This window comes from Eurosta solidaginis, chromosome 1 (genome assembly GCF_040869045.1).
Source record: "Eurosta solidaginis isolate ZX-2024a chromosome 1, ASM4086904v1, whole genome shotgun sequence".
Lineage (NCBI taxonomy): Eukaryota > Metazoa > Arthropoda > Insecta > Diptera > Tephritidae > Eurosta > Eurosta solidaginis.
In genome coordinates, this window is record NC_090319.1 from 378,329,616 (window position 1) to 378,456,860 (window position 127,245).

General features: G+C 36.2%; 8 protein-coding genes, 1 long non-coding RNA gene and 1 other non-coding gene across 12 annotated transcripts; 7 read left to right on the forward strand and 3 right to left on the reverse strand.

Annotated features, from left to right (window-relative positions):
* Nucleotides 1-7,628: 7,628 nt before the first annotated feature.
* On the reverse strand, nucleotides 7,629-33,854 carry CAH9 (Carbonic anhydrase 9). Its single transcript, XM_067763214.1, has 7 exons — nucleotides 33,485-33,854; nucleotides 21,530-21,642; nucleotides 17,455-17,545; nucleotides 15,560-15,831; nucleotides 15,237-15,387; nucleotides 11,098-11,177; nucleotides 7,629-8,207 (listed from the first exon to the last, which is right to left on the reverse strand). The coding sequence occupies exons 1-7, from the start codon at nucleotides 33,528-33,530 to the stop codon at nucleotides 8,031-8,033; spliced, it is 930 nt and encodes a 309-aa protein (XP_067619315.1). The 5' UTR covers nucleotides 33,531-33,854; the 3' UTR covers nucleotides 7,629-8,030.
* Nucleotides 25,864-25,935, forward strand: TRNAC-GCA (transfer RNA cysteine (anticodon GCA)). The gene has a single exon. It is a non-coding gene; the product is annotated as a tRNA-Cys (tRNA).
* Nucleotides 33,855-38,494: 4,640 nt separating the features above from the next.
* LOC137238344 (uncharacterized) lies at nucleotides 38,495-49,178 on the forward strand. Its single transcript, XR_010949172.1, has 2 exons — nucleotides 38,495-38,622; nucleotides 48,731-49,178. It is a non-coding gene; the product is annotated as an uncharacterized lncRNA (long non-coding RNA).
* On the reverse strand, nucleotides 48,065-61,988 carry gb (genderblind). The gene is made up of 7 exons (XM_067763204.1): nucleotides 60,264-61,988; nucleotides 51,083-51,327; nucleotides 50,738-51,006; nucleotides 50,451-50,651; nucleotides 49,028-49,177; nucleotides 48,754-48,931; nucleotides 48,065-48,681 (listed from the first exon to the last, which is right to left on the reverse strand). Exons 1-7 carry the CDS (start codon nucleotides 60,740-60,742, stop codon nucleotides 48,620-48,622), a joined length of 1,584 nt encoding a protein of 527 aa, XP_067619305.1. The 5' UTR covers nucleotides 60,743-61,988; the 3' UTR covers nucleotides 48,065-48,619.
* Nucleotides 61,989-62,138: 150 nt separating this feature from the next.
* On the reverse strand, nucleotides 62,139-64,247 carry LOC137238341 (NKAP family protein CG6066). The gene is made up of 2 exons (XM_067763205.1): nucleotides 62,949-64,247; nucleotides 62,139-62,875 (listed from the first exon to the last, which is right to left on the reverse strand). Exons 1-2 carry the CDS (start codon nucleotides 64,121-64,123, stop codon nucleotides 62,701-62,703), a joined length of 1,350 nt encoding a protein of 449 aa, XP_067619306.1. The 5' UTR covers nucleotides 64,124-64,247; the 3' UTR covers nucleotides 62,139-62,700.
* A 2,297-nt stretch (nucleotides 64,248-66,544) lies between these two features.
* On the forward strand, nucleotides 66,545-70,671 carry gammaCOP (coat protein (coatomer) gamma). Its single transcript, XM_067763202.1, has 8 exons — nucleotides 66,545-66,890; nucleotides 67,116-67,771; nucleotides 67,834-68,944; nucleotides 69,009-69,187; nucleotides 69,251-69,425; nucleotides 69,485-69,670; nucleotides 69,734-69,886; nucleotides 69,966-70,671. Exons 1-8 carry the CDS (start codon nucleotides 66,851-66,853, stop codon nucleotides 70,094-70,096), a joined length of 2,631 nt encoding a protein of 876 aa, XP_067619303.1. The 5' UTR covers nucleotides 66,545-66,850; the 3' UTR covers nucleotides 70,097-70,671.
* A 151-nt stretch (nucleotides 70,672-70,822) lies between these two features.
* LOC137238343 (filamin-A) lies at nucleotides 70,823-77,148 on the forward strand. Its single transcript, XM_067763209.1, has 4 exons — nucleotides 70,823-72,782; nucleotides 75,533-75,693; nucleotides 76,443-76,641; nucleotides 76,718-77,148. The coding sequence occupies exons 1-4, from the start codon at nucleotides 72,641-72,643 to the stop codon at nucleotides 77,011-77,013; spliced, it is 798 nt and encodes a 265-aa protein (XP_067619310.1). The 5' UTR covers nucleotides 70,823-72,640; the 3' UTR covers nucleotides 77,014-77,148.
* Nucleotides 75,557-109,375, forward strand: LOC137238342 (myb/SANT-like DNA-binding domain-containing protein 1). 2 transcript variants are annotated; one of them, XM_067763207.1, is made up of 6 exons: nucleotides 75,557-75,693; nucleotides 103,783-103,909; nucleotides 103,983-104,194; nucleotides 107,717-107,815; nucleotides 108,382-108,507; nucleotides 108,579-109,375. In XM_067763207.1, exons 2-6 carry the CDS (start codon nucleotides 103,904-103,906, stop codon nucleotides 109,006-109,008), a joined length of 873 nt encoding a protein of 290 aa, XP_067619308.1. In that variant the 5' UTR covers nucleotides 75,557-75,693; nucleotides 103,783-103,903; the 3' UTR covers nucleotides 109,009-109,375. The 2 variants fall into 2 exon arrangements, with proteins under 2 accessions (XP_067619308.1, XP_067619307.1); XM_067763206.1 differs by lacking the exon at nucleotides 75,557-75,693 and adding an exon at nucleotides 97,291-97,611.
* Nucleotides 109,376-112,455: 3,080 nt separating this feature from the next.
* On the forward strand, nucleotides 112,456-114,242 carry Gos28 (golgi SNAP receptor complex member Gos28). The gene is made up of 5 exons (XM_067775627.1): nucleotides 112,456-112,576; nucleotides 112,638-112,816; nucleotides 112,896-113,143; nucleotides 113,697-113,831; nucleotides 113,892-114,242. The coding sequence occupies exons 1-5, from the start codon at nucleotides 112,555-112,557 to the stop codon at nucleotides 113,992-113,994; spliced, it is 687 nt and encodes a 228-aa protein (XP_067631728.1). The 5' UTR covers nucleotides 112,456-112,554; the 3' UTR covers nucleotides 113,995-114,242.
* A 3,529-nt stretch (nucleotides 114,243-117,771) lies between these two features.
* LOC137245268 (mitochondrial import inner membrane translocase subunit Tim22) lies at nucleotides 117,772-118,751 on the forward strand. Of its 2 annotated transcripts, none has more exons than XM_067775639.1 (4): nucleotides 117,772-118,021; nucleotides 118,087-118,211; nucleotides 118,274-118,467; nucleotides 118,547-118,751. In XM_067775639.1, exons 1-4 carry the CDS (start codon nucleotides 117,918-117,920, stop codon nucleotides 118,703-118,705), a joined length of 582 nt encoding a protein of 193 aa, XP_067631740.1. In that variant the 5' UTR covers nucleotides 117,772-117,917; the 3' UTR covers nucleotides 118,706-118,751. The 2 variants fall into 2 exon arrangements, with proteins under 2 accessions (XP_067631740.1, XP_067631745.1); XM_067775644.1 differs by having other exon boundaries at nucleotides 117,776-118,021; nucleotides 118,074-118,211.
* The last annotated feature ends 8,494 nt before the right edge of the window (nucleotides 118,752-127,245 follow it).

Genomic DNA, 127,245 nt, shown 5'->3' on the forward strand with positions numbered 1-127,245 from the left:
GGTGTAATATATGGCCGAAATCCGACTATGACCACGCCCACTTTTCCGATATTGAAAATTATGAAAAATGAAAAAAATGCCATAATTCTATACCAAATATGAAAAATGAGATGAAATATGGTAATTGGATTGGTTTATTGACGCAAAATATAACTTTAGAAAAAACTTTGTAAAATGGGTGTGACACATATGGTAGAAGAAAATGAAAAAGTTCTGCAGGGCGAAATCAAAAGCCCTTGGAATCTTGGCAGATCTCTGTTCGTGGTATTAAATATATAAATAAACTAGCAGACCCGTCAGACGTTGTTCTGCCCTAAATTTGATCTATCTCCATACATTTTATTAAACTTTTTCTGTCTAACTCTGCCCCCCTCCCCCTCCTCACTTTTTCTTAATCCTTTTATTCACTCCTCCCTCCGTCTTTTCGCTTCATCTATCTCTATTTTCGTCTCACTCTATCTCTTTCTCAGTCTCCTTCTACTTCCGTCTTTTCTCTTTTCTAGAGTTTTTCCCATTCTTCTTCATCCCTTATTACCAGGCAAATCGAATAGGACGTATGTAAATAGTTATGTGGGTATTATTAATTCATGCCTTTATTTCGGCTTCGCATGCACATTCATCAGTTTTGCCAGGTTAATGCAACTAAATCGAATATGACAATGAAAATTACTTTAAAGCTCTCGGCAACAACTTTCATTTGATATCCATATTACACACACATTCTAGGGGTATCCGGGTCCAGGTTTTGTCCATATCTTGAGACCCTAGTCACCCAGCGGTATAAAAATTACTCTGTACTAAAGCACTCATCAACAGCTTTCATTCGTTATCCATATTCTATAAACACATTCTAGGGGTACCCGCGTCCACGTTTTCGCTTATATCTCGAGACCCTAGTTACACGAAAAATACCCCGTATCAAAGTACTCATAAACAGCTTACATTCGATACCCATATTGTACAAACGTATTCCAGGATTACCCAGGTCCACGTTTTGATCTCAAGACCCTATCCAGAACAGGATAAAAGTAGCCTATGTCTGTCTCCTGGTTCTAAGCTACCCCTCCACCAATTTTCAGCCAAATATGTTCATCCGTTACTTCCTCTTCAAACACTCTTTATCTATTAAAAAAAAGCGCATCAAAATCCGTTGCATATTTTTAAAGGTTTAAGCATTCAAAGGGAGATAGGGACAGAAAAGCGACTTTGTTTTATACTATGTAGTGATGTACATCCATCCATACCTATAAACCTACGCCCGAAGTTAAATAACGCAGCGAATGCTATATATGTACGTATGTATGTGTCTCATCAAGCTTCGCTCAAAAGCAATTAGCGCGGACAGTTCACAGCGAACAAACACACATACGCATTTTTTGATAAAAATTTTACTTTTGTTTAAACAATTTGGCTGATATAAGAAAGGAATCAAGTATTTTTTTTTGATGCAGATCGAAGGTAAATATCTCAAAGTTTTACTGAAAAGTAAATTTTTTTTAATCCATCCATCCGTTTATGAGTTACAGCTGTGTAAACAAAAATTTTATGATTTTTTACTACATTTTGGCAATTTGCCACGCCGCTATAATATATACCTTCAAATTATATTAACTGTACCATTTCACGTAGCTAAGCTTTCAAATGCAAAAAACCGTTTTAAAATCGGAGCATTCTGTGTGAAGTTATGTGCATACATGGCATTTAGTGACTTTATTTTATAAGATTTATATAGATATAGATAGATATAGATAGATTAGCGGTACCCGACAGATGATGTTCTGGGTCACCCTTGTCCACATTTTGGTCGATATCTCGAAAACGCCTTCACATATACAACTAAGGGCTACTCCCTTTTAAAGCCCTCATTAATACTTTTAATTTGATACCCATATCGTACAAACACATTCTAGAGTCACGTCTGGTCCACCCTTATTGCGATATCTCGAAAAGGCGTCCACCTATAGAACTAAAGCCCACTACGTTTTAAATAATCATTAACACCTTTAATTTGATACACATGTCATACAAAAACATTCCAGGGTTACCCTAGGTTCATTTTGCTAAATGGTGATTTTCCCTTATTTTGTCTCCAAAGCTCTCAGCTGAGTATTTAATGTTCAGTTACACCCGAACTTAGCCTTCCTTACTTGTTTTATCTTCAACTATTCCTTTCTAAACCGCTAAATCAACCCAAATACAAATAATAGAAATTTCATAGGCCGAATATTCGAACCTCTAATCCAGAAATCCCGATATTTGGCTATAGTGCAAAGTATTTAACAAGCGATTATGAGACAGCTCAAAGGTCTTGACTTTTTACGGGTTCTGGCCTATCAATACATATTTGGTACCTATAAGTCACTTACAGCTATTTTCGAAAGAACCGGCCTTCAAGTTTCTGAGGTGTTTTTTCAAATGTAGCAAACCCGAATAACTTTTTCATTTACAATACCATTGTTGGAGTTGCAAATGTTGAACTTTTTGAATCAATTATTTTTTGGAAAAAAGAATTTTTTTTTATTGTAGGCGTTTTGACATTGGGTCCTCTAGGGGATTTAGGGATTGACGTTTGTTTCAGAATATTTTCGTACTGTAAAGTAACTTAATTTTGTGATAACATAAATGGCCACAAAGTAAAATTTCAAATAGTTACAATGTCAACAATATTGATATTATGACTATTCTGCTTTCCAGAAATGGTCTTAAAGTCAACTCTTTCTTCTCAAGTGGCCATGAAGTCAATAATTTTTTTCGCACCTCCACGTATTTAAATGTTAGGAGCTGTTGAGTTACAATTACGTTTAATTGTTTTCGCGAATTTGTATTGAAAGTTTTCGCCTATATCAGCTCTTTTTCTATATACCGGTCTTATTTTATTAAAAAATCGTATGCAAAGCTGGGCCGGTAAGGATTTCTTTGAAATGGCAACATATTCCAATACCCAACAATCCTGCGAGAGATTTTACTTTTGTACTGAGCTAGAGTTGCTTTATATGATCAAATGAAAAATTCTGAAACCACCATAAAGTCAAATTAAGAAAGGTCATAAATTCAATCGACTTTATGTCCATATGACCGTTTATCATCTCAACTCATTTTTGGATGACTTTGTTACCATTCTGTAGCAACTTTCGTAATAATATAGGTACTATTTTGGGATAGCTAAGATATCTGCGGAGCTCATTTCGGGTCTACTTAGGGTCCTTCGGGTCTATTCAGAGTTTGTTTCGCGATTCCGAAATTATTTCGGACTCACTTTTGGACTTATTCGGAAATTTTTTATGGACATTTCGGTGTTATTTCAGGACTTTAGTGAGGTTATAGACAAGTTATCGGTTCTTTTTTTTTCATATTTATTTTTATGGAAGTTGTTGTTGTTGTTATTGTAGCGATAAGGACACTCCCCGAAGGCCTTAGGTTATGGGTTTGTTATCAAAAACAACGTTATCGACGAAAAAACAGGTTTTTATCGAAGTGTTTTCAGTTTATTATTGATAAAAATATTATCAACGGGCTATCGGTTTCATATAGAGTTTTTATTGGGTTGTTTATTGTTTTTTACTGACCTCTTTTAGATACCAACTTAATCGACTAGTTGTTTATTTTTTGTCAGCTTGTTATTGGTTTATTATTTGTTTGTTATCGACGGAACATCGGTGTGTGGTCAACGATTTATCGACTGGTTGTCGATAGCACCCCTTAAATTATACGGCTATGGATTTGCTACGTCATGGCAAATACGCAAACTTAAAAACCGTAGGTTATTTTTTCAATTTTGAATAGCAAATGAACAACTGTCAAAACAAAGCACAATATGCAAAGAAAAAATTTAAAACGAAAAAAAAGTTGTTCATGATATGTGACCTGGCCTATGGAAAGGTGGCTTATGACTCAAAAAAGAAACTGTTGTTAAAGATAAACAATGCATTTTTGCAGTTTCTTAGTAGTTTTTCTTTTGCATTATTTTTTTTTTTTTTTAGTCATAAGCCACCTTCTCATAGGCCGGGTCACATATATAGATAGCTGTCATTTGCTATAGCAATGTTTCCAACACCAAATACACAAAATTCTGAACTTTAATATGAATGTTATTATTTATTGCAATTTCAAAAATCCTTATTTCATAATTTTTTTAGTTTATCTCCTACATACATATCTGTGGAATTTTGACAAAACAACTTATTTCAAATCTGACAACTTTTCAGTAGAGCTAAATATGTGATTTGAATAAAACTGAAAGATATTTAATGCAAAGTATACAGCGGATATAATAAAAGGAAATTTGCCCCGCATTTTAAAATGTATTTCTTAATTTTTAATGCAGTACTTTTCTTTAAAATGCCTTTAAAATTATATATGTTGTTATGTCAAAATTTTTTTATGTAAAACTTATACTTATTTCAATTAAGTTGTTTTGTCAAAACTATTTTCTACATAAAATAGATAAAAATTTCCACCTATTTTAAAATAGGTTGTTTTGTAAGACTTAGCCAAGCAAACAAGTGTGAAATAAGGTGAAACGTAAAACACACATAGTATATTTTTATGGAAATCCAATAACTTTTATGAATAGTTACATATGCATTTATTTAAAATATTAAATTTTATTATAATTATCAAAATCTCGTTATTCATTTTCTTCGATTTCATCAATATCTGAGTCTACTTCCACTTCGCAATCGCCTTCAACTTTTAAATTTTTGTAGTAACAGTGGAACTCTGTGTTTATAAAAGGTAACACATCCAACAAGTTTTTCTTCTTGCTGGAAGAAATAGCCAGGGGTCCTGCGTAGCAATTATTTGACGAAAAATCCAAATTTTTTCGTCGTCTTTGATTAATATTTAACTCCTTGAATCTTTCATTACAGTCAACGGAATTCTTATAATGCAATACGCCTTGTGTAGACTTTTTATACCGCAAACAGCGTATTTTTTCCATTCGAATTTCTCGCCTGTGGGAAAACATAATTTAAAAGTGAATAAATGAATTATATATTTATACATATCATCAAAAGATTAAAATGCTGCCTCCGGGTTTGAAAACTTCTCTTTATGACTATTTCCAAAAGAAATTTTTGCAGTGTGCTGCTTATTCCATTTTTTAAATCCATTTTTGACAACTTGTGAACCCGGGGAAAATATTTTCTACTATAACTTATGATAATATAATGAGATAGGGTCTTCTCGAAACGCCTGCAGACCTAAAATGATTTTTCACTCAGACTTTGATAAAATAATGTATGTGTGTACCTGAGCTATTTGTTGTTTTCCAATTAGAGTTATTTTTTAACAAGCCGGAAAAATCAAAGAAGTCGTTTTGTTTTAGTTCGTGAATGATATACTTTTTGTTCGCAGCTGCGATAAGGTTTGCCCAATCATGTGGATGTTGGATAGATCCTGAAGAATTTTTTTCTTTTTTTCGATTTGGGCATGTACTGTGTCACATTCCATATGGGTGTGATCAACTACAAGAAATTTGTGGTCAATAGTTTCAATAGTTGTGCTTTTTAAAACAATTTGGAACATTGCACAGATATTGGCATTGCGATTTTGCCCAGGGCATAAGTCACTATATAAAATAATGTGTTTGACCATCGGAGGTACCGTTGAAAGGCATTTAAAAATACACGACCCTATATCATTTGATTCCCTCTTTGCGATTGTCTCATTCCAAATGAAACAATGGGCTTTCTTTGTAGATCCCTCATGCATTGTGAAAATATATGTCTATAACGGACGCTTGTAAAAAAACACCGATGCATTTATACGTGGAGTCGGCAAACATTGTTGTAAATCCATTGAAAACATCATGACAGTTTTGTCGGCTACAGAAAGTTGTTTATCGGCTTTCTTACAGCTTTAGGCAAAGTCTGCTTGGTCGTGATGCTCTTTTTATAGTGACTTAAGACTAGATTTTTCTTCGGCGTCCAAAGAATTTTGTATTTGCAACATAAACTTCTCGCAAGTGTTGCACAAATCAAGCTGCGGCTTTTTGAGTTTGATATTCAAAGAACGAAAATTTTCACAATATTTCGATTTTGAAACTGGATCATCAAATTTTTCCGCATACAGATTGTATAACTTCGAAATATTGAGATCACTTTGGAAGTACAACATGTTGGTGTGTCTACGGATATAATGACTTTGATATTTTGGTATGCTGCTTATGTGCTCCAAAACTTCATTATGATTTTCAATTGAGAGTTTGTGTGATGGAGTGTATTTTCCGCGGCGATCTCCCTTAATAAGTCCACCACACTCCAGCTGAACTTTGTATTTGTTTACTCTTTTGATCACTTGTTCGGTTTCCCCAAATATTTTTAAGAAACACATTTTACATACCCGATGTCTTGCGGAACTGATCTCAAAGTGATACAAATAGTTATATTTGCGATCGCGAGGATTTGCTGATTTTCGAAAAGTTTCAGAATTTTTCGCCTCAACTTCAATTAAACTTGATACAAATTGTCGGCGTTTAGCGTAGTCCCCCAAACTCCAATAATTTTTAAAAAGGGTTTTCTGCTGGTCAAAGTTTAGTTTTAAGTGACAGTTCCTGCGGCATTTTTTTAACCTTTCAATTTGTTTAGCTGGTATTTTTTTATTTTTATTAGTATAGGACTCTTTACCCAAATTTTTGTTTTGCTTATTAAGTTTTTTGATTTCCTTCATTCTTGGGGGAGAATCATTTTCTTCGGGTAGATCCCAATTAGTACTATAACTTGCGACTACTGATCTGTCTTCGATATTCTCCGAAGTAGAACTCAAATTCGACAGAGTAGATGGTATATAATCCGAGTAAAGAAAATCTGTGTCATAAAAAATATCTTCATTACCACAAGATTCTGGCCTTTCTGTATCACTTTCACTGTTTTTTCGTATTTTTTTGTTGCACGTTATATGAATTTAGTATATCAATAACACCAGTATCAAAAGATGTCATTGCCTCATTAGGTGGTGGCTCTAACACTAATCCATCATCATGAAAATATGGCTTTGACACACTTTGTTTCTGATAAATTAACTAGATTTGTATTTTTAGACACTTTCCTAGCCATATCTGCCATCTGGCGTCCCGTTTGCATATTTAGTTTTAATGGTTTTATTGTAACCGAAATCACTTATTTTTGAAATTTTTTCAATACAGCATTTGGCAAAAGCACTTATTTATAGATAAAAAATATATTGAACACTCTTTTCACTTTTACAAAAGCACGTATTTCAAAATAAGATGTCTTGTTTTTTCAAAATTACCCCGATACTAATTTCACAAAACAAACTATTTCAATATAAGTTGCCAAAAAAATTAATTGTAATTTGACATAACAATTTATTTGGAAAAAGGGTGCTTTGTGAAATATGATTTTTATTTTCATGGCCGCCTTAAATCGAAATAAGTTGTTATAGAAAAACTACAATGATTACAATTATTTGAAGTTTTTCGAATTTTTCGACTTAACTGAGAAAAGTTGTTTTCACCGACGCAGTTTAGAAAAAAAATGAGTTAAGTTGATTTTTCGGATACTGTAACTTTCTAACTAAACATCATATAAATAAACCAGTAAGACCAAAATATGCATACCAATTGACAAAATTACATGCAATTAATATCTAAAATATTTCCTATCTTGAGATAAGTTGTTTTGTCAAAACTCCACAGATATGTTCGTGAACATACTCATACATATGTATATTATAAGCAAATACTTAAGCTCTTTATTATCTTACATGTAAATATTACTTCAAATTTTTGCTAATTGATATTTTTGTCCACATAGAGTAAATGCAAAAGCAAACTGGCCACTTATTTTTTTAACCGCTTCATCTTCGATAATTCTCAATATTATGACATTGTTCGTTTTGTACAGAAAATGGCCTTCGAAATCTGGCATGATAGAAATATAATACATTCCTCCACTTATAGTAAAAACTAATAATGTGGGTTGGGTGGGTTAAAGGGTTAAAAATCGACCACCCTCTTTTTTATTGTTGCTACCAATCCATACTTCAATGATCCATCATAACTTATTGTATCAATTATACCAATCCCATTTCTGGTAATCCATCTCCTTCTGCAAAGATTCTAAATGTGTATGTCTCGTATTGCCGTTACGCATAAATATACGTCGATTACCGATTGGCTGCAATTGACGGAAATTATCGACTAAAGCATCATCTTGAGTGTCTTGCAATTGACGAAAGCGTGCAATCTAAAGAAGTAAAAAGTGCGTATTTGTATATTCATAAAATGGTATATTTATATATTTAAGCGAATATTTATTTCATATCGTATTAGTATCGAAAGGTTTAAAGCAGATTTGGCATATTTATTCTAACTAAAACTGGCAAAGCTATCGTTACTACCAAAGCGAATTCAGTGGTACCAGGTGTTGTTATCCCAATAGCTGTTTGCTTCTTCTTGATTATTTTCCATACAACGCCTTGTACATTAATATGTCAGTTAATCGAGATCAATGAAAATTTTCTTTTGACTTGGCATTCTTCTGCACGGTGAATTGGTTGAATTCGCTTTACCACCACCTGGTATGGATTCGACTTGGTTACTACTAGACGGTCCTTTATAATTACGAATATCAATGGTGGCAAACGTTTCAAGAATTTTTTCTATATTTTTATTCTGGATTTTTCTCACAGCATGGTGATACCCTCCAACTTTTTAAACGACCGATAGTTCCTAGACTCAGCAATACCTGTACCCTCGCAAACTTTGCGCTTGTTATCGGATATTAGATTGGTAATAAAATCCGGAAGTTAAATCTTACAGAATACCGCAATAACAACTGCCGCCAAGTTTCGACATCAATGATAAGCAGTCCTGTACCGAGTTTCAATCATCAATAAAAGTAACGGCTTCTTTCTCTCTGTGACTTTATATGAAGCCAATAAAAAAAAAAAGTTTACAAAAACTGAGAATTTTCTCAAAGCCGGAGCTCTGACTTATGTAGGTCATTAACATTTGGACTTTCGGTCGGTATAGTATCATAAGATATTTTGTCGTTTAACCATAAATCTCTTGCTTCATAGTCGGAACTACCCAAAACTTATTTCTTCCGATCGCCATTGCAAGATGAGCCTTGGTGTACCCAATCTTTTTTTCCGGCCAGAAGGATTTCGCATTTGGTTAATTTTTACCAGTTGATCTGGTTTAAGACAATCACAAACCTTGAGAGCCTACAGCCATAAACCCTGTTCGGACCGGTAGCAGCCGCATTTCCCCCAAAACTCGCCTTATTTATTTCATTTTGACATTCACTGTGGGGGTAGGTTTTTGTTTTAATAACGCCGCTGATAGAACCAGCGATGTTCGTTGCACACTGACACCAACACCTCGGCCAGAGGCCCTAACTCCTGCTTGTGGTCGAAATGTAACAGTAGAAAGCTACCGGACACTTCCTGTCTTTGTCCTGCAAGGAATATATTGCTATCAAAATTAATCAGTAGATATATAGCTCTTTGAGAAATTATCAACAATTGGGAGAGTAATCGTGAAAGTCCTGGTATGCGGATTTCATCTTGTCCTAAAAAGAACTACTTTACAGCAAGATGGCTCAGTCCACCAAACCACGTTCAGATAGCCCTCCGAAAATCGGACTGGGTGTCCAAAGAGTAAACTTTACAGCCACGGTCTTTTAGCTTCACTAGAAGCTCATTTTTCTATGAAACCCAGAAGAAAGGAGATAGAACTCCTAATATGACGTTCCCCTACACAGTTTTTAATGCATTCAACGAGAGCCCTTTTGACTCCTGATCCAGACGGGACACTATTTATTTCTGTTTATTTTTATATTATATGAAGCCCGTGTGATTTGCTATCGAAATAGTATCGACTTGTTATCAAAAAAGTAATCGATTCGCTATCGAAAAAACTTTGATTTGTTATAGAAAAGATATCGATTGGTTTATATTTTGCTATCCAAAAGTTACTGATTTGATGTCGAAAATATATCGATATGCTAGCAATGAGTTACCGGATTGTTTTCGAAAAAATATCCGCATTTTATCCAGTTTTTATCGGAATATTACTGATTTTTATAGATTAGTCCTTGCAGTGTTCGAGAGAAAAGTGTGTGCAAGTTTTATGGTTCTGTCCGTGAATCCAACGGCGAGTATCGAAGGAATTATAATGAAGAGCCGTATGAGCTTAACGCAGATCTGAACATAGCGCAACGCAAAAATCAAAAATGTTTTGCTGGATAGGTCATGTTATGTTAGGCCAAGAACATATTTCTATAACAAATCGATATTTTTTCAATTAAAAAATTATATCTGCCTTAACAAACAATCCTATAATAATAAATCCACAACAACCTTCCGTACCCATAAATGAATTTTTCCGAACCCTGGTTCCAAATTAGTCTCGAAACTATCTCAAAATGGTTCCGGAATGATCCCATGTTGACAATCTCAAAACAGTCTTGACATAATCCCGAAATAGTCGTACAAATAATTTCGAATTGTTCCTTAACACCATTGCAACATGATCACGAATCGGCCCCTAAAACTATTTCAAAAAATTCGGAATAATGCTGAAACTATCTCAAAATATCACAGAAATTATCCCAAGATTGCTACGAAAAAGTCTCGAAATGATCCAAAAATAGTTCCCAAGCAGTCAGTATTGGTTTCAAATGGTCCTGGAAATAGTCCGTGAATAACCCCAAAAATTTAGCATTGAGACGTGGTATGATGTTTCAGGTTTAAATTTTGAGGAATCACAATTTTTCGCAGTCCCTAACAGCAAACTTAATATTAACTTGACATTATGTTAACTCTCACAAAGCAGATGAAGGATTTGGCATTTCCGAAACCTATTTCGGTCGCAAGATAACAGTTTAAAAACCTTAGACAATAAATCACGGTACAAGATCTAAGTGGTAGTGAGAAAACAATTGAAAATAAAAATTAATAACTTTGAAAGATCGAGAACTAAAAAAAAACATATCTCACCAAGAAATCCCTACTGGTACCAACACTATATCCTTGATATCGTCTACCAAACTACTACTAATTGAGTTGGCAAAGCAATTTTTGTGTGAATTAAAAATTAGTAATTACTTTAATTGTTTTTTGTTCTCATACCTGCTTTGGAGAAATCGGTATGGGATCCGGATAGAGCACCCATGTGATAGCTTCTGAGCAAGGTGGTGTTGTGAGCGAGCCTGAAAGGAAAGAAGTGTAAAAAGTATACCCAAATTAGACTTTTGGAAATACCTTTTGAATGCTTAAGTTGTCATCTTCCACACATGGGATATACTTATTTTTACCTACATATAATATTAACTTATTTGTTGAACGGTTTGAGATCACTACTTCAAATTAATTCGGTTTATACCATATTCAAAGGTAACTCCATAGTTTGCTATCCCAACTTATAAGGCAAAGTAATAAAATCTCATCATTCCTCAATTTTTTTTATATTTTTTGTTTATTCGTTTTTTTCGCAGACAGTTTTTGGCGTTGATCAGCATTTATGCATTCCACGTTTTTCTTGGTTTTTAGACACATGTTAATATTCTCATATTGTATATTTAGACGATTGTAATTAAATAAATTTACTTTATACATTCTACTATTGCTGATATAGATAATATCGCTGAGATGCTTTTGGAATATTTAATTATTTTAAAATTTAATCGATATTACCAATTTTACATAATAACAAAGACGGTAATAACTTTCGGTTGTCTGTGTATCCGTGTTGGGGAATATGAGGTGTGGTTGATAAATTGGGAACCTTAGGTTCTTTTTTGTTTCATATAATTACTCGCAGCCTTTACCTGTGACTCCGTTCGTAGGAAGAAAACAAAAGAGAAGATTTTTTTGAGAAAAGTCGCGATCGTCCTGAAAAACTTCTGAAATTATACCCATGCCGTACCGAAATGTTCTAAAATAACCTCAAAACGATTTGGAAAACAGTCCCAATACTATCACTAAAACAATCTAAATATGTTTCGAAACAATCATCATATTATCCTTAAGGCAATCCCGCAGGATTCTCAAAACAGCTCCGAAATTATCCCAAATAAAATACCTCAACGATACTGAAATTTTTCGAGAAAAAACCCCTATGGCAAACATGTAATAATGCTGAAATTACCTAAAACGGTCCAAAAACATTGCGGATATGATCCCGATAAGCTTGACAAAACTATTTCAAAAAAGGCGCGAAATGATACCGAAGCAGAACCGAAATGATTTCGAAAACAGCACCGTATTGAACCTTTTCGAAATAATTCCGAAGACGAACACGTAATAATGTCAAGGTTGCCCTAAATGGTTCAAAAACGTTTCTGATATTTTCCCGACAAACTTCCCGAAACTGTTTCGAAATAGTCCCGAAATGATACGGAAACCAAATCGAAATGATTACAAAAAGTCCCGAAATTATACGTAAACATTCCAAAATTTTCCCTAATAATGAAAAAAGCTTGAAGTGAGCTCGAAACGATAGGATTGGTCCATAGTGTTCGAAATGATGCGAACGTAATCCAAAATTCTGCCGAAAACTAGCCGAAACGATCCCGGAAATAATCTTGAAATGAGAGAGACAATCACGAAATGGTTCCGACATAGTTCGAAAATGATGCTTAAAACAGTCCATAAAATTCCTGAAATGATGCCAAAGTATTCCCCTAAGAAACACCTGAAATACTCCGTTTCTTCTTCCCAAAATTGCATAGACCAAGGTTCACATACATGCCTCCACTCTTTCACAATTGCTTCGATCTCGATCTATGTATATATCGAGGTTATCAAATATTTTTGATAGACGTGAAAAAACTCAAGAGTTTTACCGGTTCTAGTCCCTGCGATTGCTAAAGAGGAGAGGGAGAGGAAGATTTGTCCGATTGCATAGAATTAACCCCCACAGGACCCTAATATTAATATTATCAATAACATTAATGTAGGTAAAAACAATAAGAGCTATAACGATTGTAAGATAATTATAAAGCCGCTATTCCCAGGGAGAATGAGACCCCCACCCTTTTTAAAGAAACATAAATCCAGTTATTCCTTCCAGACTTTTGACTATCAGCATTAAAAAGGGTTCTCCAGTCGTTTTGACGTGATTGAGTCATAAAAATTATTTAAATTAAACCAGTCCCAGGCTTGTGAGACATCCTTTTTCATACAAATTCGGGCAATAGATATCTTCGATAGATATTTCACAGCCCTCTTTTCTAAAATTTTGTAAATCTCGAACACATTCGAAAGTGGTTTCCAAATAAATAAAGCCACTACATCTTTCCTTACTAAATAATGGCTATTTCTAAGTGTATAATATTAAAGCAGTATTATTATCAACAATTTTTCTCCCCATTTTAGAAAACTCAAACAAATATTAATAGCCCCTACTCCAGCTTTTGGCCTCAACGCCTCAATTGTCAATCCTGCCCTGAACACAATTTTATAAATTCTATTAATTGCTTCTTGTGAATTTCGTAATTATTTTACCATTAAAATGTACGTTTATTGTATTATGTGATTGGCTTTAGGTATAGAAACTAATGCGTTTTCTATTAATGAAGCGATTAGCACCATTACAAGCAAATTGAGCCACTAGATATTATTCGAATTCAATGATGTTTCGCACTTATTAAATTCGATTAATGAATACAATTTTCATGCAAGTAATTAGCTTCTTCAATTAATTTTACAAAATTGTTTGCATTGACAGTTATCCAAAATTATACAATAGCAGTGGCCAAATTTGAAATTTACTTGGCCAAAAGTTGACTTTGAAAAATTGTACTGCGCTCCTCTTTTCTCAATTTCTTTTAGTCGGCTGATCCATCCACCCTTTCTTATTTCCCTCACTTCTTTCCCCCTCTAGGCCATTCCATTGATCGAGTTTCCTTTGTTGCACGGTTTTTATTTTTCTTGAGGATACTAATGTATAGTAGAACTAGTAAATCTCACTCGCTTTGTTTTGGTATAGCTGACTTGCAAAATAATTCCAAAGTAGGCATTGCAATAGCATAATATTTTATTTCATCCTTTTCTTTTCAGCTTGACACTCGCTCCCGTTACTATTATTTTTCTTTCCCATATTTTTCTCCGTATCTCTCTCACATTCCGCCTAGTTCTTCTCCACCCTCTTTCGTTCCTCCCTTTTTTCGTCGTTCTTTTCTCTACCTTTCTTTATCCCTTTCACCAACGCCCTATGTTTCACTTCTTCTCTGCCCCTTTTTAAAGATTTCCTATTTCCCGACTTCTTTCTCCTCTTGTTGCTTTCTATTTTTCCATCCATCTCGCTTTCCGACTACCTCCTTCTTCCTCCTTCATTTCTCTTCACTACATCTTTACCACAATCCCTTCCCATCATTTTATTATTTTTTGCAAAACTCGCCATCTTTCTCCCCCTCTCTCTTTCAACTTCCACAACGCTATTTCCGCCTCCCACTCGTCTCATTATTTCAGCTCTCTTTTTTCGACACGTTTTCCCCTCCTCTTCCTTACCTTTCCTTTCTCTCTTCCTCTACGTTTTGTCTCTGTCCCTTCCCCCTCTCTCTATTTCGCTCTCGCTTCCTCCCTCCTCTTCCACACCCCTTTCAGTCACCTTACCACTCTCCCATGTCATCATTATTCTTTTCAATATACTTCCCAAACCACTTTATTTTCACCCGCTTTTCCCCTCCACTCCACCAATAACCATTCCTCTAATAACCAACAGGTTTTCGAAATTAAAAATGTGAAAGTATCACATCTGCAATAATAAATTAATAAATAAAATGTGGTTTGCTTTTTATTGTGAGTTAAGCTAAGGTGATGTATATTTTAAAAGTTTTCGCAATTTCTCATCCCTCTTTTCCCTCTACTATCTTATCTACCTCTTCCCAACCACTTCCCCTTTATATTAAGTGGGTTCGAAGAACACTTCGCATATGCATTGTGACTAGAGATTTTTCTATATCGTCTGCTAACTTAGCAAGCTTTAGATTTGTTTGAATAACGCCCTGTCTCAGCATAGTTTAATACATTTTAGAGTGAGATAGGGCATATATACCAAACAAATCTGAGATAGACCGTACCTGAAACAAACTCTGAGATAGAGCGTTATTCAATACAACTCCAAAATAAGTTCTTTTCGAATTGGCAGCAGAGATTGGCGGCCATCGATATATAAATGAAATAATTTGTAAATTAGTGAATTTGCTCGTATGTCTTCATATATTTTATTCTTTTACTACATCAATCCATTCATATAATATCCTTACCTCTGTAAGTATAAAATTTGTCCACGTCCACATTGGCAATCAGAGAAGATAGTGAGAATGTAACCGTTAAATTGACAGCATCATTCGCTTCCGGTATCAAATGCAAATGACGACAAATTGTTGTTAAGCCAGCGCCTTCATTCTCATGTAACTGTAAACAAATCCAAAGTAACAATAAAAAAGAGCAAAACTAAACAACCAAATGGCCGAACAAAATCATAGCTATAGCCAATATTGCATTTCTTTTGTGATACTCAACAATCATTTACAGTTAGTTCCTAGCTGCATATACTCATACCTACCGTTATTTTCAATCAACTCACATTGAAAAAGAAGGCCAATACAGCAGCACCATCAGCATATTCCAATGCTTCAACGAGTGTTGCATATTTCTTATTTCTATGAACTATATGCATTTCCATTGTATAACGGATGTCATTGATCACATGCTCAGCTCCACGATTGTTCTTATCGCCCCAATGAAAATGTACACTCTCTACTTCAAATTCGCCAGGCAATTTAGCGCCACGTATATACGGCATAAAATCACCATTTTCTTTCTCTTCCGCTGTTAGTTTGGGTATGCTAATGGCGACTATAAAGTGAAAAAATATATTGAAATTTGATTTGAGTAATTTATGACTCTTGTAGGTAAAGTTAATAGAAATTACAAACTTCATTCTTTTTTTTACATATCCCACATTTTTGCAGGTATGATTGTAATGCTAGAAGGACAATGCCAAAAGGGGTACAGTTGAGAACTAGTCTAAAGATTTTAGTGGCAATTTGAAACACAGCAAGTACTTCTTTGTATACGGAAGTTTACGCTAACCACGGAGTTACTCTGATCTTAATGTAATGCTTTAGGTAAGAATGTATCTGTCTGCGTGTTTTATAGGGGTTGAAAGATCTGAACCGATCTTTTCCTGTGATCACAATGTACAGGACACGCTGTATAAGGTTTTTAAGGGGTGGGTAATGCCACGGCCCAACAAAAGGAGAAAATATATCATAAAGCAGCTATTCAATAATTGGTATACATATATAAGAGAGATTTGGGGTGGTGATTGGGGAGGAGAGATTGGGAGTGTTTGGATTTAGATGGAGAGGAAAGCAAAGAGGTAAAGGGAATGGAATTGCAATGAAATCGAAGGATACAGCACAAGGGGAAGAGAACGGAAAGTAAGTGTAATTTTTTATCAGTAAGCCAATTCTCAAACACGGGTAACATTAGCCGTGATAAACCGCGACCATGTTAAGACAGGTATACAATTTTTTTTTTTTTTGGATTTTTACATTCGGAAAAACAAACATAGGCAACCGGCAGAGAGTTGTCTTTGTTGATTTTTTCGGAAACTTGACCAGATATAAAAATCAAATTTTTCTGGATAGTGGACTAGGGACCAATCTATATGAAATCGTCTAATTTATTATGCGAATTTTTATTATTTGCCTACATCAATATTTCACAAACTCTTTTAGGAAGCGGATTGCTATAACTTTGCATAGAGGTAGCGAGAGAAAAGAAAAGCAAGGGACGGGGAAAGAGGACGAGAAAGAGATAGAGTAAAGCGAAGATAAAGAGAGCATTAACGGAGAAGGAGGACAAGCTAGAGATAGATGGATGAAGAGAGAAAATTACAGAAAAAGACGGGAAGAAGAAAGGCGCAGAGAGAGCAGGAGAGAGGGAGGAGCGTATAAAAGAAAGAAAATTGCTTAGGCGTATTGCATAGGACGCAAATTCAGAACACCATATGAAGACTCAATCATGTTAACTACTAGGCTGTCCCTATTCATCCGAAAATTTTTATTGTAAAAAAAATGGATACGAGTAACTAAACAGCAAATCTTCCCTACAAAAAAGAAAACTATTAGCCACTTTGTATTTATTATTATAATATTTGGGCAATTCACAAGCGTATATCATTCATGTAAAATAAAAGGTCTGAGTTTTTATATGGTTTCCAATATACAATTTTATTGTAGTATAGCGCATACGGCGAATAGGAGACCTTGTGAATTGCCTCATTATTAATATTGAGTCCATATATCAAATATCAATTCAAACCACTGTGCTACACTATCTCCTATCGGGTCCAAAATTTGTACTGGTAAAAATCTCCTAAGATTTATAAGAGCCACCCTAATATACTTACACATATAATAAAATAAATTGTATGCAATTTGTATCTTAATTCCCAATTTCTTCTCTACTCACCAGTATGTCCATTGTTAATTAATACAAGTGGGTTTGGCAGTAAATTGTGATATCCAATCATATCAACAGCTGGCAAATTCAAAGGAATCGCCTATAAAGAAAAAAATTGTTATTAGCTATTTAATAGACTTAATAATAAATAAAATAATTTTAAAAAAATATTTAAGTTAAACGGTTTTATTGAAAACAATGCTGTAACGAATTTACTGCAATTCTGCTTATTTGCAACCTTCTGCTAACGTTCGAATCACTAAACTGTTGAATAAATAACTCCAATATTCGATAGTGCAAAATGGTCTTTATTAGACTACTTTCAAAGTAACACTTCTATTGCTCGACAGATAGCGTGCTTAAAACAAGTCTAGTTGTGCCTCAACTGTTGCCGCTTTTATACTGTCCGGTTTCCTCGCCGACATATTTCTAGGCGCTTCTCTTTCCAGAATCTACTAGTTAGTTATCAGCTATAAATTTCTCAGCTATAACTACAGATGCACGATTTTATAGCTTCTCTCATACCCCATGCGCGTGTATATGTGAGTGATACTTGCACAATTATTGCATACTTTCGGGAGTATTTCAGATATATGCATGTGGTTGTGCGTTGCTTCTCCGCTGCGTGTACGTACATATGTGTAGACATAATGATTGATTCGTTTATGTAGATACAAGTGACTGTCTGCTTTATTGTTGTTGTGGATTCGTTTACTTAGCATCAGACTAATGATGTGAGTATCACTTAGTGTCACTAATATTCGTCACAATACTTACATGAAGTAATAATAATACCAAAAGCTAAAAAATAATTAGATAGGTCCTAGGTACTGGTCATCACACTCCTATTCAATCTAGGGCGTTGATCAGACAATTAAATAAAAGCGTTGGGCGCGTGAAATTTCTAAAAAAGTGAGGCGTAGCATAAACTGATTAAGGTTCAGTTGGCCTTATATATGACTATAAATAGAAATTTGACGCGTCCCACGCTTTTATTTAATTGTCTGAGCAACTCCCTAGATTGATGAGGAGTGTGATGACTAGTACCTAGGACCTACCTAATTATTTTCTAGCTTTTAGTATTATTATTACTTCATGTAAGTATTGTTTTCAATAAAACCGTTTACTTTAAATTTTTTTAGAATTATTTTATTTTCAAGTTTTTAGTCTTTATGTAATTGCCTATTATTTCTCATTCTATTTAGTTCATTTAGTGACTCATATTATTACAAGGACTCTTTCTTTACAATTTGTTGCAATCTAAGTCCTCAATACATACTCCTTCCAAAGACTTTACTCGACTCTGCGCCACGTATGCTTGTCCCTCCTCCAACCCCAAAATATTTTGATGTCACTTCAACCGGACTGTATGTAATATTTGTTCCAAATATGAGCCAAAGCGGACATCGTAGGTCGCTTTCTATTATTATGTGTACCATATATGAGCCAAATCGGACCACAAATACGATTTTTGTGAATATCTCGATCCTTGCGCCACCTAGCGGCGATTTTTTTTTCATAGGTCGCTTTCTATGCTTGTATATATTATGTGTTCGAAATTTTAGCCAAATTGGACCACAAATACGATTTTTGGTATATCTCGATCCTTGCGCCACCTAGCGGCGAATTTTTTGTTATAGGACGCTTTCTATTATATTCTCATATTCCAAATATGAGCCAAATAGGACCACAAATACGGTTTTTGTGAATATCTCGATGCTTGCGCCACCTAGCTGCGATTTTTTTTCATAGGTCGCTTTCTATTCTTGTATGTATTATGTGTTCCAAATATGAGCCAATTCGGCCCACAAATACGATTTTTGTGAATATCTCGATCCTTGCGCCACCTGGCGGCATCTTTTTCTTATTATTGCATTGTCATCGGGTTCTAAACTATATTCCAAGTTTCAAGGTTATAGCTTATCGGGAAGTTACTTAAATTTCAATTACAGAATTCGTGCCAGCCAGCCAACCAACCAGCCTGTCAAGTCAAGCTAAATAAAACCGTTTAAAAATTAATAAATGCAAGGCGCGAATGCCTCCGAAGAGATTTTCGTTGTGCTCCATTTAATTACGTGTTTTAAGCCGACTCCGAACGACATCTGTAAGGCAGATGAATTTTCACTGAGAAGCTTTTCATGGCAGAACACACACTCGGAGTGTTTGCCAAATCACTGCCGAGGGGCGACCGTTTTCTAATTAAAAAAACTTGTTTGTATATTTTTGATGTTGCTGTGAACAGGGCTCCAACCCAGGATCTTCAGTACAACAACACCATAACTTTTGCAACATAGTATTTTTCAGAAAGAGGATTTCTTACAGATTATTACTTACTTGCTTCCTAATCAGTATTCTTTCCTGTCTATGACAGTCTTTAGACAAACCTTACCTACAAAAATCAGAGTCGTTTTGTCTGCAGTTCTGAGTGTCAGTAAAGAAAGAGAAGGAATTTCGTTATTTTGTGCGAAAAATATTCATTGCCCTTAAAGTGTATTACTGGGTTTGTTACTAGGCATAACCAAGTGCTAGTTGTTCGGAGGTGCCCGAAGCATGTACATTTATCCAATTCGGAAGCTCTCCGGATCAAATCATCTGGAAATCTAGCGATGCTCGACATATCCAGCCGATATCCAATTTTAACACGCATTGTGTTTGCTTATACCATAAGTCCGCCTAGCTGCCAAGGCAGATTGGTACAGTGACTGTATTTCCCTGGTGCAGTTAATTGTTCTTTCTATCGCATAGACCTCCGCATGGAGGGCATTGCAGCAATCAGAATTGACCAGCGGATGCTTCGAGTACAGCCCTGCACCAATTCCGTTTTGCATTTCGAACACGGCTGTGTAAACTGAGCTTTCCTTGAATTCCCTTCACGATGGGAACCCTATGCCCAGTACCTGAATGTCAACAATTGCTGTAATGTAGCTCAACTATGTGACGTTCGTCGCAATCTCTGATCCCGTTAAGTATGCCTCCATCAAAGGCTTAATATTTTCCTGTTGTTTTTGTTGTATTGGCGATAAAGGCACTCCCCGAAGGTTTTTGGGAGTGTTATCGATGTTGGTGGTCCCTTTCCGGATACACATCCGGTACGTTCCGGTAACAAAGCACCATAAACTTACTACCCCGACCATCTCAGGAACGATTAATATGACCACATTAAACCTTCTAGGCCACATCATCAAAAAGTGTCCTGGAATGCATACAAGCATTGGAGACGAAAGTTGCATGTTTCATCAAGCAGGAAGGCCGTGGATCGAAGCGCGGGCTGCCAAATTTCTGAGATCAGATGCAAATCCAACGATATTAGTTTTACAAAGTTGTTCATATCTCTAAGAAGAGAGGACTTAGACTCATGATGAGCATTCTAAGAAAGCAATTAAGCTGGTTCTAAAAAACTTCTAGTATTTGCCAAGAGGCCGGAGTTAATTTATAAGACTGGTACCCAATTAGGGATTTTTCGTTTGTCGTCAAAAAAGTTCTGGTAACACTACGGACACATTCAGTCTCTGTGACATGAAGACTAGCAAACTCCAACATGTAGTTAGTTTTTTTTTTTAGTTTTACGTGATAAAAAAACTTTTATTTTGGAAAAAAATTTAAATTTTTCTTTAGTATAGTTCCAGTTTCAGTAAATTTTCCACATCGCCGATGAGGCCCATTCAATAAATTTTAAACAAGAACGCAAAAACTGGATTTAGTGATACCCATTGTTGACATTGAATACGCATGTCCTTTACCACCTTTAGCTGCCATGATTTTCCTTCCCATTGGTATCAAAGTCGTTTTGAAAGTCAGCAGTTTTTATCGCAGCGTCGACAATGAACCAAAGAAGGTGGTGAGCTCGAACCCAAAGAGCATTTGATTTGTAGCAAATTCAAACTATTTAGCTTCAATTTTAAATTTATTTACAAAACTTTGTTCAAATGTTCTTTTATTCCAATAATGAATTGTAAACCAATTCTAATCAACATTCTTCCTACTCATAAGACGAATACAAATTTACAAGATTCGAACCAAACTCTAGATTTTGCAATGCTTTGACTGAAAAATAATTTAAATCTATAGGATCGTGGATATTTACTTTGGCTGAGTGAATAGCGATTGGTGACTGCGTCTTGCCAGCACAATGGCCATGAAGGCGAGCCCAGCGTCGTTGGTTTGGTTCCGAGTAGCCAAAACGAGATCCCAGAGTTGCTGAAAAAAAATAAAAACATAAATAAGGTTAAGTATAAAATATTCATAGAAAATTAAAATATACATATATGTTTGTGTTTATAATGTTTTGCCTCCCATGCCGCTGCCCAAAAGAATAAAACAGGCAAAGTAAATTGCAGTAATCTAAAGGCCGATCGTTTCATTTGAATATAAAATTTAATAATACTTTGGCAAAAGTAAATTTTGATTTTGGAATTTGGAAAATTTTGTTTATATACCGAAAAGGTGTGTTTTTTTTTTTTTTTTCTTTTTATATAAAGTTTCTGACTATTTTAACGTCACTGCTTTTTATTAAGATGTGACTTCTGCGTCAGCGATAACTGGCAGGGTTGTACGTAAATGGGTTCGCCCTAAGTGAAAGGAACAAGCATGTAAGTTATTAAATGCTTTGATGAGTATTTGAGTAAGTATTTGAGCCCACTCGTGGTGGTATCTGGTAACGCGACGGAGGTGCATTCGCGCTTTGACCTTTCCCCTCTATACGAAAGCATGACACTCTTAATACACGTCCAAAAATGTCGGGAGGGATAACGAAACACGCATTTTAGATCCAGGATCGTGAATTACCCCCGCACTATCTGAGCGTTTTTGTGAAACATGCCCCATCTCACTCGAAAATGTATACAATTTATGCTCAGATAGCGATTTTTTTTTAATTCTGAGACAAAAGTCTTATAAATAAAAGCATAAAGTGGTGCGTTTTCAAAAAAAAAATCTGAAATACATAGGGTTTTTCGCAAAAGTTTCCTAAGAATCGGCAGCCGAGAAAATGTGATAAAACACACAGCGGTCGATATAAGAAGCTACCATAATGAACATGTAAAGGGCCTAACAATGTTAACATAATCATAACGGCATAGTCATAATCATATTTTTACTTATCCATATCAATTGGCATCAGTTATTGGTGCCTTAACCTAAAAATCGTAAAATTGTCATAAAAATTAAGAAAACGCCAAAAATTACAAACATATTCCACAAACAATAAGTCTATTAGTGAAAATTTACAATTCACAAACTCAAACTTGTTTAGGTTACCAATTGGTATGGTTGTGGCTAGGGCGTTATGGTATGGCACCATTGACCAATTACATTGATTTCCATACGGTTGGTTGGATCAGCTGTTTTATATGGATATGGATACGTCAACTTTGCCAGGGCTTTAAAGCTGGAGTCATTGGTGCCGTTTGTCGTATCGCTGTAGTCGTATCCCTAACGTAATCAGCTGTTTATCGTTACGACGGTAAACCAAAACCCAATTGGTTGGCTACGATACGGTTACGACCTTAGCGGCACCAATAATCGATTGCATTGATTCTAATAAGGTTGGTCGGATCAGCTGTTAAAAGGTTGCCGAAACGGTTACCGATAAAGCACCAATGTCTCCAGCTTAATGCAGTGGTCGGCGCACCATAGCTCAATTGAGACAGCAACGAATAAACATTACGCACGGCTGTGGTATAGGATTCCCTGCCAGAAATATTATGGTGGGAATAGAATACGCAAATGGTAAACTGGTATGTATAGTTTTTCCGATCAGTTTGTTGTATAAGCTGCTCTGAACTATTAATTTCCATGGTGCAAATGAAACACGATGATTACACCTTCAGCCTGACGCTTCGCCAAATATCCTTGGCATTTTCAAGGGCATAACGAATAAAATGTGGTGTTTGAAATTATATTAGAACATTTAAAACTGAACTAAACAATCAACAGTATAAAAAAGGAAAGAGATCGATACCATCTTGTGTCGTACACTTGTCACACGGTATTTTCATAGTTTACTTATCGTACAACTATGTTAAGGTTCTTACTTTCATGTCATAAGTATAAATCTTTCAAACTAATATGATTTTTTTTTTTAATTACTTTAACAAAAGTTGTTGCAATATCGGGACTCACTTTTTTAGCCGCATATTTTTTTAACGCTTTTTAACTGTGCCAGATATGTATAAAGGATCGAACAACTTATAAAAACCCTTTTCATTATTAACGATGCAACGCCTTTAAAGCAACAATGATAAAAAAAATACTTGGCGCGAATTACCTCCGAAGATATTTAGGCCGACTTGCTCTCCCAATTAGCATCGTGCTCCTTTTAATTTTCCCTACGAATTGGTGACCCTATGTACCTACATGTTTTACGCCGACTCCGCACGGAATCTGCAAAGCAAATGAATTTTTACTGAGAACCTTTTCATGGCAGAAATACACTGGGAGTTTTTGCCAAATCACTTCCAAGGGGCGAACCCGATTATAAAAATGTTTTCTAATTGAAAAAAATTTATTCTAAACTTTTTAGTTACTTTACCCGGGAGTTGAATACAGGACCCTCAGTGTGATAAGCGAAGCACGCTACCACCACACCACGACGGCAGCAACAATGAATATACATTTTTGCTACAGACTCGCCAAACTTTTGTTAGTTCCTTCATACCCCAAGGTTTTATAATTTAACTAGCACACCTGGCAGACGTTGTTCTGCCCTAAATTTGGCCTATCTGCATACATTTTAATAAGCTTTTTCCGTCTAACTCTGACCTACCCCTCTACACTTTTTCCTAATCTTTTTATTCACTCCTCCCTCCGTCTTTTTCGCTTCATCTCCATCTTCGTCTCATTCTATCTCTTTCTCAGTCTCCTTCTCTCTTTTCTCTTCTCTCAAGTTTTTCTCCTTCTTCTTTATCTCATATTGCTAGCCCCAGAGGGCAGTATGTATTTTGTTCCAGTCCTATTCCGAGTCTCAGCCCCAGTCCCACTCCGAGTCTCAGAGTCAGTCCCAGTCCCAGTCCTAGTCCTATTCCCAGTCCCAGTCCGTCTCTGGTATACTTGCCGGAAAAAAGCATCGTAAATACTAATATAGGCAAATTTATATACGAAATTTAAGGCAAATCGAATAGGACGTATGTAAATAGGTATGTGGGTATTATTAATTCTTGTCTTTATTTCGGCTTCGCATGCATATTTATAAGTTTTGCCAGGTTGATGCGACTAAATCGAATATCACAATGAACTTTAGAGCTCTCATCAACAGCTTTCATTTGATATCCATAATACACACACATTCTAGGGGTATCCGGGTCCATGTTTTGGCCTATATCTCGAGACCCTAGTCACTCAGCGGTGTAAAACTTACTCTGTATTATAGCACACATCAACAGCTTCAATTTGATACCCATAATATAAAAACACATTCTAGGTGTATCCGGGTCCACGTTTTGGGCTATATCTCGAGACCCTAGCCTCCCAGTTGTATGAAAATTATCCTGTACTATAGCACTCATCAACAGCTTTCATCTTATATCCATATTGTGTAAACAAATTCTAGGGGCACCCGTGTCCACGTTTTGGGCTATATCTCGAGACCCTACCCTCCCAGTTTGGGATTTCAAAATCAACTAACCATCATCTCTCCTTCCTGTATCTTTCCTAAAAATTCCATGGCAATCTTTCTATCCGTTCTCGAGTTATGGAGTGACAATCAAAATGTACACTTCTTTTTATACATATATGTAGAAGATTTTGCTTTTAAGTTGTTTGATTTCTTTATTCTATTGGCAGTTTCTTATCTCTTGACATTTCTTGCAATAGCGACACAAACGAAAATATTCAGATAACAAAGTTTAACTAATTGACTAACTTTTACTCAAACATAATTCAAACAAAACCAAATGTTTGGTTATTTTAAATTGTTGTCATAATCAAATTTGTATGGGCGATATAATCTCGTGAAAATTTGTTAGTTACCTACAGACATTCAAATTATTGTTTAAAGTTTTAGTCAACCGAAGTTCTCATGATTGGATTTATATACTTTTAAAGCATCATTCAGTTTGGTCTATGGTATTATTACATCACAGAGCATTCCAACAACAAACAGAACTCTTTGTAGTTCACGACCAAAACTTTGTAGTGCAATGAAAACAAAAGCAACCAGAGCACCAACAACAACATCCCTCTTTATCATTCTTTACATCACCGCCTTTATAAACGACCAATAATTAAATAATTATGTATTTTATTTTTCTTCTTTTACATCATGCTTGCTTGTGTTTCTATATTCTTGAACGCCAGCTGCTGTTTGCCCACACGCTCTTACTTCCCTTATTCTTGATGGCGTTATTGATTTAATTCGTTGCTCGTATAATGACTTGCTTTGAGTGGCTACAAGTGAGCGTTTATGCTGTTAATATAATATCTGGGGATATAGCTCAGTCGTAGAGCATTCGACTGCAGATCGAGAGGTCCCCGGTTCAAACCCGGGTGTCCCCTTGTTTTTTTTTTTTTTTGGAAATAATTTTTCTTTTGAAATTTTGTTTAATACACGTTTAAAAAAATTCAGTAAGAACTATTGACGATGTGTTTTAGAAAATAGAGCAATAACTTGTAAAGTTTACTCGTGCAATGAACTACGCTTTTAAATTACAGTCGTGGACGTGCAGATTACGTGAAGCTTAACTATAGGAAATTTAAAATTTTTTATCGATGCGGTTTGTTGAGAATTTAACTAACGATTTTATTCCATTTATTAACAATAATGGACCGCAAATTTTGTCATATCAATGAAAACTACTGGTTATGCAACGTGAAATGACGTTTTGACTTCCAGAATCCCGACAAAGCATAACTCCGACAATTTTAAAAAATCCCGAAATGAAGTTTTATTCGACGGCAACACTGACAACAAAAACTAAAGTTATAAAAATTTGCCGATTTCAAGAAATTATTTAGCAAAAGCTTCTGCTGAAGTGTATCCGCCCAAATGCGCTCATATATTTTTAGAGAGAGTAAATTTTTGTACGTAATGTCATAGATATTAAGGTTTTAAGCACTCATTCACTTCATCTGCGAGTGTTTTTTCGGAATAACTTGCAGCAAGTAAGAGGAAAACACCACCCATGGGATGATCATTACACCTCAAGTCCTAAAGGGTTCTGTCTAAATCTTCCAGCGACTGTTTAGGAGAAATGGTTCACTCACCCCATACGATAAGCTTACATGTATTTAGAAGCTCACTTTGGCCTGAAATTTTGTTTATGTAACACATCGGTTTATCAGATGATTTCAGAGACATTTAAATGCGGAGTGAGCTCGTAGTACGTCCACCACACAAAAGGATTTTCGCGATTCTTCAAGAAGCAACTGCCACAGCGATTTCTCTTTTTGCTCTTTCCGCAAGTAATATTAAAATAACAGAAGTGTTTTTCCTGTTCCTCCAGTCGCACCTAAAAATACGAAACCCAAAGATTATAAACCGCAAAGGATTACTTAAGGTCCAAAAGAAATAACAGCAAACCCCAACTCTGCAGTGAAAATTTAGGTGTTAAAATAACCTAAGCTTGTACGGCAGCCATTCTTCTGACAAATCCCATTTGTAGGAAAGGTGCCTCACCTATTTTTCCCCAATTCTACGTTTTACTGGTGCGGTTAGGACTTAACGTCATATAGCTTCTTACAGATTTTCTTTATTCTAACATTACTCCATCTAGAGAAATGCCGCATGAAATATTTAATTTGTATAGGAGCTGCCACGCCCCTTCTTCCTCACCCCATATTTTCTTGGCGGTGTTGGGAATTGACCTCATAGAACTCTATTTCTATGTTCTATGAGGAATACTTCTAGAGTTATGCAGTTTCAAAGATTCCATTTTTATGTGAGATGCCACGCTTCTTTTATACATCGAAATAATTTTTAGCCTATGACTATCCTTGGAAAGTTTCTAGTGGGTGTTTCAAATTTGGTTGTGATCGGTCGATCTGTTTAGGACGCAACCCGATCTATATCTACATACATACACAATTTGAATGCACATTTCTATCTAGATTTTTTCAGTTAAGCCGAAAATGGTCCATTTCATTTGTAATTGAATTCTAAATTAGGCTGCTTTACCTGTAGACCTGGTAGCAAAGAACATAGCGCTAACAACTGCAACGAGGCTTAGTGCCGCGGGGCAGCTTGATCGCAGACCATAAAGCCATAGTAGTATCTATAGCGTCATCAATTACAGGGCGAACATACTACTTGATGCCCTATCTGCGTTTCGAGGGTCGCCTAAAGCCACAATAGAGGTGGATGGTTGGCGCAAGCGTGCTCAAATGGTGGACGAGGCTATACATGTGTTCATAGATGGTTCTAAAGTAATGGAAGGAGTAGGGTCTGCGGTATACTGTGCTGATCCAGAAATCAGCAGATTCTACAAGTTGCCAGATCACTGTAGCGTTTTCCAAGCAGAAGTATTAGCCGTAACCAAAGCAGTAGAAACACTGGAAGAGAATAGCTTAAACTGCAGCCGTGTTTAGAGTGTAAGCAGTCGCTGGAAAGAGTCGGGACGGGAAAAGCATACATCTATATTGGGTCCCAAGGCATATGGGAATAGATGGGAATGAAAAATCGGATGAACTAGCTAAAAAGGACGCATCCCTTGAAGCTTGAACCAACTTTGTTAGTCTTAGGGTGCAAGACCTACACATAATTTTCAACACTTTCAATCATGTGCACGTCAATCGAGAATGTCGAAAATTTTGTGTAGGTCTTACAACCTTAGACTAACAAAGTTGCTTCTGTCATTAAAAAGAGAGTACTGTATACTCGTGACGGGTATTATGACTGAACGCTGCCTTCTGGCGTCACATGCCTTTAAATTAGGCTTGACCAGTGACGGCAAATGTAGGAAGTGTGGGTTGGGGGAGGAAATGATCGAGCACGTTTTGTGATCGTACTCTGCGCTTGCCAGGCTAAGACGCCAGCTATTAGGAGTGATACAGCTGTCAGATCTAGAAGCAACAAGTGGCATAAGACCTACATAGAAAGCTTCTAGCATTTGCCAAGTTATTTTATAACATAGGTCCTGGTTTTTGATAGGGTTTTTCAAATTGGTCGTTAAATAAACTTCTGGTAACGCTACGGACTCATTCAGTCTATGTGAGGTCCTCATGGACCGGCCAGTTCAACCTAACCTAACCTAGCTTCCTTATTTGTAATTTTGTGTTTCATGGACTGGAAAATATAAAAAAAAACCTCAAGAGAACGTGAGTTGGGTCTAATAACTAATTAGAGTCTAATTATTAGACTGTGGTAGTAAGCTTTAATTAAATTTTTTTACGTTACAATGGCCCATAATAAGCGAACTATTTAGCAGCACATCGCCTGTCTGATAAGAATATTTTTTTGCACAGAAATGAAGATAGCAAAAATCGTAAATTTTGCAATGTTATGACAATTTTATGCCACCGTAATTAATATGTTTGGCGTATTTGAAGTATTTGCAATGGGTATACGGAGACAGCTTGGCCTTGGACTTTCAATAGTACTAGGGTGGCTCTTATAAATAATGTAGACGATTTCTCCATTCCTTTAAACGGATAGAGCAAGATCAAAAATATCACATGTAAGTTTTGGTTTTTTTGAAGACAATCAAGAGTGTTGCACAGTGGTTAAATTTTAGATTTTGTTTTTGGGTATCAAAAATACATAATAAAATTTACATTTTTTGAATCTCCACAGAAAAATCATAACCTTTACCACTGTGTGACACCTCATAACCGTTTCCAACTGAAATCGGTTATGTTTATATGTGATATAATTTTGAGTTTTCTGATTTATTTTATTTCAAAAACACTGGCGCACAAAGCAAAACATCGTCGTCACCCTCTTCTTCGTTGTCAACTAAGTAATGTTTCGTTACGTTTCCCATAATTTGTCTTTATTTATTATCGGTCGTGACACCTCATAACCATTTCCAACTGAAATCGGTTATGTTTATATGTGATAATTTTGAGTTTTCTGATTTATTTTATTTCAAAAACACTGGCGCACAAAGCAAAACATCGTCGTCACCCTCTTCTTCGTTGTCAACTAAGTAAAGCCGGAGTCATTGGTGCCGTATGTCGTATCGCTGTATCCGTATCGCTAACGGAATCAGCTGTTTATCGTTACGACGGTAAACCAAAACCCAATTGGTTGGCTACGATACGGTTACGACCTTAGCGGCACCAATAATCGATTGCATTGATTCTCATAAGGTTGGTCGAATCAGCTGTTATAAGGTTACCGATACGGTTACCGATAAAGCACCAATGTCTCCAGCTTAATGTTTCGTTACGTTTCCTATAATTTGTCCTTATTTATTATCGGTCGTTTTTCTTTTATTTATGAACTTGTTTTTTATTATTCTGCTGTGACGTTTTTTGACGATGTAAAAAATGACATTTATATGTTAATGTTTGTAATTGCTGGCGCTACTCCTCAAAAATGTCACATTGATCGACGTTTGTTAATGAAACAAACAGCTACGGAATTTGAAATAAGCTTAAATTGTTGGAAGGTGACTTCATAATAAGAATATGAAAACCTTTTTTATGCTAATTATAAATAGCTAAAAACCAAATTTTCACGAACTCAAGATTTTAAAAAATACATGGTCGAGCTATAAAATGTCTGCGCTTTTACAAAGTTAGGGAAGCTCTGCAAAAGAAAAGTAGGGGATAGGGCTTTTATTCTTTGTTCAAGTTTTGGCTTATATTCTTGGCTAAAAATATATTATATTTGAGCTTGATCCCAAGACCTTATAAACTGATTTTGATGAATTTTGGGTATCTACCGCAGACCATTCCGCTATGTTTTAAACTAGATGTTACTCTTCTGGCTTTAATCTATGAAAATGCGACCCTTTGTTTTACCTCTTAATGTTACTTATAAGAGTTTTTAGTGCAAAATTCTCAATATCGAGATAAGCATTACTTTATGCGATCATCGATTTCCTTCACCCCAAGGTTCCACCAATTTATAAAAAAACTTAAAAGGATCACACTAAAATGAAAAGAAAAGGAGAAGAAGAAAGGCGAAGTGCTTCTTTTCCTTTTAGTGTGATCCTTTAAAGATTTTCTATAAATTGGTTCAGCCACCCCCCTGCCCATTTCAATTTTGTGAAAAACATTTTTTGAGCACACGAAAAAATTCGTCAAGAAGTAGTTTTTATGCCGTTAGGTGTTTTTTAATCTGAAAAAAAACTGTCTATAGTGAGGCATCTTGCAAAAAAGTGCCATTTTTTAGTCAAAAATGATCGAAAAAGATATAATTCCTCAATAATAATGATCAAACTACTTATTAGAAACATTGTGGCGGTCGCTAAACAAGAATCCGATGTCAAATTTCAAATTCAAGATGGCGCCCAACATACAGAATTTAGCAGAAATGGGCCAACAGTAAGAAAAATACTGTCCGCCATCTCGGATCCACCATCTTGAATTTGAAATTTGATATCGGATTATTGTTTAGCGAACCCCACAATATTTCTAATAAGTAATTTGATCATTATTATTGAGGAATTATATTTTTTTCGATCATTTTTGACTAAAAAATGGCACTTTTTTGCAAGATGCCTCACTTAAGACAGTTTTTTTCAGATTAAAAACACCTAACGGCATAAAAAACTACACTTCTTGACGAATTTTTTCGTGCTCAAAAAATTTTTTTTCCCAAAATTGAAATGGGCAGTGGGAGAATTCCCCATATATTTTTTTTAATTGATTTTCGAATTCTTAGATTTTTACGAATTTCGAAAGCGGAAGAGCCTAGTAACTTTTGTTGTATTCTAATGAATAACGTAGCTTTTTTTCAAGGCAAATTAAACAAATTATTTATTATTTTTTTTTTAAATTTTTTTTTCTTAGAGTTCTTAGAACTTTCATAGCAGAGGTACCGAATAACTGTTTTTTGTGCCCATGAGGATTTGGGATAATTTTTTAAAGAAAGATTTAAAAAAAAATTTTAAATTATTTTTCGAAAGGGTGTAGCATAGATGTACATACATATGTATGTATACTGAAACGATTTTTCGCCATGCCTTGTCAAATTTTGTTTGGAGACGAGCCGGTTCGGGCACTGTTCCCGAACAATGAATTTGTGCCCAAACTATTTGATCTTTTTTTGATAAATATTAAATTTAAAGCTTTGTTTCTTCAAAAAACAAAAAAACAAAATTGTAACTTTATTAGTATTAAGCTTTATTATACATTCTGTTCTTACTTGTTATACCTTTCATGAACATGAAATGGTATATTCACTTTGGTCCGATGTTTGTAACGTCGAGAAATATAGAAGATAGACTCACCATTAAGTATACCAAATTGATCAGGGCGACGAACTGAGTTGATATAGCCATGTCCGTCTGTCCGTCCGTCTGTCTGTTTGAACGCAAACTAGTCCCTCAAATTTTGAGATATCTCAATAAAATTTGGCACAAGGATGTAATTTTGTATTATATTAGACATTTTTCGGATCCGGTAGGATCGGACCACTATATCATATATCTCCCATACAACCGATAGTTCAGATAAGACGATTTTGGTCATTCCTGCCGCAATTTAGAAAGTATAAACGTGAAACTAGGTGATATATATTTTAATATATCACAGAAGATTTTCTGAAAAAATCACTTTGATCGGAGCTATATATAGTATATATCCCATACAACCGATCGTTCAGATAGAGAGACTTTTAGCCATTTCTCCCTTAATTTCCAATATAAAAACGTTAAACTTAGTGATATTTATTCTACTATATCATAGAAGATTTCCTGAAAAAATCACTTTGATCGGAGCTATACACAGTATATATCCCATACAACCGATCGTTCAGATAGAGATTTTTGGCCATTTCTCCCTTAATTTAGAAAGTATAAACGTGAAACTCGGTGATATATATTTTAATATATCATAGAAGATTTTCTGAAAAAATCACTTTGATCGGAGCTATACAACCGCTCGTTCAGATAGATAGATTTTTGGCCATTTTTCCCTTAGTTTCCAATATAAAACGTGAAACTTGGTGATATATATTCTAATAGATCATAGAAGATTTCCTATAAAAATCATTTCGATCGGAGCTATATATAATATATATCCCATACAACCGATCGGTCAGATAAGGGGGTTTTTTGCATTTTTTATTTTATATATTATATTAAAAATCGTTTAGGTATGTACATCTGTTCACTATATATTTCTTATCATATACATCCGATTATTTGGAGATTACGAACGGCATAAGATTATTGTTGAGCCCCATTCATGAAAGGTATGAAGTCTTCGGCACAGCCGAAGACAGTCCCTTCCTTACTTGGTGTTTATTTTTATTAGGAACATAAGATCATTTTATCAGTCTATTGCTGTACATATAAAAGACTAATAAGTCTTAGTTGTACATAAATTAGTTAAATAAATAAATAAAATAAAAAAAGCAAAAAAAAATTATTCTGTTTGTTTGAAACAAATCCTTGATTGTTTATAAATAGCAATTATTTACTTCGTTCTGTTCCTATTAGTCCGAAATATTTCAAAAATGTTTAATTTTTGTTTCTTCTTAATTCTTTTCTTTTCTTCTGTACTTTACTTCATTTGGTCAAAAAAAAAAACATTTTTTCCATTGCCATTTCCAAAAATTTAATTATAATGCATTGAGAAAAACTGTATACATATACGTATGTATATTTTTAAAAACATTTTATTATATATATTTTTTTTTGTAGAATTTCCGAGTTAATAGTGCCACATTGAAAAGATGTCAGTCGTATGTGCATAATTCATAATTGATAAAGTAAATCGAACAAATTAAAATAAATAAATAAATCAACTTCAGAAACGCATTTTTTATTGCTAAAGTCACACGACACACAGCGTTGGTCACTCACAAATTCGCACAATCAATGTAAACTGCATTTGCATGCATACATATGTACATATACAAGTACGTCCTTTCGTATATAACAAACAATGCAAGTTGGGCCTTCCCTAATTTAACAAAAAACTTTTATATATTTACCTTCATAAAGCACACAAAACACAATGAACACCAAATACACTTCCATTTAAATTTTTTTTTTTTTACTTTTTATAAACAAAATTCGCACATATGTAATCTACTGCTGCACCACCTTAAATTTAATTTGCAAAATTTACGTTTTGAAATCTTGTGTCAAACTAAAAGTAAGCGCCGCATCGAAACACCTGTACCGCAGCAAGCTAGAAAGATAACTACTTATGTATTTACATATGTACGAGTATGAGTCTTTCCAGTCTAAATAGCACCACACCGTAGGGTGACAACTTCCAAACTGAAGTCAACACCTTTACGGCCAATCGATCGCACAAGCTGCCTATCAAATGGGAACTTCTAACAAAGCAGCAAATGCTTCTTCCCTTCAGCCCACCTGAAATTGTGCTATTCTATAATAAAAAATTAAAACGAAATGCAAAAAAAATGTGTATTAGACTGGCCAACAACCAGACGAGCAACAATCATACACACAAACGTAGAAGAGATCTTAAACGAACAATAGATCGCAAAATAACCGAGTGATAATTAATAATTATTAGAAATCTATTGTAACTGTTTCACTTGTAGAGCTGCTTAACCCCCCTTGAAGCGGCGCTTACATATTTTAACTATTACAGCTCGCTATTTAGTATGTGCAGCTCAGCAGGACGATAAACCATTGTCATTACAAAATTGTATTGCAAAATTATATAAATAGTTAATTTATTACGTTTGTCAAATTATAAACGCATATGTATATCATTAATACAAATATTTGCATTTGAAAGTAACAAAATACACACACACACACACACACACACCTTCAGGAAGTTATCAATTTCATTTAATTTGCACACGCTTAAAGTATTGCAAAACATTATTAATTAAAAAGAAAAATATTTGTTCTAATAATTGCGGTGAGAATTGCAGGCGAGAGAGTTTTTTGAAATGTTTTAACAAGAATGGGTTTTGCTGTGGAGCGTACGAGTTAACGCATTTATTAGCATATGTTTCTATATTTTAGGCATGCACGAGGGCATTTCAAGTGAATCGTTTATTATTAAAAGGACGCGTGTCCACATATTCAAATTTTTCACCAGACGCTGTAACATTTTAAAGTTATAATTCTTTAGGTCCGTTCTAAAAAATGTGACACAAAAGTCATATGTTGAAAATACTTAGGGTTACCATGTGTCCAGGAAATCCGGGAAATGTCCCGCCGTCACGGATATTTTCGAAATGTCCCGGATTTTACTAAATTCGAATCGAATGCGAATTTGAATGTTGCTTATTTTTCTGAGATTTTGAAAACCGCTCAGTTCTTTTTTTCCATTCCAGCTTATAACGCTAACTGTGAGCGATTATTTTCATTACTAAATTCGCAATGGACGGACGAAACGAATAATTTCGATGTGGGAAACATGATGCACATTATGATCGTGCAATTTAATTTTGCAAACTTTACGTGCCATAATTTTTTTCGACATTTGTTTAGTTCACAGAATTATGGACTGAGACAGAAAAAAATGGTCAAAGATTCAACTGAAATTTAAATTTGATTTGTACTCTGAAGATTTGACTGAAGCTATGTATCATATCTTGACTGAATATTATAATGCATAATGGCAAACTTCATTAAATGCGGATAGTAACATGAATCGTGTATTTTTTTACTCTTGTGCTTAAAAACAAGCCAATCCCCCCCCCCCCCCCCGTCCCTCTCTATCACATATTCCATATTCCCTCTTCCTTCATTCGGGAGTAGAATGAGGGGGATTTGAAAAGGACGTCCCGGATTGGCGTGCGTACGATCTGGTCACCCTATGTATGCTCGCTGTGAATAGTACGAGCAAGTTTACTTTGAGTCAGATGAATGTATTATATACATTGTATATGGATGTATATATATATTGTAACTAATTTAGTGCAATTCCGCTTATTTGCAACCTTCTGCTAAGGTTCGTATCGCTAAACTGTTGAATAAAATAACTCCAATATTCAATAATGCAAAATGGCCTTTATTAAAGTACTTCACAATAACACTGATACTTCACAACCAATAGCTTGCTTAAATCAAACTGATTGGTCGTGCCTCAGCTGGTTCTGCTTTTATACTCTTAGGTTCCCTCGTTGGCATATTTATAGTAGAGATGCCACGAATAGTGAATTGGCCGCATAACGAATACCGAATAGTCGGCAACGCTGTCGGCCGAAGCGCCGAATATTCGGCACGAAATACATGCTTGTCGGGGCGAGTTAGTTATGATGAATCTTAGTTGTGATGAATCTAGTAGTACCGATGACGATTCTTCTCCAGTTCATAAGAAAAGAAACTTGAATGAAAATGATAGGACTACTGAAATACACGACAGTTTCTGGAACTGCTTTGAGGAAGTCGCTACAGATAATATGCGAAATGATAATGATGAGGAGGACGTGGAGAAGAATGCTGTCGCAAACGAGTTGGATTTTTATTCGCCTAGATCGGAAGGCCGATCCTTACAAGTGGTGGTTAGTAAACGAAAAACAATACCCAAACCTTTCGAAATTTGCTAAAGTTTATCTTTCTTCTCCTGGAAGTAGCGTGTATAGTGAGAGGTTATTTTCTGAGGCTGGTAACATTTGCGATGAAAAGCGTAATCGTTTGCTACCCAAAAATGCTGAAAAGCTTGTTTCTATCCATCATAACTTACCACTGATGAATTTTAAATACTAAAGTGTTGTAATTTGGAAATAAATACATAATTTTGAGTAATATAACGTGTCTTTTTTACATGATTTGATATTCGGTATTCGCAAAAAAGTGGCCGAATAGACCGAATACCGAATAGTTGCCGAATATTCGTGACAACTCTAATTTATAGGCGTTTCTATTTCTAGAATTTACTACTTGCTTACCAGCTATAAATTTATCAGCTATAACTACAAATGCACGATTATAGCTTCTCGCATAGCCATATGCGCGTGTATATGTGAGTGATACTTCCACCGATGATTGCCTACTTTTGGGAGTATCTCAGATATATGCATGTGTTTGTGCGTTTCTCTCCGCTGCTTGTATGGACACATGTGTAGACATAATGATTGATTTGTTTATGTGCATAAAAGTCACTGCTTAGAGATGATAGTATCCCTTAGTGTTGCTAATATTCGTCACAATATGTATTCGGGAAAAAGCTACCAACAAAATAGAAATAGCGCCACTATGTTTGGTATGTTTGTGTGGATGTCTGTACATATACATATACTAATGTTTGTGCCCTAAGGAAATTTAATTTGTCTTATATACATATTTCTTCTGTACATGGCAAACGCACTGAATTTTTTCTAAAGGACTGGACCGATTTTGATAAAATTGTGTGTGTGTGTGTGTGTGTTCATGGGATTTGGGATGCTTAAGATTCACAATTTTTAATAATTGCGAAACTTTTCATACCTGGAAGTGGTCCAGGGCCAACCTATTCTACATAAAACAGTTTATATTTAACTAACTTTAGTTGCACAATGGCGGCCACCGTGGTGTGATGGTAGCGTGCTCCGCCTATCACACCGTATGCCCTGGGTTCAACTCCCGGGCAAAGCAACATCAAAATTTTAGAAATAAGATTTTTCAATTAGAAGAAAATTTTTCTAAGCGGGGTCGCCCCTCGGCATTGTCTGGCAAGCGCTCCGATTGTATTTCTGCCATGAAAAGCTCTCAGTGAAAACTCATCTGCCTTGCAGATGCCGTTCGGAGTCGGCATAAAACATGTAGGTCCCGTCTGGCCAATTTGTAGGGAAAAATCAAGAGGAGCACGACGCAAATTGGAAGAGAAGCTCGGCCTTAGATCTCTTCGGAGGTTATCGCGCCTTACATTTATTTTTTTTTTTTTTAGTTGGACAATTAATTGATGCAGAAATAGTAGCAAAATAGACACGAAACGATACCAAAATCAATTCTGAAATGATCTCGAAATTAATCTTAGTGTCATCCGAAATTATCCTGAAAGGGTACCGGTAAAATGGCAACCGATTTTTTTTTGTAACGAAGCAATATTTCTTTGCTTTCGATTTCCTCCGTTTTCGTTTGATATACTGTATAGTGGAGAGGGTGTGCTAAATTTGTGTATCTTTTTCGTTCCCGAGGTAGCTATGAATATATATATGTATGAAATCAAATAAAAAAATCAAATAAACGCCTTTACTTGCTGATGTTGGAGATTTTTGATGAAAATGCCGTCTGTAATGTCTGCAAGGTTGCATTCCTTTGAGTTTACCGCGTTTACACAATGAAATGTGCGCGTAAATTTATACAAATTGTGTAAATGATTTTTCATACAAAATTTGACAGCTCGTTTACGCACTAGATAAATTTATACGTTTACACACTTTATAAGGCATTTATAAGATTACATGAGTCCCCCTAGTATTAGTGCAGCAAAGCAAAAATCAATTAACAAGATATATTCTATAAAACTTTTTGAATTGAATTGTAGTTTTGCAAATAACTATTAACGTTCTCTGATGTTTATTGTTCGACCCTCGTACATATACATTATACGAGTTTTCGTAATTTTCGTTCGTTTGTGCAAAGAGGATAAATATAATAGAGACGTCAATCGTTACTTTGTAACCATTGTTTACTATATAGTTTGGCAGCTTAAGTAGAGGTTATGTTGCGAATAGAGTGGAAGGCAGTGGACTAGGCAGTCGAATGTCATATAATGAAGGAATGGTGTTCGGAGTTTTTTCAAAGTTAAAAAAAAAATGATAAAAGCTTTAATATAAATAAAACTATTGTTTTAATAACAACAAAAGTGCCATATATATTCTGGATACATAAATTTATATGGATTATCTCACTTTAAAATTTGAATTAAATAAACTAAGTTTTTTTTTGAAAGTGAGTCGAGAACTGTGCGTGTGAATGTGCGAATTTTCACCGATCAGCTGTTAGTTGCGCTACTTGGTAAAATTTACAATGTTTGTAACTTTGTAGCCATTATCAACAAATTTGTTACTATCAAGCGAATAGAGTGCAAATTGCAAACACACATAACAACAGAATTTATAAACAGTTTGACTTGGTAACGCATAACCGTCTTTAAAGCTATATAAATATGCATACAAATTAGCAATAGCTCACTCCAAAATTTTAAAAACAGGTTTACAAAATATTTGCATAATTTTTAGTATCAAAAAGTAGATTAATAATATCATTTTGCGCTTATTGGAAGTAAACAAACCTTACATTTAAGAGAAATATAAAACTCAAAAATATTAGTCTAAGCGAAAAAACTCAAGATACATATATGAAGAAGGATCGGCAGTTCCCGAAACATGTAATTCATAAATATTATAAGATATTGATATTATCGCAGTGTTTCAAATTTTGTGATTTTATTTTGAAATCTATTTTTTTGTTTTCAAGAAAAATAAAAATTGATAAGTTACTTTAATTTCCCAAACGCAAAATCTCATTACCGCGGAGCAGTAAGCACGGGATTGAAGAACATAGAAATGTGCTCAGGGTTTCAAAATTGGTTGATCTAATAGTTGGTACAAATCCCAAAACAGCGTATGTAAAAAATATATACACATATACAGCCCGACCGAGAGGGGAGGGGGAATGGGGGATTCCCCCGTGCCCAGGGCTTCTCAGGGGGCCCGCGATTTAGAGGTACCAAGGCAAAGTTGTTCCATGTTCAAATTTTAAGCCGAATTTCAAAAGCAACGAATATTGATCATGATTTTTTGCCTGGGCCTTCGAACAGTGAGGAGACAATAAAAACATCAAACAAAAAGGTATGTTTATATGAATCCGAAATAGTAAAGTTTTCGTGGTGACACTGATGTAGGTTCGTCTTCAAAAAGTCTTCCAACAATACCACCAACTCTGTATCAAAGTCTAGATTATTTAAACGACTTTGATATCGGTAACGTGAATAATGAGTTTTTGCGATCTGAAGAAGTCAACGAAATAATTCGTCGAGGTCATCAAAAGGGTCCTGTTATTTTTCCACGTGATTTTCATTTCCTACGTCGTTGTTAAACATAATCTTGCCAAATGGAGAGAAAGTGGAACGTGACTGGTTAGTGTGAAGTGCCAGTAGCAATGCTTTTTATTGCCTACCATGTTGTCTATTAAGCACCAATACTTTAAATCGACCTAAAATTTGTTGTCCTGGCGGATATTTAAAATTCCAGGTATGGAAGACAAATTGCCATCACACGAAAATACTCAAGATCACATTAAATGTTATATTCAATGGCGATCTTTACAAAATCTAATTCAAAAGGAGGCTACAATTAATTTGATAATTTTGATTGAGCTTTAGGCCAGATTATTGAATAAAACTTCTTTTTTAGTAGTATTCAAAATATATTTTTCGATATTTCGATAATTCCCGAGGCTACAATTGATACACTTATCAATGAACAGCTAATCACTGAAACTCAAAAGTGGAAAGAAATTGTATATAGAATTTAAGACACTATTTTATTTTTGGGTGAAAAAGGCCTAGCTTTCAAAGGCGAAAGTATATATATCTTGGTGAACGAAATAATGAACATTTTTTGGACATCTAAGATCTCATAAGGGTCCGATACTTAGACATCATTTGGAGAAAGTTAGGATTTAACAACAGCAGCACAAACGTTTACAAGTTCACTATCTCTCCCCAGACATTCAGAATGAGTTTATAGAAATTTGTGCAAAACACGTGAGGGAAACTATATTAGATCAAGGCAAGAAAGCCAAGTATTTTGCTATTATCGTTGATGATATGCCTGATGCTAGTCACGTTGACTACGTTCATTTTGCGCTAACTCCATTTCAATTCGAAAGCAACAAATTTTACAATTCAAGAACGGTTTTTGGCTTTCGTGAATTGTAACCAAAAAACTGGTCAGAAAATCGTTGATCTAATTTGTCATACTCTAGGTAAACATGAAATCCCATTAAAAGATTGTCGGGCACAAGGGTACAATAACGGCGCTAAAATGAAAGAAGCTTACAGCGGAGCACTACGTCACATTCTCGACAAAAACTCGAATGCTGATTACTCGCTTTGTGCAACCCACAGTCTCAATTTATGTGGTGTTGCTGCTGCAGAATGTTGTACGGCTGCAATTACTTTCTTCGGAGTTGTACAAAAATATTTTACTATTTTCAGCAGCACTCCACAACGATGGGATATCCTCAAAAAAAAATGTACCGAGCTCTCTTCATAGTCTTTCAGACAAAAGCCAAAATTAACTGCGCAAGCATACGGAGATGTTACTTGTATTCTCAAGTACATCAGCAAGTTCGAATGTATCTTGCTGTCCTCAATTTGGTTCAAAATACTGACTACCATTAATAAAAGAAACGTGGTCCTCCAAGCTAGAGACGCCAACATAGATGTTGAGGTCCGACATCTAGATGCCTTATTAACTGAAGTTGATCAGGAACCAATGGGAAACAATTTTAAACGAATGCAAAACAGTTGCTATTCAATTGAACATCTCGCCAAAGTTTCCGGACATTCGAAAGAGAGAACCCAAAATACGTTCTGAAGATAATTTAAATGAGATGATTACGGATGATTCAGAGTCTGATTTTAAAAACAATACATGCATGGAATTGCTAAATACCATCTCAATATGTTCAAGAGCGAGTTTCAGGACTTGCCACGCTTTGTGTTGAATCCGTTTTGGCAAGACAGTTAAATTTGTAAATTATTATACAAAATTATGCAGAAAGAAAAGCCACTCTTTGATATCCGAACCGTCTATATTGAATAATTAAAATTTATAATCATCATTAAATTTATCAGAAATATATTAAAATGTTACCAAAGAACTAGAAAAGATTATTTGAAACAAAATGTGGCTGTTAAAAGAGGATTTTATTTCCACGTTACAACAAAACAGTATAAATAGTAAATATCCAAAAATCATTTAGTTGATGTGGGAAAAATTTTTTTTATGTAATCCATCAATAATGATTAATGAATGAGACGTCATTCATTCAAATTAATCAAATGTATTAGTGAATTTTTTATAGGGGGCCCGTAAATTGTTTAGTCCCGGGCCCGGATTTTCTCTCTACGGCCCTGCACATATACATACATATGTATTTAAAATAGCGATTGAAGCTATAAGACAAGTTTCTTGGCCTTTAATAAGCTTCATTTCAGAGAAAGGAGACTATTAGATTATTAAATGGTTTGTGTCATGATATTTTAGATTTTATTGTTTTTACTTCACAAACATATAAAAAATCTTAAATAATAAGTATTTCAGATAGCTAAAAACTAAAATACATTATGAAAAGCAATTTCATAGCTGTTAATACATATAAATATTTTGAATTTCCTTAATATTATTTGATTATAATTAATTTGCATAAATAAAACGTTTCAATTGGTTAACATTGATATGAGGAAAACATTTCTCATTGTTTACAAAAAAAAATTTCTTATAGTATTTTTCAATCCTTAAAGCAAACATTTATAATTTTCTGTTCGTAGTCGGAAATTTGTATACTTTAATATCCGTATTTTTGTTCTTTGGTTTTAACTTTGCTTTCTACTTTTGTCCAACTGAACCAAAAAGGAATATCTAGGGTCTCATTACAAAATAAATTTTAAGTAAATATTTAAATTTGAAAATCATAGCTGCAACTCTTGCTGAATTATTTTAAGTTGAGCTGATGTTCCAAGTCCACGTTAAATTTCAAAACTATTAATACCTATTACAAAAAACCACGTAAGGATGTGTAAGTTCGGGTATAACCGAACATTAAATACTCAGCTGAGAGTATACTTCATTTATCTTCATCATTTTGACACAAAGTATTATCAAAAGTGGGCGTTTATTAACCGAATTAACCAATTTTAATAGAGATATTTCTTTTATAATAAAAGTGCACCGAATTTCTTTAATCGATGTCAGTCCTCCTCCAGTTGTCGCTGCCAAAACTTATAAGAATTATTACTCAAAAAAGGGGTGGTGCTAGGCTCATTCCCAACATTTTTTTTATTAATTTTCTTATTATAAATACACTTTAAAATTAAAATAGCATTGATATAAATATATTTTTCGCAAAGGTATAGGCTGTTATATTCGTGTAAGTTCCTTTAAATCTTCTTTTATATAAAAGTGGGCATGGCTTTTTATCGATTTCGTTCATGTTTTTCAGACTCATTTCTTATGACAAGGTCAATTGATTTACCAGAACTTATACCGTTTTTAATGTATGACCTATAATATTTAAAAAAATAATTTTGTCAGAAGTGAGTAGTGCCACAACTTCTTTGGAAAACAATTAAAATTTTGGGTTAGTGTTTTAACCTGCACATGAAATTTGTTTATTGCAGCTACATTATTTACAGAATAATCATGTGTTTGGGCGTGGTTAACGCCTGATTTCCCAAGGAACGCACATGTCAAGTTTCAAGAAAATATTTAAAAATTTACTCAAGTTATCGTATTCACAGACAGACGGACAGTGGGGCGGACATTGCTTGATACATTTTTTTTTCACCCTGATCATTTTGCTATATGAAAGTCTATATTTAAATAAATAGGATAAATGTGATGCGCGATAACCTCCGAAAAGATTTCAGGCTGAGCTTCTCTTCCAATTTGCGTCGTGCTCCTCTTGATTTTACCTACATGTTTTATGCCGACTCCGAACGGCACCTGCAAGGCAGATGAGTTTTCACTGAGAGCTTTTCATGGCAGAAATACACTCAGAGCGCTTGCCAAACACTGCCGAGAGGCGACCCCGCTTAGAAAAATTTTCTTCTAATTGAAAACCTTACTTATAATATTTTGATGTTGCTTTGCCCGGGGTGTGAACCCAGGGCATACGGTGTGGTAGGCGGAGCACGCTACCATCACACCACGGTGGCCGCCATCTAGTCACCGGTGGCCGCCGGAAAGTCTATATTTACCACGATTAGTTTATGCTGTTACAATCTACTGTTACATATGTCAACAATAATGTTGCAAAATGGGCGATTATGGATGGTCTTAATTACATTAAAGTACATCCTGCCTTAATCAAATGGATCGGCTGCATGTTAAATTGCAGAAATATTACATCACAATGGGGATTGTACGAGGCCACGAAATCAGTGGACAGGGGCACGCCGCAGGGAGGGGTGCTATCACCTCTGCTGTGGACGCTGGTCATCAACCAACTGCTCAGGCAATTCGATGAGGGACCCGTAAAACTTACGGCTAACGCAGATGACGTTGCAATTGTCATAAGTGGAAAGTGCCTTCCAACGATTAGTTCTTTGATGGATCGGGCGCTTCGCGATTTTCATACCTGGGCATCTAATGTCGGGTTGAAAGTCAATGCGGAGAAGACGGATATGGTCTTGTTTACAAAGAGGTACAAGGTCCCAAATTGGACCAGGCCTAAGTTAGGAGCGGTGACCTTACAGGAGAAACCTTGCACAAAATATCTAGGAATCATCCTAGACAGTAAGCTGTCATGGAAGCTCAACGTGGAGGAGAGGGTCAAGAAGGCCTCAACGGCACTCTACGCATGTAAAAGAATGCTGGGGTGTACGTGGGGCCTATCGCCCTCTCTTTCTCATTGGGTTTTTACAGCGATTGTAAGCCCTATTCTATACTATGGAGTTCTTGTTTGGTGGAAAGCCACCCAAAAAACAACATACCTCAAAAAATTAGAGGGGTATGCAGACTATCGATGCTTAGCATTACGGGAGCCCTGAAAACAACCCCGACGGCTGCACTGTATGCCATTTCGCACATCCCACCTGTAGACCTGGTAGCAAAGAACAAAGCGTTAACGACCGCAACCAGGCTCGGTGCTTCGGGGCAGCTTGAGCGCCGACCATATGGCCATAGTAGTATAGCGTCATCAATCACAAGACTAACAGACTACATGATTCCCTATCTGCGCTTCGAGGGAGATCTTAAGGCCACAATAGAGATGGACGGTTGGCGCAAGGGTGCGCAAATGGCGGACGAGGCGATACATGTGTACACCGATGGTTCCAAAGTAGTGGAAGGAGTAGGGTCTGCGGTATACTGCGCTGATCCGGAAATAAGCAGATCCTACAGGCTGCCGGATTACTGTAGCGTTTTCCAAGCGGAAATATTAGCCGTAACCAAAGCAGTAGAAACCCTGGAAGAGAATAGCTTAAGCTGCAACCGTGTTAACTTTTATATTGACAGTCAAGCAGCAATTAAGGCAATAATCTCGCATAGCACAGCATCTAAATGCGTGTTAGAGTGTAAGCAGTCTCTGGAGAGAATCGGGACAGGGAGAAGCATACATCTATATTGGGTCCCAGGGCATATGGGAATAGATGGGAATGAAAAAGCGGATGAACTAGCTAAAAAGGGTGCTCCGTAGATGTCCCAATTAGATTGGGCTAGATTAAGCGAAGGCGAGAGGTGCACATGATCGACCAAGCGGGAAAGGCGTGGGTTCAAGCGCGGGGCTGTAAAGTGTCGAAGATTATGTGTAGGTCTTACAACCTTAGACTAACACAGTTGCTCCTATCATTAAAAAGAGAGGACTGTAGACTCATGACGGGTATTCTGACTGGACACTGCCTTCTGGCGTCACATGCCTTTAAACTAGGCTTGGTCAGTGATAGCAGATGTAGGAAGTGCGGGTTGGAGGAGGAAACGATCGAGCACGTTCTGTGCTCGTGCCCTGCACTTGCCAGTCTAAGACTCCAGCTATTAGGAGTGATACAGCTGTCAGATCTAGAAGCAGCAAGTGGCTTAAGTCCTAGGAAGCTTCTAGTATTTGCTAAGAGGACGGAGTTATTTTATAACATAGGTCCTGGTTTTTGATAGGGTTTTTCAGTTTGGTCGTTAAAACAAACTTCTGGTAACACTACGGACTCAATCAGTCTATGTGAGGTCCTCATGGACCGGCCAGTTCAACCTACCTACCTACCTATGTCAATAAAGTTAAGATATTCTAAGGGCTTTGCTCAGCTGAGTATAAAAACAATAATTTAGTACCTATGACTTACAAAACAGACTTAAAAATGATACACAAAGACAATTTGTAGTCTAATAACTTTCTTACTTGTAATACATAAATACATACATTGCTAAAGTTGTGAACATGAAAACAGCAGTAAAAATTATTAACACAATTATCAGTTATTTTCCACAATTTATTTTCGTTAATTTTATGAAACGCGTCGGACCCGTGCGCATCTTGCGCAACAAATATAAAAGTATCATATCAAATATCAACAGAAATCAGCTGTTCTATGAATCTAACATCTATTAACTTACACGCGCTTGCGCTGCCATCTGGCGAATGTTAGCACCTGCCGGTAATGTTAGTGTTAGTTCTAATCAAATATTCACAATAGTGCCATAGTACAAATAGATTTTTTTGTGCGCTCACAATCCTTAATTTTTAACAAATTATTTTAATAAAGTATAGCTAAACAAAACCACTACGACTAATAATGCCCAAAGCACGAATCCCCATCTTTACAACCAAAACTTTATTTATAGATTTGGATTCCAAATAAGAGCGAAAAAGGGCCCTGTACATAAAAACAGCAATTAGAAATAATATATAAGGTTCTTACATGAATTGTGTAAATAAAGTTATGAAAACCAATTTCACAAACGTTTTCAAAAAAATCAAAAATTCGAAATGTTTTCAAAAATCTTTATTATATTTTCTAAATTTGTATATAAAATTTTAGAAAAATTTTTGAGTAGGCGGTTTTGTGCATTGTGAATGACAACTAAGTGTGATATCTTATCTGTCAACTGCCTGACAGGATGTTCAATATGGCTACTTTTTAGCATTTTGACAGGGTGTTCAATATGGCGGCGCCTATCTTCAGCGGGCGATAGAAAGAGATACAGAATGAGACAGCGATAGTCAATTACAAATCAGGTGATCCAATCACTTTGGAATTTTGACGTCTATGCAGAAGATATCACACTTAGTTATCATTCACAATGGTTTTGTGGCCCAATTAGTTTAACCGTCCTGTGCATAGGTGGGTACCCGGGTACCTTTTGCATATTCAAAAGCCATTTTTAAATAATCTACAAATAGAAACGAGTTAAAATTTTGTGGCATCGAATGGGAATAAGTTTTCTACAAAAAGGAGAGACAATTTTTTCAAATATAATTTCATAAAGATGATTTTTTTAATAAATTAGTTTTTATTACTAGTTGTCATGGCTGGGATACCCAGGTACCACTCGTAGATCTCACGTTTTTACGTAATCTATCTATATAAAAGAAAGTCGTGTTAGTTACACTATGCATAACTCAAGAACGGATGAACCGATTTGGCTGAAAATTGGTGGAGAGGTAGCTTAGAACCAGGGAACGGACATAGGATACTCTTTATATCTCGTTCTGGCTAGGGTCTTGAGATCAAAACGTAGACCTGGGTAATCCTGGGATGTGTTTGTACAATATGGGTATCAAATGGAAGCTGTTTATGAGTACTTTGATACTGGATATTTTTCGTACCCCTGGGTGACTAAGGTCTCGAGATATAGGCCAAAACGTGGACCCGGACACACCTAGAATGTGTTTATACAATATGGATATCAAATGAAAGCTGTTGATGAGTGCTTTAGTACAGGGTAGTTTTCATACCTATTGGTGACTAGGGTCTCGAGATATAGGCAAAAATGTGGATCAGGGTAACAATAGGGTGTGTTTTTACATTATTGGTATGAAATTGAAGCTGTTCATGTGTGCTTTACTACTGATTATTTTTTATACCGCTGGGTGACTTGGGTCTCGAGATATAGGCCAAAGCGTGGACCCGGGCACCCCTAGAATGTGTTTACACAATATAGATTTCAAATGAAAGCTGTTGATGAGTGCTTTACTACAGGGTAGTTTTCATACCTATTGGCGACTAGGGTCTCGAGATATAGGCCAAAACGTGGATCAGGGTAACACTAGGATGTGTTTTTACATTATGGGTATCAAATTGAAGCTGTTGATGTGTGCTTTAGTGCAGAGTAATTTTTATATCGCTGGGTGAATAGGGTCTCGATATATAGGCCAAAACGTGGACCCGGATACCCCTACAATGTGTGTGTAATAATGATATCAAATGAAAGCTGTGGCTGAGAGCTTTAAAGTAATTTCCATTGTCATATTCGATTTAGTCGCATCAACCTGGCAAAACTCATCCTTTTTCCGGGAAGTAGACCAGAGAGGAACTGGGACTGCGATTATGACTAGGACTGAGGCTGAGACTCGGAGTGGGACTGGGACTCCGAATATGACTGGAACAAAATACATACTACCCTCTGGGACTGGCAATAAGGGATGAAGAGAATGAGAAGAACTTGAGAGAAGAGAAAAGAGGGAGGGAGACTGAGAAAGAAATAGAGTGAGACGAAATAGATAGAGATGAATCGAAAAAGAAGGAGGCAGGAGTGAATAAAATGATTAAGAAAAATATAAGATGTATGCAGATAGACCAAATTTAGGGCAGAACAACGTCTGCCGGGTCTGCTAGTCTACAAATAGAAACAAGTTAAAATTTTGTGGCATCCTATTGGAATAAGTTTTCTACCAAAATGAGAGAAAATTTTTTCAAATATACTTTCATAAAGATATTTTTTTAATAAATTAGTTTTTTATTACTAGCTCTCAGGGCTGGGATACCCAGGTACCACTAGTAGTTCTTACGTATGAACTGCCTTGTGGTACCCGTGTACCCAGCCATGCGAACTAAGAAGAAAAATGATTCATGAACAGGACGGTTAAGTAGAACATAGGGTGATTTTCTTCCATATAAACAATAAGAATATACATATTTTGTATGAAAGAAAATCTAAAACACGCTTCAGAAAAATAGAAAACATTTTCAAAAATCAATGCGAATTTTGAGAGACATTTGAACTACAAATTGCATGCACAAATTTTTTCGAAAAACTATTGAAATTGGTTTTCAAAATATTTTGTATGCAATTCAATTAGGAATTAAGGTAAGGAAAGAACTGATAAAATGTTTGTGTAAATGTTCACAGCAGTTTGTACATAGGTTTATAAAAACAAATGTGTCATGATCATTAATTCTCATAACAAACAAATGTGATGTCATATTTAATATAATAAATAATAACAAAAATTACACTTAAATTATTACACTAACGTAATCGATAAATTACTTATTCATATTTTTCCTCTTTGGCTGTCATAAACATTTTTTGGCACGAACATGTAAAATTATCTGCAAATGTAAATTTAAAGTTAATAAAGTCAAATAAATATATTTACAGATATTGTTGGAGTATGCACTTACTTATTGCAGTTTGCAAAAACTTTGGTTTATCCTTCCACACTACACCGACATAATAGAATGGCACACCTATAACGGTAATCAACACGCCCATACCTACTTCATAGGGCGCCACATAGACAGGTACAACAACGAGAAAGGCACAAATAACTACAAAAACGGCAGGTATCCAAAGTGAAACCTGGGAGAATGTGAGATTAAAAGATTAAAAAAGTAACGAATACTAAGATTGATTATGATTATGGCTACTTGTAATAAGATTCAAATGAAGAATTACCTTAATTGGTCGCTCCATATTGGGACGGGTATAGCGGAAATACAAAACCGCCGATACGGACAGCATTATGAAAAATGACTCCACTATGCTGCTATAAGTGATAAGTACATAAACATCGCTTACTATTAACATTATAATCGACAATATGCACTGTAATTAAAATGTATAGAAATTGATTAACATATTGCTATGTAAAAACTGCATCTGCATAAAAAAAATAGCAACTAACCACTTTAATAAATTTTAACAGTTATTTTCTGCTTTTATTATTTTCGTTATATTGAAAAAGCTAATATGAATTGTGTTATGAAAACTATGTTAATCGATATCCGAAAACATTTTCGAAAACTCGAGAATTTTTAAAAAAATTTCGTGGACATTTCCCAATTTTTTTAAATTTGTAGGAAAATTTTAAGAGTGCAGTTGTGTATTAGAAAACCTATGCAAAATAACATTGAAAAGTTCGAAATTTCGAAAAGTTATAAAAATTTTCATCATAAAAACTTCCAAATTTTTATTTAAAACATCAAAAATCGTTCCAATATTCAACAACATCAAACAACTTTTCTGGGTATGGAGTTTTGCGCAAGAAAAACTATGTAAGCTTATTTCGACAGCATTTTCGAAAATTCGGGAGGTTTCAAAAATTCTTCACGATAAATTACAAATTTTTAATTAGAACTTTGGGAAACCTTTTGCGTGTGAAATACTCAAGAAATTTAAAAACAAAAACAAAATTTTTAATTAGAATATCAAGAAAGGCAGCATTTTTTAGTTCAATGCAATTAGAACTTCAAAGCTGACATTAATTATTTTGCGAATGCTGCTTTAAATTTTCTTCCATACAAAAAATTTAATTTTTCCTCATTTTGTAAATAAATTTTAAAAATTTAATGCGAATTTCGAGAAACCTGCAAACATGTACTTTGTTATACTAATATAAATACTCAAGACTTTTTCTTAAATGTCAAATAAATTTTTGTTTTAATTTCTCGAATTTTTCGAAAACGGTTTCGAAAAAGGTGTACATAGTTTTCCGAATTTTAATGTCGGTTTTTAGGTGCCAGTTTAAACTCCAGTTAAAGTTGTTCGATAACATAAAATGTTGCTGCTTATCTCCGGTTAAGCGGCGAAAGTGGCAAAGTTAAACTCCAATCAACTTTAACTGTAATTTAAATTCACACTGAAAAATCGGGCCTAAGATACTGAATTAAATTGGTATACGAAATTGCATAGTCATAACCAAATGCTCGAATAAAAATTTGGGAATTTTTCGAAAACGTTTTCGTAATAGTTTTTTACTACTAATGGCATTTGTCCATAGCACACCATTTTGTTATAAATATTTACGCTATTCTGGCATATGTACTAGTTTCCACTATACAATAAAGTTGAACATGAAAATTAGTGTCAATTAATTTACCAAAAATACCAGCGACGGCACTGGTGTAAATTGATTGACGCTAATATTTGACAAGATCGCTGGCATATGACCGTTACGCGCGCCAACAAAACACATACGAGAAGATGTCATTATATGTACGGAGAGACCACCAAACGCAGATATCGCCACCATAATAGGAATTATAAAAGACCAGAGACCGAGTACACGATTGCCAAATGACTATAAAGAGGAAAAAAGAGACGAGTATTTATTAAATTGCGCAAGGCAATTGTGAAGTACTTGAAACATTTAAGCACTTTACGCACCACAGCAATAGCATCGGATGCAATCATTTCCGCTGGCGACAATACCGCCAAGTAGGCCATATTAGCGAGTACATAAATTGCGGTAACCAATGGAAGTGAAATGTAAATAGCACGCGGCAAATTCTTGTATGGATCCCGTAACTCCTCTGTCATGAAATTTAAATAATTCCAACCAGCATAAGAGAATATGCCAGAATAGAAGGCCACAGATAATTTGCCTGGATCAGTCTGTGTATTCTCGAAGGGTTTCTGGAAATTTTGGAAATGACCTAAATATTGAATGCATGACAAAAATAGAAATCAAATTAGTAATTGATAAGTAATGGCAGTACTAAAGCAACATACCAAAACACATCCAAACTACACCAACAACTATAATTAACACCAATGCAGCTATTTTAGTAAACATAATAATATTTTGCATTTTTGTTGTTATTTTCATATAACACGAATTAAGGTATGTTAGGAAGCATATCGTCACAGCGGCGAGCAATTGTAACGCGCTCTGTGGTATACTACATTCATTATCGAAAAAAGGTTGAAGAACGTAGGAAGCAAATGTGAGACCCATAATGGCATTCGTTGTAGGGCTGCAATGAATGATATAAATAAATGCAAATATAGTAATGTAGGTGCATAATTAATCAATGTTTATTCAATTAAATAGCGTATCAACTATTATTCATGAGCTAATGGAGTGACTCGTATAAAATTGTGATAGCATACTTTTAGGCATTATTTACAGATATATTAAATTACCAATAATTTGGTTAAATCATAATATTGAACACATTTGTAATATTATTGACGCAAATCTAAACATATGTACATATCTATATTAGAAGCTTATGTTAGGAGAGTCTTTGTAAAATTTTTTTTTCACCGTTCTAAATACAGCGAATTCGATGTTTATTCGAAAGCCGAGTTGCATTTTTGTTGTTACTTGGTTAATGACACCTGACTTTTTTCTTCCTATGCTTTTCTTTTGAGTTCTGAAGTAATTTAATTTGTTTGTTAAACAAGTCCTTGCGTTTTAAAGAATGCTTCTCATTTAACTAAGATTTGCCAATATGACTATGTGAACACGATCGGGGCTCTCAAAAGGAGATTAAAAGAAACTCTAAAACTTCTCAAGTCCTAAATGGCAACATATCAAGTTTAAGTATCGGCTGTCAAACAACCAAGGTACAACTAAAAACTATTTCGGCGATATTTACAAGGATCAAAAAAAGGGTAAATGTTTTCTTGATTCCTCTTAACATAAGTTTTTAACATACGTCATAGGAATTTCATAAAATAAAATGATTTGAATGATAGTCCCAACCTACCAACTTTACACCATTCAAGTTTCAAAATCAACAATCAATTGATTACAAAATCGATCAATGGAAACCGCTTTGGGGGAATATTTAACTGAAATCACTTTTATTTTAATTTTTTTCAAGCGTCAGAAAATAACTACTAATAATTATTTTGGCATTTAAAAAAGAAGATAAATTTCGTTGTAACAAATTTTGGGAAATCCTGGTTATTATGCACCTTCTGCTAACGTTCGTATCGCTGGACTGTCGAATAAATAACTCCAATATTCAGTATAGCAAATGGTCTTTATTAGACTACTTTGGGATTAGTACAATTATACTTCACTATTAATACTTCACTTCACAATAGCGTGTTTAAATCTAACTGATTAGTCATTCCTCAGCTTGTGCTGCTTTTATAATCTCTGTTGCCTCGTCCGCGAATTTCTCCAAAAGTCTAGATAGCCATACTATAGCGAAGCTCTGGCAATCCCAAGTTCCTTACGGAAGAGGAGGTGAGATCTAAGAGATCAGCTTAAGATTTCGACGCGGTGATATCAAAGCATTCCCGAGATAGGCATGCAAGTATCTTTATTTTGGCTAGTTTCCTGAAGGTACTGGATCTAAATGCAGCAAAGAACGATCAACATCGAGAAAAAAAGTCCACAAAACGTTCTGGAAATATTTTCCGTGTTAGCACAACAACATGTACATAATTTTAAATTTAAGCCAATTTTTTGGGTCAGTATTCGTACGAAAAATCGAATGCAGTATGCATTTAAAGAAATGTGTGAACATTTCAAACTATAAAGCCATAATTAGATAGGTAGCTCTAAAAATATTCCCTTGCTAATTTATATAAATGAGTCCGTTAACTATCAAAAGAAATATTTTGAAAGCTTTGACACATTAAAGAATATTTGTCAAGATTTAGTATAACCCAATTATAATAAAAGATAAGCAAACAACAAAATACTAAATTGAAACAAAACTTAAATCGATAGGCGTTACGTACGACTTTTATTTGTATAACTGCCATGACTCATGAACGTGAAATAGTACATAAACTTTATATCGCACGCTGCAATCTAAACAATGATAAACCCACTAATAAACTCACTATATATGATCGCCCTTTGTAGTTTTCTCTTTTATGTCAGAGATTTTTTATTAAGGCTGTAATAACGTGTAGACAAAAAGCTGCATCAATCTATTTTTGGTCCCGCACGCAAGGTCTTTATAAAATTCACTTGGCAATCTCTAAACCTAGCGGCTAGCGGTATCGCCCTTTTTTCAATTTTATAGTCATGTAACAACATGTACCACGTGCTTTACCATGTGGTAACATCGGAGTGATATTGGTCAAGTAAGTCATTTATTTTGTGCGATAACACCAGTTAGAAACACTTATTATGGCCAAGCACTTCTCCCCTTGACCAATATATGAACCGAACAGTGGCATAGCGAAGAAGGGCAAACATTCCCCGCACGATATTCTTAAAGTGCACCAAATGGTCTGTAACAGTGATTATAAATGCGTTATTACTCTGGGGTTTGTTTTTGCTATTGCTCCGGCTCTGAACATTAGCAGAGCGGTAGCAATTACATTTCGTTTGGAGTTTTTATTTTGCTTTTTGCTCCGCTCTAAAACACGCCGTAGCATGTAGCAGAGTATAAGAGATTTTATCACTTTACGCTATTACTATCACACGGGCCTGTTCTGTACCCTGTTCATGTTCAGAGCCAGAGCAGTACGTTTTTCGCCAACACTGCATCTCTGAAGTAGTACATTCAAACAGTTGTCTGTAACACAATAAATGCTGGAAAATTTTAATTGATATTATATATTTATCATTTCTTGAAAATATATTTCAAATTTAGCGCCAATGTAAAATCATGAAACAACTGCTGAGTGGAATATAACCCTCTCTCAGCTGTCAGCTCAAAATATTTTTCAATATCGCCTTCTCTCAGGATTTCTTTCAAAAATGTCCTATCTCAGGGGTGGCTTTAGTCGACATTGGTTGATTCGATACTTCAAGTCGATAGCGAACGCTCGATGATGCCGTTTTAGTTCCCGTATCTTGGTATGATCTCTTTCGTTTGCAGATTTCAAAGGGTGTTTAGAAAGCTTTTTGGAGCTACCAAAATATTTTCTTTTATAAATAGCGTTTGTTTCTTAATCTCTGATGAAAAAATCATTCCCTAAATTATCACCAAGCATAAAATTATAACTTCCAAAAAGGTAATTCGACACCTAATTTGGTATCGAACAGTTTGTATCGAACGTTCGATACGACGCGTGGACAATTTGTGTTAAGCGCCAAATACACGACACGAACATTTCCGCGAACATTCCGCAATCTTGTTCGCAGCTTTGGCCATACACCATACGAACTTTTGGCCGAACATTAGTTCTCTTTCAGACAGCGATGAATACGGACAACAATTGTGCTGCAGCAATATTGCTCGCTGTGGCAATTAAGCGTAAAAATAATACAATAATCTTTGCTTTTTACTTGCCACAATGATGGCAAAGATTTATACATTTCAATAAATTCACTCAGAAATTTTTTATTGTCCATTTTACTTTTACGCGCACGTCTGTTCCGTTCAGAAATTACTACGATTATGAGCTATTTCGCCATACATGCACGAACAGTTCGCGCAAATGTTCGCCAAAAATTAAAATATTTTGATTTTTGGCGAACATTTGCGCGAACTGGCAAACACCACCATACACGACAGAAAAGGTCGCAGAAACATGACATAACGGGAATGTTCGCGGAAATGTTCGTGTCGTGTATTTCGCGCTTTACGGAAAGCGAAAACGATTATTTTATACTCGTTCTTGATCGATATCGAAGTACGGAAAGCCACCCCAGAATTCGGTTGAAAAACACCCTGTATCAGAACTTTTTCCATGAACGCCATATCTCACTTCAAATTTTTTTGCTCAGATAGATAAAACGGTATGTCACCCCGCACGCAAGAAAAGCTTAAATCGCCCCTGGGACCGCAACTAGCTAGCAGAATCGTTAGTATTTCATTCGCCGGAGACTATATCTAAAAATAAAAAAATAAAATAAATAAGGATTGTGCATTGTATATTTGTGGTGTTTTCAAAAGTTATCTGCTATTATCGCTTTATACTGAAGTGATCGAGATAGGTTCGAAAAATGGCTCAGATGATAGCTCTCCAAACCAAATTTGAAAAAGGATGTCGCAAAATCGCTCCAATTTACGTCAGACTTATAAAGTATAATATTTAGACGTCGTGAGATCTCTTCACTCCCCAACCATTAACTTAATCCAAAGTAATACTTATTTACAAGTATGACTCTTATTGGATTTTCTAGGTCGGCAATATTTTCGGTGTCAACGCTTATTAAATAAACAAAGATCCTTCGAGTTTCAAACCTGACAGCAGTAGTTTTGTGTGACTTTCATAATACTGCTTTTCAAATAGAGTAATTAAAAGAGTAATTTAAGGGTAATTTATTTTCGGTCATTTTACAGGGTGCCGACAAAAATGCTTGTAAGGTAAGTGCTTAAGCCCGTAAGCATTATTCAACTCTTGCTTTCACCATACATTTTGATATATCTAATCTACATACAATCACCGATAATAAATATGAAAATTGGCTAAGGATTAATATTTAAAAATGACATTTACTTAACTTTGATAATAAATGGCCATAATAAATTACTTTGATATAATTTTCAATATGACTAATTCATTTAAGGGTGCTTATTTAGAGTAAGATTGGAAATTTGAATATGGAAAATTTGAAATATGTATTATTCAAGTAAAAATAAAAACTGTATTATTTTTTTATTTTTTAATATCTATGCTTTATTCAAAAAATTCTGAGTGATGAGTGTATAGTTATTTGATGATTTCCCGATTTAACCCTCTGTAACATACTGTAGACCACAGGCAACTTACCATTCTATCTACGAAACATGTGTTTGCTCATAAAGTACCGTTAGCCTTTTCAAAGTAAGTGATATTGTCAGTGAAGTGGAAAATTTCGTACACTGTGCAAGTGCTAAATATAAATAATATCAAAAAAATAGTTTTTGAGGATATTGTGGATATTTTCTGTAAAATATATATGGTAAGAGTTCAGAGTTCATTGTGACACTATTTGTTTTAAATATATCCTCAATATTTTGTCAGTGGGTGGTGTTTAGTGTTTGTGTCTTGTAGGCTGCATTATGTGAAAAGAGAAAATAACTTGCATGAAAACCGTGACTGCGTTACTAATTATTTTTTAGGATGTCTCGTCGACTACGATCTCTCAATGACAGCGAGATCGCCTGCGCCCTCCAGGATGATTACGCAAGTGAAGATGGCCTCGACTTTGATGATAATAGTTGGGCTGACCCTGATTTCGACCCAGATTTGAACTCGGATTTCGGAGAGCTGAATGAAGACTCTTTTGAAGGCAAATTTGATGTGGATGAATTAGTAGAGTACGTAAACGATGACGACCGTAACTTCGTCCATGAAGAAGCTGTAGAGGTCGCCCCATTTCGGTCACAGATCATAAGTACTTCAACTCCTCCATCAAAGCGACAAAAAACTGAAAAGCTCCCGTTACTTAGGAATAAAATGAGTTTAGAGCTGAGCTCAGATCAGCTGTCGTTTACTGCAAAATCATCAATTCAGTTCTTTCTTTACTTATTTCGACCAGAACTTATAAAAAAAATGTTTGATGAGACAACCCTCTATTTGGCACAGAAAGATCTAAACAATAATTTTAGAGTATCTGAGATAGAAATCCGACAGTTTGTTGGTGTCGTATATCGTATGTCACTTGTTCAGCTACCCAGGGTAACCAACCATTGGAGTTCCATCCTAGGCACAACTCTTAATTCCACAGGTTATGATTGTCTTGTAACATATTTGAAAAGATACGACAAAATCTTCATTTCAATGACAATAGCAAATGTCTTCCAAGGAGCCACCCTGACTTAGACAGTATCTTTAAAATACGTCCCGTTGCGGACTCCTTGAACGAAGCATACGCGAAAGTTCCAATAGAAACTAATTTCGACCTATCCTAATCGCTAATACTTTTCTGATAATTTTCTTTCCACTGTTGCTCATTGTTGCCTGTCGGCTACACTCCCTTTTTATAGCAGTATCCATACAAAATAAATAATTTAGAAATAAAAAATAAAAAGCCGACTTTTTATTTAGGAATCTATCCGATTTAATTGAAATAAAATTATTTCGAAGTGATGAGTTATAGAGGGTTAATATTATCGATTCGTTTCATTGAATTGCGAAATAAATACACGAATAGAATGATGTCACACATTCGTGTTTTTGCCTTAGTTGACTTTCACCAAGTTAAAATAAAACTAACAAGGTCTTCGAAATATTTTGGAAGGGAAAAAAATTGTAAATTTTAAAACTCACACTTACAGAATCCAGGGCCTAGAGAGAAGGCCATATTGCCTTTCTCACCGTATGCATGGGCATAAACAAATAAACAAAAAAAATCATTATCTTTACGAATAGCAGTCTGGCTGTTTAAATTGAAAAAATATGTATGTAATCTATCGTCGTATAGAAGCTAATTATGAGGCACTGTAGGCTGAATGATTATTTTAAGCAAACAAATAACTGGAATTACATTTGGGGTATTGACTTGACCGTGGTTATCTGCTTGTGTGGTTATTTTCTTAAAACAGTTTACAAAAACAAAATACAATGGAGTCAAATAATTTTTAAGCAGATAAGGTGATAACGAGCAATTTAATATTCAGCCCAATTCTAAACGAAAATTCCGTGCGAGTTTTCTCCCTTCTCCCATTCCTCGTATTCTAAATAAAAATTCCTTGTGAGTTTTTTCACTTCTCCCTTTCCTCCTATTCTGAACAATGTTCGAAAAGCGGAAACAGGTTATGGGAGAAAAGTAGGTATTATGAATGTGAGGGAGAGGGAGATTTCTCTGCCATTTCATAGGAGTTTTTTCACTTGTTAAATTAAAGGGAATGCATCAAAATAGTTAAAGGAAATTGGTTATTTTAAGAAAGAACACTTATTTGTACAAATTTGTGCTAAAAGATGTATTTATATTCTACCACAATATTCTCACTGTTAATACAACAACAACTACAACCACAATATTCTTTATTTTAAGTCGAAAAGTATATCATAAGCAACGGTAGATCTCTTGGTATACAAATTTGATGCAGCCATCCAGAAATTGCGCAAGGATTTTTTAATAAGACTTCAATAGATTTTGGCATATGATGAAGGACGAATTCAACTCAACTTGGCCGCCAGAAAATTGCTTTGCTGAATGAAAGCAGGCAACTCCGGCAGATTTGTGTGCGGCCGTCTTCTTCTTATGTTCCGCTGTTGATGTTGCTGTGGCACCAATTCATTACTCATTTCAGTGAATACCACATGAAATGCAATAAATACTGTGCAATGTTTATATTTTATTTCTTAATTTCCAACAAATTTGCAACAATAATTAAAATTTTCAATTTTTTAAACAAAATAAGAAATGTGCAACGAAATTTCAATTGACAAAACAGCTGACTTCGAAAATTCGAAATTCCTATTCCCCAATTATTGTTCTCCCTAGGAGAAAAGAATTGGAGGAATTTTTCCGCGGGAATAAAAAAATCCGCGAGAACAAAATTCCGCGAGAATATTTAGAATTGGTCTTATTATATTATTTGCATAGAACCAGGGACGGAAAATTATAATTTTTTTTTTCGAAGTCGAAAAAGTCCTGGTCAAAAAATTGCCCTAGGTGAAAATGTTTGAGTTCCCAGGTATCCCTATAGCAAAATCATGTCGAATCATGCATCCTTTTTATTTTTCGAACTTTTTCCATAAAAGTCCACATATAAAAGTAAAATCTGTGTTTTTATTTTTTGAGTCCGATAGAACTAGTTAAATTCAAACTTTTAAAAATAAAAGTCTGGAAATAAAAGTTAAACCCGGAATTTTATTTTTTAAGGCCAAAATAAAAATCCGGCTTGATAACAAAGAAGCGGCTTGTCCGAAATAAAATAGATTTATTATCAAGCCGGACTTTTTTTGGCCTTATAAAATAAAAGTCCGGATTTAACTTTTATTTCCAGACTTTTATTTTTAAAAGTCCGCATTTAAACAGGTTCTATCGGACTCAGGTAATAAAAATCAGAATATAATTTTTATCTTGATCCAAATATATTGAAAGTCCGAAATTAATTGCAAGGAATTATATTATAAAAGGAATAACAGTTTCCGATCCTGGAAATAGTCCTATTGTGATCCCAAATGTAATAAGAAAATCGCCCTTAAAACATTTTCGAAACGGTCTGAAGTAATCCCGAAATAATCCTTGAAACGATCGTGTAACAGTTTTAAAATAAACCCGAATAATAGTACAAAAATGATCGAAACCAATTCCGAAATAGCTGCAAATATTCTATAAACTGTTTGGAAAAAGTTGCGAAATTAACCTGAATCCAATTCCGAAAAACCGCCGTTATGATGCCGAAAATAAAAGCTTAATTATCCTAAAACAGCCCCGAATACAATAACGTAACGATTCGAAAACAGTTTCGAAATGGTCACGAAGTTATTAAACCTCCATTAATTTTACCGCTAGACTGCATTTCAGTGGCCAACGTCAATATAATTAAAGTTATAATGATTAAAAATAAATAAAAAAAGGAACTTATTCCTCAAGGAAGTTGTGCCCTTTTCTTCTTTTTTCAAAAAATATCAGCCAGGATATCCTTTAAGGTTTTTAACTGTGTGCCCAATTTTACCAAATATCTTCAACAATTCAGGCGTTACTCATCTACAGATCAAACATTCATATTAATAATATAAACAAAATTTACTAATTATTGGAGTCATTTTAATAAAAATAAACATACAAACTCTGCTCTACTAGTCTACTACTTTGGGGAGTTTCTTTATCGTCAATACAACAACAACTACTATTTTGATCGTAACTGTACATAAAATCATCAAGGTTAAATACCTGGCATTTTCTTTTTTAGGAAAAATGTTACTCTCATGTTGCACTCTGAAATTTTATCTTTTGAACTAGATACTGGTGTCCCTTTTCTCATTCAAAGGGATATATCTTGTGAAAGGAGCACGCAAACTTAAGATAAAGCAGTGAAAAGCCAACAGACCAACAAAGTGACATTAGACACTATGTTCACTGCACTAATTACTATAATACTATACTTACACGAATATCATCATCGCGTCCCATAGGTAGAGAAATGCTGGTAATGACCCATATGCCTCCAATATATAAGCATAATCACCGCCTGACTTGGGTATCGCTGTACCCAATTCAGCATAACACAGTGCGCCAATCATCGACAACAAACCACATAGCACCCATATAGTGAGTGATGTTCCGACTGCCTCCACTTCACGTATTACACCCTTGGGTGATATAAAAATACCGGAACCAAAAATTATACCCAATATAATGGCAACACCTTCGAGTAGTCCTAATTGTTTTTTCATACGCACAGCACTGCTGTTCGAATCGGTTGAACCTTCACGTTGGACACTCGCACCACCACCATTGCTAATCGATGTGGATGCAATAGCCTTGTCAGCAGACAACGTTGCCGAGACATTGGGCGCCGTTTCACTTGCTGGTGTTAGAAGTATAATTTCGCTGGTAGGCGATTGTAAATCGTTAGATGAACGCATTTTACTTAGTACTAAAAAGTTGGCTTTAATTATAATTTCCTCACTTTACTTAAATTTGCAAATAATATAGCGCGCGATTAGAATACGACGAAGTCACATAGTCACGTACAACCTTTTCAGCCAGCTACTTGCAGTATTCTAAATTCAAATGTACAATTGAACTTTTATCGTTACTTGTTGAACGCTTATGCACTGTCCATATGCATCTAAGTATGTATATGTGTATGTATTATTCTCACGTACTTATCAAAAGTAAGTAGATAGCAATGCCGGGTGTTTTTCGGTTTTTGTTTTGCTACGCCCATTCAATGTATACTAAAATGTTTACTGCCCTACATTTACACTCCCTCATTGCTCAAACACGCACCCCTTATAAATGCTTAGGGCGAGGGGCTGCCGTATACGACAGCCGTAGACACACTTTCAGAACATCCACTAGTTGTATGATTTCTTGTTTTTTTTTTTTTAGGTTAGATGCATAGCAGCATTGATTAGGTGTCACCAATAAATATGTAGGTACATACAAAGGTGTGCTGGCATAAACTGAATAATTGATCTTACTTTTATCGCAAATGAAAACACTTAATCCATTTTTTTACACTTTATAAAGTCATTTAATATTAATTAATCTTTTAAGATAAGAATTTTCAGTATATTTTTGTAGTTTATCTTTTATTTTGAATACAATCTAGCACGCGTTATGTTATAAACGAACACAGCCGAGCACACTGTACTGTCAAACGGAAAATGGCAAAGGAAAAAGAGGCGGAAAGTGGATAACGGATATGTTGAAAGGAAAAGAAGTTTTTAGTGTTGGAAAATGAAGAATTTCGTTTGCATGAAAAAGAATTTGTAACAAAGAAATTGAATTTTCAATTTCTTTGGTAAAAGTCTAGTTGAGGGGTCGACTGCTAATACGCTACCAAAAATATCGAGAGAGGTGTCAAAAGACGCGTATTAATCTCGAGAACAATAATCCGATGGCGGAAAAGAAAAATCTTATCTATGTCCGGAGATATTTGCAGTTGAAGTTGGCGATTTGCATGTGGTTGTCGTTGTTTTAGTACCCACAACAAAATTTGTGCATCACCGTGGCGGTAGCCACGGTTATACCACACACCCAGACTTGGCACGGCGTAGCCCAGGGTTATTTGTTATACGCGCGGACGAAGGCCGCCAACTCAGAAAGGTGTTCTGCGCAAAAATACTATGGATCCCACCCCCGGTTTCGGAGGTACCCGCGGGTCTTTTTTCGGTTTTTCGTTAATATCTTTTGAACGAGTTAATATTTTTATTTTCCGCCTTCGGATTATTAATACTGATGTCAAGACGCGTCGTTTGACACCTCTTTCGATATTAGCGTATTAGCAGTCCACCCCTCAACTAGACTATTACCTAGAGATATATTAGTTTCTTTATTCACGCAAATGCTAAATAACATAAGAATATTCGTAGTATAAAATATAAAAGTTGTATTGCCCCTCTTCATTTACTTTCATTTTAAATTAAATTCACTTCGATAATTCTTTCCGACACAATTCCTCTTTAGTACTTTGGCATAAGATCCTCTGTGGGTGCTCCATGGAGTACTACAGTGAAAGTACTTTGGAAAGTACTCTCACGAATGTACTCTATGGAATACTCACAAACAAAGCGAGAGTGGGATCACCCACTCCTCTCCTAGGACATCGCAATGTTAATTGGAGCACATTTTTTGTATGAATACAGATTAGTTTTGGAATACTTCCAAAGGAGTGTTCCTTACATTATTTATGCAGTACTCGCGTTTTTTGAAGGGTAATCTTTAAGACTGGCGCTTAAGCGTTTGTAGGTTATATTTAAATCGCCAATTATATTAGACGCAATGAGGTTTCTTTTTAAATATTCTTACATAAAACCTTACAACAATACTTTTTATAAGTAGTATATTAATGTACTGGCACGCATATCATTTGCATTTATTTCTTCTCTTTCGCATTTATTTTTGAGTTAACCATATCTTTGAATTGTGATAAAATTTTGTTTTCACGCTTCTGCCGCTCTTCTTTGCTAAACATGGCCAAGGCGCGTTTTTCATCAGCCGAATAAATTTGATTTTCTTTGCGTATACGCACAGCTTCCATGCGACGATGTCTAGACGACAGAAAATGAATGTCAATTAGAAAACCGAGTACTAATTTTTAATAAAAGTTTCAAATGCACTTACCGACTACCGCTCATAACATAGCCGACCGACTCGAAGTTGGCGATTTCCTCAGAAGTTAAACCGATTTCACCTCGACGTGGTATACGTTTTCCTTCGGCTATATATGCCGCCATGGCCGCACCTTCACCAGGCAAAAGTGCAATTCCAAAATCCTTTTGACTCAATCCACTAGTCTGCCTTAATGTTGGCCCGAATTCCTCACCATCACCGACATTGACTCCTTGTGAAGTACCAGGTTTGTTTGCATTACTCCTTTTAGCTTCATCGCGTTTACGTTTTTTGTTTTTCTTATGTTTTTTAACTTTCTTTGTTTTAACTTTGGTTTTCTTTATTGGTTTAATACCATCAGCGGTCTTTTCTAACCAAGTCTCTTCTACAGTCTGATTATCCGAATCCGCGGAGCTATCACTCTCAGAGCTTGAACTTTCTGTACTTTCATCGGATGTTGATGAGGTACTTGAACTGGATGAATCACTAGAGCTCGACACATGTTTCTTCTTTTTGGTATGTTTTTTCTTTGATTTTTTCTTGCTCTTACTTTTATGCTTTTTAGATTTCTTATTTTTGCCTTTACCTTTTTTCTTTTTTGGTTTTTTGAATGTGTGATCAAGTATTTTCACATCTGGATCATCGAGCTCTTCATCGGAATATTTTTCAGGATGTGCAGGACTCTTTGCCCATACTTCTGGAGCGCCTTCTGTGCCAATTGTTTCACGTTGCCCTCTTCTCACTTCTAAGTAATTAGATGATCTTTTCTGCTGATGTTGATAGTTGCCTCCATTTTGCCTACCCCTAAAACCTATCCCAGCTCTAAACGGATTATTTCGCCGCCTATTATAGTTGTCCTCCTCGTCGAACATATCGTTAGGCCAGCGTTCAACATTATTTGTGCTGCCCTGTTCTTGGTATCGTGGAATTATATCACTGCTGTGTGATTTCGAAGGTCCGTCATCTCTTACTTTCTGCTTATAGCGACGTAGTTCTTTAGAACGTTTAGGTGATCTTGATCTGGATGAAGAACTGGAGCTGGAAGATGAATTAGACTTTGAACGTGCATTCCTTCGCCTGTGTATATCACGAGATCTTTGCCGGGCATCGCGTTCACTCGAACTGTGTTTATGCTTTTCAGACGCTTTCTGACGGCTGCGTGAACGACTCCTTGATCGCGATGGCATTGGGAGTTGAATTGCACTGCAAATGGTTTTTGGTTATTGCTGAAGGTTCTCTTTTCTGCCAATTACATATTTTTTGTGTATAAAACAAACCAAGTGTTGACAATCAATAGTGTGGCCAAGTCCGAACAATTTCTGAAGTCCTCTTTGGTAAAACAAACATATTACCCAGTAGAAATTATAACAAATATTATGCCAAAAACACATATACCTCGTGTTCCAATGACACATGAACCAGATACAGATAGAGAATTAACATGCAAATGCAACAATGTGAACTATGGATCACATTGTTGTTACATTTGCATGTTAAATCTCTATCCGTATCTGGTTCATTAGTCATTGGAACACGAGGATAGTTATTTCTGCGACACATGTGCAGAGGCCTCCGAGGTGTGGTGGTAGCGTACTCCGCGCACGACACCGAAGATCCTGGGTTGAAGTCCAGGGCGAAGAAACATGTAAAATTTAGAAACAAGTTTTCTGTTAAAGAAAGAGAAGCTCGTCCTGAAATCTCTTTGGAGATTATTGCGCTTTGCATTTATTTTTATTTTATAAATATTGTAACTTCTTGATACTAGATAAGTGCTGGCGCGTGAAAAAGCAAAGTTCTGCATAACAATGCGTAACAGAGTAAATAGCATCAAAATGGGTTTTTTTTTTTGCTCCCGCATTAAGAGCGGTACGCAGATCACAAGAAAGTAAAAATTCCATATAAAAACGCTCAAGAAATGCTTAAGAAAATCCCTTGTCGTAAATTTTCTTGAGGTAGTACGCAGTTTACAAGAAATTTAGTACCCTACTTTACTACTATTTTTCCATCAAATTTGTACCGGCAACACCGGTTTCCGCAAGAAATATGTCAATTGCCATATATTTCTTGAAAAAAAAAGGTAAACAAACTGGAAAAATTAGGTAAGCACGTGGTTTTTTAATTTTTCTGCAATAAATAATTATTATTTTATTTCAGAAATGGAAATAACAATAGCTGCAGCACCAAAACGCAAAAAGAGCATAGTGAATTTCACGGCGGAGGAGAAACGGGCATTTATAAGGGAAGTGACATTCTTTACATTTCTTTTGTTTATGTGCTCTTCTTCTTGCTTTTTTCACTATTCACCGTCGATTTTTAAACGTCAAAATTACATCCATACTATTATTTTTCACGCAAGAAAAAATGCTAAATTTTTCTTGAGCAATTACTTGTGATCTGCGTACAACTCTTTACCTGAAATTTTTAGTTGTTATTCTGCTATCTTATCTCGGTAATAGTCTAGTTGAGAGGTCGACTGTTAATATGCGTCAAAAAATATCGAGAGTGGTGTCAAACGACGCGTCTTGACGTCAGTATTTATAATCCGAAGGCGGAAAATAAAAATTTTAACTCGTTCGAAAGATATTATCGAAAAACTGAAAAATTACCCGCGGGGCCCTGCAAAACCGGGGGTGGGATCCACATAATTTTTGCGCAGAACACCTTTCTGCATTGGCGGCTCTGGCCGCGCGGCAATTTTATACGACAGCATGACGCTGCTAATACGCGTCCAAAAATATCGAGAGAGGTGTCAAAAGACGCGTATTGACCTCGACAACAAACGAAAACGGAAAAGAAAAAATTTAAGTCGTTCAAACGATATTAACGAAAACTCTAAAAACTTCCCACGAGTCCCTCCGATGCGAGGGATGGAATCGATAGTATTTTTGCGCAGAACACATTTCTGTATTGGCGGCCTTGGGCCGCGCTTATAAAAAATTACCCTGGGTGGGTCCAACACCGGTTTGGAGACCAAAACTATATCCGCGCAAAACACTTAAGTTCACAATTTTTTTCCGGTACCAGATTACAACAACCACATGAAAATCGCCAACTTCAACTGCAAATATAACCGGACAGAAAAAAATTTTTGTTTTCCGCCTTCGGATTATTATTGTCGAAATTAATACGTAGCGTATTAACAGTCGACCCCTCAACTTGACTTCTACCCCTATATGCTCTTAAACACTGTCTTGTAGCCTTCTCATTCCACTTATTTTCGAAAAAGCTAAGTTAATTGTTTAAATCAACTAAATTGTGATATGGTTCACCTCTCGCGCTTGGTTCGCAGTTTCGGGTTTTTCCTCCCAAAACTTTTTGGAAAACTATTCTTTCATGGATTTTATAGCTACGAAAGTTTATTTTGGGAGAAATAAGTTCAGTGACAATATTTAGAATTGTCGCTTTTGTTTTGACGCAACATTATCTTAGTTTTTGTAGAAGTTCAAGAATTTCCTGGAGGGTGACCACACTTCATAGCGTTAACGAAGCACACTTAATGCAACACTGCGGTATACAATTTTTGCAGCTGTCAGTTTTATAACTTCATCCAGTGTTCAGATTACAATAAATCCCTATGGTGAATATATATTGGCGTTTGTGGTAGACTCCGGCTTTATAAGTGGTTTTAAAATTATTTATAGTCAGAACAAAGTTATGAAAAAAGTTTCGAATTGTGCATTTATTATAATTTCAAAAATAAGTTGTTGATCCGCGGCATTACGCGTGATAAAAATAATAAATCAAAATCAAGTATGGTTAGGTTTACAACTATGCCATAGTCCGATTACTGTTCATTGCAGTTGTCAATTGTTGGTGGAAGTGACGTGTAAAGTTTTTCTGCATCGATTCTATTCGAAACTTTAATTAGTTTTTTATCCAATTTAAGCAAAAAACTCCAACCAAGCTACAATAAAATGGGTTCTTTCCGACGTGAAAAAGATGATGAAGATGAGGGTAAGCTCTAGGACAGTGAAACTGCATGAGCCCTAATTCAACAATACAACGGCTTATCGATTCATGAAGTCATGTTTTCGATTAAATAAATTTATGAACGTGGCTAAAAATAAACAAAATAATTTGTATATTCGATACTGTTTGTCTAATTTTGACTCATTAAACTATATACCTTTCACATTCTCAAAGAGCACTAACAAATCTTTTATCTAATTTCTCCAAAAGGCGCAACCAACATCTATCAAAATCTGGAGAAGACATCCGTTTTGCAGGAGACGCGTACATTTAATGACACGCCAGTCAATCCACGCAAATGCATTCATATACTCACAAAAATTCTCTATCTCATCAATCAGGGCGAACAATTGGTTGCACGTGAGGCTACCGATTGCTTTTTCGCTATGACAAAATTATTCCAGTCGAAAGATGTTGTTTTACGTCGCATGGTTTATTTGGGCATCAAGGAGCTTAGTTCCATAGCAGAAGATGTCATAATTGTAACAAGTTCATTAACAAAAGATATGACCGGGAAGGAAGATCTATATCGCCCATCTGCTATACGCGCTCTATGCAGCATTACAGACAATACAATGCTACAAGCAGTTGAACGTTATATGAAGCAATGTATTGTTGATAAGAATCCAGCAGTGTCATGTGCTGCACTTGTCAGCTCATTACATTTAGCCAATACTGCTGGCGATGTAGTAAAACGTTGGGCTAACGAGGCACAAGAAGCTTTAAATAGCGATAATATTATGGTACAATATCATGCACTTGGGCTGCTTTATCACATACGTAAATCAGATCGATTGGCTGTATCTAAATTGGTGAACAAGTTGACACGTAGTTCCATGAAGAGTCCATATGCAGTTTGCATGTTGGTGAGTAGAAACATATATTCTAAAATAAGAACAACTTTAAGTCGTGTAATATTGCTCCACAGATTCGTGTCGCTTGCAAGCTTATCGAAGAAGAAGGTATTTCTGCGGATGATATGTCGAATTCGCCGATGTTTACATTTATCGAATCATGTTTGCGGCACAAGAGCGAAATGGTTATCTATGAGGCCGCACTTGCAATTGTCAGTTTGAAAAATACAAATACACGTGTGCTCTCGCCTGCATTCTCGATTTTACAATTATTTTGCAGTTCGCCAAAAGCCACTTTGCGTTTTGCAGCCGTGCGCACACTTAACAAAGTAGCAATGACTCATCCTACTTCTGTTACCAAATGCAATTTGGACTTGGAAGGACTTATAACTGATTCGAATCGTTCAGTTGCTACTTTAGCTATTACAACTTTATTAAAGACAGGCGCCGAATCATCAGTTGAGCGTTTAATGAAACAGATTTCATCGTTTGTTGCTGAAATTTCAGATGAATTTAAAGTTGTTGTTGTCCAAGCTATATGCGCTCTCTGCTCTAAGTATCCACGTAAACATACAGTATTAATGAATTTCTTAAGTGGCATGTTGCGCGAGGAAGGTGGCTTGGAATATAAAACTTCGATTGTTGACACAATTATTACAATAATAGAGGAGAATGCTGAAGCTAAAGAATCGGGTCTATCGCATCTATGTGAATTTATTGAAGATTGCGAACATGTCTCGCTTGCTGTACGTATTCTGCATTTGCTTGGCAAAGAGGGACCATTCGCTAGTACACCTTCAAAATATATACGTTTTATTTATAATCGTGTTATCTTGGAAAGCCCTACTGTACGTGCTGCAGCTGTTACAGCACTTGCACAGTTTGGTGCATCTTGCCCTGCACTGATCACAAATATATTAGTGCTGTTGAGCCGTTGTCAAATGGATCCCGATGATGAAGTGCGCGATCGCGCTACATATTATCTACACCTGCTGGAATCTAACAAACCTGAAATTTATAAACATTATATTATTGAACGGGAAACATGTTCAATAGCTTTATTGGAGAAAGCATTGACAGAACATCTGCATGGTGATTTGAGCGCTCCATTCGATTTGACAGTTGTTCCAAAGGCTACTGTTGTCAAAGAGGAAGTCGCTAATGAAGCAATGTTGATTTCAAATAGTGAGTTAGACGTGCATTTGTTTCTTTTTGTCATATTTTAATTAATAATATTTTTGTTTATTAGCGCCACGACCGAAAATCACACGAGAGGAAGAAAGCTCTGCACGCTTATCGCAATTACCGGGTATACACGTTTTGGGGCCCATACATCGTACCGCTGCTCCCATACAACTAACTGAAAGCGAAACTGAATATACAGTACAATGCATTAAGCATATATTCGCTAATCATGTCGTATTTCAAGTGAGTTGCAAAAAAATTGGCAGACATAAGAATTTTGCATATGTAGAATATTTTTTGTTTCAGTTTGATTGCCTCAATACTTTGCCTGATCAAATTTTGGAAAATGTGCGCGTTGAACTGACTATACCAGAAGGATTTACCACGCGCGCTGTTATACCATGTGCAAAATTGCCTTACAATGATTTGCAGACCACGTTTGTTATTGCCGAATTCCCACCAGACATTGCTAGCTCAGCTGGTCTGTATTAAACATGAAAATAGTTTCATTAACTGACATCAAATATTTAATTGTTTTAGCAACGTTTGGCGCTACATTACGATTCGTGGTGAAAGATTGCGATCCAACTACAGGTGAACCCGACTCTGACAGCGGTTATGAGGAGGAATATATGCTAGAAGATCTGGAAATCACAGTTGCTGATCAAATTCAGAAAACGAAAAAGAGTAATTTCCAAGTTATTTGGGATGGAGCAGATTCCGAAGGTAAACAAAAAAATTTATACATATAATATGAATTTCATTTTAAATTTTTTCCTATATCACCAGAATGGGTTGAAGCCGAAGATACATATTCACTTTCCGCCGTGAGCACGTTGCAAGAAGCAGTTAATACAATCTTGAAATTCCTCGGTTTGGGTGCAGCAAATCTCTCGGAGAATGTGGCGGAAGGCACGCATACACATACTTTACTATGTTCAGGTAACTGCACAAGATATGAATGTAAATAAAATATATCCAACTTCAACTAAAACCTTCTCTACACTTTTATTATCGGCAGGCGTATTTAGAGGTGGCGTCGACATTTTAGTGCGTTCGAAGCTAGCCTTATCGGATGGTGTTACGATGCAGCTAACGGTGCGCACTACAGATCCAGATGTGGCTGAGCTTGTAACATCTGCAATTGGATAGGATACACCTTCTTAATTAACGATAGTAGAATAGCATAAAACGAATAACAAAGTTATCAAGCTGGTTAAGTTTAAAATGAGAATAAAGCGAATGCGATTACAATTACAGACATGCAAAGCGATGAAGAGCACTAAAATAGCATTAGTATACAATTTAGCGAGAACAATTGTTAGTTTTGAGTAAACAAATGTAAGTTTTGAAATGTTATAATTGGCTTACAATATCACAAAAATAGTTTACACATTAAAATTTGTAATGCGATTGATATAATTACAATTTCTAGAGGAGCTTGTTCTATTAAAAACATATATTATCTTTATTTTTGTAAGAGTGATATGATTGACTAAACAAAAAAACATGAACTTATTCCATAATTTAAATATGTCATATGTTATTATTTCTATTTCTGTTATAAACATATAAGAATGCAAAAAAAAAACCCAATAAAAATATAGCAAACTAAAGTGGCATTGTATTTACTCCATATATGCAAATAAATATCAATAAAACATTGTCAAAAACCCTTAAGTGGAGTAAAAATGTAATGCTTGGTTTAATAAAACTTATAACATATACTTTTCTTGTTTTTCATATTATCTTAAGTTTTTGGCCTTGGAACCGTTTGAAAGTTGTGCGTTTATTTTACGACCTCTTGCAAACTGTTCTTATGTAAAAAGAAATACAACACCCATATGCCATGTCTGAGTGACTGCCAATTGTTATTAAACTGTTTCAATGAAAACAAAACTACATCAATTGTCAGTCACCGAGGAATATGAGTGTAAAACTGTTATGTCAAATTTCATGTAAATATTCTTTGTTTGTTATAGTACGTCATTAACCACGAATAGCAAATGCAGTTCTGACTTGATAATATTGTTAAAGCATTTATGTATTTGTGTCAACAAACCGCATAGAATATACTAATTATGCCTTATCGCACCTTTAGACGTCACTCAACACATGTAGAGCTGCAATAAGATTTGACTGAAAGTCGTCAAGATGTCAATGAAAGTTAACAAGAGTATTTAAATTTTATTATGCAGCTATTTTATGACGCACATTGGGGTATTTTGTACAACAACCAATTTAAATTTTAATCTTAAACTAATTAAAACTGTTTGAAAAGTTTATATCTAAAATTAAGGCGCAGTATATAATATAATTCGAAAACAAATTGGCTCGAAATACTTTTTTTTTTTTTTTTGCAGCTAATTCTTGCTTAGTATAAACAAAAATCCATAGCGTGTAAAAATATTTGCATAGCAACAAAGTCGCGTCTATTCCGATCTACACTCGCAATAGGAGGGAAATGTATTGTAGCTTAATTGTAATTTCCTGAGTTTGAAGGGAGAATTCTGATACTGAATTGTAATTTCCTGTATTTGAACTTGAATTGTAAATTCATGAATATGAATTGCAATTTTCTAAACTCGAATTAATTGATTTTTGAATTGGAAATGAAAGTTATGAAAATTAATATTAAATTACTAAATTTTAATTGTAACTCCGTATTAAATTCCATATACGAATTATGATATTTTGAATATAAATTGTAACTTTCTCTGATAAAGTTATATATTTTCGTCGACTGATTCGAAAATCACCCTATACATGACTGTCTTTTAAAAACTCCCTGCCGAAATTTTTTTCAAGAGCGTTCTATCTTAGCATAAATTCACTACACCCACTGTGCTTCAGAACAAGCAAAATCTGCTCTTTTGGTTATGACGAACAAAAGTGTTGATGTTTCAAAAATAGAGAAATAAACATACTTAAAAATCAAGATGTCAGTTGATTGACCATATTTTTGGCATAATGCCCGAGCGCGCGCGGGTATATAAACAGAGTAGCGACAAAATATGACTAATTGGATGAATTAGATTTATACGAGGAAAAAAAAAAAGAATTTAAATTAATTTAAAAAACGAATAATGTATAACCGAACAATAATAAATAAATTTCATTAATATTACATTAAGTATTCCTCTGCGCTACCAAATAACGAACTCTTGCACTAAATATTATTCATCACATTTGCCATATGCCCCAAAATATCTAGCCGCTTCAAATCATCATACATCGATACTCTCTCTCTTCGCAGATATTCTGCGCCAGCATCTTTCTAAATTGAAAACAATTTCATAATGAGGAGCGTTCATTGAAAATTATTTACTAAAATACAGAATCAGTGTGAACGCGCTATTCAAACAGAAAACTACTTGCGATTCGCGCTAACGCACAATTTTAGGCCCAACAGTTGAAAGTAAAAGTAGAGCAAAAAGTAAAAAGTGATTGTCCATAAATAAATAAAACAAAATATAATTAATTATTCATGCTTTCTTCAATGTGCATCTTATGTGTTATCGTATTAAATCTTAATTAAGCAATTTACTGTTATGTCTTAAACTGGAAAGGTACATACATACATATATATGCACTTAAATCCATAGCATATGGCATATACTGCATAGTCAACGCAAAGTCCAAGCATCCCAAGTACATATTTTAAAAGGCAAACGCACTGTGTGTACGGGAGGGAATATGTTTCGTGTCTCGCAGGAGATTCGCTTGAACACAAGCAACAATAACAACAATGCTGAAGTGACGCGGTACTGCAACACCACAAATGTCGACAGTGAAAATGATTGTATTTTTGGAAAATACCAAAGAACCCCAGATGCGGGTGAGTATGCATATGTAGGGAAAGCTTCTGGTTTTTATTTTTGGTCATTGTTATGATTTTGTTTCTGGCTTTTTTTTTTATTCTGGAAAATGTTTTGCTTGTGTGTTATAAATACGCAACTAATTTACGGAATGGTCGATTTTTGTTTATACATCTTACATAAATAGGTACATATACATGTATGTACATATGTATATACAATAGACTGGGTCGGTTTATTAACCGATATCGTGCCATCGATTTTTCGATAGGATTTCGGCTCAGGAAAAAAAGTTACTTACGCATACCCAAAAAAATAATTTTCGAGTCTGCGAAATTTCATTTTTTGCTTTTTTTTCGGCTTTGATTTTTAAGGTTTTTTTCATGAACTACTAAAAAATTTTCCTTTCATTGTAAAATTTTCATGCATACCCTGTCCGATCCAAAAATGTCCGCTAAAAACGTCGTTTGGGTCGGGTCGGACAGGGTATAGTTATGAAATTTTTTTTAGTAGGTCATGAAAAAACCTTAAAAATCAAAGTCGAAAAAAGTAAAAAAAAATAAATTTGCCAGGCTCGAAAATTATTTTTTTGGGTATGCGTAATGGAACTTTTTTCCTGACCCCAAATCCTATCGAAAAATCGATGGTGTGATATCGGTTAACTTTCGTCCATACAAACCGAGCCGCCCTAATGTACACAATGTCTGTAATGTCTTTTAATGCATTTGAAAGTTTTGGCCAGTACTTCAATACTTTATTACATCTCATCTTACCCACATCGCCTATTGTAAGATTGCCCTATCTCGACTGCCGGCTCATGTATGTTGTATGATGTGTTTCGTCGAAGGCTGCCATAGCACTCAGCCAATCCGTGTGTAGAGGTCCCACCTCCCTAAATTATAGGTTAGGCTGAACTGGTAGTTCCGTAAACACCACAGATAAACCTTATGTGTTCATAGTGTTACCAGACATTTGCTCGACGATCAAACTGAAGCAGTAATTGTTGTTGTTTTTGTATTAACGATAAAGACACTCCCCGAATGCTTTGGGGAGTGTTATCGATGTTTATGGTCCTTTGCCGAAAACACCATTAAGGTACTATCCCGACCATCTCGGTAACCATTAATATGACCACATTAAACCTTCTAGACCATCCCGCTCTCCCTACCACCTAGTTCCACGAGGAGAGTCATTCCAAAGTAGTCGGCAAAGTCGTATGCCGATAAATTTTCAGCGAACGCCGTTCTCAATGTCAAAGACCCGAAACTCGCCGTTGAAGAAAGCAGACTTCCCAGGAAGACGCGTGCCACTCAGTCACAACTTCGATCTGGATACTGTCTAGGTTAAAATCTTACATTTGCTCGACGGCCAAATGCAATGTGTGTCATGCACATGAGACCATCCAACTTTTCAACTCCAATGTGGTACCAACGCCTCAAATACCCATGTTTGTTTGGTGCAACCCTGTTGAAACTGCAAGTTTCCTTGGACTTCCGTTAGAGGATATTGATGACAATCTCTGACTGATCGCAGTGGATGGTGCAAAATCCGTCGGTAAAATGTGAGAATGGTGGAGAAGTGAGCGGATGGCTGATACCACATCCAACCGGGAATTTGGGTGAACGGTCGACAAATGACGAAAAGTATCTGTAGATATGTTAAAGGTGAATCGGTTGGCTGGTGGCCAGAACGCCGATGGAGTAAGGTGATGGTGGATATTCGGATGGTGGGAGGAGGAAGGGGATTCGTTGAATGGTCGTTGGTTTTTATTGTTGTAACGATAACCGTTTAGACGGTTAAGCGCCAATTAAGTAAGTAAGTAACGATAAGGATACTTCCCCGAAGGCTTTGGGGAGTGTTATCGATGTGATGGTCCTTTGCCGGATACAGATCCGGTACAACACATTTGGCGTTTGCCATCTCCTTTTGACGATCTCTACGCTAGAGCAATAAAAAAGTAGAATCAGCTTATGAGATGAGCCAACCATATAAGCGATACCCGTAAAGCGGTGCTTGATGAAATTTCTACTTAAGTATAAGAGGTACTAAACTATTTGAAAGGTTTATGCCCTCGCGGTACGCAATTGTCTTTCATTAACTGATTGCTTTTATAGTGCAGGCGAGTATAGTGATAACAGTAGGTGCGACTGTTTAGCCTATCAGCTAGGAGTGTAATTATTTGTGATGTTACTGAAAGAGGAACTAGCTCGACTACCATGGGAACGACTATTTTTGCGCATTGAACCTTTGAATCTTTGGATTTCAGTCGCCTCTTACGACAGGTATGCCTTACCGAGGGTATATTCTAAGTCCACTTACCTGCTAGTCGTCGGTTCCTGCGGCAATCGCGTCTAAGGAAATAATATTGGAGGCAGTTGCAGGCATTCCAGAAAACCGCCGGCTTTACTACCAAGTCGTGTCATCTTATAAGACCTCAAGACAATTTATACAGACAGGCGCAAATGTCAAGGGGGGGGGGGGGGGGGAGGGCAATCATCGCACCACAATTAAGCTAGGACTGGACGGAGCAAATAGCCCCGCATACACTTCCATCATATTCGGGATGTGTTTATCTCGCTGCAATAGTAACTTTTGGAGCAAAGATCCTTGTGGGCTATTTCGTTAATATTGGACATTCTACCTTTTTTAATATTAAAGCTAAATTCGTTCTTGTCCAGAGAACCTAGTCCGCTGGCAGCTTTTGAATTAAATTTTAGAGGTAATACTTAAGCAGGAAACTTTAAAATTAAGAACGCATTTTTTTTTTCAGATGCATATCCTACCGAAAATCCATTGGTATTCATCGCACCAGAACTAACTGATCCGAGCAAAGTTAGTCTTCTACACTTTCCGAATGGTGCCATGAGGAAGAACTCTGAGGTGGATTTCGTGATCAAGCGCAATGGTGTTAAAGGAAATTTCGACGTTAAGGTGAGATTTTAAACACGAATGGTACATCTGTATGTAAAACTGCTTTAAGTCCCCTGTCTACAGGTGTCGGCAAGTCTGTTAAATAAATTAATAAATGCAAGGCGCGATAGCCTCCTTAGAGATTTAGGCCCGAACCTCTCGGGACGGGATCTACATGTTTAATGCCGACTCCGAACGGCAGATGAATTTTCACTGAGAAGCTTTTCATTGCAGAAATACGATCGGAGTAATTGTCAAATCACGATCTTCAGTGTGGTAGGTGGAGCACGCTACAATAACACCACGGTGGCCGCAAACTACTACGTTTTTAGTAGATATTTATGGCCTAACATTAGGTAAATTTTTTAGGATGTTATAGTGGCCACTGTTTTATGGGATTGCACTGCGAAAGAGTTCAGTCGTAGCTGTGAGAGAAAAGGGGAAACAGAAAGTGTTGTTCAGGTAATTTGCAGGTTCCCTGCTCAAGGGGAGTTATGGAATGACTGCTTCGCATAGTGTTCGACTCCAAAATCGAGTAGACAGTGTCAAAACCAAAACTAGGACGAAACCGATTCCAATACCGGAAATGAGACCAGGGTGAAAACGGAACCGAGTATTGGTCTGATTCTGGAAACGAAACCAGAATCGAATTCGGCGCCATAAGATATTGCCAAACGCTTCTTCGATGTGCAGAAAGCCCCCAAACTTCATTTCTTCCGCCTTTATATATTTATTCTAATAGATCTATAAATTTGTTCATTCCATTACAGATTGAGAATCCTTCCGGTACAAGCGTTATCATGCCTTTACAAATTATTGACCCAGAACGTTTAAATGTGCGTTTTTGCTTAAGCGAGGCTGGCCTCTATAAAGTACACATTAAGTTAAATTCCGTGCCATTACCTAAATCACCATTTATAATTATCTCAATTTGTGGCGAACCCGAGAGCAATGCCCGCAAAATGGAATGTAAGTTAGCTAATAATTTGTTTTTTTTTTTTTTTTTAATCTTTATATTTTCTCCACCCACTTCGTACATACATAGTGCCTATTTTCAAATCAGATGCAAGTTGTGTGACCTACCGCGGACTGGGTCTAACACACATTTCACTCGATGAAAAAAATGAGTTTTATGTTGATGGCTCAGCAGCGGGCAATAATATGCTATTCGTTGGCATATTCGGACCGAAAGGACAATGCGATGAGGTTATAATTAAGCATTGCGGAAATAATACTTATAAAATAACATATGAAGTGCATGATTCAGGCGATTATTTGCTGGTTGCTAAATGGGGTGACGAACATATACCGGGCTCACCATTCCAGTTAACAGCTATGTAATGTGGCAGTGTTGATTGCACTATGACGATGGCGTGGTTGGTTCACATTTCGATTTAGATTACCAAATATTCTACAGTCTGTACTTAATTTAATTTTAAATGTTATAGAATAGAAGCTTTGAATAAAAAGTAAAAAAAAAATTGTTTGACTGTTTATCGCGTGATTAAGCCCTACTTTGGGTAACTGCGCAATTTGAAGTAGCGCTTCGATTATATTCTTGCCACGATAGCAGAATCTGTTCGGAATCGGCATAAACTTATTTGTCCGCCAACTCTTAGGAAAAATTAAAAATCAGCACCCAACAAATTGGAAGAGAGGCCTTAGCCTATTCGGAGGTTTACCACGCCAAAATACAATTACATACAAAACCCTTGGACAATGTTTTTATCGTTACTAGAATGAAAAGTCCTAAATAGTTTTCAATTTATGTATATTCTTCAACGTATACATATCCGTGCTGCTGTGGTGTGGTTGTAGCGTGCTCCGCCTCTCACACCGAAGGTTCTGGTAGAAAAAACATTCTCCAATGCGAAATAAGTTTTTTAAGCGGTCTCGCCCATCAGCAGTGGTTGGGCAAATAATCCAAGCGTGTTTCTGAACTGAAGAGCATCCCAGTGAAAATTAATTTGCCTTGCAGATGCCGTTCGGAGTCGGCATAGAACATGCAGGTCCCTAAAACTCCTCGGAGGTAATCCCGCAAAGTATTTTTCTTTCATTTCTGCTCACAGCTCACTCCCTTAACTAACTTCCATATACGCCGTTGGCATCACAGTTATGACCTCTGTCTATCGGATACTGCATGCGCCGCCATCACATCTTCTCTCGACACAGTTCATTATTCCGATCGGTATATCATAAGGGATATTTTGACAGACGGCGGCCGCCGTGGTGTGATGGTAGTGTGCTCCGCCTACCACACCAAATGATCCCGGGTTCACGCACCGGGAAAAGCAACATCCAAATTTTAGAAACAAGTTTTTCAATTACAAGAAAATCTTTCTTAGCGGGGTCGCCCCTCGGCGGTGTTTGGCAAGCACTCCGAGTGTATTTCTGCCCTGAAAAGTTCTCAGTGAGAACTCATCTGCCTTGCAGATGCCGTTCGGAGTCGGCATGAAACATGTAGGTCCCGTCCCGCCAATTTGTAGGAAAAATTAAAAACGAGCACGACGCAAATTGGAAGAGCTCTCTGCGGAGGTTATCGCGCCTTACACTTTTTTTTTTTTTACTTTTCAATTGTCTACTCAGTCCAAAGTAGGACTTGTTAATAAGAGTAATTTCTATTGAATTTCTGGTCTGACATTGCTTTTACTGTTAACGATGGCTCCGAAATGGACGAAGTTCTACTCACCGCAAGGGTCAGTCATATTGAATAAACATTTAGACGCATTTGTTAAGATCAATGAAATCAATTTTATCAGCACAGGTCAGCATTTATCAGCTTTTAAAATAAATTGGCTCGGAGAGGTCCCTATATAGATGATGGTATTGCGATATTAAATATGCTGATTCTTTAGAAACTAGCGTGGTATGCGGGGTCGTTATTCTCGTGGATTGGACAGAGCACAATCTGGAGCCATACGCTCGAACGAACATATTTTGCACAGCAGTTCATGCATGCTTTTTACCAACTCTTCGTCTATTCCTTCGTGTCCCGTGTCATAAATGATTGGGGTACCGGATTCGTCATCTCCCTCGCTTTCTAGCTCTGAAAAGAAGTATTCCCTCCATAACATATACAAATAAAAATATAGGTAACACACATGTTCATAAAAAATCCCGCCAGAAATTAACAAATTTCCTCAGACCATAGCGTTTCAAATCTATGAATTGAAACGCTATGGTCTGAGGAAATTTGTTAATTTCTGGCGGGATTTTTTATGAACATGTGTGTTACCTATATTTTTATTTGTATATGTTATGGAGGGAATACTTCTTTTCAGAGCTAGAAAGCGAGGGAGATGACGAATCCGGTACCCCAATCATTTATGACACGGGACACGAAGGAATAGACGAAGAGTTGGTAAAAAGCATGCATGAACTGCTGTGCAAAATACGTTCGTTCGAGCGTATGGCTCCAGATTGTGCTCTGTCCAATCCACGAGAATAACGACCCCGCATACGAATATTGGCGCTCAAACAATCATCACATTTTCATACTGTTGCTTCGCTTTCATGATAATTATGTACCACAACAGAAATAGTATTTATTTATTTATATTTATATACATATACATGTATGTATATTCGTTGTGCTAATGACCATTTTATTTAAGGCATTTGCCTTTGGCTCCCCAACTCTCTTTGCATTCATATATTTTATTGTATATAGTTGCCCTTTGGAGCTTCAATTGCGCCACTGTCTGCAGCGGTGCCGTTGTCGTTGCGTTGTTATGGTCGGCTAATGCGTTATCGAAGCCAGTGATACAACTACAACAAAACATAATGATGATGACCGGCAAATAGCTCCACAGTATATTCGACCGTATTAAAAAAAAAAAAAACATCACATGTTTATTTGAATGGAGCATGTTACTTACTTACTTACTTAATTGGCGCTTAACCGTCTAAACGGTTATGGCCGTCCAACAAGGCGCGCCAGTCGCTCCTTCGCTCCGCCAACCGGCGCCAATTGGTCACACCAAGGGAGTTTAAATCGTTTTCCACCTGGTCCTTCCAACGGAGTGGGGGCCGCCCTCTACCTCTGCTTCCATAGGCGGGTTCCGATAGAAACACTTTCCTGGCCGGAGCATCATCTTTCATTCGCATAACATGGCCTAGCCAGCGCAGCCGCTGCGTTTTAATTCGCTGGACTATGTTGATGTCTGCGTATAGCTCGTACAGCTCATCATTAAATCTTCTTCGGTACTCGCCATCGCCAACGCGTAGAGGTCCATAAATCTTTCGAAGAACTTTTCTCTCGAACACTCCCAAAGCCGCTTCATCTGCTGTTGTCATGGTCCATGCTTCTGCCCCATATAGCAGGACGGGTACGATAAGTGACTTGTAGAGTATGATTTTCGTTCGCCGAGAGAGGACTTTACTTTTCAATTGCCTACCTAGTCCAAAGTAGCATTTATTGGCAAGATTGATTCTTCGCTGGATTTCAGTGCTGATGTTGTTGCTAATGTTGATGCTGGTTCCCAAATAAACGAAGTCTTTTACTATTTCGAAATTATGGCTGCCAACAGTAGCGTGGTTGCCAAGGCGCATATGCGCTGACTCTTTGCTCGATGACAGCAGGTACTTCGTTTTGTCCTCATTCACCATCAAACCCATCTTTACCGCTTCTTTTTCCAGCTTGGAGTAAGCAGAACTAACAGCGCGGGTGTTTAGGCCGATGATATCAATGTCATCAGCATATGCCAGTAATTGCACGCTTTTATAGTATATTGTTCCAGTGCGGTTAAGTTCTGCAGCTAGTATAATTTTCTCCAGCATCAAATTAAAGAAATCGCACGATAGGGGGTCACCCTGTCTGAAACCTCGTTTAGTTTCGAACGGCTCGGAGAGGTCCTTCCCAATTCTGACTGAGCTGATGGTGTTGCTCAACGTCATTTTGCACAGCCGTATAAGTTTTGCGGGGAAACCAAATTCAGACATAGCGGCATATAGGCAGCTCCTTTTCGTGCTGTCGAAGGCGGCTTTAAAGTCGACGAAGAGGTGATGTGTGTCGATTCTCTTTTCACGGGTTTTTTCCAAGATTTGGCGCATTGTGAAAATCTGGTCGATGGTAGATTTACCAGGTCTGAAGCCGCACTGATAAGGTCCAATCAGCCGGTTCACGGTGGGCTTCAATCTTTCGCACAATACACTTGAAAGGACCTTATATGCGATATTAAGAAGGCTGATTCCACGATAGTTGGTGCATTTTGCAGTATCCCCCTTCTTGTGGACTGGGCAAAGAACACTTAGATTCCAACCGTCGGGCATGCTTTCGTCCGCCCATATTTTGCTAAGAAGCTGCTGCATGCGCCTTACCAACTCCTCGCCGCCGAACTTGAATAGCTCCGCAGGCAATCCATCAGCGCCCACGGCTTTGTTGTTTTTCAATCTGGTTATTGCTATTCTAACTTCGTCATAATCGGGCGGGGGGACATATATTCCATCATCATCGATTGCGGGATCGGGTTCTTCATCTCTGCGCGGTGAATTGCTGCCTCCATTTAGGAGAGCAGAGAAGTGTTCCCTCCATAATCTAAGCACTCTCTGGACATCAGTTACAAGGTCGCCGTTTTCATTCCTACAGGAGTTTGCCCCGGTCTTAAAACCTTCCGTCTGTCGCCGTATTTTTTGGTAGAATTTTCGGGCGTTATTCCTGGTGGCAAGCAGCTCAAGCTCCTCGCACTCACGCCTTTCTGCTTCTGCTTTTTTCTTCCTGAAAAGGCGTCTCGCTTCCCTTTTCAACTCACGATAGCGTTCACACACTCCTCTTGTCGCGCTCGCTTTTAACGTAGCCCTGTAGGCAGCGTCTTTTCTTTCGGTTGCAACGCGGCATTCTTCATCATACCAGTTGTTTTTTCGTGGCCGCCGGTAACCAATTTTTTCCTCGGCGGCAGTATGAAGTGCTTTGGAGATATGCTCCCACTGCTCCTGTATTCCTTCAGGATGAGTTGTGCCCTCAGAGAGCAGGTGTGAGAGTCGAGTTGCGAAATCATTGGCAGTCTGTTGTGATTGAAGCTTTTCGACGTCTAGCTTTCCTTGTGTTTTTTGTTCCTTGTTTTTAGCCGCGTTGAGGCGGGTGCGTATTTTGGCTGCAACGAGATAATGGTCCGAATCGATGTTAGGTCCTCGGATCGTTCGCACATCTAAAACACTGGAGGCATGCCGTCCGTCTATCACAACGTGATCGATCTGATTGCGAGTATTTCGATCAGGAGACAGCCATGTAGCTTGATGTATCTTTTTATGCATGAACCTTGTGCTTGATATGACCATGTTTCGAGCACCGGCAAAGTCAATCAGCCTCAGTCCGTTAGGAGAAGTTTCATTGTGTAGGCTGAACTTTCCGACTGTAGGGCCAAAAACACCTTCTTTGCCCACCCTGGCGTTAAAGTCGCCAAGCACGACTTTTATATCATGACGGGGGCAGCGCTCATATGTGCGTTCTAATTGTTCATAAAAAGTGTCTTTCACCTCATCGTCTTTCTCCTCTGTCGGCGCATGGGCGCAGATGAATGATATATTAAAAAATTTTGCTTTTATTCGAATAGCGGCGAGACGCTCGTCCACAGGCGTGAACGCCAGCACTTGGCGACAAAGTCTCTCTCCCACCACGAATCCGACGCCGAAACTGCGCTTATTCGCATGGCCACTCCAATATATGTCACAGTTTTTGATCTTCTTTCTTCCTTGCTTCGTCCAACGCATTTCTTGGATGGCGGTGATGTCAGATTTTGCTTTGACGAGGACATCAACCAGCCGGGCATCTGCACCAATCCCATTCAGGGAGCGGACGTTCCAGGTGCATGCCCTCAATTCATTGTCCTTCAAACGTTTGCCATGGTCGTCATCAATAGAGAGTGTATTTATCCGAGGCTTGTTGTTATATTTCATTGGAGTATGGTTTTACGTGGCGGGTCCCAAGCCCAGCGCACAACCCGCTCAGCGGGGGTGAAAATATTACTTGGCACGTTTATATAGCGAGCCGCTTGCTCCAAGACAGACGCCCGCTTGCAGCCGCACCTAGAGGTGTACAGACGCTGCCGATGAAATCTCCCCCGGCTAGCCCTTAAACCGATTATGTCAGAGTGGCCTAGCCAGGTTGTCGCCTTCTCACATTAGCTCACCGCTAAACGGGTGTTTAGCGGCTACCCAGAGGATACTTGGCCGCAAGCGACCGGCAGTAGTGAGCTGCTTGAACCGCATGCAAAAGAATCGCTCTGGCCATTCCCAGGTGAATGGCGGTCAGAAGCTTTCCCCACTTTCGTGGACTTCTACACACGACCCCACCCTCCTGGAGCATGTTATCAAATCTTAATCTGATCCTATAAAAAGCCAGTTCACACATCACAAACTTCCTATCGATAATGCTTTATTACTTTCTTTATATTTGAGGCTTTTCATGTCAAGTGTGCGCATTCGAAAATCGAACCGAAGTCCATCAGAGTCCGAAGAAATGTTGTCTGTGAGATTTTGTGTTTTGGTTATTTATTTTTTCTCAAAATAAAAACCATATTCTGCGGGGCTTTGAAGCTTTTGGAATTCACCGTGCTACAGTTTCAAGCCCCAAAAGTAAAAAAATTATGTTATCCCACAAACTGGTCTGTACACTTTTTGTAGGGAAATAAATACTCATGAGGCGACTGCGGGTGTTACAGAAAAAAGTTCTTCCAAGGAATTACGAACCTCTACACGCTAGTGTACTGAAGAGGATGTAATGATGAGCTGTACGAGCTTTACGCTGACATCAACCTAGCACAGCGAATAAAAACACAGATGCTACGCTGGATAGGCCATGTATGCAAATGAAAGATGCTGATCTCACTAAGAAAGTATTCTTACCGTAACCCACCTATGGAAGCAGAGGAAGACGGCGGCTGCACCCCTCTGCAAGAACCAGATGGAAAACGATTAAAATTCGTTGCCTATGTATTCACTTATGAAAACGTACAGGCCACTCTGTGGGGAAATGTCAATTTTTATGGTTTTTGGACTATGAATCTTTCGGGTTTCGTCATGCTACATTTTCAAAACCCAAAAAGCTTTAAAAATTTATGAGTTTTCCGATATGACAGTTATTTAGTTGTTATTCTTAGAGGAACTCGTGTTACCTTAGGCTTTTCGCCAATTTTTTTTCTTCTAATATAAATGTATGTATATATCGTTGGCTTAACTCACTGCTGCCTCATACAAAAATACAAGTCGCGATAGCCTCCGAGGAGATTTTAGGAACTTCTCTTCCGATTTGCGTGGTGTATGTTTTTTTTCTACGAATTGGCGGGATGGAACCTACATGTTTTACGCTGACTCCGAACGGCATCTGCAAGACCGATGAGCTTTTCATGGCAGAATACACTCGGAGTGTTAGCAGAGGGGCGACACCGCTTAGAATATTTTTTTCTAATTGAAAAAAACTTTTTTCTGAATTCTTGATATTGTTTTGCCCCAGAAATTCAACCCAGGATCTTCGATGTGGAAAACGCTAGCACCGCATCACGGTGGCCTCCTCTCAAAGGCCCTAACCAACATTTTTTTTAAACTGCGCTTGTCGCAGATGCTGTTATGGCATATTAAAATACACCCTCTGTAAAAATTTCAAATTATTAGAGCTAATAAGAACGAAGATATGGCACTTTGAAATTGCCATATCTGCAAATGGCGAGCTCAATTCACAAAGGTCATAACCAATAAACTTTTCACAGGTTTCGGTAGGTATCATATATTTTGATACATCTCCAGTAAAAATTTGACAGTGTTGGAACCAATAACTACGAAGTTATGACCAGACCTGTTAAATAATGAATTTTAATGATTATTAATTATAATGAGGTTTCCTCAGCCAATTGTTTAATGATTAAGTACCAGTAGGTATGCCCTTTTAATGATTATTAATTAATTATTTTCATAAAAAATTTTAATTAATTAATTAATTATTTTTAATTGCATAATTAACACAAACAATGTTGATTATTTTTAATTATTTTTTCGTTTGTCTTATGGAATGACAACATAATTATTTGATTGTTTTAATTATTTTTGATTATTTTTAATTACATAATTAATATAATTATTTGATTAATGGCAATTAATATTGATTATTTAAATTACATAATTAATACAATTAAATGATTATTTTTGATTAATTTTAATTATTCCTGTGTTTTTCAAGCATCGCAATATATTCAACAAAGTAAAGAAAATATTACAAGGATATTTATCTCTGAACGGGCAGTATAGTAACGTAAAAGAAATACATAGATACATAAGAATAACAAACAAGGGAAAAAGTACATTGTTTTATTAAATATCAACTAATTACACAATATTACACGACATACGGGTTCTATTTTTTTTATTATTAGGTACAAGGAAGGGGATTACATATACACAAACAAGTAAAGATTATATAAGCGTGTTAAAAAAGATTAAGTGCTGTTTGCATTTGCTTTAAATGAAACGAGTTTTTCAAATGAAAAACTCATCAAACATTGACGCCTTGGAGAATTTATAATGCCTGCGAAATGGAAAAGCCTCTCAACTGGAGCAGACGATGTCAGTAGAGTGTTAAATAATATTGGCACTTCTTTCAGTATTTGGTGTTTTTTGTTTTAATTTCCACATCTATGAAACAATCGCGTAGGTAGCTGTAAAGTTGACTTTGAATAAGGATCCTAAAAATTTCTTTAGAAGGTGAAAATTGCGCAGCACTTGGGTCATTTTCATTATCTACAATTAACTTTGAATATTTTTTTAATAATTTATGAATGTGAACAAAGTTATTTAACATCATCCTCGAAATGTAATTATTTCGATCGCGATGACGTTTGGTTAGTGTTCGTACCGTCGACTTCAAATGAAAGTTTGCCTTGTTGATAATACAAGCATATGGTTGATACAACTCTTTCGTATATAAAATCTTCGAGCAAATCACTGTTTGTCTTCTGCAACACCTTGAGCCAGTTGACTTTAACATCTGGTGTTAAAACAGAAGCAGATATTGCAATATTTGCTTCGCGAGCTAAAGAAAAGAAAGTATTGAAACGTTGCCTTAACTGCGCTTCTAATTTTTCCGAAATAAAGCTTAAAAATTTATCGTTTCTTCTACTAAGTTTCTTTAGTTTTTTGCTTAGTGTCATGCGCACTGGAAGCAAATATCCGTACGCAACGTTTCCTCCCCTTGCAAAAAATTAGGACTGCATTATACAGATATATAATTGTGAACACCCGAATATCAAATTACAGGAAGATTTGTTTGAAGCTGATGCGGAGCTTTCGAACTCTTTTTCTTTTGATCCGTTTTGGTAAATAAGTTGGATCACGAACAACGTCGCCCGCAGAGAAATCCACCATATTTTCTTCTCCAACCATGTTGTCGAGATACATTTTCTCTGCAAATAATTCATAATGTGTAGGCTTATTGAATGGTCAACAAATTTGTACAGATATATACTTAAGTCTGTGGTGTAATAAGGCAAAATTTACGCCCTCTAATTTGGTTTTTAAAAGTTTTCACAAAAAGTAGCGACACTTGATAATATCAGTAAGAATAAATATTTATCTTATATTTCTTGAGTTAGCACAAGTATGTACATACAATAGTACATTTGGTTTCAGCCACTTATTTCTTACTTCAAACATTTTCTTTTTCATGTTAATAATTCAAAATAATCATGTAATTGGAAATAATTAGATAATTAAATATAATTAAGTATTGAAATTAATCAATTAATTAAATTTAATTAATAATTGTTTGATTAATTTAAATTTTTTGATTAATTTTAATTGTTTGATTATTTTTAATTACTCAATTGTTCTTAATCATATGATTGTCTTTAATTTAAAACAATGGGTACATTTTTTGTTTATTTTTGATTATTTTTTTAATTAATTAATTATTAATTGCTAGGTGCTGTGCAAAAAATTAATTAATCATTAAAATTAAAAAGGGAAACGAAATTAATGATTATTAATGTTAATGGAAATTTAACAGGTCTGGTTATGACACTTTTAAAAATCCATACATGTATGGATGAAGTCATTGTGAAAATATAATGAGTTTTGCTTCTCCGTAAAATTTGAAATTTGTTGGTTGGAACCTTTGTGAATTAAGCTAATGATATGTTCCTAGCACAACTTTCAAGTCATATAAAGCCGAAGCAATCATCAATATCTAAAAAGTCGTCCTTTAAATATACAGATGCGAGACCAAGTTTTTCAATTTTGTTTGGCATGTGTTAAGGTAAGTCTTGCAAACTCTATTTTCTTATATATGTGAAATTTTCCCCGTATTTCATAAGAAAAATCAGGCAAATTAAATTGAGCGGAAATAAACCGCAAATGACTTCCTTCATACGACCTAATGTACATACATATGTATATGTTCTTGTTTATTTTTGAAGTTGATTACTTTACATTATGTTGGAAAACATAATATACATATGCACATTCGTACATTAACTTGTTTTTGTGAGTAATGATGGCACAACTCTCTTCACATCCTACATTATCTCTGTGGCATCTGATGTTCCAACATTATGCGAATGAGTGTAGTTATTGTGATATTGTTCAATGCTCTTAAATCATTTAAGTTAAATGACTTAAATGCGGTAGTAAATAATTATATGAAGTTAGATAGATTATAGAAATATGAAAAATAACATACAATGCTCAAAGTTGTAATTTTCACTAAAAATAATTTTTCATTTTAATAGCATTTTTTCTTCACAAGTACACAATACTTAGTGTTAGAGTTCCTATTTCGACCATTTTCATTGTAGAATTCCACAAAGCTTGAATGAATTAAATGCGAACTTAGCAGTTACTTAAGTTTATAGAACTTTATGAATGACTTTACTGTTTAAGGCTCGGTTTTTCAGATTTTAGTTTCAGTTATAGTCGACTACAATTTAAACTTGACACTTAGGTCTACAATATACAGTTTTTTTTAATGATTTGGGAAAAATTTAAACAACGTGACATCAGGACGGACAAGGCGACAGCTGTTTCGATTATACCTTGTGCATTCAGCCACGTTATGCCTTAGTTCGGGTTCAAATCCCACTCCCGGGAGAAAAGGCTTTGAAGAGATTTACAAGGTATAATCGAAACAGCTGTCGCCTTGTCCGTCCTGAAGTCACGTTGTTTAAAATTTTCCCAAATTATTAATTAAAAATTACTTCAAATAAAAGTTTTTAATACAATTAAAGCAATAAGGATAATCCCCGCTTAAAACTCATACTAATAAACAACATTGGTTAATTCGTTTCCCACATTTAAAACAATAAGGGTAATTCCCGCTTAAAACTCATACAATATAAAGTTTTGTTGCTCAACTTGGTTTAAGCGGCCAAAGTGGCAGGGTTATACTGTACTCAAATTTAACTGGTGTTTGGACTCGCAACCGGGCCTTATTCAGAAAATATTGCAAAATTGATACAAGGATCCCTGAAATACTATCTATTTTTCCTAATACTTTTACAATTAAAAAAAATACATAGTTTTCAAAGCTAAAAGTCGGCTTACGGCTATTTTTTGCAATGAGGCACCGCCTTTGTGGTATATTAGAGTACAAAAATTCAAATAAAAACATTTCAAGATGAAAATTTGTATAGTAAAAATTTAATTACTGACTTAAGACGTGCTAACCTACAAAATTTACTAAACGATTTTGACACTAATTTGTTGCAGATTTTGGTGCTCGGTGACCGACAGTTGTTACAGTTTTGTTTTAATTGGACACTTTCAGGAAACACAAATATTGAGCAGTGATATTTTTCTGAACGCGCCGTTGAGTAATTACGATCCGCTCAAAGGTTGAAATTTAACGTCAAACTACTGAACAGAAATATTTTCCGCTACATTTTCTCAACATGTTTATTCATGTCTAGCAGTTCTTTGACATTTTAACGAATTAGCTTAGGTTGGTTATAAATAAAATTTGTCTTCTTAATATTATGGTGAAGTGTAAAAACAATTACAGAAGTCCTTTTCCTTAAAATTTAAGGATAAATATTTCATTTGAAAGTTGGCTTAACTCGCCGTTCATAAAACAGAACGCCGATTCCCCTGCAAAACCATCTATCGACCAACTGCAAAACCGTCTCTGACTGCATTTGAATTTTACAGAAGAGCAGAAAAAGGGTGTTAACCTATTTTCTTTACGATTTTTTATGATAGATTAAAGTAATCCTTCTTTCTAAATATGTTAGAACATAAAGTTTGTGTATACTTAAAAATGCTCCTGTTTTTCACCCGTTATGCGCTTTATATATGTAAGTGAAAAGGCCTAAATGCAATTTTGGAGCCCAAATTCAATTTTACCGTTATTTTAAAAAATTGACATTAAAATATGAAAGCTATGTATCTTTTGGATAGAGTAGCATTGCTACATGGTGGTATTTGAACAGTAAAAATTTTAGTTTACTTTTAAAACTTTTAATACCAATTTGGCTTTTATATATACCAATGCCAGAAAGTATCATATTAAAACCGAAAAATATTAAAACGCGACAATCAGCATTGAATAAAGTTTTGTTTCAAAACCATTTTGGATTAAAATTTATATTTCATGGTCTTAAAATAAAACTTTTTAGAATTAAAACACAAATTTAATACCAAAAGTTTAAGTTCAATAGCAACTGGTATTAAAAGTAAGATCCCACTTTTTACAGTGTGGGTGGTTTTTGCAATTCGTAGACAGATGGTTTTGCAATGGCGTCGACGAAAATTTCTATCACTTAATTGACGAAAACATGTTTGCAACGTATTAACAAAAATAGTGTTCTCTGCATGGCGCAACGATACAAGGTGGCAGCATGGAACAGCTGATTATAAACTTTTTACATGAACATGAAATGGTATATTAACTTTGGTCCGATGTTTGTAACGTTGAGAAATATAGAAGATAGATTCACCATTAAGTATACCGAATTGATCAGGGCGACGAACTGCCATGTCCGTCTGTCTGTTTGAACGCAAAATAGTCCCTCAAATTTTGAGATATCTCAATGAAATTTGGCACAAGGATGCATTTTTGTATTATATTAGACATTTGTCGGATCCGGTAGGATCGGACCACTATAACATATATCTCCCATGCAACCGATCGTTCAGATAATACGATTTTGGTCATTTCTGCAGCAATTTAGAAATTATAAACGTGAAACTCGGTGATATATATTCTAATATATCATAGAAAATATCCTGAAAAAATCACTTTGATCGGAGCTATATATAGTATATATCCCGTACAACCGATCGTTCAGATAGAAAGATTTTTGGCAATTTCTCCCTTAATTTCCAATATAAAAATGTTAAACTTGGTGATATTTATTCTAATATATCATAGACGATTTCATGAAAAAGTCATTTCGATCGGAGCTATATATAGTATATATCCCATACAACCGATCATTCAGATAGAAAGATTTTTAGCCATTTCTCCCTTAATTTCCAATATAAAAACATTAAACTTGGTGATATTTATTCCAAATATATAATAGAAGATTTCATGAGAAAATCATTTCGATCGGAGCTATATATAATATATATCCCATACAACCGATGGTTCAGATAGAAAGGTTTTTAGCCATTTCTCCCTTAATTTCCAATATAAAAACGTTAAACTTGGTGATATTTATTCTAAATATACATATAATAGAAGATATCATGAAAAAATCATTTCGATCGGAGCTATATATAATATATATCCCATACAACCGATGGTTCAGATAGAAAGGTTTTTAGCCATTTCTCCCTTAATTTCCAATATAAAAACGTTAAACTTGGTGATATTTATTCTAAATATACATATAATAGAAGATATCATGAAAAAATCATTTCGATCGGAGCTATATATAATATATATCCCATACAAACGATGGTTCAGATAGAAAGGTTTTTAGCCAGTTCTCCCTTAATTTCCAATATAAAAACGTTAAACTTGGTGATATTTATTCTAAATATACATATAATAGAAGATATCATGAAAAAATCATTTCGATCGGAGCTATATATAATATATATCCCATACAACCGATCGTTCAGATAAAGGGGTTTTTGCCATTTTTTATTTCATATTTATCTTAAAAATCGTTTAGGTATATACATCTGTTCACTATATTTTTCCTATCTTATATATCCTATTATTTGGGGATTACGAACGGGATAAATATTGTTCAAAGGAATTATAACTAAGTAATAGGGCCTTAGTTTACATATATAGCCTATACTGCCGTCGATAGCAAAAAGGCAGTAAAATGTTGAAAGTAAAATCGGAGAAAATTGAATTTTTGTTCGAGAAATTTACGATTTTCAAAGAATTTAACAATTTTAAAACCTTGTGTTAGTTTTAAATATTGGTTTTTAAGGAGTATTTGTTTAGATAATGACCTTGACGGATAGATACGTTTAAACATTTCTTTGACCTACTTGTCAAGCAAAGCTGAAAAAACTGGGAGAAGCTCTGATTAAATGTTCCCATATGTACACATTTTTTTACCTGTTGTCCGTCTCTTACACAAAGTTATCTGTCATTGAGGGAAAGAGCTTAATTTTAATTTTGATGGCATAATTACGGCTTAATAAAGTGTAGTACATAATTCAGCTGTAAGTTTGGCTCGTATCCACAGCAAAATCATTTAATTGTAAAAATCTGCGCGGTTAGTACATAAAAAATTTAAAGAGGTATGTATTTAATTGTCTAAGCGTCGCTTACAGTTTGCATTTGCCATCTCCTCTTGATACCTTATAAGCCAGTTGAAAAATAAGTAATCAGGTGACGTGAGTTAACCTCATAATTGAACTCTGGCGTATTATAAGTAGGTTTGTACTGCTGAGAAGAATGAAATGTGCCAAGGGAAGATGGGATACCTTTTTGATTAGATATCCAAAAGAAGTTGTTTGGTCCTTCCCGTGATGACAGTAGCGTGTACCGATGGAAGTTTACTTATTTCTGAAAAAGTTGTCAAAACCCAGTTCGAGTTTACAGCGACTTATAACTTGTCCTTTGTTATATTTCAATTGATGGGACTACAAAACTGCATACTCGAAAAAATTTTGAATAAAAAACTCAAAACTTTCATGCACACTTTACGAATTTTTTAAAATTGTGAAAACGTTTTTGAGATTGGTTTAGACCATGATCATGGGTTTAGACATGATAAAAACACTTATAAGGTACATCCAATCTCTCTTCTGGTCGGCCATGTTTTTTTTGAAGTTTTTCCGCAATTATATATGTATATATAATCTTTATCTATATCTTCTATATATATATATATATATATATATATATAAATCTTATAAAATAAAGTCGCTAAATGCCATGTACGCACATAACTTCACACAGAATGCTTCAATTTTAAAATGGTTTTTTTGCATTTGAAAGCTTACCTGCGTGAGATGGTCCAGTTAATATAATTTGAAGTTAAAGGGGCGCGGCAAATTGCCAAAATTTAGTAAAAAATCATAAAATTTTTGTTTACACAGCTATAACTCATAAACGGATGGGTGGAATGAAAAATTCTACTTTTCAGTAAAACTTTGAAATATTTACCTTCGTTCTGCATCAAAAAAAATACTTCATTCCTTTCTTATATCAGCCAAATTATTTAAACAAAAGTAACATTTTTACCAATAAATGCGTGTGTGTGGTTGTTCGGTGTCCACTGTGCGAGCAAATTGCTTTTGAGTGAGGCGACACATAGCATTCGTAAGTAAGTAAGTAAGAGTACATTTATATGTATGGATGAATGTATGTATTTTCATATAATATCAGCTTGATATATGTATGTACATATATATTTACGCGTTGTTGCCAAGTTAATGCAACATAAATGGTTAAGAATGCAAACATCTCTTGAAAAATACTCTTTCGTAAAATATATTGAACATTTCCTTAAAACTCTTAAAAAAAAGTTTTATTTTATGGTATTTTTGCATGTACATATATGCTAATATTTGTGCACTAAGGAAATTTAATTCTTCAATATATTGTTTATGCTAAGGTAATCCTGGGATATGTTTGTACAATATGGCTATCAAATAGAAGCTGTTTATGAGAACTTTGATACGGGGAAGTTTTCGTACCCCTGGGTGACTAGGGTCTCGAGATATTGGCCAAAACTAGGACCCTGGTACCCCTAGAATGTGTTTATACAATATGGATAACAAATGAAAGCTGTTGATGAGTGCTTTAGTAAAGGGTAGTTTTCATACCTATCTGTAACTATGGCCTCGAGATATAAGCCAAAACGTGGACCCGGATACCCCTAGAATGTTTGTGTAATATGGATATCAAATGAAAGCTGTTGGTGAGAGCTTTAAAGTAATTTTCATTGTGATATTCGATTTAGTCGTATCAACCTGGCAATACTGATAAATATGCATGCGAAGCCGAAATAAAGACATGATTTAATAATACCCACATACCTATCTACATACGTACTATTCAAATTGCCTGAAATTTGCTATATAAATTTGTTTATATTAGTATTTACCATCATTTTTTCGGGAAGTAGACCAGAGACGGACTGGGAGTAGGACTGGGTCTGAGACTCGGAGTGGGACTGGGACTCGCAATGTCAGAATCAAATCAGAAGAGCTTGAGAGAGGAGAAAAGAGGGAAGGAGACTGAGAAAGAGATAGAGTGAGACGAAGATAGAGATAGATGAAGCGAAGAAGACGGAGGGAGGAGTGAATAAAAGGATTAAGAACAAGTAAGGAAGGCTGAGTTCGGGGTTAACCGAATATTACATACTCAGTTGAGAGCTATGGAGACAAAATAAGGGAAAATCACCTCGTAGTAAAATGAACCTAGGGTAACCCTGTAATGTGTTTGTATGACATGTGTACCAAATGGAAGGTATTAAAGAGTATTTTAAGAGGGAGTGGGTCATAGTTCTATAGATGGACGCCATTTAGGGATATCGCCATAATGGTGGACCAGGACTGACTCTAGAATTTGTTTGTACGACATGGGTATCAAATGAAAGTGTTAATGAGTATTTTAAAAGGGAGTGGGCCTAAGTTCTAAAGGAGGACGCCTTTTCGAGATATCGCCATAAAGGTGGACCAGGGGTGACTCTAGAATTGGTTGGTACGATATGGGTATCTAATGGATGGTGTTAATGAGTATTTTAAAAGGCCTTGGGCCTTAGTTCTATAGGTGGACGCCTTTTCGAGATATCACCCTAAGGTGAACCAGGGGTGACTCTAGAATTTGTTTGTACGATATGGGTATCAAATGAAAGGTGTTAATGAGTATTTTAAAAGGGAGTGGGTCTTAGTTCTATAGGTGGACGCCTTTTCAAGATATCGCCATAAAGGTGGACCAGGGGTGACTCTAGAATTTGTTTGTACGATATGGGTATCAAATGAAAGGTGTTATTGAGTATTTTAAAAGGGAGTGGGCCTTAGTTCTATAGGTGGACGCCTTTTCGGAATATCGTTATAAAGGTGGACCAGGGTTGATTCTAGAATGCTTTTGTACAATATGGGTATCAAACGAAAGGTGTTAATATGTATTTTAAAAGGGAATGGGCCTTAGTTCTATGGGTGGACGCCTTTGTTCAATATGGGTATTAAATGAAAGGTGTTAATGAGTATTTTAGAAGGGCGTGGGCCTTAGTTCTATAGGTGGACGCCTTTTCGAGATATTACCATAAAGGTGGACCAGGGGTGACTCTAGAATGCTTTTGTAGAATATGGGTATCAAACGAAATGTGTTAATAAGTATTTTAAAAGGGAATGGGCATTAGTTCTATTCGTGGACGCCTTTTCGGGATATCAACATAAACGTGGACTAGGGGTGATTCTAGAATTTTTTTGTACGATATGGGTATCAAATGAAAGGTGTTAATAAGTATTTTAAAAGCGAGTGGGCCTTAGTTCTATAGGTGGACGCCTTTTCAAGATATCGGCTTAAAGGTGGACCAGGGGTGACTCTAGAATTTATTTGTCGATATGGGTGTCAAACGAGAGGTGATAATGAGTATTTTAAAAGGGAGTGGGCCTTAGTTCTATAGGTGGACGCCTTTTTGAGATATCGCCATAAAGGTGGACCAGGGGTGACTTTATAATGAGGTTGCACGATATGGGTATCAAATTAAAGGTATTAATAAGGGTTTTAAAAGGGAGTGGTGGTAGTTGTATATGTGAAGGCGTTTTCGAGATACCAACCAAAATGTGGACCAGGGTGACCCAGAACATCATCTGTCGGGTACCGCTAATTTATTTATGTATGTAATACCACGAACAGTTATCCTTCCAAGATTCCAAGGGCTTTTGATTTCGCCCTGCAAAACTTTTTCATTTTCTTCTACTTAATATGGTAGGTGTCACACCCATTTTACAAAGTTTTTTCTAAAGTTATATTTTGCGTCAATAGACCAATCCAATTACCATGTTTCATCCCTTTTTTCGTATTTGGTATATTATTATGGCATTTTTTTCATTTTTAGTAATTTTCGATATCAAAAAATGTGGGCGTGGTCATAGTCGGATTTCGTCCATTTTTTACACCAATATAAAGTAAGTACGTGAATTGACTTTGGTAAAGGTATATCGATTTTTGCTCAAGTTATCGTGGTAACGGCCGAGCGGAAGGACAGACGGTCGACTGTGTATAAAAACTGGGCGTGGCTTCAACCGATTTCGCCCGTTTTCGCAGAAAACAGTTATCGTCCTAAAATCTAAGCCTCTACCAAATTTTACAAGGATTGGTAATGTTTTGTTCGACATATGGCATAAAAAGTATTCTAGACAAATTAAATGAAAAAGGGCGGAGCCATGCCCATTTTGAAAATTTCTTTTTTTTTTATTTTGTCGCGCCATATCATTACTGGAGTTGAATGTTGACATAATTTACTTATATACTGTAAAGATATTAACTTTTCTTTTAAAATTAGACTTAAAAAAAATTTTTTTTAAAGTGGGCGTGGTCGTTCTCCGATTTTGCTAAGTTTTATTAAGCATACATATAGTAATAAGAGTAACGTTCCTGCCAAATTTCATCATGATATCTTCAACGACTGCCAAATTACAGCTTGCAAAACTTCTAAATTACCTTCTTTTAAAAGTGGGCGGTGCCACGCCCATTGTCCAAAATTTCACTAGTTTTCTATTCTGCGTCATAAGTTCAACTCACCTACCAAGTTTCATCGCTTTATCCGTATTTGGTAATGAATTATCGCACTTTTTCGATTTTTCGAAATTATCGATATCGAAAAAGTGGGCGTGGTTATAGTCCTATATCGTTCATTTTAAATAGCGAAGTTATAAATTTTGAAACTTTTTTATCGCGGAAAAACGTCAATAATGTCGGAAACGGTTATATCTGGCAGGTGTTTTTATCATGCGTTTGGATAGATTTGGGTAATCAATTTATGAAATCAGATCCAGAAAATCCCGGGAGGCAAATATTCCCGAAAATCATCCCTAATCCATATCCATTCGTTCCACTAAAACCAGTAAAACTTTGGGCATACCTTGATATTTGTTGAAGGTATTGTTGACCTAACAATCACATTAAGCCGTAGTTACCCACGAACGTACGTACAAAAAACGTGTCAGCTGACACCACCTATAGGGCAAATTAATGGTGACTTATAACCATAAAGCCATAACCAGATAAAACAGCTGATCGAACCTACCTTAGGGAAATGAATGTAATCGATTAATGGTGCCACACCATAACGCTAACACCATAACCATACCATAGTCAACCAATTGGTTTTTGGTTTCTCGCCATATCCATAACCTAAAAATATTTGACTTGGTGAATTTAATAACTTTTGTAGATTTTATTTATTGTTTTGGATACGTTATGACTAAGAGACTTATTTTTTGTGGAATATGTTTTTAATTTTTTGCGTTTTCGTCATTTTTAAGAAATTTTCACGACTTTTAGGTTAAGGCACCATTAATCGATCACATTGGAGATGGTTATGGATATGGGTATGGTTACGACTATGGCGTTAGAGTTAAGGAAGTTTAATTCACACTTATCTTATGAATGTGCAATGTAAACGAAAACTCACCGACGTTCAACGCACGTACGTACGTAGCCCGGAACGTAGAAATCGAAACAATTTTGACTTTTTCCTTAAGAACATGTCAGCTGATCGCTCTTTCACTAGACAGAGTTGCCTAGTAAACTTTTGTGCGCTAAATTTTAACCGTTTGCAGTTTTATGCAAAAACACCTAATTAAAGTTTCTAAAATTGTGGAAATAATTCGAAATAATTATGTAAAAGTGCAGATTATAAATATGTAATATATTTATACTTATTTAATATTAATTCCAGTTTTTACAACATCCGAAATTAAAATAGAAAAAGGTGATGGTTCCATATGCATGCATTCAAACAGGTCGATGACAACATTTTTTTCTTTGCCACTGCGGGCATAAATTTCGCTCAAATGTGTGTACGTACGGCATACGTATGTGGGTAACTACAGCTTTATCATTCCGCAACAACATTATTATGATGAAGCAGTTGAGAAAAAAAAGTTAGGTGAAAGAAGTGGAGACGCCGAGAACGCGGTAGTAACACGAATCACAGCGACAGCAGAATTTCGACGAGATATAGCCGATTGTTCAGTTCCGATTGAACGTCGCTGTGCTTCGGTTGTGTTATATTGGGGTGAAGAGAGTGAATTTGTAGTAAAGTGCTAAAAAGCAGAAATTGGGAATTGTCATTATATTAATTACATCATTTACTTTTCGCCCATAAGCGTCGAAAAATGATAACATATTGATTAAGTTTTTCACTAACTAAGTATGTAGCAACAAATAAGAAGCATAAAGACAAAATAAAATAGAAAAAAGTTTATTTGCTACAGCATATTATTAGTTTTGTGTGTATTAACTAGCAAGGAAAATATATCCAGTTTCACCAGTTTGAGAAAAATGTGCATGCCAATTGGGTAGAAAGAAATGTAAGTGAATGAAGATGAAGAAAATATGTAGATTGAGAAGTGAAATGTGAGGCAAATCTATGTTAAGGGTCAAGAAACATAAGGAACAAAAAAAAAAAAATCTAGCTATGCAAATATATTAATGAAGTGTAATTTCCTAAGGCGTTATGTCAAAATCTATTATGTACATACATATAAGCACCTAAACACTAATCACCAAAAAGGAAGGAAATGCTTATGTATGTACATAGGAGTAGAAATGTGTGGCAATAACAGCAGCAGTCACAGCACCCATCTTGTTTCTGCTCATTTTAACGGTAGCGGCGACGCACTGTGTGTTGTTTTGAAGAAATGTTTCTCAAAATGAAATAGCTTGAAAAAGGCTGGAACAATAACAAAAGTAAATAAATAAAAAGTTTTATACGCAAAAGTATTGTAGATTGGGTGGCTGTATGTTCCATTAGTGCACCAATAACGATTGCCTCTAAAATAATTTTTTTTAATGAAATGGTATTGAACCCATGCAGGAAAATTTATTAGAACGCGTCCGCAGGCCGTCCATTCAGAATCGAGTTATGAGCAGAAATACTATGGATCCCGGCACCCTTTTAGTATCCGCTTGATGTTGTTTTATTTTGATCTTCTTTCAATGGACTCAAAATTGTAACATTTCGCTGCCTGCTTACTGATTGATACCAATGTAAAATTGATTTTTCGATACCTTTTCAGACGTTTGTGGATCTGTTTTACAGATTTCGTCCTTAACTAAAGACCTAGTGCATTAATATTTTGTTATGCCTATTTTTGCAAACAAAAACAGAAATTGGCCAATGGAAAATTTTTATGCATATGCGCGTGAAAAATACATAATCAGCAAACGGCTATACGGGTCACCAAAAATTCACTTAACTCTTTGTCACAGGATAATAATTTACAACAGGTGTCGACTGCTAATACGCGTCCAAAAATGTCGAGAGTTGTCTCAAAAGTTGCGGAAGTTGTGTCAAAATACTTATTATTTTCAGGATAAAGCCCACAGTTTATTTGCTAAATAAAAATATTTACATCAGCTGTTATGTGTCTCCCAATACGCGCTGCCAATCGAATTCAACATACCTACGTTATAAAGGAGACGGATTGTATCTGCTGAGTAATTTATGGGTTTCTTTAGAAAAGTTTTATTATTATTGAGGTTGATAATTGAAAAAAATCCAAACTTCTTCAGTTGTTCGTTCTTTATCTATAATATTATGAACAAACCTTACAAATCGACCTTTTGACCGGCCTAATGAGATAGGATTGTATACAAGTACCTAAGCTCATAACTAAAAAAACCATCATATTTCCAGCTAACCCACTTGCAAAATATTTTTTTATATGCAAGCAAATGTAATTCATTCAAAAAGCAGTTGTGCGAGGGCCGTTGATTAACCAGATTTCATATTAATAGATATAGCTTTAGCCAATATGTGATTTTGAGTCAAATTTCTTCAAAATAACCCATGGTTTTTGGTACCGACGACAAGTGTAGCTTTGAGTGAGTGACGAAACTGCCTTCGGTGGCATCTCTGACGCTCAAGCAATAAAACACAAAGAGCGCATCATCAGTACCTTCTTCATTTGTGGGTATAGTATACTTGAATATCGGCTTTAGGTATAAAACATTTCCTTGCTCAATGCTGTCTAATCTCAGCTAAATAGTGTATATGAATTAAAATTTTTTCCAAAAAAAAATCGCATTATTTACAAAAGTGAATTAATGCCGAAGTTCTACCACCTGCAGTCAATCATGTCCACGTTCAGTCCATCGCCGACACAGTGTACGCACTTACCCCCGGTTAATTTTTTAATGGGCATTCAATAGCTATAATTATCGTCGAAAAATATTTGAATTATCTACATATGTACATATGTATATACTTACCAAATACCTATTTCATTATTTGGTACACTAACTAATCCTCAGATTATGTGTATAATAGTGTTGTTGGTTCTCTTTTTCATTATCTTTCGTACTGCTGAAAGTGAGCGCAACTTAATTACCCTAACGAACATTAAGAGTGAAAGAGAAAGTGAATGTATACCTTAATGATTTTTTCTCTGCAATATTGCTAGTGATTATGATTACAAGTTGCTGCCTATATTTTGTAAGATAAAAAAAAATAAATTAAATGTATCCTATATTTTATCAAGGAAGATTATTATAGGTTTATTATATACCTTCAATTAAATACTAATCACTGAAACAAAAAAAAACAACCAACAATGTAGATATGTATGTATGTGAAATTCACAGCGCACACTCTCGATTTGATTTAACTGCGTCGCTCTGAGTGTTTATTTTTTTGTAATTATTATCTGCGGAGCCATTTATTAACATAGCTTAATACTTAGTTAATTTGTTTGATAAATTGACATTTCAAACGTCATCATTATCAAATATATTTTTTGATTCATAATTAAGCACTTCTCTGTTTTGTTTTGCTCGCATATATCGCAATTGTGTGGCTACCCGCTATGGTATGTTTATGTGTATGAATTTTTAACAGGGACTGTAACGGTTATAAGTTTTTAAAACAAAATAAAATAGTATATTGTTACGAATTTACTGCAATTCCGCTTATTTGCAACCTTCTGCTAACGTTCGAATCACTAAACTGTTGAATAAATAACTCCAATATTCGATAATGTAAAATGGTCTTTATTAGACTACTTTCAAAATAACACTTCTACTGCTCGACAGATAGCGTGCTTAAATCACCCTGAATCTGATTGTTCAGCTGGCGCTCTTTTATACTCTGTTCTGTGTTGCTCTCATACTTCTAGGCATGATATCAAAAAGTTTCATAAATTTTGTTTTATTTTTATAAAAGCGGTATTCATGTAGAAATTGTCATACATCGCGGAATGCCAAAATTTTGTGCCTACTGCTATTTTCATGATAAAGAAAAATGCAAAATTTTTCTTTTGATCTGCGTACAGCGTTTAATAATACCAAAATGTAAGCTTTCGATTTCAAAGTATTTTCGAAAGTATGTATTCTGATTTTAAATACTTTTTGTATTTTTATACTCAGTTGAGCAGAGCTCACAGAGTATATTAACTGATTGGATAACGGTTGGTTGTACAGGTATAAAGGAATCGAGATAGATATAGACTTCCATATATCAAAATCATCAGTATCGAAAAAAAATTCGATTGAGCCATGTCCGTCCGTTAACACGATAACTTGAGTAAATTTTGAGGTATCTTGATGAAATTTGGTATGTAGGTTCCTGGGCACTCATCTCAGATCGCTATTTAAAATGAACGATCTCGGACTATCACCACGCCCACTTTTTCGATATCGAAAATTTCGAAAAAGTGCGATAATTCATTACCAAATACGGATAAAGCGATGAAACTTGGTAGGTGAGTTGAACCTATGACGCAGAATAGAAAACTAGTAAAATTTTGGACAATGGGCGTGGCACCGCCCACTTTTAAAAGAAGGTAATTCAGAAGTTTTGCAAGCTGTAATTTGGCAGTCATTGAAGATATCATGATGAAATTTGGCAGGAACGTTACTCCTATTACTATATGTATGCTTAATAAAAATTAGCAAAATCGGAGGACGACCACGCCCACTTTTTAAAAAAAATTTGTTTAAAGTCAAATTTTAAAAGAAAAGTTAATATCTTTACAGTATATAAGTAAATTATGTCAACATTCAACTCCAGTAATGATATGGCGCAACAAAATACAAAAATAAAAGAAATTTTCAAAATGAGCGTGGCTCCGCCCTTTTTCATTTAATTTGTCTAGGATACTTTTAAAGCCATATGTCGAACAAAACATTACCAATCCTTGTTAGAGGCTTAGATTCTAGGACGATAACTGTTTTCTGTGAAAAAGGGCGAAATCGGTTGAAGCCACGCCCAGTTTTTACACACAGCCGACCGTCTGTCCTTCCGCTCGGCCGTTAACACGATAACTTGAGCAAAAATCGATATATCTTTACCAAAGTCAGTTCACGTACTTATCTGAACTCACTTTATATTGGTGTAAAAAATGGCCGAAATCCGACTATGACCACGCCCACTTTTTCGATATCGAAAATTACTAAAAATTAAAAAAATGCCATAATAATATACCAAATACGCAAAAAGGGATGAAACATGGTAATTGGATTGGTTTATTGACGCAAAATATAACTTTAGAAAAAACTTTGTAAAATGGGTGTGACACCTACCATATTAAGTAGAAGAAAATGAAAAAGTTCTGCAGGGCGAAATCAAAAGCCCTTGGAATCTTGGCAGGAATACTGTTCGTGGTATGACATATATAAATAAACTAGCGGTACCTGACAGAAGATGTTCTGGGTCACCCTGGTCCACATTTTGGTCGATATCTCGAAAACGCCTCCACATATACAACTAAGGGCTACTCCCTTTTAAAACCCTCATTAATACTTTTAATTTGATACCCATATCGTACAAACACATTCTAGAGTCACCCCTGGTCCACCCTTATTGCGATATCTCGAAAAGGCGTCCACCTATAGAACTAAGGCCCACTACGTTTAAAATAATCATTAACACCTTTCATTTGATACACATGTCATACAAACACATTCCAGGGTTACCCTAGGTTCATTTTGCTAAATGGTGATTTTCCCTTATTTTGTCTCCAAAGCTCTCAGCTGAGTATGAAATGTTCGGTTACACCCGAACTTAGCCTTCCTTACTTGTTTTGTATTGTCGAGAGCTATCAAATAATACTTCTGTTGCTCAAAAATAAATTATCACGTTTTTAGGGGATCCAGAAATTTTCACTCAAAATGAAACACGCACTTTAAAACCATCCTATGTCCTCCCTGATTCGCGAATCGTTCGACGATATCTTCTGGTTTCACTTCAATGTCAGAATGTATATTCAGCAACTCCAGGCCGACCAATCTTTGCTGAAACATATTTTTTCTGAGCCACGTTTTCAACCGACGTAATATTGAAAAAGACCCTTCGGCGCTTGCATTCGTGACACACATCGTACATAAAATATTGGTCAAAGCATGGATGGATGTGAATGTTGTTCTCCTCACTAGACCGCCGCATGCTAAAAGCAGAAGGTTGGATGATATGCGCGTATCAAGAAGTTAAATGCTTTGGAGTAATCCGGGATAGGAAACTACTGCGGAAGTATACCTTTTATTTGACCTAAATGGTTATTTCAAACAATAGCTCGCCAAACTTTAAAGAAGGTACAGTGTGTGCTGCACGATAGCTTCTTCCAAACCGATAGGTGACGCTTTGGACGAAATGCAGCACCTGCCTTATTTGGGATCGCTGAATGATTTTTGCAATTTCATCAGTGTGTGCTCAACTTTTTGTTGTAGGAGTATCTTGCTTTCGCTTAGTCGAGCTTTGCCTGACTAGCAGTATAAACAAAGTTATTATAAAAGTTTGGTATGCTGAAGGCCAGAAAGACGGTGCATTAATTTTTCGAAGAACTTTTCTCCCAAATGCTCTCAGAGCCACCAGATTCACTGTTATAAATCACAAAATTCCTTCGGATTGGTAACTTGCATATCATGTACTCTTCAATCCACCTGAGATTTTGTCCAAGAAGTTTTAAACAAAGTCGTTTGGTTGGTCTAGAATGCCTTCTCGGACAACTTTCAAAGAAGAGTTCCAACACTTGCTTATCCCGATTAAAATATCAGTTTATTAACTTATGTTCTGATGCTTTACCGGTTTACTCTGTCATTTTCGATTCCAACCTAAAACAAAAGGCGATCTAAAGCCATAAATTAATTTATTTTATTATTTTATTACATTAATTGGCGCTTAACCGACTAAGCAGTTTTGGCCGTTTAGCAACAAGTCATGTCACGTATCCCAATTTCGCGATAACTGACGTGAATTGGGAAAACCAAGGGGGTCAAGTCTTCCTCCACCTGCCTCTCCCAACTCAGTGCATGCCTCCCCCTTCCTCTGCTTCCAAACTGCGATTTCGACTGAAACACTTTCTTGGTCGGAGCGTGTTCATACATTCGCATAACTAGGGTAGGGGTTATTAAATCTAAAATACTGAAGACACGTATAGCGTTTAGGGCTCTGCATACCATCCATCTTCCCACCTTTACCGCAACCCTTAAGCTACGTCCATTTGCATTTAAATTAAATAATTTGATCGAATTTAATTTATTTGCAGATGTCAACTACAAAGCATTGAACTCCAACTTAATAATTTCAATACAAAACTTAATTATCAAACTGTCTTGAATAGAGTAATCTTCGAGAACTGCATTTGTCCTATATGAGACCCATGTGAAATGCCTGTAAGTATATGCATAAATCATACATGCATTTCTGTATTTAGATATGAATTTCTAATAATTTTCATTTTTTCAGTATGAAAAATTCAATAAAAAGCGTCGACAATGGGAGGATAATGGCGTTTTAGAACTAATTAAATTGTGGAAAGTTTGCGCTTATGAATTGCGCACCATTAAACGAAATGGCCATTTATATGTGGCTATGGCAAAGCAGTTAACTGCTTTAGGTGTACCTGTTTCAGCACTCGAAGTACATTTTAAAGTTAATAATTTAACCCAACGTTACAGGTTAGTGAGTGCGTTAGTTTTTAATTGCTGTTTAACAATGTAGTACTGTGGCTCATAGATAGTGATACTTTAAATACAATTGGGTTTAATTTGCTGCAGCTTCTTTTTTACAGAATCGAGACTATGAGGTATTTACCTTCAAAATATTTGCAGCTTTTTGGACAGCCTATTAGAAGTTTTGTCCAAAAGCTGTAACTAACTTTAAGTACATACATACATATTTAATGTTGACTATGAATATAGTGCAACTTTATCCCAGCCAGCATTTTTTGAAAATTTTGATCAAAAAATTTTTAAATATCATACCCCAAGATGATTAAGAACGTTCAAATTCAAAAGCATTTTCTGTTCGAAAATTAATGTATCGTCGGGAGAAAAATGTACCATAAATGTGATTATTCTTGAATAATCATTTATGATTCCTATTTCGAAACGCTTTTTATTTATATTTGATATCATTGTAAAATTGAGCTTTAATTGTTATAGAGTAATTTATTTAATAATTTGGGAAAAATTTAAACAACGTGACAGTTATAGAGTAATATTAGACTGCTTCATTTCGGTCATTTTCTGATCATATTCGTGAACATGTTTCATATTCGTGAACATATTTCAATCCTTTTGGTTGATATTTTTGAATCATTTTTGAATGCGATTATGATGCATTTATTCTTCATATCTCATTCAAAATAAGATACTACAGAGGAATCTTATTTCATTAGGGGAATAAAGCATGCGGAAGTGAGCTGTTTTAACCACAAGTTACTTGCAAACAAACTTGACCGATATACACCTGCGACTACAACATCCAACATCAGCTATGGGCGTCAATATCTTAAAATAAGATACGGTACGGGATGTTGAAGACATATCCAGGTACATATGTATGTCAAAAGAGTTTCACTTACCTGGGGTTCAAATAGCTCACAACTTTTGTATTGTCCAACTATTATGTATTTTCTGGGAAGCCGAAGGTGGAGAAATGGTTGGGGAAATCTTCGGCCGAGCAGCATTTGCATTATATTATCTTGAAAAATATCTTAATAATAAAATTTTTATTATTAATTATCGAAACGCAATGTATCGCCGGGAGAAAAGTGTACCTTAAATGTGATTATTCTTGAATAATCATTTATGATGGCCACCGTGGTGTGATGGTAGCGTGCTCCGCCTATCACGCCGTATGCCCTGGGTTCAACTCCCGGGCAAAGCAACATCAAAATTTTAGAAATAAGATTTTTCAATTAGAAGAAAATTTTTCTAAGCGGGGTCGCCCCTCGGCAGTGTCTGGCAAGCGCTCCGATTGTATTTCTGCCATGAAAAGCTCTCAGTGAAAACTCATCTGCCTTGCAGATGCCGTTCGGAGTCGGCATAAAACATGTAGGTCCCGTCCGGCCAATTTGTAGGGAAAAATCAAGAGGAGCACGACGCAAATTGGAAGAGAAGCTCGGCCTTAGATCTCTTCGGAGGTTATCGCGCCTTACATTTATTTTTTTTTTTTTTTTTAATCATTTATGATTCATATTTTTAAACATTTTTATTCTTTTTTTTCATCATATTTGATAGTTTTGGAAAGACGCATCTGCAAAATACTAGGGGACATATTAGGTTAGGAACAGCATCTACATTTCTTTAAGTCTTGAATATGTTTTGTATTTTTATAATTTTTTTGAAGTTTATGATTGAAAAAATGTTACTATATGAAGAAAAATCAGATTTTCAATGAAAAGTTTACGTTCAACAAGTAAAACATTCATTATTTAATTAACAAGGGTAGTCTGAAAAGATTAAGAAAGTTGATTAAAAATAATTTAAAGTTTTGGAGCACCGAAGGTAAACAAATTTTATTCAAAAATTGCTCCAAATGTGCTTGAAAAATTATATTCAGTTATTCATCATCAGTAAACTAATTTTATTATTCTATTTGTTCATTTTTATAAAACCTTAAAATTTAATCATCAAAGTTATTCAAAAATGATTTCAGAAAGTCTGTTTGTACGCAAACAAGTCCCTCAAATTTTGAGATATCTCAATGAAATTTGGCACAAGGATGTATTTTTGTATTATATTAGACATTTATCGGATCCGGTAGGATCGGACCACTATAACATATATCCTTCATACAACCGATCGTTCAGATAAGACGATTTTGGTCATTCCTGCCGCAATTTAGAAAGTATAAACGTGAAACTCGGTGATAATTATTCTAATATATCTTAGAAGATATCCTGTAAAAATCATTTTGATCGGAGCTATATATAGTATATATCCCATTCAACCGATCGTTCAGATAAGGGGGTTTTTTGCCATTTTTTATTTTATATTTATCTTAAAAATCGTTTACGTATGTACATCTTTTAAGTATATATTTCTTATCTTATACATCCGTATATTTGGAGATTACGAACGGGATAAGAAGATTTTTCAGCCCCATTCATGAACGGTATGAAGTCTTCGGCACGCCGAAGACAGTTCCGTCCGTACTTGTTTATTATTTGTTTTGTTCAATTATATAAAAAATCAGTATTTAGTCGCAAGGAGTAATCAAATTGTGTTGATATGTAGGGAAATTCAATAATCAATCACACCTAAATGCTGAGTGGGATATGTATGTACATATTTTTTCTGAACTTCATGATTGAAAAAATGTGTGTATGTGAAATAAATAAGATTTTTAATGAAAAGTAAAATTTTAACAAGTATACAATTCATTATTCAGTTAACAAATATAGTCAGGAAAGATTCAGAAACCTGAATTAAAAATGCTTATAAATTTTTGATCACCTAGAGGAACACGTTTGATTCAAATATGATTCCAAAATGTGATTGAAAAACTATATTCAGTTTTTGATCATCAAAGGTAAGCATATTTGATTATTCTTTTTGTTGGTTTTTATGAAATATTAAAATTTAATCATCAAAGGACTTCAAAAATGATTCCAAAATGTGATCGAAAAATGCTTTTAAATTTTTGATCATCAAAAGTATTCGTATTTGATTGTTTCTTTTGTTCAATTGTATGATAACTAATTATTTAGTCAGAAAGAGTAATCAAATTCTTGTACGGAAATTCAAAATTTAATCGCCTAAATGCTGAGTGGCATTTAGAAAATATTTCATTTTGAATGCGTCTATGTATGTATATGAACCTGAAAACTTGGGCCCGTATTACGTTTCATTAAATGTGATCGAAACTCATTTTCAAATCACAATAGCGACAAACAGTACTCGTTAGATCCTTATAATTTTTAGAAATGGTTTGTTGGTTGCATGGTTATCCTTTAAGTTAAGATGCTTTTCAGTCACTGATCATAAAACTTAATTCGAGTGGATCAAAAATATTCAACGGTGCGTGCAGAATGTTATCAGTCAACGACTAATCAACAGTGGTGTTTACTGAAAGCGCCCATTGATATAACCAGCATTTCAAAAACTATTCAGCACCTTTTGTTGTATCCATAATTTTGCTAAAAGTGTGGGCATAAAAATCCCTCTAACATATTAAATCGTTTTCTTTTGCAGACAAGAACAAAAAACTTTCGAAACTACCGGCATTATAAGCACTTGGAAATTCTATTCGCAAGTGGACGATGTTTTCAAAAGTTTGGCCGGGCAAGCTGGGTATGAGTTCATGCATGTGCTGGTAGAATCCTATGGTAATAATTTACAACAGCGGTCGACTGCTAACACGCGTCGGCAGGTGTAAACGACGAGTCTTGACTTCGTCATCAATAACCCGAAGGCGAAAAAGAAGAATGCAATCTCTGTCAAGAGATATTTGCAGTTGAAGTTGGCAGTTTTCATGTGGTTGTTGTACACAAGAAAAACATTTTGTGTACAAAGGGATTTTGCCCGGATTTAATCTTGATCCCAGACCATTGGTAGACTGGCCAGAGTAATTTTTTATAAGCGCGGCCGAATGCGGCCATCGCGGAAAGGTGTTCCGCGAAAAAATACTATGGATCCCACCAACGGTTTCGGAGGGACCCGGGGTATTTTTTCAGATCTTTGTTCATATCTTTTGAACGACTAAACATTTCAAATTCCGCCTTCGGATTATTATTACTGAGGCCGTTTGACACCTCTCCCGATATTTTTGGACGAGTATTAGCAGTCGATCCCTGTTGTAAATTACTACCAATCCTATAATAATTTCACCACATGACATTTTTCTATTTGTTATACAGAGATAAAAGAATTATGACACCCGCATCAAATCCGAGTACTCTACCATCGGCATCGGAATCCCCCGTCTGGAAAAATCAAATGTCTCAACAAGAATTCAACAGCAATAATTCCGAAGGATTTTATAAGTATGTCAATCGCCACACCACTTGCTTCTTTAAATACATTTCATCTATTTTTTTCTCAATAATTGTGTCAGATCTGAATATGGAATGCATCGACATTTTATGGATCATACCCAACAGCCACCTAATCAAAATAACGATGTAAATTTTATGGCCTCCACAGCGGCTGCGGCGGCAGTGGCTGCTGCTTCGGCGCAACTGAATTCAACGCCTAATAATGCAAATCCAAATGGTGTAGTCCCTAACTACAACAACAACAATAATCACAAATTAAAGAAACCTACTGAAGATTATGATAAATTTGTAGATATTGTCAAAAATATCGTGGATAATCATAAAGCTACACCAGATAAAGTGGATACATTTGGAGATTTTATTAAATCGTATATGAGACGTTGGCCGGATCGATTGCAGGATGAGGCCATAAATCATATAACAAATTACGTCATTGTTAAAAACATGGAAAACTCAATGAACAATGGTGGGGGTGATAATAGACAATAATATAAGAAGAGCATACAATTTTGAGTTTGATTATCTCCATAGATATGTATATGTAAATAAATGTAGGTGTGCTATATATCGTATGTTCAGATGATATAAGGAACGATTAAGCCTTAATTTAAGTTTTAATTACTCTAAAATGTTACTTAATTTAATGAAAATAAAGTCTGTAGTTTTTAGTGTTTATTCAGTTAATTAAACTCTTTAAGCTTTAAGTTAGCTATGTATCTTGGAGTATAGGATTAAAATAGGTGTATTTAATTTTTCCTGTAAGCTTGAAGTTCACTTATTTTAAAACTAATCTAGGTTAATTAATTTTTTTTCTCTGTAATGAATTGAATGAATAAATATATATAAAAATATTTTATATATTCGCATATCTAATATATGTATGTACATACATATCTATATGTAAAAGCTATAAACTTTTTTTTTAATAATGTGTATGTATGCACATGTAAAAACAAGCACCGAATGTATGTGTGGGTCTTGGAAGAACTCTATAGAGCACGACTTTGTGGCTGAGCTCTACGCGGTTCTCTACGAACAGCCGCTACCCTCCAGTGTCCTGAGGGCATTGCTATGTTGTTGTAGCGATAAGGTTTCTCCGAGTCTCCAAGTTCCATGAGGAGCTTGGGGTTGCCAGAGCCTCGTCTGTTAGTGAAACAGGATTCGCCACGGATAGGTGAGGTTGACAATTGGGTTTGGAGAAGCTATATACTGCGCTGGCAACCTGAAGGGGTTGCGGTACACAGCCCCTTGAATCTGGTTTTTAATCGCCTCTTACGACAGGCATACCTACCGCGGGTATATTCTGACCCCCTAACCCGCTGGGTCAGGGCATTGCTATCGAATGATTTGCTGTCGATTCACCTTTGAAAGTTCTGGTGTCCTTATCATAGCAAGGGCCACTGATTAAGCAGCTGGCTCTTCTTCCCCCTCGATATTAGCCCGATGCGTTAGCCTGGTTGTTGTTGTTGTTGAAGCGATAAGGATACTCACCGAAGGCTTTGGGGAGTGTTACCGATGTTGATGGTCCTTTGCCTGATGCAGATCCGGCACGTTCCTGTACCAAGCCCGACCATCTCGGAAACGATTTGTTATGACCACATGCGACCTTCTAGGCCATACCGCCCTTCCACCCCCTAGATCCAGGAAGAGGTCGGGGTCGCCAGAGCCTCGGCTGTTAGTGAAACAGGATTCGCCACGGATAGGTGAAGTTGACACTTGTGTTGGACACGCTATATATTGCGCTGGCAACCCATTGAAAGGGTTCAGCTACGCAACCCCTTGAATCTATTTGGTATTTTTGTCGCCTCTTACGACAGGCATACCTACCGCGTGTATATTCTAACCCCCTAACCCGCTGGGGCACCATTACCATAACACCCTAGCCATAGCCAACCAATTGGTTTTTGTTTGTTTGTTTTAATGGCGTGTTCAATTTATACTTATTATTAAGAATTCATGAGCTTAACACCGGCTTATAATAACTAACTGAATATTCAATTATTATGTTTTTCTAAGAGAAACTGAAAAGAAAGAGGGAAACATTTACTGGCATATTGCGATAGTACTATTTCGAAAACCGCCGGGTTTTGGTTTTTCGCCATATCCATAACCTAAAAATATTTGAGTTGGTGAATTTATTAATTTTTTGTTTATTTTATTTATTGCTTTGGATACGTTTTGCGTAAAAGACTTATTGTTTGTGGAATATGTTTGTAATTTTTTGCGTTTTCTTCATTTTTATGCAAATTTTTCTATTATTTAGTTAAGGTACCAATAACTGATGCCAATTGATATGGATAAAGTGTGGTTATGATTATGGCGTTATGGCCAAAGAAGATAAATACAATAAGAGCCGTCACTCGTTATTTTTTTGGCATTTACTCGATGTATACTGAGAGGTAGTCGCTACTTTTTTTTTTTGGGCGAGATGTTTATAAATGTCTTCTATACATTTTCGTGGGGTATTTGTGTTTATTTTTCGACTGTATTTAATTAATTTATTCAATTCTCTTTCCAAAAATCACAGTTGCACAAGGGGCCTACACGGCATGGATAAATGCGAGACAATTAAAAATGTCCCTCTCACAAAACATTCGGCATCAATTTTTTCAATTTCCAGCGAGATACTCGCCACAAAATAACGAGTGACGGCTCTTATTGTATTTATCCTCTTTGTTATGACTATGTCAATTTTGTCACGCCCTGTGGGCATTAAGGGCCATAGTCATAACCATATTTTTACTTAAGCGTCAGTTAACGGTGACTTATCCATAACCAGATAAAACAGCTGATCGAACAAACCTTCTGGAAGTTAATGGTGCCATACCAAAGCGCTAAAGCCATAACCATATCATATCCAGCCAAATGGTTTTTGGTTTATCGCCATATCCATAACCTAAACATTTTTGAGTTGGAGAATTTATTAACTGTTTCTAGATTTTATTTATCTTTTTGGTTACGGTTTGATTAAGAGACTCTTTTTTTGTGGTATATGTTTGTAATTTTTTGCGTTTTCATTTTTATGAAATTTTCACGATTTTTAGGTTAAGGCACCAATAACTGATGTCAATTTGATATGGATAAGAAAAATATGGTAATGAATATGGCGTTATGACTATGTCAACTTTAGCTCGGGCTTTATTGGCATCAATTATTGGTGCCTTAACCTAAATATCGTTAAAAAAATAAGGAAAACGCAAAAAATTACAAACATATTCAACAAACAATAAGTATCTTACTCATAACGTATCCAAAACAATAAATAAAATATACAAAAAGCTAATAAATTCAACAACGCAAATATTTTTAGGTTATGGATATGACGAAAAACCAAAAATCAATTGGCTGGCTATGGTATGGTTGCGGCTACGGCGTTATGGTATGGCACCATTAATCGATTACATTGATTTCCGTAAGGTTTGTTCGATCAGCTGTGTTATCTGGTTATGGAGAAGTCACCTTTAATTGGCCATTTAAGGGCCTGTTAAACTTCCTTAACCCTAACGCCATAGTCGTTACCATATTTTTACTTAGCCTTATCAAATTGGCATCAGTTATTGGGGCCTTAACCTAAAAATCGTGAAAATTTCATAAAACTGAAGAAAACGCAAATAATTACAAACATATGCCACAAAAAATAAGGCTCTTAGTGAAAACATATCCAAATCAGTAAAAAAAATCGCAAAAAGTTAATAAATTCTCCAACTCAAATATTTTTGGGTTATGGATATGGCGAAAAACCAAAAAAAAATTGGTTGGCATTGATATGGTTATGGCGTTAGCGTTATGGTATGGCACCATTAAGCGATTACATTGATTTCCCTAAGGTTGGTTCGTATGCTGTTTTATCTGGTTATAGCTAAGTAACCATTAATTGGCCCTATAATTCTCCGAAAACCCGTTATTGTGCACTAGTAATACTGGCTGGTGAAAGAAGAAGAACTCTGATTGAAGCAATGTCAAATTACTTCCTCTTTGTTTTTCTCGTAGGATTTTACGTGTTTGGAAGTGTATATAAAATATAATTTAAGGAAAATGGGTGTTTCAAATTATGATGGCAAGTAGACATGTTTATAAACTTTTATTACGTTAAGAATAAAAAAGCATTTTGTTAACAGCGATGAGAAAACAAGCACGACATTTGGAAAATGAAATCGACCTCAAATTGGTTGCATTTAGTAAAATTGGTGCGGGCACCAGCAGTTCTCACAGCAGCTCATCAACAGACACATCACCATTGTTGGGCGAACATGTCTTCGACTCCTTATCAGAAGAAATTTCGCAGATGCTAGATAAGGTACACAAAATGCTAACAGAGTTGTGGCATACCCAAAGAGCAATCAACCAACTTAAATTTCTATTTAATTTTTGTATAGCTTTCGTCATTGAACGAAACAATGTCTGAGCTTCCTGCAACAGGTGCTGCAGCCATGCATACACTTCAGCGTCATCGTGAAATTCTGCATGGATATAGACAGGAATTCAATAAAATATGTGCAAATCATACGACACGTATAGAACGTGAAGAACTATTACGTGGTTCAGGTTTAGCGACTAATAGTCCAACGATATCAGGCCTAAGTAGACGTGATTTATATATGAAGGAGAGTTCACATTTAAATAGGTAACTGCGATCATATGCTATATTCATATATATGTTTTAGCAACATCTAACTGCTCAAATATCTGAGGTAACTTTGAAATAATAGGTAGATTTTGTTCTTCTAACAGTGTAGAAAGGAATTGCCTTTATGCTGTTGTCCGAATTCGGGTTCCGCTCAAAGGTATAATGTCAGCATAGAATCACCCAAATGAAAATTTGGACTAAGTAGGCAATTTCATAGGAAAGCACTCTCGACGAACAAAAATCATGTTCCATAGGTCTCCTATCTTATCTGTGCTTATACGTGGCTTGGAGTCATGCTCTTGTCGAGAAAAGTTGGAATGGAGCTTTAAGCATTCGAGGAAAAAGTTCTCCGGGAATTTTCGACCCCTTCCCTCGAAAGAGTATACTGTATGAGCGTTATGCATTCAAAAATTTTTGCACGGCTTAGACGGCAAAAGTATTTCTTTCGATGATTTCATTTGAAATAATTACTAATTATTATTATTAATTATTGAATGGATGGATGTGTTATATATATGTGTTTTCTAATACTGCCGTTTTATCGTTACAGCTCAAGTAGTTTGGTGAATGATCAGATAAATATTGCTATAGAAACTCGAGACCACTTACTTTCGCAACGTCAAGCATTCAAACGGATGCAGACTCGATTTAATGATATTTCCAATAGATTTCCATTGATATCCAGGTATTTCTTTTGACCCACCCATCCAATCTATTTTAATTACTTACCGAATTTCAATTTCAGTTTAATACAAAGAATCAATATTAAGAAAAAACGAGATTCCTTGATACTTGGCGCTGTTATTGCATTGTGTGTTATACTTTTATTGCTTTATGCATTCAATTAATAAATACTTTGGGCAGCGAAACAAAAGCAGTTGAAAATAAAACTTGCAAAATTAATATATACCGTATGCGTTGATAAGATCAATGTATAAAGAGGTAGTTTGTTTAATTTCACTTGATTTTTGTTATGTATGCATTATGTATGATAGACTATTAATAATAAGGAATATATTTAATTGCTAATAAATAATCGTATTGTAATTTGTGATAAAAGGAGATACCAATAAATAAATCTTACATTTATTGAAAAGTTTATAGTATAATGTTCCCAATACTTTCCTGTGTAGTTCTTCAATAAATGGCTTATCTGAGCCTTTACTCTTTGTTGTGATGCGAAGGGAAATGCTAATCGAAATCCCCTAAATTACAGACATTCCTTCGCCATCCTGGAAAATCGATGATCACAATTGTGATGAAACGGTTCGGGCACTCCGGGTGCATGCACCGTCCTTAAACGTTTACCATGTTCATCATGAGAAAAATACTTGTTTTTCGTAAGCAGGGGATTCGTCGTGGCGGATTTAAAGCCCAGCGCACAACGTAGTTACGGGGTTTGGATTTTAGACGGGTATATTCTAAACGAGTGGTCGCTAGGCATTCCGAAAAATATAAAAACTGCCTTTCTTAAGCTGGAGACATTGGTGCTTTATCGGTAACCGTATCGGTAACCTTTTAACAGCTGATTCGACCAACCTTATGAGAATCAATACAATCGATTATTGGTGCCGCTAAGGTCGTAACCGTATCGTAGCCAACCAATTGGGTTTTGGTTTACCGTCGTAACGATAAATAGCGGATTACGTTACGGATACGGATACAGCGATACGACATACGGCACCAATGACTCCGGCTTTACATCTAAGTTCATTTGAAATTAAACAAGTAAGGAAGGCTAAGTTCGGGTGTAGCCAAACATTACATACTCAGCTGAGCGCTTTGGAGACAAAATAAGGGAAACTCACCATGTAGGAAAATGAACCTAGGGTAACCCTGGAATGTGTTTGTATGACATGGGTATCAATTGGAAGGTATTAAAGAGTATTTTGAGAGGGAGTGGGCCTTAGTTCGTTAGCTGGACGTCTTTTCGAGATATCGCCATAAAGGTGGACCAGGGGTGACTCTATAATGTGTTTGTATGATATGGGTACCAAATTAAAGGTATTAATGAGGGTTTTAAAAGAAAGTGGCCCTTGGTTGTATATGTGAAGGCGTTCCCGAGATATCGACCCAATGTGGACCAGGGTGACCCAGAACATCATCTGTCGGGTGCCGCTAATTTATTTATATATGTAATACAACGAACAGTATTCCTGCCAAGATTCCAAGGGCTTTTGATTTCGCCCTGCAGAACTTTTTCATTTTATTCTACTTAATATGGAAGATGTCACGCCCATTTTACAAAGTTTTTTCTAAAGTTATATTTTGCGTCAATAAACCACTCCAGTTACAATGTTTCATCACTTTTTTCATATTTGGTATAGAATTATGGCATTTTTTTTTCATTTTTCGTAATTTTCGATATCGAAATAATGGGCATGGTCATAGTCGGATTTCGCCCACTTTTAATACCAAGATAAAGTGAGTTCAGATTAGTACGTGAACTAAGTTTAGTAAAGATATTCGATTTTTGCTCAAGTTATCATGTTAAGGGCCGAGCGGAAGGACAGACGGTCGACTGTGTATAAAAACTGGGCGTGGCTTCTACCGATTTCGCCCACTTTCACAGAAAACAGTTATAGTCATAGAATCTATGCTCCTACCAAAGTTCACAAGGATTGGTAATTTTTGTTCGACTTATGGCATTAAAAGTATTCTACACAAATTAAATGAAAACGGGAGGACCCACCCCAATTTTGAAATTTTCTTTTATTTTTGTATTTTGTTGCACCATATCATTACTGGAGTTGAATGTTGACAGAATTTACTTATATGCTGTAAAGATATAAAATTTTTTGTTATAATTGGACTTAAAAATTTTTTTTTTAAGTGGGCGTGTTCGTCGTCCGATTTTGCCAATTTTTATTTAGCGCTCATACAGGAATAGGAGTAACGCTCTTGCCAAATTTTATCATGGTATCTTCAACGACTGCCAAATTACGGCTTGCAAAATTTCAAATTACCTTCTTTCAAAAGAAGGCGGTGCCACGCACATTGTCCAAAATTTTACTGACTTTCTATTCTACGTCATAAGGTCAACCCACCTACCATGTTTCATCGCTTTATTCGTCTCTGGTAATGAATTATCGCACTTTTTGGGTTTTTCGAAATTTTCGATATCGAAAAAGTGGACGTGGTTATAGTCCGATTTCGTTCATTTTAAACAGCGATCTGCGATGAGTGTCCAGGAACCTACATACCAAATTTCATCAAGATACCTCAAAATTTACTCAAGTTATCGTGTTTACGGACGGACGGACACGGCTAAATAAATTTTTTTTTTCGCCCAGATCATTTTGATATATCTATCTCGATTAATTTATGCCGTTACGGATTACCGTTATGCGAACGAAGTTAATATAAGGGCGAATTTATGGTGACTTATAACCATAATGCCATAAGCAGATAAAACAGCTGATCACACCTGTCTTATGGAAATCAATGTAATCGAGTTAGCGTTATGGTATGGCAACATTAATCCATTACATTGATTTCCATAATGTAGATTCGATCAGCTGTTTTATCTGGTTAGGCTTTATGGTTATAAGTCAACATTAATTCGCCCTATACTCTGTGAGCTCTGCTCAGCTGGGTATAAAAACAGCGAACTAAGCCACAGATGACATGATATGAAACTTCTCGCTCTCTGAGAGCGCGTGAAAATGTGCATTTTTTATAATATTGGCCATAGATACCATCATCCTCAAAATCAAATTTGGGCATTTCAGAATAACTTTGGGGTATTTTACATGGTAAAGGTTTAATTTATAATTTTCACTGAAAACTTACTTAAGATTGTCAAATGGGATATCAAAAAACTCGATTTTTTGTCAGGATTACAAATCCGAAGAAAAAATAACTATTTTTCACCCGTGGAAAATTTATCAGTGACAACACCTTTCATCGAAGGGCTGCACACGAAAAGGGTTTTGATAGCAGCTTTCGATTGGAGAAAAAGTCAGCTTCTTAGTCTTCGCATTGATGTAAATGGATGCATAAAGGCCAAGTTTTTGTGGAGCTTTGCAACATTCCGCTTTTGACATCTGAGATAAATTGTAGGTATACGTATAGGTTAACGCAACATGTATAATTAACAGCCTTTTGCGGACGACATCGCAGATACTTCACCAAGTGATCTAATTTCGTCATTTCTTATAAATTGTTTGCGTTTTTTATTGTATGTGGATATACATATGTATGTAAATAAACATTTTGGTCGCATCAAAGTGAAAAAGGGGCTAGCCGTTCATTGTTATCTTATGGCGGTGCCAGCGCAACAAAGCAAAGCAACGCAATCGAAATATATTATTTCATATTTTTTCACTTATCTACCACAAAATATTTCTACAAAACTTTGCCTTTTTTTATAAATTTTAATAAGTTTTTATCACCTTACTTGCTGATTTTTTGAAAATAATGAAACCGAACGGATTTCTTGGAGTTTTTTTTTTTGGGTAGTTTAGGCAACTCTATAGCCATCTGATGTTCAAGACCCATTCTTGGAAACGAACGAACTTTTGTTTACAATCGAATGAACTTCAAGCCCCATTCCTGGAAACGAATTGAGAGAGAATAAAAGTTTCGTATCATGTCATCAGTGAACTAAGCTGCTGGACAGTTCAGATGTAGTGTCTGCCAGAAAACAGCTGACTTCTTAAAGCGCAAACAGCTGATCGGCAATGAAAATAAATGGACGCAGCTAATTTTCCAATTGTTTGTGCATAATAAACTTCTAAATAAAATTAAATTAAATTTTATTTAAAATACAATGACAACAACATCTGCCGCTGAAAGGAAAGAAGACAAGCGAGTCTTTTTCGAAAATGAACAAATGGATTCAATGGCCAAACATTTTGTGGGCAATTTTAAGAGGTTTGTTTCCATCGCATATTCAGTCCAAATAATTGGTTATGAAAAATTTAAGTTATGCTTTCTAGATATCGTGAAAATATTGTGATACCAACAAGCAATGGACCAGTACAAATTAAAACTAATGAAGAGAAAATGATTGAGAAAACGGTTGAGAGCTGTGCATTCAAATCCATAACAGCCTGTATTATGGGTAAGTATAGATGAATAATAATGGAAAAGCAAGTACTCAACTCTCTCTGGCTAATTTTACAGGTTATGGTTTAGGTGCTGCACTTGGTCTATTTAGTGCTTCCGTTAATCCCAGTCTCACCGATCCGCTATTGCATGAGAAGAAACAGACAGCACGTGAGATTTTGCGTGATATGCGTAAGACTACTCATGGCTATGCTAAGAACTTCGCTATGATTGGAATGGTCTTCTCTGGCGTTGAGTGCACTATCGAAAGTGTAAGTAGAAGATTAATCAAAAAGAGTTATTGCTTACCACATTTTAATTCTGTACTTTAATTTTTGTTCGCACGAATAGTATCGTGGTGTGACGGATTGGCGAAATGGCACTTACGCAGGTGGTATCACTGGTGGTTTAATTGGTTTGCGTGCTGGTGTGAAAGCGGGCCTTGTAGGCGCTGCTGGTTTTGCTGCTTTCTCCACGGTTATTGATTATTATATGCGTCATAGAATGTAGCAACGTTAAGGCATTATTGTATAAATGTTAAGGCATACGTGATTAATGGTTTTGTTTTTCTTGCGATTGGTAGATTATTATGTTTTAAAGCCTGTTAAAAGCTTGTTAAAAAATATAAAATACAAACAAATGTGCTTACAAAGCACATCCAAACAAATGTGCCTGCAAATATTGATCCTAGGCAAAAACGGATGAAGCGCTCCAAAGTAGGAGCCAAGAGTGACAAACCAAATGGGGACTCAAGGGGTTGATGAGCGCAATACAAAGCTTTATAGCTTCAGAGCTTCCACAACCCAATTGTCAGCCTCACATACCTGAGGGGAATCCTTAATGTAACAAAACTTCCCAAAACTAACGGGCATTGCATATGCCTACAACAACAACCAATGCTGATGGTGGAGCAAGGGAGGATGGCAACAGGACTTACTATCGTTTCCTACGCCGATGACTGCACAAAAATGGCCCCAGGCCCACAGATCGATGAGCTTTGCAACAAAATAAAAGACTACCTCCCTGATCTCTCCAGTTTTTTCACCTCGCGAAACCTGAAAGTATCACCGACTAAATCACCGGCGACCTTATTTACGACATGGACGTCCCAAAGCTCGACCATTTTGAACATCCACGTCAATGGCACTACGCTACCGACTGTCTTACTCCGTAAAATCTTGGCAGAGCCGTAATAAAATCCTCAAATCTCTTACTGGCAACACTTGAGGAAAAAATAAAGAAACGCTCATTACCACTTACATGCTACGCGTCCCCGATATGGTCGCCGAGCCTAAAGACTACGCACTGGAAGAAGCTACAGGCCTACCAAAATACTGCCCTCAGAACCGCTACGGGTTGTCTTCTTATGCCCCCAGAACACCATATACATAATCAGCCGAGAATACTCCCCATTAGGAAGAGAAATGAAATGCTAACCAAACAGTTCCTGTTGAATACCCAGAAACCTGAGCATTACTACAGACATCTGATTGATGGGCCAACACAGCCTAAGGCTTAAGGAGTCATGTCCGTAAGCATTATGAGGAAATACGGCACCTGCGAATACAGCCATATGAAGCCAAAAAACACATGCAGGTCCTCAGTGAACTCCACAAACAGGCGTCGGACCTTTATGCCAAGAATTGCCCGGTGAATCCAGTACTCAAAGAACAGTACCTAAAACTTGCGGAAGAAGAACGCATACTCCCCATGGAAACGCGAGTCACTCTGGCTCAACTTCGTTCTAGATACTGTAACAGGTTAAACTCTTACCTATCTAGAATCAAGCCCGACATATAAAATGTATGCCCCGCTTTCAATGTGTCCCCACATGACACTAACCATCTCTTTAATTGTAATGTGGAACCAACGCCTCTAACACCCCTTTCATTATGGTCCACCCCTGTTGAAACAGAATGTTTCCTTGGACTCCCGTTAGAGGATATTGATGACAATTTGTAATCTGTCGCAACTATTAGGTGGGGCGAAGCACTGCTACAACAACAACAACAACAACAACCCGGTGTAATTTATCATTTCTGGAGGAATCTACCCCGGTTTTGAAACCTTTCGTCATTCGCTGGATACTCTGGTAGAGGATTCAGACACTGTTCTTTTCAGCCATCATTTGAAGCTCCTCGCGCTCCGTCAATTCGTCCGCATGTAGAAGAGCTCTTGTTCATGTCGGCGGATATTATCTCTTGGTTCAAGATGCAGATTAATGTTGTTATGAAAAATATTGTCTTGATGTGAATCGCAGTGAGACCCTAGTTCTCACCCGTGAAGAACAGTACTTGATGGCGAAGTCTCCTGCCTAACTCAAAACCATCATGGTGGTCGGCGCTTCCCTTCGTATGGCCGATACGTCGCAGGTCTTGTTGTTGTTGTTGTAGCTGCGCTTCGCCACATCCAATAGGTATGACCGATAACAAATTGTCATCAATATCCTATAACGGGAGTCCAAGGAAACTAGCTGTTTCAACAGGGGTGGACCATAATGAGAGGGGTATTAAGAGGCGTTAGTTCCAAAATACAGTGGAAGAGATGATTGGTGTCATGTGGGGACATGTTACAAGCAGGACATATGTTTTGTATGTCAGTGTTGAGCACGCATCACCAAAATATAGATCCTGATCAAACGTCACACCCAAGATTTTGGGGTGTAGGACAGTCGGTAGCGTAGTGCCATCGACGTGGATGTTCAAAATGGTCGACATTTGGGAAGTCCATGTTGTAAATAAGGTCGCGGAGGATTTAGTCGGTGATAATGCCAGGTTTCGCCAGGCGAAAAAACTGGAGAGATCAGGGAGGTAGCCGTTTATTCTGTTGCAAAGCTCATCGATCTGTGGGCCTGGGCCTGTGGCCATTATTGTGCAGTCATCGGCGTAGGAAACGATAGTAACTCCTTCTGGTGGCGAAGATAGGTTAGATATGTAGAAATTAAACAAAAGTGGGGATAGGACACCACCCTGTGGCACCCCCTGTTTAATTCTTCTTGGTTTTGATGTTTCATTTCTAAATTGCACCGATGCCTGCCGACCACCCAGATAATTTGCGGTCCACCTTTTAAGACATGGGGGAAGGGTAGACCCTTCCAGGTCTTGCAGTAACGTGCCATGGTTGACCGTATCAAAAGCTTTTGATAGGTCTAGCGCAACGAGTACTGTTCTATGGTGGGGGGGTTTGATTTAAACCGCAATTTATCTGGGTGCTGATGGCATTTAGCGCGGTGGTGGTGCTATGGAGTTTTCTGAAGCCATGCTGATGACAGGCTAGCTGCACCGGGTAATCGGCCATACTTCTCCACATTGCTGGATATCTAAGGGGATAATGAACACGATACTGTTACTCCTGACTATAAATTTTTCTACCCAATTTGGGCTACGTCAGAATGAAAATATGCCGGATAAACAATACATAGGCGCTGGGAAACTATGGATTATCGACTGGGCTCATCAAATACGGAGGCGAAGATTTGGTAGAGGGCAGCTACCTTCGGTACCCCTATCCTCTTTCATTCAGTGCCAAGTTTCTCATAGAGCAGGGGCTATTCTATTATCCTATACAAAATATGGTCGGACTGGCCTTCAAATTGGATTTTATAAGTGCTCTGCCAAATCCACAATCAATGCCATTTGCGATACCCTCTGCGGAACCAGAATTTTGTGCCAAAGATTAAAGCCCAAAATAAACACAGGGTGACTCCCTCTACGATTTCTTTAATTTTACTGGAAAGGATAACTGGCAGAAGATCTAATTCGCGCCGTAAACGCGATAAAGAAGAGCAAGATGGTGTTATTGTAGTTATCAAAGACAGAATAGGCGCATTCGCACCTTGGCAGCGCAGTCATTGTTGACCTTTAAATTTGCTACAATAACAACAACAACCTTTAAATTCGATACTGTAATGAACCCATTGAAAAGCGAAAACAATGCCAGCCTTGAAACCTTACCGAGAATCGCTCTTACCAACAAATGCTACTTTGGACTTAGTAGATAATTGTGTAAGTCTCATCATACCTGGGTCGCAGTCATGGACGGTCTCGAGAGAAGAAGGCCTTTGATGCTCCAGAGAAAATTTCTCCGAAAGATATATGGCCCTGTTCGTGATAAATGCAACGAATATAAGCTAAAGCTTAGCTTGCTAGGTTAAAGATGGTGAGGCAGTTTTTGAGACACCCAGTATTGTTGGCAACTGAAAATTTTCCCAGATACTTAAAACATTTATTTGATTCTGAGCAAACTTTGACATTTTCAACCAGCACCATAAAGCATAAGCCCCAGCTACCACCAAAGCCACAAAAGCCTTACATAAACACACTAGTTAATTCAAACAAAAAAATTGCTACAGTAAGAAATTCGAAAAAAATGCAGTTTAACTGCAACGTGTAGGAATTTAATAGCTGCAGGTAAAGGAAATAAAATCATCTGCAACTGCAAAAAAGTACCAAGTATGCCAAAGACATACAATTATACCTACCTTTACCCAATAAACTTGTGGGGAACGAAAAGTGCGTCACTAAGAAAACTTGCGCGCAGCGTGCAGGCTCCTGGTGGATTTACGATGGGTCCGTTTGGAACGCCAATAAGTGCTCATATATATTTAAGGGACTGTTTTGAGATGCGTTCGAAATATTTTTAGATCAGTTCAGGCTCGACGAAAAAATACTTTTGCCATGTAAGTATTGGCTGAGCAGGATAATCAGAAGTAAAGTCTGTTTTCAGCGCACGGAGTCCTGCTCTATCTCGTTTTGATACTTTATGCTGAAGCCTGCATATTGAGTATAGTGGATGCCTCAGTTCTGTGAGTATCCGAAACAAAAATTCTTCGAAATACTTGTGGTCTTCGAGAACAGAACAAATGATGAGCTGCTGGCATCGGCATAGTTCAGCGAATTAAAACTAAATGGCTTCGTAGGCTGCTGTGTTATGTAATGAATGAAAATGATCCGGGCGAGAAATCATTTTTATCGGCATTTTCTGCAGAAAGCAGAGGAGCAGGGACAACCTCCCGAAAAGGTCCCGAAATTATTTACAAGTGTTCTTGAACAGACCTCCAGCTTGGTCTGAAAATTGACGCATACTTTTTGGTAAGGATTACTCAGAACTTATTCAATAAGTAGGTAAGATTAGGTTAGATTGGTTTGCTGCTATCCACTTTTTTGGTCCGTCGTATTTCCATTTTCTCTCATGGTCATACAATTTTGCTAATCCTGTGACAACGATAATGTTGGGAATAAGCAGACATCTGTCTTGGATATCGAATGCTTCCCAACCAATAAACTAACTCCTCGTCCATGTAGAGGAGAGACAGCTGAGCATTAGGTAGCCGGATGTTTCAATCCGATCGTCCTTTATACATCCATGTAAGTCCACCAGACCAGAATTTCCAAAAAAATAGGAGTCATGTGGAGAAGATCTTAAATTAAATCCCGATCCTGCTCAAGATCATTTGGAAAAATCTTAAGTGGATTCCGACAGGAATGCCAGAAATCCATAACTCCAAAATTGTTTAAAAAAAAAAATCATTTAGAGATTATTCCAAAAAGGATCCACAAATATGTGATATTCCCTTTCGACATTGTAGATTACGTAGAGTGTTCCAATCCGGTCAACGTATGTATGTTACTCCGGTAGTACTGTCAAAACTATCTCATGCGAAGTGCTGCTCTTTCGCCCCCTTTTGAGTCTATAGCTTCGTTTGGTTGACTGGGATATATTTGAATGTTAGTTGATGTAATTTATCGCTACGAATATGAAAGAAATCAGTAAAAAGAACACAATGCTATATTTAAACGCACAACGTGCAATTCCAACCGCATCAAACCAAATCAAATCTCTTCGCTAAAGACTGCAATAAAATCACAACCATACGACCGGACGCTTGGCGCGCATGCGCTCCGCTACAAAAGCCATATCAACAAAGTGGAGTGATGAATAAATGCACCTTGTGTGTGTGTGTGTGTATGTGTGTGCAAGTAGCATGAAAAATACGCTTCATATGACTGACCGGTTTTAAAATCTCGCCCTCTTTGCCCCATCTTGACCCAGCCAATTTTTTTTGTCCTTACTTTTTTATATTTTTCTTTTTTGGTAAATTTTCGGGTTCCCAAGTATCAGTGAGTCAAAGCCAAACAACAAAAATTCGAGAAACATAAAAAGCGGCAAGTCATCAAGAAACATCAACAGCCTCAATATACCTATACCTATATGAGTGCTTGACAATGCAAGTAGCAACTTTGAAGTCGTCGAACGGTTTCGTGGTTTGTCCCACGCTATGCTAAAAAGACAGCAGCATCGATTGGGCGTGATGTGAGCACCTTTTTGCTGCTTTCTTTATTGTTTTACGTTGTGTTATTATTTATTATTGTTTTTGTATCATTGTATCCACAAAGCTCGTATTGTTTACTCTGTTTATACGGTCGGTAGGTAGGTACTGTTTTATTTGAACTTGTTTTTAGCTCTTTTGTCTTAGCGCAATTCGGGCACTCGAGCTTTGCATGCCGACAAGTGAGCGTGTACAAGAAGGGGTCTTTGGTTGATCAAATTTCATATACCCAACACGGTAGACATTCATGGCTACACAATCTTTTGTACTATTAACTTTCGTTTCCCGTACGGCTACTGATCTGAGAAGTGGCTTTTATCAGTTGTCTAAAAAGTACGGGTAGTATTGTTCTTAGACTCTGTACCTCCCTAATTTTTACTCCGCGATTGTAGCGATATCTTCATTCAGTGGGCGTTTCCCATTTCATTTAGCCAATACATCATCTACGGCTCGATCCCTTAGAAAAATAGATTTTTTTTTTTCAAATTAAGGAAGCTTTTGTGCTTATACTCGATTCAAGTGGGTCGATTCAGCATGGGACAATTTTTGGCGGACGGCTCTTCTACCCCATATTCAATTGTAGACCGCTGCGCCTGTTTTGTCGGGCAATTGGTTGTACGACAAAAATGTATAACGAAAGAATCGATGAAACGAGAGGTAGAATAGGTTAAGTCTGACTTGGAAACCGCAGCAGCTGGATACCTCCGGGCGGCGTTGAGGATTGGCGTTTGAGAATAGTGCCCAATCCAACCGGCCGAGAGGGCGCGAGCTTGCAGTAGGCCGTGAGAAGGTGGAAGCTGGTCGAAAGCTTTCCGACCCCCAGCATAACCGGGCTCAGGAGAAAGTTGTTGGGAAAAGAAGAAGGGATAGCCCGAAGGCAGCAAACCTTTTTAGAGGTAGGGGGACGAAAACTCTTCTAGTTCCAGATCCGTGAGATGGAGATAATAGTACAATGTCAATAGAACAAAAGACGGTTCAAGTGGTTGCTAAGCAAAATGCAGTCAATATAAATCGTCCGCCCATCTCAGAGAAGCCAAAGAGAGAAATCGCGGCGACTAGGGTCTTCTTCGAGAGGAATATTGACATGACGAAACTGCCCCTGACTATGCAACTTATTGATCGTTATAATCTTTACGTTCAAATGTTTAACGAAAGATTGAAATCTGTTAAAGAGTATTGCTTAGTTCCATAATCAGAATGATGGGGGACGAGCTAAATAAACCAACTCGACTCCATCCTTCGAGAGAGTTGAGAAAGTGTAGCAATAATAAGTTCATAGTTTGAGCTGGTGGATGAAGAGCTGATCTCTACGATACCAAAGGCCAACTCGGCGTTAAAAGACGAGCTCAAACCACGATTTTCGAAGGTACCTGGCACATTCCGGCCAATGGGGGAGGGTCAGTATAATATTCTCAAAATAAACAACGACATCCTAAAAGTAAACAACGAAGTGAAGTAAAGTTTCGGGCCACTGGTGACATTTATTTGCGCCTCAGGAATAACAGTTCTAGGGGCATCCATCATAATACTGTACAAGCACTGGATGTAAAAATGACTTCGAAAACTTGCAGTTTGTGGTACAAAACAAAGATATAGGTATGATATGCACGAAAGCGACTATTGCTAAGGGTTCGTTTGATGTGGCGCTGATATAGGAGCCATTAGCTCCACACCAGCTGATTCGCAGATAGACGTTCGAATCGATTTGGGTGAAAAAAACACACATACAATAGAGGTGGACGGTTGGCGCAAGAACGAGGCGATACATCTGTACACAGATGGTTCCAAAGTAGTGGAAGGAGTAGGGTCTGCGGTATACTGTGCTGATCCGAAAATAAACAGATCTTACAGGCTGCCTTATTACTGTAAAGTAGCAATTAAGGCAATAATCTCGTATAGCACAGCATCTAAATGCGTGTTAGAGTGTAAGTAGTCCCTGGAAAGAATTGGGACAGGGAGAAGCATACATCTATATTGGGTCCCAGGGCACATGGGAATAGATGGGAATGAAAAAGCGGATGAAATAGCTAAAAAAGGCGCATCCCTTGAAGCTTGCTCAGTAGACGTCCCAATTAGACTGGGCGAGATTAAGCGAAGGCGAGAGGTGCACATGATCGACTAAGCAGGAAAGGCGTGGGTTCAAGCGCGGGACTGTAAAGTGTCGAAGATTATGTGTAGGTCTTACAACCTTAGACTAACAAAGTTGCTTGTATCATTAAAAAGAGAGGACTGTAGACTTATGACGGGTATTCTGACTGGACACTGCCTTCTGGCGTCACATGCCTTTAAATTAGTCTTGGTCAGTGATAGCAGATGTAGGAAGTGCGGGCTGGAGGAGGAAACGATTGAGCACGTTCTGTGCTCATGCCCTGCGCTTGCCAGGCTAAGACTCCAGCTATTAGGAGTGATACAGCTGTCAGATTTAGAAGCAGCAAGTGGCTTAAGTCCTAGGAAGCTTCTAGTATTTGCCAAGAGGACGGAGTTATTTTATAACATAGGTCCTGGTTTTTGATAGGGTTTTTCAGTTTGGTCGGTAAAACAAACTTCTCGTAACACTACGGACTTATTCAGTCTATGTGAGGTCCTCATGGACCGGCCAGTTCAACCTAACCTAACCTGGGTGGAAAAAAAAAAGAAAAAATAGTTGCATATGATCTAAGATCATTTGCAAGTCACAAGTTATTAACCTAACAAGGTTGATCATATATGTATCTAAGGAAAT

Excerpts from the sequence above, each read along its gene's own strand:
- CAH9 (XM_067763214.1), bottom strand. The coding sequence starts at position 33,530 with ATGGAAGTGTATTTGGTGTTCATTGTGTTTTGTGTGCTTTATGAAG. Across the intron at positions 11,178-15,236 it reads CAAATTTTATACTTACAGAG|GCTCGCTCACAACACCACCT; the intron begins GTAAGGATATTA and ends CTTTCCTTTCAG. Across the intron at positions 8,208-11,097 it reads TACCGATTTCTCCAAAGCAG|ATTGCACGCTTTCGTCAATT; the intron begins GTATGAGAACAA and ends TTACTTCTTTAG.
- gb (XM_067763204.1), bottom strand. The coding sequence starts at position 60,742 with ATGCGTTCATCTAACGATTTACAATCGCCTACCAGCGAAATTATACTT. Across the intron at positions 51,328-60,263 it reads GACGCGATGATGATATTCGT|CCCTACAACGAATGCCATTA; the intron begins GTAAGTATAGTA and ends CATTCATTGCAG. Across the intron at positions 48,932-49,027 it reads ATATGGAGCGACCAATTAAG|GTTTCACTTTGGATACCTGC; the intron begins GTAATTCTTCAT and ends ACATTCTCCCAG.
- LOC137238341 (XM_067763205.1), bottom strand. The coding sequence starts at position 64,123 with ATGCCATCGCGATCAAGGAGTCGTTCACGCAGCCGTCAGAAAGCGTCT. Across the intron at positions 62,876-62,948 it reads TATGTTATGAGCGGTAGTCG|ACATCGTCGCATGGAAGCTG; the intron begins GTAAGTGCATTT and ends TCTGTCGTCTAG.
- gammaCOP (XM_067763202.1), top strand. The coding sequence starts at position 66,851 with ATGGGTTCTTTCCGACGTGAAAAAGATGATGAAGATGAGG. Across the intron at positions 67,772-67,833 it reads CATATGCAGTTTGCATGTTG|ATTCGTGTCGCTTGCAAGCT; the intron begins GTGAGTAGAAAC and ends ATTGCTCCACAG. Across the intron at positions 68,945-69,008 it reads AGCAATGTTGATTTCAAATA|CGCCACGACCGAAAATCACA; the intron begins GTGAGTTAGACG and ends TTTGTTTATTAG.
- LOC137238343 (XM_067763209.1), top strand. The coding sequence starts at position 72,641 with ATGTTTCGTGTCTCGCAGGAGATTCGCTTGAACACAAGCAACAATAAC. Across the intron at positions 75,694-76,442 it reads AAGGAAATTTCGACGTTAAG|ATTGAGAATCCTTCCGGTAC; the intron begins GTGAGATTTTAA and ends ATTCCATTACAG. Across the intron at positions 76,642-76,717 it reads CAATGCCCGCAAAATGGAAT|TGCCTATTTTCAAATCAGAT; the intron begins GTAAGTTAGCTA and ends GTACATACATAG.
- LOC137238342 (XM_067763207.1), top strand. Across the intron at positions 104,195-107,716 it reads AATTTAACCCAACGTTACAG|ACAAGAACAAAAAACTTTCG; the intron begins GTTAGTGAGTGC and ends TTTCTTTTGCAG. Across the intron at positions 108,508-108,578 it reads AATTCCGAAGGATTTTATAA|ATCTGAATATGGAATGCATC; the intron begins GTATGTCAATCG and ends TAATTGTGTCAG.
- Gos28 (XM_067775627.1), top strand. The coding sequence starts at position 112,555 with ATGGGTGTTTCAAATTATGATG. Across the intron at positions 112,577-112,637 it reads GGGTGTTTCAAATTATGATG|CGATGAGAAAACAAGCACGA; the intron begins GCAAGTAGACAT and ends TTTTGTTAACAG. Across the intron at positions 112,817-112,895 it reads TTTCGCAGATGCTAGATAAG|CTTTCGTCATTGAACGAAAC; the intron begins GTACACAAAATG and ends ATTTTTGTATAG.
- LOC137245268 (XM_067775639.1), top strand. The coding sequence starts at position 117,918 with ATGACAACAACATCTGCCGCTGAAAGGAAAGAAGACAAGCGAGTCTTT. Across the intron at positions 118,022-118,086 it reads TTTGTGGGCAATTTTAAGAG|ATATCGTGAAAATATTGTGA; the intron begins GTTTGTTTCCAT and ends TATGCTTTCTAG. Across the intron at positions 118,212-118,273 it reads CATAACAGCCTGTATTATGG|GTTATGGTTTAGGTGCTGCA; the intron begins GTAAGTATAGAT and ends CTAATTTTACAG.